General features: G+C 36.9%; 11 protein-coding genes and 3 pseudogenes across 26 annotated transcripts; 10 read left to right on the plus strand and 4 right to left on the minus strand.

Annotated features, from left to right (window-relative positions):
• Positions 1–222: 222 nt before the first annotated feature.
• Positions 223–1,233, plus strand: LOC147502394 (uncharacterized). Its single transcript, XM_086604528.1, has one exon. It carries the CDS (start codon positions 223–225, stop codon positions 1,231–1,233), a length of 1,011 nt encoding a protein of 336 aa, XP_086460654.1.
• Positions 1,234–8,023: 6,790 nt separating this feature from the next.
• LOC147502395 (pentatricopeptide repeat-containing protein At2g22070-like) lies at positions 8,024–11,321 on the plus strand. The gene is given in 2 exon segments (XM_086607206.1): positions 8,024–9,083; positions 9,085–11,321. Coding segments are annotated over 2 exon segments (2,343 nt in total). The 5' UTR covers positions 8,024–8,189; the 3' UTR covers positions 10,534–11,321.
• Positions 11,322–11,572: 251 nt separating this feature from the next.
• LOC147502396 (uncharacterized) lies at positions 11,573–17,246 on the minus strand. Its single transcript, XM_086607207.1, has 7 exons — positions 17,206–17,246; positions 15,484–16,944; positions 14,677–14,732; positions 14,303–14,536; positions 13,908–14,199; positions 12,402–12,598; positions 11,573–11,988 (listed from the first exon to the last, which is right to left on the minus strand). The coding sequence occupies exons 2-7, from the start codon at positions 16,939–16,941 to the stop codon at positions 11,835–11,837; spliced, it is 2,391 nt and encodes a 796-aa protein (XP_086463333.1). The 5' UTR covers positions 16,942–16,944; positions 17,206–17,246; the 3' UTR covers positions 11,573–11,834.
• Positions 17,247–17,999: 753 nt separating this feature from the next.
• Positions 18,000–20,455, minus strand: LOC147502397 (pentatricopeptide repeat-containing protein At4g18520, chloroplastic pseudogene; annotated as a pseudogene). The gene has a single exon (XR_015221694.1). The product of XR_015221694.1 is annotated as a pentatricopeptide repeat-containing protein At4g18520, chloroplastic pseudogene (transcript).
• Positions 20,456–21,225: 770 nt separating this feature from the next.
• Positions 21,226–24,441, plus strand: LOC147502398 (uncharacterized protein At4g37920). The gene is made up of 5 exons (XM_086607209.1): positions 21,226–21,867; positions 21,933–22,101; positions 22,731–22,975; positions 23,106–23,293; positions 24,118–24,441. The coding sequence occupies exons 1-5, from the start codon at positions 21,421–21,423 to the stop codon at positions 24,275–24,277; spliced, it is 1,209 nt and encodes a 402-aa protein (XP_086463335.1). The 5' UTR covers positions 21,226–21,420; the 3' UTR covers positions 24,278–24,441.
• A 692-nt stretch (positions 24,442–25,133) lies between these two features.
• Positions 25,134–29,345, minus strand: LOC147502399 (RING/FYVE/PHD zinc finger superfamily protein). The gene is made up of 7 exons (XM_086607210.1): positions 28,868–29,345; positions 28,703–28,788; positions 28,484–28,630; positions 28,298–28,406; positions 26,951–27,074; positions 25,967–26,237; positions 25,134–25,506 (listed from the first exon to the last, which is right to left on the minus strand). Exons 1-7 carry the CDS (start codon positions 28,986–28,988, stop codon positions 25,399–25,401), a joined length of 966 nt encoding a protein of 321 aa, XP_086463336.1. The 5' UTR covers positions 28,989–29,345; the 3' UTR covers positions 25,134–25,398.
• Positions 29,346–31,730: 2,385 nt separating this feature from the next.
• LOC147502400 (UBP1-associated protein 2A-like) lies at positions 31,731–36,811 on the plus strand. 3 transcript variants are annotated; one of them, XR_015221695.1, is made up of 3 exons: positions 31,731–33,546; positions 35,252–35,399; positions 36,540–36,811. XR_015221695.1 is itself a non-coding variant. In XM_086607211.1 (2 exons), coding segments are annotated over exons 1-2 (1,272 nt in total). In that variant the 5' UTR covers positions 31,731–32,275; the 3' UTR covers positions 35,253–35,623. The 3 variants fall into 3 exon arrangements, 2 of the variants coding, with proteins under 2 accessions (XP_086463337.1, XP_086463338.1); XM_086607211.1 differs by lacking the exon at positions 36,540–36,811 and having other exon boundaries at positions 35,252–35,623; XM_086607212.1 differs by lacking the exon at positions 36,540–36,811 and having other exon boundaries at positions 35,265–35,623.
• A 1,232-nt stretch (positions 36,812–38,043) lies between these two features.
• Positions 38,044–39,680, plus strand: LOC147502401 (UBP1-associated protein 2B pseudogene; annotated as a pseudogene). Of its 2 annotated transcripts, none has more exons than XR_015221696.1 (2): positions 38,044–39,293; positions 39,409–39,680. The product of XR_015221696.1 is annotated as a UBP1-associated protein 2B pseudogene, transcript variant X1 (transcript). The 2 variants fall into 2 exon arrangements; XR_015221697.1 differs by having other exon boundaries at positions 38,067–39,336.
• Positions 39,681–39,818: 138 nt separating this feature from the next.
• On the plus strand, positions 39,819–48,422 carry LOC147502402 (uncharacterized). Of its 9 annotated transcripts, none has more exons than XM_086607222.1 (5): positions 39,819–40,102; positions 41,163–41,274; positions 41,472–41,540; positions 46,409–46,554; positions 47,753–48,422. In XM_086607222.1, exons 4-5 carry the CDS (start codon positions 46,435–46,437, stop codon positions 48,221–48,223), a joined length of 591 nt encoding a protein of 196 aa, XP_086463348.1. In that variant the 5' UTR covers positions 39,819–40,102; positions 41,163–41,274; positions 41,472–41,540; positions 46,409–46,434; the 3' UTR covers positions 48,224–48,422. The 9 variants fall into 9 exon arrangements, with proteins under 9 accessions (XP_086463348.1, XP_086463344.1, XP_086463339.1 ...); XM_086607218.1 differs by having other exon boundaries at positions 39,973–40,102; positions 47,747–48,422; XM_086607213.1 differs by lacking the exons at positions 39,819–40,102; positions 41,163–41,274; positions 41,472–41,540 and adding an exon at positions 45,687–45,813 and having other exon boundaries at positions 47,747–48,422.
• Positions 48,423–48,972: 550 nt separating this feature from the next.
• Positions 48,973–50,911, minus strand: LOC147502403 (SNW/SKI-interacting protein A pseudogene; annotated as a pseudogene). The gene has a single exon (XR_015219989.1). The product of XR_015219989.1 is annotated as an SNW/SKI-interacting protein A pseudogene (transcript).
• A 172-nt stretch (positions 50,912–51,083) lies between these two features.
• Positions 51,084–54,861, plus strand: LOC147502404 (ferric reduction oxidase 2-like). The gene is given in 9 exon segments (XM_086607223.1): positions 51,084–51,385; positions 51,592–51,694; positions 52,043–52,205; positions 52,208–52,245; positions 52,361–52,595; positions 52,960–53,287; positions 53,400–53,643; positions 53,747–54,447; positions 54,535–54,861. Coding segments are annotated over 9 exon segments (2,124 nt in total). The 5' UTR covers positions 51,084–51,213; the 3' UTR covers positions 54,675–54,861.
• Positions 54,862–55,500: 639 nt separating this feature from the next.
• LOC147502405 (metal transporter Nramp7.2-like) lies at positions 55,501–61,423 on the plus strand. The gene is made up of 13 exons (XM_086607225.1): positions 55,501–55,947; positions 56,042–56,120; positions 58,190–58,230; positions 58,324–58,402; positions 58,512–58,616; positions 58,727–58,836; positions 59,264–59,445; positions 59,572–59,641; positions 59,716–59,889; positions 60,014–60,118; positions 60,231–60,362; positions 60,437–60,532; positions 60,781–61,423. Exons 1-13 carry the CDS (start codon positions 55,924–55,926, stop codon positions 61,120–61,122), a joined length of 1,539 nt encoding a protein of 512 aa, XP_086463351.1. The 5' UTR covers positions 55,501–55,923; the 3' UTR covers positions 61,123–61,423.
• LOC147502406 (uncharacterized) lies at positions 56,152–57,952 on the plus strand. The gene has a single exon (XM_086607226.1). It carries the CDS (start codon positions 56,396–56,398, stop codon positions 57,548–57,550), a length of 1,155 nt encoding a protein of 384 aa, XP_086463352.1. The 5' UTR covers positions 56,152–56,395; the 3' UTR covers positions 57,551–57,952.
• Positions 61,424–72,389: 10,966 nt separating the features above from the next.
• On the plus strand, positions 72,390–77,460 carry LOC147502407 (transcription factor TGA1-like). 2 transcript variants are annotated; one of them, XM_086607227.1, is made up of 10 exons: positions 72,390–72,691; positions 73,508–73,618; positions 73,707–73,914; positions 74,078–74,152; positions 74,731–74,790; positions 74,886–74,963; positions 75,102–75,165; positions 75,658–75,929; positions 76,177–76,398; positions 77,005–77,460. In XM_086607227.1, the coding sequence occupies exons 3-10, from the start codon at positions 73,759–73,761 to the stop codon at positions 77,155–77,157; spliced, it is 1,080 nt and encodes a 359-aa protein (XP_086463353.1). In that variant the 5' UTR covers positions 72,390–72,691; positions 73,508–73,618; positions 73,707–73,758; the 3' UTR covers positions 77,158–77,460. The 2 variants fall into 2 exon arrangements, with proteins under 2 accessions (XP_086463353.1, XP_086463354.1); XM_086607228.1 differs by having other exon boundaries at positions 72,435–72,691; positions 73,718–73,914.
• The last annotated feature ends 38,813 nt before the right edge of the window (positions 77,461–116,273 follow it).

The following is a 116,273-nucleotide window of genomic DNA, read 5'->3' on the forward strand; positions in this document are numbered from 1 at the left end:
ATTTCATGAACAAGGCAGAAGTATGAGCAACGAGCCAAGTTTGGTTTCTTGCGTGAATTTTATCATGTAAATAACATTGATTTTGTAGAAGGAATTCGTTCAGAAACTACCGAACTCGATCCCTTATGTTTTAGTGATTAAGACCTAATTGGCGTCCATCATCCTCATTATGATGCGGTCGTCATCTCTGCTTTCATTAGATTATGGCGAATTCAGCGCATAATGATAGACACTGGGAGTTCTGTCAGCGTCATTTTTGCAGGTTGGTACAAGAACATGCAACTTTCAGAGAATTTGGTAGTTGCAGAAAATAATCCAATAGTCGGTTTTGATGGAACATCAACAACCCCAGTGGGAAGAGTTTCTCTACTAGTCACACTCATGGACAAGATAGCAGATATTGAATTCCTTCTGATGAATTGCAAATCCCCTTACAATACAATCTTAGGAAGGGATTGGCTCTACAGTATGGGGGCAGTAGTATCTACTTTTCATCTGGCAGTCAAGTTGCCATCCCTCAGCAAAATTTGTAAGATACGGGGCGACCATATAGCTTCCCACAGCTGCCACGAAAAAGTCTTGGAGAAGTATCGTCAGTCCGATATGCGAGGAAATATAGTTCTCAGCAATTCGCAGGAGGTGTCTAAGTCAGAATCAGTACCACACAATATTTGTACTGCTAGTTCACGAAATGAAGGGTCATCGACTATAGACCGCCTCTTAGAAGTGCAAATTGGGAACTCAAGCGGCGAAACAACTTTCATATCAGCAGAACTGTCAGAAAACGAACAAGCGGAGATGATTTCACTCTTCAGAAAAAACAAGACGATATTTGCTTGGTCAGTGGGACAAATGCCTAGAATTAGCCCAGATATTGCATGCCACACGCTTGTCATTGATCCTACAATCAAGCCAGTGCGGCAGAAACCTAGGCGTATGGCACCAAATAGAAAACTCAAGGTTAAAGAAGAGATCGATCGTCTACTCTCAGTCAAGTTTATTCGGCCAGCTTCATATCTTAAACGGTTGTCTAACGTAGTGGCAGTACCTAAGAAAGATGGTAAAAAGAGAGTGTGTATCGATTTCACGAACCTTAACAAAGCTTGCCCAATTCATCCCTACCCTCTTCCGCGGATATCAAAATTGGTAGATGCCACATCTGGCTACCCGCGATTATCATTTATGGATGCTTCTTTAGGATACCACCAGATTCCACTATCTCTTAAAGACTAAGAAGCAACTGCATTCATAACTGATCAGGGAATTTTCTGTTACCAAGTCATGCCTTTTTGTTTTAAAAAACGTGAGTGCCACTTATCAGAGGATGATCAACACCATATTTGGAGATATGTTAGGCAAGATAATGGAGGCGTACATTGACGACATGGTTGTAAAATCCAAGCATAAGGGAGATTACATCTCTGACTTACAATCAGTTTTTTATAGAATTGAAGAATTCAACATGTGGCTCAATCCTTCTAAATGCGCTTTCGGGCTAATCTCTGGAAAATTTCTAGGGTATTTGATGACTCATCGAGGCATTGAAGCTAACCCAAAGCAGATCTGATCCATTCAAGCCATGTCAGCTCCAAAAACAAAAAAGGAGATTCAACAGCTCACAGGACGCTTAGTAGCTCTCAACCATTTCATCTCTAAATACTTAGACAGATGTCGTCCTTTCTTTCAGACTTTAAAGGATTTAGCGGTGTGGAATGAGAACTGTGAAAATGCCTTCCAATCCATCAAGAAATACTTAATCTCGCCACCAATTTTGGTCAGCCTAGCTACAGTGCAACCTATCAGAGTTTACTTGGCTGCTGCAGGCACTGCAGCCAGTGCATTACTATTCATCGATGGAGAAAATGGTCGTCCAATCTTATTCATTAGTAAAACCCTAACGGGGGCGGAAACTAGATATGTGAGAGTTGAAAAAATCGCTCTAGCATTGGTTCATGCTGCTAGACGCCTCAAACCATACTTCCAAGGAAGATTGGTCAAGGTATACACTGAATACCCACTTCGTTTTTTGCAATGCTCAAGAGTTAAGCAGGCTGACTGAATAGGACATCTATTTAAGCGCTTACAACATTGTCTTTGAACCTCGCATTTCAAAAAAGGGTCACACCCTTTGCCTCCCTAATGACAGATTTTCCAATTAACGATTTTGTCCCTGAAATCAACCAAGACGAAAGCATCTCTAGTGAAGCGCCAGCAGTTGGGGGCGAAGAAGCCCCAACAAATCTTACAGCCCCATCACCCGATTCATGGATTGTGTACACTGACTGCTCATATAACAAAGTTGGTTCTGGATTAGGATGTGTTTTTATCCAACCAAACAAATCAGCCATCCAGTGCTCAAAAAAGTCATGGAGTTTGCGTTTTCAACACATCTCTCCATGCACCAAAAAGTCATGGAGTTTGCGTTTTCAACACCTCTCTCTATGCACCAAAAAGTCGTAGAGTTTGCGTTTTCAACATCTCTCTCCATGCACCAAAAAGTCATGGAGTTTGCATTTTCAACACCTCTCCATGCACCAAAAAGTCATGGAGTTTGCATTTTCAATACCTCTCTCCATACACCAAAAAGTCATGGAGTTTGCATTTTCAACACCTCTCTCCACGCATCAAAAATCCATGGGGTTTATATTTTCAACACCTCTCTCCACACACAAAAAAGTCATGGAGTTTGCATTTTCAACACCTCTCTCTATGCACCAAAAAGTCGTGGAGTTTGCATTTTCAACACCTCTCTCCATACACCAAAAAGTTGTGGAGTTTGCATTTTCAACACCTTTCTCCACGCACCAAAAAGTCATGGAGTTTCTGTTTTCAACACCTCTGTTCATGCACCAAAAAAAAACGTAAAGTTTGCATTTTCAACACCTCTCTCTATGCACCAAAAAGTCACGGAGTTTGCGTTCACCATACCTTACTCCGTGCATCACCAAGTAATGGAGTTCGTGTTTGCAACACCTCTCTCTGAGCACCCAAAAAGTCGTGTAGTTTGCGTTTGCAAACACCTCACTCCACGCAAAAAAAAAATCGTCAAGTAAGCAGTGGCAACACCAATAAACACTATACTAAAGCACAAATATTATTCATGCAAGAAACACATGAACCAGCATACCCCAAGTTGCAAAGGCAAAAATGTCTTACGGTTCACTAAGCTTGAATCGAGCCATAGCCTCAACCCCCAATCAAATAACATGCTTTGAATCATGTTTACTATTCTTTGCCGCAAGAAATCAATTTCATCCAGCAAAGAGAAGGCGGTGTATGTACGACTACATTCTTACCCCTACAAACGATCATCGTTGGGTACCAAAGGTTGCACACTGGCATTGCCTACAAATGTGACCGACTCGCATTGCCCACTAAGCAGTCCTATTTTTATTGCCAACCAAGCTGGCCTACTTTTATTGCCAATCAAGTTGGCCAACTAAACTGGCCTATTGTTATGGCCAACTAAGTTGGCCAACTTTTTACTGCCCTCTTGTATGGCTATCATAATCGGCCCACTCATTCTGATATGGCAAATTTTGGTATATATACAAACAAGGAAAAATATCATTCAATAAAAATATCTGAATAAGATTTTAAGGAGATAAGCCCACCTATAAATATCTCATTTTTATTGCCAAAAGAACTACGCACATGAAGACTTGATTCCAGAAAATACTCTGGATACGTAGGCAACCATCGACATGGTTCAGTCTCTCTTCCACCACAATCAACACCCCTTACGACTTCATTAGTGTGTTTAGGTGAATCATTGCCCAAACATATATTATCACTTTCAGTATCTGGATTGTTTTGGTAAATTTCTCTTACTAATATATATGTATGTTTGTATTGTGTATTACTGATTTGCAATGGTTTAATCACTATAAAAATTCTATCTTTGAAACTATGATAGAAACACTGTGGTTGCAGTCTCAGCTCAGACTGCATCCTTCACATTTTTAACGTGCTCATTTTCTTTCTTGATGTTAATGAGTCCTGGTATTGTTTTCTTATTACATGGGTGTCCTGATATTTTGATTGAAATCGCAATATGAAAATAGATATTTCTTGTCAAACTGTTCATCCATTTACTACCAAGATGAGGTGATTCATAGCTTTCATAATGAATAATTAATGCCCCTTATCAGGGCTTGGGTTTGGATCTCCAAAAAGATGGAGGAGATCAACTTGGAGTCTATATGTCTTGGTCTGGTCAACAACATTTGGAGTGCTCCAAGCATTTTTTAATCGAGAGTTTCAATTCTATATCAATAGAGGGTTTGTCTTCAGTGAATTAGGGAGATTGGGAAACTTTTTGATAGTTCATGTACCTACAGATTCTGGGTTGATTTAGATAGTGTTTTTCCTCTCTGGAGAGATTTGCTTTAGTGATTGCTGGCCAGTACATTATTTTCCTTAAGATTTTTGGATGAAGAGGAAAGGAGGGTCTAGACTGTAGAGTTTATTCATATACGTTCTAGTCCGTCAATGTCACCTAGTCCAATCAACATGATAACCTTATCTTGTCTAGGTTGGATATGCAATCGCTTGTCACAGATCGATTCTGTGGGGACGCCACACCTGCCAAACTTGGCGTAACATTGTTTAGCATTAGCCTTGGGAAAACGAATTGAACAAGAAGAAGCTAAAGCTTCTTTAGTTGTAGTGAGTAGTAGTTGCTTCTGTATTTTCTAGTCCAAAAGTATTTGCTGTTTTCGAGAAAGATCACTTAATCATGGATGATATGCCTGTGTGCATTAGGATTAGGCCATTTAAGTTTTTTTATCCTGATCATTTTATGTCAATTGTTTTAACCATAATAGACAATATATATAATCCTAGTTTACTGACAACAATAAACTCTTCTTGTTCACATTTTAAACTCTTCTTGGTCGTTTGAGTGCTAATGTTGACGGCGCGATGTCCATTACACATATTTGCTTTTGCCAAGTATCAGCATTGGCAAGGTCATTAGAAGTTTTTTCTATATGAAAAACATTCAGTCACTCATAGTGCGTGAGGTCTAATCATCATAATTTGAACTTTCAAGCAGGGCCGAAAATATCAGCCGATATATCGATATATCTCGAAAATCAGGGTACCTGATATGGATATTTTCGATATTTCAGTTCCGAATCTTAAACAGTATTTAAACCGATATATATCACAATTTCCAATATATATCTTAATATTGATGATATTTTTCTATATATTTGACATATCCGAGATAAATCTTTTGACTATTTGACCGTTTGACCGATATTTTTGATATATATCGGCAATATTTCTGACATTTACCGATATAAACTGATATTTTGACTAATTTACTGATGAGATAGATAAGAAAAATAAATTAGATGTGAAAACAGGTTGTTTAACATGCTAAAATCATCTCAATCAATCATAATAATACTCTCTAAAATAGTTGTGATATAAAGGAGTAATCGTGTTCTCCACTCTTGCTTGTACGTACTTGTAACGAATCTAGACTAATCAAACTATTAACTAATGAGAGAGTAATAATGATATGAATAAAATAGTAAATATAAGATTGAAAAACAGTAGATTTAAAGGTGATAAAGATAATTAGAGAAGACTTAATTCACTATGCAATTCGATTGATTATTAGTTAGTTATCGAATTGCCTTTCTTGATCCCTAGCAAATAACCTATATCTCTATAGTCATTGCTTGACTAGCAAGAGAGACTAGCACCCCCATAAATCTCTTTGATTGGGTTTCTAATCTCTAGCCCCTTGTTATGAGTTCTATCTCTAGAAACTCACAATAAAAGACTTGAAATTCTAATGCGAAAACAAAAACAACTAATAACTAATCATCCTCACATGACTTCCTAAACCTCCTCTAATGGAGGTTTAGTCTTGTTTCATTGGATGTTCTAAACTAAAACAATAAGATAAAGACATTAAAATAAAGAGACAAGAATTGAATTAAATAAGCTTTTATTGGAGGGTTTCTATGGAGGCTACAATACTAAACTAATTAACTAACCCTAAACTAAACTACAACTACACTAAACCAATTAGAGACTAAGGGGAGGAAGCAATAATAAGTTTTGCCTTAACCCTCTTTATATAGGAGAGGGTTAGGGTTACATTTTCGTGCATGGGCCTGGAGGCTAGACTTTGGGCCTCTAATGTGAGCCCAAAGTCCATTAGGTTAAGTTTAAAGGGGCCAATTCCGCTAGAAATTACTTCAGTACCCTTTTGGTCCACTTTTACAGCTCTAATTGGGGCAAGTCTGGGTCCATTGGAAATCTTATTCCGAGCTGGTCGTTTTGATATAAAGTAGGCCCAATTCCGAGGCCCGAATCCAAAGATACGCCCTTTTGAAGTTCTGATGACTTTTTGTCTTTTTTCTACCCGAATTGACTTTGACTTCCCGACTTTAACTGGGCTTAAAAAAGTTTTTTCTTCTTGATTCTTGGGCTTTAAACATAGAACTCTTCTAGCAATCATCTTGACTCGTTTTCCACGCAAAATGACATCTTTAAGCACATAAACAGCTTCAAGACCTGAAATTAGGGGTGGCAATGGGTCGTGTTCGTGCCGTGTCATACTCGGGTCATGTGTTGGGAGAGCAAACCCAAACCCGACCCAATTACTAATTGTGTCAAGTTTGTCAAACCCAAACCCAACCCGTATATGTAACAGGTTACCCAACGGGTGACCCGCTAAGCTAACGGGTCAATTTCGGATCGGGTTAACAGATAACCCGTAAGTTATGTTTTTTTTTTTGGATAAAGAATATTTATTAATCTAAATAATAAAAGAACTTGCAAAAGTGCGCAGAATTGTTGAAGCACATCTGCTGAACGCCTAAACCAAACAAGTGAAACAACCTGTTAGCCAAACAAAAAACATAACCAAACTAGAAACAACAACTATGTCCAGTTTGTCCACTTTGCAATCTCGTGGGCAAACTTATTATTAAATAAATGCAAATATTATTGTGACTTTGACGGCTTCATTGTTCTCTTTATATAATTGAGACTAGGGTAAAAGTTCAATGTTAATGTACGTTATCATATATTTTATTGAATAAATCTATAATATTCTATATGCTGGATTGCTGGCTGATCCTTCTAAATCCAGTTGATCCTTTTCTATTTAGTATTTTCTTTTAGGTAATTGGGATTATGAGATTTAATAAAATTCGAAAACATATATGTTTAAGGACTTAAAACAGGGCATACAGGTCACAGGTTGATGACCCGACCCATTGGACCCGGGAACTAATCGGGTATACTAACGGGTTACCCGAGTTAACATGTGTGACCCTAACCCAACCCATTTATTTGATGGGTTTGGTGGGTCGACCCTTAAATGACCCAAAAACCTTTTTTCCCAACCCAAACCCGCTAATTTCGTGTCAGATTCGTGTCAGGTTAGCGTGTCGTGTACAAAACTGCCACCCCTACCTGAAATACACAAAAACACGTAAATATTACTAACTCTTATTATTACAAACATAATTGGACTAAATATAATTCTATTAAGGGGTTGAAACTACACTTTTGGGTGCTTATCATTTACCAAAAAGAGAAATATCTCCGATATATCAATGTGTACCGATATATATTGATTTTTTGGGGTCCGATATTGCTCCCGACATGGAAATATTTGACCTTGCTTTGAAGTGTGCCGTTCTTGCATTTTACATAGCACTGATTTCCTTTTTCTTGGTAACTGTAGTGACTTTCTTGCCAACATTGATGTCAAGTCTTATAGAGGTCGTACTTGATTACATGATACTTCCGTAACACGATTTTATTAACCAACTTTCTGGCATATGTAGGAATTTAAGGACCTTACTATTGAATATGGACATCCAACTTAAAACCAATTGGTAATAAGTGGAGCGGCCCAGGATTCATATATTGATTGGCTAGGTTTTAGACACCCGATATGAGATTATAATCTCAACACACCCCCTTACGTGTGGCGTAATCTTGAACCTAACATATAGACAATTTTTTAAACCGGTGACACGGAGTAACAAGAGAAATAGCTCTAAAAATGTCGGAATATATCGATAGATTCTGTTGGCATATTACAATATCGACAACATTATCATGCCATATACCACGATATTTCACATTATCTCGCTACATATGGACTCTGAGTCATCATTTACTTCCCGCCAAATGAGAGCAAACCTATAAACATGTCTCCACACTCTCCATCAGATTTGTTCTATGCATCACTCCTTCAAACAAGTCTCAAATCCAAAGACTCAATTACTGGCAAATCGATACACGCAAATATTATCAAAACTGGGCTTCACCTAAGCGTATTCCTAATGAACAATCTCATCAACTTTTATTCAAAAAATGGACTTATTTCTGATGCCCGCAAAGTCTTTGATGAGATGCCAATTAAAAATACGTTTACTTGGAATACCATTCTTTCTACGTATGCAAAGAATGGAAAGGTTGAGATAGCTAGGCAATTTTTTGAAGAAATGCCAGAGAGAGATTCGGTTTCTTGGACTGCCATGATTGTGGGGTATAATCAGATGGCCCGGTTTAGAAATGCGGTTTCCATGTTTTTGGAGATGATTAAGTTTGGTGTTTCGCCAACCCAGTTTACGATTACTAATATTCTTTCATCTTGTGCTGCTATGGAAGCTTTGGATATAGGGAAGAAAGTACATTCTTTTGTTGTTAAACTTGGTTTGAGTGGCTACATTCCGGTTGCGAATTCAGTACTTAACATGTATGGAAAGTCCGGGGATGCTGAGACGGCCAAGGTTGTTTTTGGTACGATGAAATTGAAGAGCATTTCGAGTTGGAATGCAATGATTTCATTGTATACACAATCTGGAAGGTTGGATCTAGCTTTGGCACAATTTGAGCAGATGGAGGAGCGAGATGCCATTTCTTGGAATTCAATGATTGCGGGGTATAATCAGAATGGGTCTGATTTTGAGGCGTTGCTGTTTTTCTTGAAGATGCTTGCAGAATCATCTGTAAAACCTGATTGTTTTACATTTACTAGTGTTCTTTCAGCTTGTGCCAATCTTGAGATGTTGAAGCCTGGGATGCAATTACATGCTGAAACTATTAAAATTGGACTTCGATTCTGATGGACCAGTTGGGAATGCTTTGATCTTAATGTACTCAAAGTCGGGAGGGTTAGACATTGCTCAGAAGATTGTAGAGAGAAGCCTGACTACCAATCTCAATGTGGTATCATTTACATGTCTACTTGATGGCTATGTCAAGCTTGGGGACATTAACCCTGCTAGAAAGATATTTGATTCGCTGAAAGATCGGGATGTAGTGGCATGGACTGCCATGATTGTAGGCTACTTTCAAAATGGCCTCAATAATGACGCAATCGAACTCTTCCAATCAATGCTGACTGTAGGTCCCAAGCCAAACAACTACACCTTAGCAGCCATGCTGAGTGTTTCTTCAAGCTTGGCTTCAATAGATCACGGAAAGCAGATTCATGGTGTTGCTATAAGATCAGGAGAAGAATCATCAGTTTCTGTAGGCAATGCCCTAGTTACCATGTATGCTAAAGGTGGAAGTATTCAAAACTCGAGGCGTGTGTTCGACCACGTATCTTGGAACAAAGATACCGTCTCATGGACCTCAATGATCATATCTTTAGCTCAGCATGGTCTTGGAGAAGAAGCTATTGAACTGTTTGAAAAAATGCTGGCCATTGGAATCAAACCTGATCATATCACTTATGTTGGTGTGATTTCTGCATGTACTCATGCAGGATTTGTAGAACAAGGTCAGAATTATTTTTCTCTAATGCAAAATGTACATAAAATTAAACCTACACATAGCCATTACTCCTGCATGATTGATCTTTTTGGGCGTGCTGGATTGCTCCAACAAGCACACAATTTCATAGAAAAGATGCCAGTTGAGCCAGATGTTATAGCTTGGGGTTCACTTCTATCTTCTTGTAAGGTTCATAAAAACGTGGAGTTGGCAAAGATAGCTGCAGAAAGGTTGCTTCTTATCGACCCGGAAAATAGTGGAGCCTACTCAGCACTTGCTAATGCATACTCTGCATGTGGAAAATGGGACGATGCTGCAAGAATAAGGAGATTGATGAAGGATAGAGGAGTCAAGAAAGACCAAGGATCTAGTTGGATTCAAATCAAGAACAAGGTTCATGTTTTCGGTGCTGAAGATGGTTCCCATCCACAAAAGGATGTGATTTACATCACTATGGCAAAGCTCTGGAAGGAGATCAAGAAAAGGGGTTTTGTTCCAGACACAGATGCAGTATTGCACGATCTTGATGAGGAGGTAAAGGATCAGATATTAAGTCGTCACAGTGAGAAGCTTGCAATTGCTTTTGGTTTGATCAGTACTCCTGAGAATACGACGTTAAGGATCATGAAGAATCTGAGAGTCTGCAATGACTGCCACTCCGCTATCAAGTTCATCTCCAAGGTTGTCGGAAGAGAAATTGTGGTGAGAGATACCACCCGTTTCCACCATTTCAAGGACGGGTCATGTTCTTGTGGGGATTATTGGTAGGAACAAAGCAGATTTTATCCGTGATATACAGAATCAGATTGTAACAGATCGCAGAAGACAATACAGTTCGATTACATTGCATCATCTATGGTGTGGTAAGGTGCCTCTCAATTCCCAACTATATCCTTTGATTCTTTTTCAATACTTTGGCTTCAGAGGAACATGCATCAGTTGATGATCCTGTTTTTTTAGCTAGGTCGATGATCACACGGTGCTAGCTGAAAGCTTTTGATCCTGGACACCTGACCTGAGGCGTCACACCAGTAATTGGAAGACTAGTGCATTAGCTTCTCCGAAGAAAGTGATTTGTAAAATTTTGGGTATGGCTTTGAGGGAGCTTCAAATGTTTTTAGTATTCAAAAAGGGGAATGATTATATGAACTCCCACCACCAAAAGTGGACTTACAAGATGAATTGAGGGCTGATTTGTTGTGAAGATAGTCATAGTCTTCCCATAATGAAGAACCTCCCCACAAAAAGTCAGCTCAATTGATTATGTTCAAGTGGTTTAACCTTATCAAAAGTTATTTCTAATAGTCGAGATGAGATGTACTAATAAATGTACGCCTATTCAGATAGTTGTTGGCATGGCGACCCGCTGATAATTTAGCAACTAAGTTTTCCTTTCGCTCTTAATTGTAATTATGTAGCCTCATTCATTTGTTTTAGTGACTTTTTGTTTCCACAAATATTTGTAGACTGTAATGCTACCAGAAAACTCCAAACTTATTGTTTTTATTAGAAGACTATTTGATATGGCCTGTTAGTCTCTGTAACAGCTTTTTATAGTTCTGGCCTTTTGTCTCTTAATAAACTTGTTCTCAAGAGATAATTTTCAATTTAATCATACAAGAGATGCTCATTTAATCTACTTAGAGTTGCACACTTGCACCTACTTTAGTTGGAAAACGATGAATTCTATTGCAATAAACCATATGCTTTCCGTACATTTATGGCTAGGATTTCTGATTTAAGATGGTGGTGGGATCTGGTAACAACTCTCAATAACTTTACCAAGCCAGAATATAAACTTTACCTGTAGTAGTAAAAGTTTCCATATTATATCAATTCTGTAGTATAGTATTCAATTAGGTATGAATGACTCTCCTTCACCAGGAAAAGAAAAAGGGAAAGGAATTTACCAAGGTACAATATAAAGTTTACAGTAGTAACTAAAAAGTCATTGTATGAACATTTTCTGTGGTATAGTATTCAACTAGGTTGAATGTTTCATCCTTCACCAGAAAAAGAAAAAGGAAAAATATAAGAACTTCACATGGGTGTTATACCACCTTCAGCAGCTAACAGTTCACCCCCCAGTCATATGGCTGATACACCACCTTCAACTGAGTATTTGCAAGCAACTCCAGTAATTCCTCTGACATGGCAGGCTCCAGGTAGTTTGCCGCATGCTTCAGTACCTCTACTTCATTCTTTCCAAAATCTGCACTATACCTATAATAAAAGACAGGAGGAGCATGTCAGATATAACACTTGATCAAACAAACCTATATGTAAATGTAAGAAAGAAATTAAACCCTACTAGATGCAATGTATCTTCAATTTTTCATGTGTTCATAACAGTCAAAGAAATACAATAAAAATTATTACCTTACTGCATTTTGAATTCATCACCGAGATCATATAAGCATATGTAATTTTGATTGTCATATATGAATATTACAGAAAACAGTAATGAGAGTAATCTACTAAAAGGGATCTCCGTCCCATATGTAATTTTGATTATCACATATGAATATTACAGAAAACAGTAATGAGAGTAATCTACTAAAAGGGATCTCCATCCCCTTTTTTCCGAAACATAATTTCAAATGTAAAAAGATTTTTGCCCCTGTACCACAACTTACCATCTAAGGATTTTACTGACTGATGCCACCTTGGCCTCAGGATCAACACTAACCCCTCCGTTCCTCAGAAAATTGCGAGCTGCTTCCATAAGCTCTTTATCAATGTTACTAGGTGAGAAGCAGCATAGTGCAGGTCCAGATCTGTTACCGCTAACCAGAGCGAAGTGAATTAATGGCTCCAGATATGGAAGAGCTATCTGGACAACAAAATAAGAAAGTGATAAGTATTAAGGGCCAATAAAAATACAATATATATATATATATATATATATATATATATATAGAGAGAGAGAGAGAGAGAGAGAGAGAGAGAGAGAGAGATCCCAAACCAACCAGCCTTTTCCTAGTTTTAGTATAAATTCTGCCCAATTAATCTGATTAAATATTCTTTGGCATTGGCAAACAGCAGCCAATTCAACAAAGATTAAAAAAATAATAATAATAAATTAAATTAATAAATATGTATTACACAAAAATAAATAAATGTTTGTAATCAAAAGTTACCAAAAAAAAATTCACAAGTTAGATCTTGCATTACAGCTCTGAGTTGCATCTGTACTACAGGATGTTCTGGATAAGTGTGTGGTGTCTTAATCATTTCAAAGCTCACTAATCTCCGTCATGTTCTTTAGGGTCACACGAGCTCACAATATTATCATGAGACCTACCTTGATAATGCAACTTTATATAATGACATAACTACATAAATTCCTTTAGAAATATCCCAAGCTCATGCATGACATTGAATATAAGTTATGCATCTTATATCAATGTGCCTACAGCCCTACATCTACAAAGAAGCACTGTGTCTGTTGCGAGTAACCATGTGAATCCAGTGTAAATTTAAATTTCAGATGGCAAGATATACCTACCAATCATTCGTATAGATTACAAAAACAAATAGCCCTTACACCAAACACACATGCCAATTATCACGTACAAGGCTACAATCCGGATTGGAATTGAGACTATTTACGATGTCGGACAGATGGCTTATCTAGATGTGCTTACTATACTTATTTCTCACGACAACCATTGCTTACTTCAAAATTTTGTGCCCAGATGGCACATCCCCTATTTACTTAATTAAGTTGGTTTGCTCTTTGTAGATCTTTAAGCTGAAAAAACGCCCAAACCTACAAGAGTGGAATGTGCACACCAGTAAGGTTTGGAACCTCTTTAGTGAAATAGATACCACTGGGACCAGTTCACATAAGCTCTCGGATTACACAAAGTTGAGTTCCAAACCTATCTACCCGTAGCAAATAAGTAAGTAACTACTTCATCAAAAGAAACATACAAATGTACTGCATACACACATTCACCTTCTTAACTGATGCAGATATTATTTGACAATTCATCAAATAAAATAAGTGGGCACTTTGAGCTAATTATATGCATGCCATGCAACATTAATCACCAGAAATAATTGACAGATACTTCATCCAATATATCACTAACTCAACTTGTAACCTTTAATGTACAAAATAGGTGTGTAACGCTCACCTTGGTGCGCTGATCTTTAACACCGAAAGGCTTTACAAGATTATAAGGGGGTCTTTGATTACATCGTAGAATGCCATTCTGAATAGCTGAAAGAGAGTAGGTATAGCCTCCAATGACATATTTGAAGTCACCAAGCATCTTTCTCCGCTCCAAGGGTCCAACAGGATAACCCCACATCAATATTGCATGAATAGCCATCATATTATATAGATTTATGAAGAAAGCGAGTTTCTCCTCTCTTGACATCTCCAGCATCTCAGCCCTCTGAAGCTCCTCAACAACCCTCAAGTACCTGAAAAATAGCAATAGTCAATCACACGTATGAGAAAACAACACAAAATACTAAAAATAAAGATACACCTGTTACTAGATGAACAATGCTCAATGTAACCAACCTTGCAAATTCCTCACTTCCATGAATACTTCTGTAATCAACATGTCTTCCGTCCTCAGACGCGTAAGCTTCAAATATTGCCAATGACAAAAATCTCAACCGTGATGCGATATCTATAATGGGCTTGGGTTTTACATCAAGTATGCCCCTCGGGATATTGTAGCATTGAGATGACACAACAGGGTCATGATCCAAGAACCGATAGAAATGGTTACCGTCTTCAAAAACATTCTCTCTGACAGCAACAGGTATCATATAGAAGAAACAAACAAAGATTTCTTCATAATAATCAAGGAAATTGAAATGAGCTGATAAAAAGTTTTAAGAAAGAAAAAGTTACACATACTGAGAACATATTGTATTCGAGTAACTTACTCAAGAACGTGTCCAAAAAATTGTTTACTTGCAAGTTTTCTTCCAAATTCAATAGCCTGTATCAAGCCAAGAAGGGAAGAAAAGGAATAGTGATTAATATAAGCATATAAATATATTATTGCACACTACTTGGAACTTTCTGCATCAATAGGCTAACAGATGACGTGTGAAGTACCCACAATCAGAACAATGGGTATATTCTGACTTATGGATGTAGAGACTCTTAGCACATGAGCCAACAGTAATTTAAAAGCTATGTCACGTATGAGGCAGGTATACAACTATTATTTCATTGTGAAAAAGCCATAGATGAAAATTAGTGCTACATCAGTGCTGTGTAATTTAGCGTGTCATTCTCTTCCCGTAGAAAGTATACCCTTGATGAGGACATTGAGTGTGTCACGCAAATTATACTCTAAGAGGGCTTCTCTAAACCTTCACATGGGTCAATTTGTTCATAGTTTCCTCAGATTTTTCTATTTCTCCCAAACTTCTCAATTTTTTCAATTAAAGCACCCTCATTAATTTATTGCCAGATCCTAAATTGGTTATAAACTTTAAGTCATTTTAGCATTGATTCTAAAAAGTTATTTCAACTAACTCGCCATAATTGCTTCCAACTTTCAGCAGTGCACAAAATGTGATCTTGGGAATCATCTGTCAAAATCTACGCTAAATCTACATGTAAATGCAATGAAGTGGTGTGTATCTTCTTGAATAGGTATGTGTATGCCACTATTTGAAAAATGTCATGTGTGGGGCTGTAGACTATACCAGAAAATAAGAAGAATATCATATGAAACCAACCTCTTTTCTTTCCAAGTACTGATCCTCCGCCAGGAAATCCACAGCTTCTGAACCTACAAAACAGTAGCTGAATCTGCGCATCCTATAGAACCTGTCTTTGACTGTAATAGATTCTCTCATTTTCTTGACAATGGAAGCCAATTCATCAATCACCCCGCTGCAGGACTCATCATCTTCACCTGACAGTGGTGGAACAGGAGCTTCACTGGATGGTTCTTCATCGATTAGGTCATTAATCTTCTCCTTGAGTTTTCCAGACTCGTCCAACTCCTTGAGATCCCTCAATCCACCGACAGGGTGTTCATTAAAAAACACATAGGGTACAGCTGATGATCTAGTGAATTTCTCTAGTTCCAACTTTCTGATGGGATAAACATCAATGTTAATTTCGACATATTTTAGCTGCCTCTGGTGCAGAAATAACCTGGCCTCTCTACTTTCCTGGCATCCAAGCCTTGTGTATAGCAAAATTCTTCCTTTGAAGGCTGGAGTTTGAAAAGAATCCTCTGTGCGGGCAGTCTCACCTAGCTCAACTCTATTATCTGTATCGAAATCCCGTCCAATCTTAATAAAGCTTAATGGATTCCATGTGGACCTGTCCGCAGACTTCTGAGATACTTCTTTTGGTTGGATATCTGGGTCCACATCCTGTTCATCCTTTAAACTGCTAGTGGAGTTGTCATTCTTCTCTTCAGATTCAGGATAGTTCTGCTCATCTTCATCTTTTTTTCCAGAAAGGCGGCGAATAACAGTGGAGACAGCAACTACACTCTTCTCTCTAACAAAATTTTTAAGTGCAACGGCTTTGTCAGGCCAAGCATACCCTTGTGCCTCAGGTTCAAGATCGGAAGAACGGGTAGATGAAACTCCAGTAGCTTCCGGCTCAGGAACTTCAGTTCCATCAAATATTGGCTCCACCGCTTTCTCTTCACTAATAATTTCTTCCAAGCTTCGAAATTTTCCTTCTGGACTTTCAGCTTTCGCTTCTGTGATCTCGGTAGTCTGATCATCCCCGCATTGTTCTCCTAATCCATTATGGTGTTGGTTCTGGTTTTCCTCACTATTGTTCAAAGATGGCATTTCACTCTGCAGTTCTCCTTTATCTTCTTGTTGAAAATCACTGTTGTCTAAAGATTCTATTGCACTAGACACCTTTCCTTCTGAATGAAGATCATTTTTGTTCAAAGATTGTATTGCACTAGGTACTTGTCCTTGATCTTCCCTTTCGTGATCATTGCTGGTTGAGGATTGAACTGCACTAGGCACCTTTCCTTCTGAATGAAGATCGTTTTCGTTTAACAACTCTACTTGTTGAAGCACCTCTCCTTCTATCTGAAGATCGTCATTGTCTGAAGATTGGACTTCATAAAACACTTCTACTTGATCTTCTTTTTGAAGGTCATCCATTTCACTAGACACTTTTTGATCTTCGCTTTGAAGATGAGTCGTATTATCCATTATCTGTTCAGGTGGAAAAAACATTCATAAGTGAAACAACAAAAACAAAAAAAAAGTTATAGATCACACCATACTAACTAATCTTGAGAGAGATCTCCTGATACAAGAAACAATAATCAAACTAATATTCCTATTTCATATCAGTTATTAGTAATAATATTCGTTGACCAAACATCATTTTCTAATTGAAAAGCGGCTAATTAATTAGATCCAGAAAATAAACAATCATATTTACATACAAATGAATCATAAAAAACACCGAACCGTTACAGTTGACGAGCAAAGTATCTGAATCGTCAGAACATACCTATATAACGATTGTGAAAAAATAAATGTGAATAAGGAAATTTTGAAACCGTCAAGAGAGAAAAAAAGAGTTTTTTTTTATTTTAGAAGAAGAAGAAAGAGAAGAAAGCGGGAAATCTATGGGCGGAAATTTGCATGTACCAAATTTTTACTCCCTTTTGAAATCTCTATTTTTGGGATCAAATTATCACCCTTGTTACTGTGTTAAATTGCAAAATAGCCATTTGACAAACAAGGGAATGGGCCCATTTCAGTGGGCCAAACTTCCACGACAAGATACAAACATCACCTTTTTGACTAATAATAATAAATTAATAATACGATGGCCATTAAAAACCATTGACAAATTCTTGTGCCGTCCATTTTCTTGGTTGTTTGTTTTTACGTCACCACGACTTTATCCCCATGACCAACCTGTTGACCAAAGGATCAATAGGGTCAGTGGTATGTTAAAGAATTACCAAAATGTCCTATACATTGTAGTCTACTCTTGCGATGTACAGTAATATACTAGTGTCTAGTGGCATAGAGGAATTCCAGATACATTGTAGAAAAGGTTAAACCATAACCATACCATGAATTGTGAAGTCGAAAAACAAGTTTGGGAAAATCATATATTTCTGTATAATCAGTAAGAGTATTGGGCCTTACAACAATAGAAAGCACCAGATAGTGGCAAAACCGGCCCAACCTTTGAAGGAACTTCTTGTGCCTTCATAGAGGGATGCTATCTAGCACCAGTAGGCAGTAGCTAGCCAAAGAACATTTCTATTTTCCTTTGTTTTTTATAATGAAATAACATTTCCATAGAAGTACACATATATAGCTAGGTCAGTAGTTTCTACAAGATTTTGGGCTTCATCTGCTCAGGTGTGGGATGATCATATGTAGCTCAAACCGTAATGCTTTTTGCTTGCAAATGCATGAATGAGTCTAAACCAGCTGACAGCAGTAAAAGCACTGTACTCTTGGACAAACTTTCACCAAGGATCGATTGTGGCGAAAGTATGTTTCTTCTACATCCACTTCCAACCAAGCAACTTACTTGGAATGTGTTTCATCACTGTTACTGAGGTCTTAGGGTTCGTTATAGATTCACCCCTCTCAATAGTCACGACCCGACTCAAATGAATATTGAGTATGACTCAGTAAAAGCTGACCTTCATTGCAAGCCAAGAAATCCAATTGATTTTGGAAGCTCCAATCAGGTAAAATATCAACTCGATTGCAAGGACTGTTTGGATAGGGACTCCAACTCCCACTCAACATCTCCACATGCACTTAAAACTGTAGTTTGAGTGTAGTCGTCCACCTTAATACCTTCTGCTTGCATTCGGTACATAAGCTGTAGTGCCTCTCTGCAAAATCCATTCCTGGCATACCCTAAGATCATTGCCTTCCAAGAAACTTCATTTCGCTCTGGCATGCTATCAAAAACACGAAAGGCATCAGAAACAAATCCACACTTTGCATACATATCAATGAGCGCGCTTCCGACAAACACATTAGACAAAAACGAGGTTTTCTTTACAGTGGAGTGAATTCCTTTTCCATGTAAAACAGCCTCCAGCTGTGCACACGCTTTCAGAGCTGATGAATAAGTAAAAGGGTTTGGCTCCACACCATCCCATAACATCTTGTTCAGAAATTCTAAAGCCTCTGAGCCATGGCCAATATGGGCATAGCCTGAGATTATCATGATCCATGAGACAACATCTCTGTTAGGCATCGATTGGAGAACTTTAGAAGCGTAAACATATTCACCACATCTACAATAGAACCACACAAGGGAACTCCCTACGTAGATATTGCTATGGACAGAATTCTTCAGTATCTGTCCATGAATTTCTTTTCCTAAGGGTGAAGCTCTAAGTGAACCACAAGCCCCAAGAATGCTGAGAATAGTTAAGTTATTAACATATATATGTCGTCTTTTCATTACTCGAAACAACCTTATGGCCTCCTCACCGAGACCATTTTGCACATACCCAGCAATCATGGAGGTCCATGTAACCGTATTCCTTTTCTTCATGCCATCAAACACTCTCCTAGCATCACTGGTTTCACTACACTTAACATACATACTTACAAGAGAAGTTCCGACAAAAACATCATTATTAAACATTTTTTTCACTATTGCGCAATGTAACTGTCTCCCAAACTTTATATTTCTCTCCACCCTGCAAGCCTTCAGAACACTACAAACTGTAAACTCATTCGGGAGAAATCCCTCGGACTGCATTTCTGAGAACAACGAAAAAGCCTCCTCCCCATATCCATGTTGTGCACAAGCTGTGATCATCGATGTCCAAGACACAACATCCCTCTCTCCCATTGTATTAAATGCTCGAAAAGAACTAGACAGATCACCACATTGTGCATAAAAGAAAACAATAGCACTATCTAGAATCAAATTACTCCAATTTCCTTTAACAACACAGGCATGAATTTGCTTCCCAAACTCAATATCCAATCTCCTAGTACACAAATTCAACACACAAACAAAAGTCTTACTATTCGACTCGACACCATTTTCCACCAACTCAATAAACAATTCCAAAACTTCATCATCAGACCCATTTTTCAAATACCCATTTAATATAGCAGTCCAAGAAACAACATCCCTTTCAGACATTTGATCAAACACTTTCCTCGCTTCGATTAATTTACCGAATCGTACATACACACTTATCAAATTATTATTAGCAAACAATACATTGCAGCCAAAACACTTTACAACAAGTGAATGTATACTTTTAGCTTCTTTCACATTACAACAAGCTCGTAGCCAAGAAGCAATCACCTCGGGGTCCATTATTTCATCATTTGAAAGAAAATCTGAGAGATTAAAAGTTGGGTTTTGAGTATAAGTATGAGAAATGAGTGAATTAATTGGTGGGTTTGTTTTGAAGAAAAGAAATGAGGATTTAGAAAATTTAATCAAGTTGTGTTTCATTGGTCTTGGTTTTTCCTTCTGTGTTAGTGATTTAGATGGTTTGGGAAGTAATAAAAGAGGTAAATGAGGTTGAGATGAGAGTGAAGATAGCATTGCCGTGATATGCGGAAAATTTCCGCGGGAACTTTTTTTTAGTTTAAATTTCTCGTTGCAAGTAGTTATAGTAGTAACCTTAAATGGTTTGGGAAATTCGGGTCAAGCGGATAAGGGTGCGAACCTTAGTGGGCTGTGTGGGCTTCACCAGAATTGACTTGTTCCCTTGACCACTTTATTTGCCAACGCCTTTATCACTTTATGCCCACTCTACTTCTATGAGTTCTATCTATGAGTTCTATTACTAGATAACTGAAAGCAGGGCGGAGGTGGAGAAGAGAGAGAGAGAGATAGGTTTGTAGTGGGGAGAGATAGAGTTGAGTTTGGTTGAGAAGGAAGGAGGGGAGAGAGAGAAATTGCTCGAGAATGAGGACAGACAGAAGAAACCAACCAAAATATTTTTTGGGCACATACTCCGTCCGGTGTCAGCCCAGAACGTCCGCTCCGCTCTCTTGATTATCCGGAAAAAAATAATAATAATAATAATAAATTTCTATGAATTTGAGTTTTATCTATGATTTGTTAAAGCAAAAACTCAATTAGACTAGTATACTGCATTGAAGTGGGGGCCACGCGTATACTATGGTTATTTGACAAATTCACTCACCCAGTTCCAAATTTTGGGAGTAAATAAGCAGAGCCTTCAAGGTGAATTTTTAACTTGAATTGTTTTCTGAATGTCCAGAAAAATATATTTGGGTTGAGAAGAACCAATAGAGATTGGAGCTATAATAAAAATAGTAAGAAACATGTGATCGAAAAAACAAAATCAAATTTACTTGAAGTTTCGAGCTCTATTCAAAGTCAATTGTTCATTATAATTCAACCCTGACCCTATTGATTGAAAAAAGTAAAACACGATTGATTAACAAATTGACACGTACCTGATGATAAAACTTGAAAGAAAGGAAGTAATGTTGGGACCTACTATCGAGGCGAGAGTGAGGAGAACAATAAATATATTGAGGAGTTGAGACTTGAGAGAGAAGAGTTTTGGGGTGGACAAACAGAAACCAGCCAAACGACATTTTGGGCCGTTGGCTCACTTGACTATTAGGCCAAGCCAAAGCTGAAGGCTTGAGTCTCTAACAAAGCTTTCTGCTTCCCCAGTATCAAGCACGTAGATGATGTCTTCCACGTCCCTCCATTCATCGCTTTCTCTCTCAAACAGCTTTTCCTCAACTCCACTGTCTCGTAGCTCTCTATGTTATCCTTTCATCTTTCCATTCATTACAAACTCTTCTCATATTTCTCCTTTATCCTGTAAATTCAAAGCCTTATTATCCAGCGCGCCAGTTGTTGGTGGTAAAACTGCTGTACCAAATGATAGTGAGACCCAAGATCATGATGTCTTATATGACGATAAGATGATTCGAGTATGTGACAAGTTAATTGGGGTTTTCATGGTTGATAAACCCACGCCCACAGACTGGAGAAGATTATTGGCTTTCAGCAGGGAATGGCCCAATCTCAGACCTCATTTTTTCAGACGATGTCAAGAACGTGCTGATGCTGAGGATAATCCCGAGATGAAGCACAACCTATTTCGGCTTGCAAGGAAGCTAAAGGAGGTACCTTTTTATCCATTTTTTGTACATCTTTACTTAATTTAAGCTTGTATGGTTACTGTTTCTAGATTGATGAGGATGTGGAGAGACATAATGAGCTTCTTGGAGTGATTAAGGAATCGGCATCTGATATTAGTGGCCTTGTAGCAAGGCGGCGTAAAGATTTTACAAAGGAGTTCTTCGTACATCTTCATACTGTAGCAGAATCCTATTATGACAATCCATCAGAACAAAATGGTGAGACTTAATATTTAATGTCTTTTTGTTAGTGCTTATTTTGTGACCATGCAAATTCGATAGTACAATGACCTTGTACAAGTATATAACTATGATCTATTGGTTTATATGGGAATAATACACAATTAGTACAGCATCTTGGTAATGTGTGGGAAATCAAGCAACCATTCTATAACTGTGCTCATTTTTGTATTCCCAATTTTGCAGTAGATAATCTTCTGCTTGTGCAGATCTTAACATGATAGTCGTTTAGTGTGATCATCACAGCTTTTCCTGAATTTGTTTAATCCATATATCTAGCATTCTCTTCTGTATTTGCACATCAATGCGGACCAAGATATCTGAAGATTCAGCTATATATTTAGTGGAACACTCTAGTCCCAGACTGATTACAGTATGGGATTCACCTTAATACCTTCTCATTACCTTACCCAGTCCTGCAGATCAATGGCTATTTATTCAGAACTGTATCTAGCTAAGATTCTGATTGTATGTAACTATTTGAGGATCATGCACCGATGAATCAAGTTAGGGTACTGGGTCTTGGTCCCACTAGTAATTTTGGTGGCCATAATATATTTCATGTTGCAAATTGCACTGAAAATGTCTCTTTGTATTTGTTTGACTAGATTTGGCAAAACTCGGGAATACTTGTGTGGCCGCAGTACAAGCCTATGATACTGCGTCTGAAAGTATTGAAGCACTAAATGCCGCAGAGTTGAAGTTCCAGGAAATCATAAACTCTCCCAGTATAGATGCTGCTTGTAAGAAAATAGACAATTTGGCTGAGAAAAACCAGCTTGATTCTGCATTGGTGCTGATGATTACCAAAGCGTGGTCAGCTGCCAAGGATTCAAACATGGTGAAAGACGAGGCAAGTAATAGTTAATCTGGACAAAGCTGACTTCATTATTCTATAATGATGCAACTCGGCCTATTGGCTTTTTACTAAATAAATTTATATTCTTATTTATTTAAAATCTTTATGAATTTATATATGGCAGGCAAAGGACATATTGTATCATTTATACAAGAGTGCAAAAGGTAACCTTCAGAGGCTCATGCCAAAAGAAATAAGGATACTGAAGTATCTTCTCACTATTGAGGACCCTGAGCAGCGGTTATGTTCTTTAAAAGACGCATTTACCCCTGGAGATGAACTAGAAGGAAAAGACATTGACTGTTTATACACGTAAGTTGTCATTACACCTCGATTTAGCAGTTGAGTGTTACGAATTGGTACCCAGTCACTTTGCGTTTCCATGTCATGTAAAGTCTGCATTTGCTGTACTTTGGGTAATAAAACTCAAAATAGAGCTCTTTCTGTTTAGATATCCGCTGCTGAATTGGTAAGACCCAAAACTTGATCATGATACCAGTTGCTCATCAATTAGGTGTTAGCCTTAATATACTTTACAGGACTTGAACGACTTTCCCCTTGTTGGTTTTTTAAAGTGGATAAGGGGTCTACTCGAGTGGTGTATCGTGTGACATAACAACAAACAGGTGGAAGGCATCTTTTTAGATTGTCTTAATCCACAGCACAATCGAACAGAGATTTATTTTGATCAACCATCTGTAAATAGAATATCTGTGTCCTAGAACCAAAAGATTTTAACACTAGTAGCATCTGCAAAGTGTTGGATCAACACAGGTGAGCAGAGAGACCCACCAAACAGGTTACTTAGATTGTATGGATTGCCTTGTATGTTATACGTAGCAACAATTGTTGTGACGGTAGATTGAACAAGCTGGTCTGGCAGGGTCATATGTAGTACTTGGAACTGATGAACAGTGGGACCCAACTTCTAACCGTGCTTCATGTGTTCTACAAAGCTGTGGCTAGATGACAATCCATAGAATCTAATATCATAGTTGGGGACTTGGGGTTCTCTCTTTTTTCTCTGACAATCCATAGAATCTAATTTCCTAGATGATGTTCTCATCCTTTTGTCTTTCATCTCTATTGTGTGATTATATGTTTTAGTAATTGAATTGTGCGTTCTCTACTTACAGAACGCCAGAGAAGCTACATACTTGGATCAAAACGGTGGTGGAAGCGTACAATTTTAGTAGGGAGGGTACTCTTATAAAGGAAGCTAGAGATTTGATGAGCCCAAAAGTCATCCAGAGACTGGAGGAGATGAAGAAAGTACTTGAGAACAACTTCATGTAAAATTGTAATACTTCAGGAGCCAAATCCTTTAACCGTCAAAGTGCAATACGCTTGAATACCACATTAACAAGATGTATTTTAAGTTACTATAATCTGCAGGATTCTTATTTTTTATGTATTTATAAGGTTTTGTGTTCTACAATAAAGCAGGATGTTGATGTAAATCAATCCATTGTCAGTCTCATTTTCTTTCCACTTTGCCAGTCGGCCACAATTTTATTTGACCCGGAAATCTTGAACCCAAAATGTCGATGGTCCTGTAACTGCGTAACTAATCTGATACGTATGTTTGCTCTGTGGGGAATGAATGTTCGTGGTCCTTCAGATAAGTCAACTAACTCGCCAAATGACAGTTAAAACTTGAAAGAATCTGATAGAATAGCCGTTAAGAAGGGTAAAGTAATCCAGTTCAGTTATAAGTAAGCCATTTTTTACGCTGTTACAATTCCAAGATACATCAATTTCACCTGAGATGGAACATTTTTCTAAAATAAAGGTAGATGCGAACTTGCAAATAGAAAGAACTTTCCAAACCACTGAAACGAGCCAATCCTATCATCTTGGTTCTAGATACATTTAGGGGACGTTCAAGAGAAAAACAGAATCAAAAGCTTGGATTCTCCACTCACGCAAATCCACGGCATAAGTTTGCTGTCAGAATATAAGGGTCATGTACAGAGGTCTCTCCCTTTAGCAAAAGAATTAATTCACAAACATACTATTCCCCAATCAAGTGACTAAAGGGGGTGAAGTGCTATCAAGTGTAGACAGATCATGAGTTGTCAGAATCAGAGATATTAGTGTCTATAGCAGTATATTCAAATCTTTACACTAATCCGGAAACAGTAAACAACTGTAACTTTGAAAAGTTATTTACCATATGAGATCATTGATATGTTGATAAATGGACAATGAACAAGAGAAATTACATATCTGTTTTCGATAAACCCTAAATTATATCTCAAATCTCCAAGATGCACCAACTATAAGCATTGGTATCTCTGAACATGGAGAATAAACAAGGGCCCAACCTGTAGACAGACTTACCATAAAAACAGCAAGTCCGTCTACACTCTACACTGTATTCCACTATGTATGGATGACAAACGGTTGCTTGAAGCTTATAGAAGACCGAGTGTCTTCAACTGCTGAACATGCTCAGGTGGGAGAGGCGGTGGGGACCAACTGGAGTCTGTCATCTCACCATCAACATCTTCCACAACGTACTCCTATTCAAAAGGTTACAATGTTATCTCAAGAAAGGTTATGGATAAAACATTCTGCAAAAGAAAACAAAATAACATACTAAATTAAAGGGTCGCAATTTTAACACCCTGTCATTCAGATAATGAAAGCAACCCGTATAGCCAACAAGCAGAATAACGTGCATCTTGTCCACCAACACCAAATTACTGAAAAAGATGTTCTACACACAGATTATGGAGTAATGCCAGTCTGATTGGTCACATTCCAAATTTATATACCAAATCAACAAATCCTAATTGCCAAATATTTTCGCCGTCATTTCTACAGTCTTTGAAGACAAATAATTGGAACAGTCAAAATGATTGGGTTTTTGGACTAGCCATTGTAGATGTCCTTCAGTTGAATGACTTGATGAGATGCTTACAAATATGAACAAGGCTTGTAGCACCTAATACAAATTAAACTAATAGAAAATTCCCTTACTTTGGTTAACATCCTTTTGGCAAGTATGTGGTAATGCCGCTGCCAAATGCGTTGCCCAACCATTGTAGCTACAAGTACGCTGTAGAATATGCCGATCACAGTAAACAGTCCTAACACTACTAGACCCATGATTAATAATAACGGCAACCCAGCTTCGCCAGCACCTCCTAAGCAACCACATTCACCTGCACTACTTGCACAGCCTTCGAAGCAGGTTGTACAATCAGTCCACATGCAAAGCGTGCCAGGTAAATGGCAATCTGCACACATTCTGCAAGAGGTGGAAATAAAAAGAACATAAAGCTGATTGGCAGATCGGATGAACTAACTGTTTATTGTAGATCTAGATAAATGGAGGAGATCACAAGTGGAGCAACAAGCATAACGTGAGAATAAAAAACAATCCATCTTAAGAGAAAATTCATGTTTTCCATCAATACCTACTAATATATAGACATTACCGTAAGTAGTTTATGTTTTCCAAAACTCATGAATCATGATGAAATAAGAGTATTTAACCTTCTGAAACATCTTACATGGAATAGAATGTGTAACATACTACTCCAATTTTTATTTTTTTTCTGCCCAAACATATTGTAGAAGGTAATAACAGGATCCTAGTAGGGGAGGGAGAAAGAGGTCCCACTATCTTTTAATTGCTGTTAATTACAGCAAAAATTTCTTACCCTGTGTCTTTCACGATCCAGGATAACTGTGAATGTACAAATTAATACTAAAATGCATCCAATATAAATACAGGAAAGAAAATAGGAAGCTTGCAAACCAGACCTCTTAAACCAGATGATGGATGAATCAACAGTATGATAAACAATAATACAACGGATGGATCTTGCAAACTTATGCAAATAGCTTAGGGAACCAGGATGACTGTGGATGTAGTTGTACAAGTTAATATTAAAACATACTGACAGTAAGAGATGATAAAGTACATCCAGGATTCCAAAAACTTCGAAAAAGATTTACCCAGGCTGGCAGCAACAAAGACACAGTTCTCGACATGGCTGGGCTAAATCATTAGCGACTCTTCGATCGTAACAAGTAATGAAGCATCCAGATAATCCTAGAAAAGCAAAAAACAGTAGTGCTCCTGCAATTGTCAGCAAATAGAAAAAGTGCATTAACATCACAGCACCCTCTCTTTCGTTGTTAGATTGTACAAATAATATCTATACTTTTGAGGATCAGGAAAAAATGATCACCTCACACCAGAAATATGACATTGAGAATTATATTATTTGTTAAGGATAGGATCCATATCCTAGTGAAAGGATAGAGCCACATTGTGTACTTACAAAACGAATTAAGTACTGAAATTTCACAGATAAGATATGGTCACCATGGAGATCATCCTCACAAAAAATCGTCTTATTTGTGTGTGTCTATGGTTGCAAAAACTTGAGTTCAATTTTAAATTTTTATCTAACGGTCCACAATGTTTGATTTTGTAACACCTTTTATAAGGTTTGACTTCTTCGAAAGAGCTGATTCTTTGGTGAACATGTTCCCCGCAGCAGGGAAATTACATCCACAAAAACTTAGCCCTTAATTCAGTTTTTCTTAAATGTGTATACAATGTGGGCATAAAAAAAGTGGCTCTATCCCTCCCCATTAATATGGACATAAAAAAAACAAGTCAGTAAATTGGTGTATATAAGCCTAAGGAGCATTACAAGACAAATACTAAGAGGCATTTATCCAGTTGCACGAATGACCAAGAGTAAATGCTCTGTAATGATGCATGAATCTTTCCAATTCTAATAAAAAGTTTAATCTTTGGTATGAATAAACTACAGACATCAGATACAAAATGTCTTCCAGACAAGTTTATCACAAAGCCAGCATTTCTATAAATGAAAACTATGTCACGAGAAACAAACAATAGTAGAACGAAATCCTTGCCTTCTGGCAGAGAAACAGATACCAGCCCCAATCACAGAGTGATGGTCTAGTACAATGTTTTCCAATACTTTTTCTTTCTTTGTTCCATTTTGTTTTTCTTCCTTCCTTTTTCCTTTTTCTTTTTTGGTCATGAAATACGAGAAACAAGTACATTGTATTACTAGAGGCTTCGTTATATGGCTATGACCATTAATATAGTGACTGAGAAATGCCTAACACAGTTGAGAAATGAGGGACCGAGTTTTTAAAACTCAGATTCTAGGGGACAACAATAACAAAGCACAGTTAAACCTTTAAAGCATACCACCCATCAGAATGAGTTGTATGGTAGTAGACAGAAATGGGCTGGTTAAGAGTAACAGTCTATCCATACACAAACATTCAAATAGATGATCTTATCCTGAGAGTTACCACAGATGTAGTAGAAACTAAGTCCACCAGTAAAACCCCATGATGAACGAAGCCAGAATTGCTCATAACTATCAGTAAAGTACGCCAAATATGCCAATGACGCAATTACCTACAAAAACACATAAACAAATCAGACCAAACACTCCCCTCAACAGAGTATCATAAAAACAAACGAGTCTTACGTACAAGTTGAACAGCTGCGAAAATAAATATGATATCTCTTGTAACAAAAAAACGAAACTTCAAAGTTCGCCATTTCCTATCAGCAGCACCATGCACTCTCAAATGATATGGAGCCTTACATGTAGTACAATGAGCAAATGCAAAACCCTCCTGCATATAAACATATTCACATTCAAAACAATGCCCACACGATACAATTAACTAACAAATTGTGTGACTTACCCGTATTGCCCTCCAATGATCTAAACATTCCCTGTGAACATATTTTCCTGTTCCTTTGCATTTACATGGTGCAATAAAATCCCTCCCTAAATTTTCATTAAATCAGTAAAACCCTAAATAAATTGACCCTATAATAAAAATATAAAAAAAAAAAAAAAGTGTTACCATCAGAGTCGAGACAGATTCTGCATTGAATTTGTTCACCAGCGGGTCCAGCTTCAAGGTCGATTTCAATTGGGTCAGTGGCCGGTGCTATTAGTGGTGATGAACTTGCATGATCACCCATTCTATTTCACACGCAACAAAATTTTAAAAAAAAAAATAAATAAAAAAAAATATATATATGACCAGATTTTTTTTTTTTTTGTGAATTTGATGGTCATCGTGTTACACCCCAGAAATAAAAACATAATAAAATATATCCCTCCTGTTTATTTGTATTTTGTTTTTTCTTCTTCTTTAGGAGAGGAGGAGAAGAAGAAGAAACAAAAAAGTTTGTGAAGAAAAGTCACGAGTGGTAAGTGGAAATATTACGGATTAGATTAATATATGAAATGACTGGATTAGCCTTTGCTTTTATGTAATGGCCCTTGAAGGGTGAAAACGGGTATGGGACGAGCGTCATGAGTCAGGAGTCATGACCAACTATAAGAAATCATGTGTTTTAGCTATAAGAAAACTATCCTAGATTCCTAGATGAGGTAAAAATAAAGTTTGATAAAAAGTGGTTAGGACAAAGATCCAATTTAATAAGCCATAAAACGAATCAGTTTCAATATTATTAAAGAGGACAAAGCCGACAAAAAATCAACAACACCCCTTCAAAGTCCAAAGGTTATGTAAACATTTCAAATTTTCAATGGCCACTTGGTAGAGTTGAAACATATGCGGATTCATCAGCACTACTATGAATCTATGATGTTAATGTATTTATTTCGATTTATATCGTGCTTGAAAAATATTTATTTGTAAATAAATAATTTATAATATTTATTTATGAGCATGTCTTCAGTGCGCATGATGTATGGGTACGCAGAAATAAGAGCTTTTGGATCAATACTTCTTTGTTGAAATACACTCTCACCTCTGTGTGTGAGTGGCCCAGATTCATCTTCACTTTCTCTCTTCTGCCCACCCTAGATTTACTATTTATTTATTTGTAAATATTTATTTATTTTTTTATTGTTAATAAATAATTTTGTTAAATTAAATTTTATTTCTGTTTGTAGAGTACTTTTGAACATAGATTTTGTTATGCTTGAGGTTATACGGTCTTATTAGAATTGAATTCGAAAAGGTTAAGTTGAAAATTGTAGTCAGTTATCACTATCAATTGCCATTGGATCAATGCGTGATTGAGAATTATAAAAATGCGATAGTTGATTTATTATATCTCAATGGTCGATGTCAGTCCTAGCCCAATATTTAAGGAGCTTATTCATATTCACATGAAGTCAATATTCGATTCCGATGTTGTTTGTCCAAACACATGCATATATTTTTATTTGTGTGTGCAAAGAATCTCACCGTAAAGTAAAACGCAATTAAGCAAAAAATCACAAAGAAACATAAACTGGTAGTACTTGGAGATCAATGTATTCCTCGTTAAGTAGCATCGCAATTGTGACTTAGACGTGACTATAACCTATAAAAAAAAAAAATTGTGTTCTAGAATAATGGAATTACGAATAAATTGAAATTGAAATTTGATTTTGTTTTACAAGATATAAAGATTTAGTTTAACAAATTTTGTTTTCATTTTATGATTGTTGGAAAACGGCTTAAATATAACAAAAAACAACTAGTTGTGACCAAATTGCTTCAACTATATTGGCATCAGTTTGATTTTAGATTTGTGATATGGAGGTGTTGGGAATATAGATTTATCTATTGCTGCAATATATATATCGGTCGAGTTTTTGTAGCTTGTATAGTCTTATTCACAATAGAAGTTTGATTTGGTATGAATAATAGATAATTAATGTATAAAATAATGTGTTTGTCTTTCCAAACCACCTGATTTTGATATTGTTGAAATCGATCATACTCATCGTTATATTTGTTATAAAGATGTTATCGGAAAGCGTTTACAAGATAGTGTATGATTGTTTTGCTCAATAACCTTTTTGTTTGGTTATTTATAATTATTATTTATGTACGAGGAAAAAAAAAAAACCTACAATACACGTGAGACAAAGTTTATAATTATTAAAAATAACAAATGATATATAAAATGGGACAAAAATAAATGAGGAAATAGGATAAAGAAGAAAATAAATTTTGTACTCAACAAATTTTTAAACATTCTCAAACTTTTCAATTAATCAAAGATCAATAATTCTATTAGTTGTGATTGAGATTTGAGTAAGGATAATTACCTTTGATTTTGATTGTTGAATTTAATTCTATGCTTGAATGTGATAAATCATTTTTTTTTTGTCAAAAAACAAAAAAAACAAACTCTTCCATCTAAAAATGTCATTAAAAAAGAATGAAAACACTAGCAAAGTCATAAACTTAGCGTAACAATTTTACAAACATTTGTCTCACAATCGAAACAATTGTGAGAATGAGTTTGTATAATAGGAAAACAACATGTTAATCTTGCACATTAACAATTAACAATTGATTAAGCAAAATACAAGTAAGTAATAACGTTAAAAAAAAACAAAATAACACAACTTACATGACAATTAATTATATTTGCACCCATTTCCCACTAACTAGGGCAGGGTTCGAGTCGGATATGGCTATATCCGAATCCGAACCCGAACGAACTGATTATATCCGACTAACCCGATCGGATAACACTAAAAATAAAATAAAAACTTAAAAATATATGAACCCAAACCCCCGAACCCAAACTATTCGGATTCGGGTCAAACCCGACCCGATTATCTACCCTACCACTAACTACTCATTTACTGGTCTTTGGCCACTAATGCAAAGTGGCAGTTATAGCTTAAGTTGCACTCATGTGTACCATATAAATAGGTGAGGAGTCATCTTGTCGCACCAAAAAAAGTAGTGCAACTATTTGCAAGTTCTCCACTTATTCTCTTTCACAACTCCATCAATGTAAAAAAAAACTCCATCAATGTCATCTCAAACCAACAATGAAAATAAAAGTTTAGACACATCTAAATTAATCTCCCTCTATAAAGATCAAACTAACTCAAATCAATTAATTTTTTTGTATCTCCGACGAAATTAAACAAAAAATTGAAGTAAAACTAGATTATTGAGATAGTTTTTTGGGATTTTGGGTTTTTTTTTTCAATCATTCTTGAGTTAGACAGGATCTGAAAATGAATTGCTTTACATTTACATGGAACTGTTAGAATTACATGCTAATTCTAAAATGGGTATTTGGAACTAATAAGATAATGTGAAAATCATATGGTTATTTAGTTATGTACACTATTTGTGAAGATGACATAAGGTGTTTTGCACTACTCTCCTGTTTGCTATTTGCACTCGTTTGTATCGAACCCAAAGAAAAAACCAAATATAAAAATCCAGCTAAGTACTAAAAATCCAAATTACCAACCCTAACCCTATCTTCATCCATCCATGGCGAACAAGAAGCTAAAAGAGAAGAAAGAAATCAGAAACAACAAAAGACGTAAACTCGAAAAAAAAATAAAAAATAAAACCAAAATAACAACAGATTCCGACACAAAACCAGAAATATCAAAATCCTCAAAACTCCAGAAGCTTCTAGAACCATACACAAAAGACCAACTAATAGAATTCTTATCCGAATTTGCCTCAACAAATTCCTCACTCTTAAAACAAATCCGTACATTAGCAGACCAAGATGAGTCTCACCGTAAAATATTTGTACACGGACTAGGTTGGGACACGACTATAGAGACATTACAATCCGCTTTTAATTCATTTGGGGAGATTGAGGACTGTAAATTAGTTGTTGATAGAGTTACTGGTAAAGCTAAAGGGTATGGCTTTGTTTTATTTAAGAGTAGAGCTTCTGCGGCGAAGGCGTTGAAAGTGCCGCAGATTAGGATTAATAATAGGTTGGCGTCGTGTCAGTTAGCGTCGATGGGGCCCGTTGTTGGTAGTGGTAGTGGTAATAGTAATAGTAATGGTAATGGTAATAGTAATAGTAATAGTAATAGTAATAGTAATAGTCAGGTGCATCAGGACCCGACGGGGAGGAAGATTTATGTGAGTAATGTAAACGTGGATGTTGACGCGGAGAAGTTGAGATTGTTTTTTGGGAAGTATGGGGAAATTGAGAATGGGCCTATGGGGTTTGATATGGTGACGGGGAAGTCTAGAGGGTTTGCTTTGTTTTTGTATAAGACTGTAGAGGGTGCTAGGAAGGTGTTGGAGGAGCCGCATAAGATGTTTGAGGGGAGTCAGTTGCATTGCCAGATGGCGAATAAGCCAGCTGTTCAGCAACAGCAACAGAATCAGAATCAGCAACAACAGGCTTTGCAGCCTACTATGTTGGCTGCTGCTGCGGCTGCGCAGAATTTAGCGATGTTTAGTCAGCATCCTAGTTTGAATCCTGCTTATAATGGGTTGTTTACGAATCCTGTGTTTTTGGCGGGTGCTTTGAATCCTTTGTTTCAGGGTGGGTTTAACCCAGGTGTGGTTCAATCAGCTCAAATGGGTGGAAGTTCTATGGGATTAGGAGGATATGATGGTATGGGTTTTTTTGGTGGTAATCCTTCGGTTGTCGGGATGCAAGGTTCTATAATACCATCTATGCAAGGGTTGCAAGCGTATCAGAATGCAGAAAACTACCTTGGCCAGTCATCTTCTTTGAGGACAAACACACTGGGTGGTCCTTTGTCGGGTTATCCTTCCTATATGTGGTAAATTTCATCTCTATATAATTCTCATGTTTTTGTCATGTTTTTAGTTTTTATTTTTATCAGTTTTCTATGCATATCTATGATGGCCTGATGGTAGGTTTGTGTAAATTGGCTTCAATTATTTTTCAAAATTTGTAATGTTATATTTTTTTATGTTTTTCTTTTTATATATACATTTTTTTACTACTAATTATACGAACTTAAAATAGTTGGTTATTTTGTAGGTTCATTGTTATTGCCTATTGCCTATCGCTATGTTATGTTTTTTTTTTGTATCGATAGATATTTATTTAAAAGTAGTTTACTTAAATGTTAAATAAGTAGTAAACTTTGTTTTCTAGTTCAAATATTGAGCATCGAGTCTTGGGTAACCATTATACTTTGGAGGCTTGAGTTTGATCCACAATTACCTTTTAAAATGGAAGTTTTTTATGGGCATTATTCCCATGAATCAAATACACTATACGCCTTACATTTATCTTTCTTTTGAAGTCGAATTTTGAAAACTTTAATTACTCCACATTTTGTTTCTGGAAACGAGGTACATTTAGTATTTTCACTAAAATAACAAGGAATGATGTGAGGGAAGAGGAAGGTTGTGAGGAAAGAAAAGAGAAATGGCTGAGATACTTCCAATGATTATGAATTGGCCCAAAAGGAGTATGAGGCAGCTGTGAGAATAAGCTACTTGAGGCTGAAGTGTTTCTTGTCAATAGTGAGAGTTGCAAATGACACCTAAAGAATGCCGTGAAACAAAGAGCACCAAACACTTTTAATTTACATTTGACAAAATTAATTGAGAAGAAAAACCTTTTTCCTCCAATAGAGTGTACACATTCATGCTTCTGTGGTCACTCAAAGTTCTAGGCAAGTATTGTTGTTTTCTGTTCCATCCCCTTGTCCCATCTTCTGCAAAGCAAAACATTTCAGGAGAAGTGTTTTTTAATGTGGGTAAGCTTTTTCAGTCTCTTACATAGTTCCTTTCCAGTTACTTCCCACATACTTTTACTTGGTTTCCTGTAGGCCTAGAATGTTGCTTTTCCTTTTAGCTGTGTTTGATTTAAGGATTGAAGATACATATCTGGGATATGAGAAATGCAAGGAGAGAAGAAGGGAAAGAAGACAGAGGAAATTACCCCACTTCCTTAGTCGTTTAAGGGAAGTGGTTATCCTTTATGCATAGAGGATGTTACTTCCTTTGAGTGTCATGCCATTGAAAGAATGTGTTAATAAGTTGGCAGTCTATGTTTTAACAATTTACCCATATACGTTGTTGCAGTCTATTAATTAATTTCACTTATGTTTTCTGTATTTTCAAAATTATCCTTGCTTTTTCCAAGAATCTTTTTTTCTGCAATCAAACTATTAAAGACAGCAGTTGTTTGCTACTATACTGTCTCAGTTTTCAACCTTGCAAAGAACCATTCAAAGGGTAATATCATATCAGTATATTCTTTGGTTTTTTGTCTTGTAGGCCTGTTATAAATCCTTTCAGCAAGATTTTAGTGATTTTTGGAGTCTAGATTAAGATCATGAAGTAGTTATTTTCTTGCATCTGCTGCAACCAGAGCTTGTATTTTGGTCTTCTTGTGTCTTATTGCATTTCATATTTTTTAACGAAATTTCATTACCAATTCAAGAGCTCAAGAACAGCTTATTGTTTGGTGTTTTTGGTCCATCATTTTTTTGACCTTCTTATTTTCAGATATTATTTGCAGATACTGGCAGGGGCAAATAGTGGTGGTGTTATTGCTAGCTGATGTTTACTTCTTGGAAGGCATATTCCAGTTCAATTGCTTGATCCTAAAGGCTCAATTCGTTGAGGCATTGAACTTCGGTTATATATCATCGAAGTATGTGGATTGTACTCCTCTCTTCTTTTTCTTTTCTTCTTCTTCTTCTTCTTCTTCTTCTTCTTTTTCTTTGGTTATTTTCATCTGTCATAATTTCTCAGACACGAGGATCATCTTTGGTTAAGTTTTTGAATAATTTTCAATTTTTTTTTTTTTATAATTTTGTGATATTTGCACTTGACTGTTATGTTTTGTTTGTGTCTTAATAATAGTACATTCCCAAACCTTCTGTTTTTTTCCTTGATATTTTGGTGACTCAATTTTCCCGTCATTAGTTTACGTATTCTTTATTAGAAAGTAGGCTCGTGCATACGCACCGGCTCTTTTGAAAACTTGTTGAATAATCATTACTATACATATAGAAATTTCCTAGAAAACTGTTTTAATCGGGGAAAGACATTCTAGTTTAAGTTGCTATCCCATTTTAATTTCCCAACAAATCGTATTAATTGTGCTTTAAAAACCCATTTTTAGTTGGGGGAGGGATCCCGTTATAAAAGTTGACTTAATTTAGAAGTGTGATTATTGTTTTAATAGGAGAAAGATTCCCGTTTTAATTAGAAGTGCTAGAATTTCCCTTTTCAATAGAAGAGAGGAATTCCTATTTTAATAAGAGTTTTGAAAGGAAAAAGAGATTCCTGTTTTAAGTTGGTTTTTTAAGTCGGTGACGTGGAATTTTAAGGAAGCTCGGAAAATACCTTTGGTGCGAGCTTTAATATTAAGAATATAGATGTCACTTTTGCTCTTTGTTTGTGTCTTCTGATCATTGCTTCAGTTAAATGTAGTTGCTGTAATTTCACTTTTTTGCTCTTGCAATTTTGGCTTACTTTGACGTTGCTTTAAAATTTTCTTTGGCCAATTAACTTTTGTCATACCTTTGACAGATTTTTTGGGTAATTTTTCCTTGATCAACTGAGATATGGTTTTGCTTTAGTCTTGACATTTTCGTTTTAATTTGTACCCATTCTTCTGCTCTTTAGTGGGTTTGATAGATTTTGAAATGTATCTATATACTTGTGGGTACACACTATGTATATACCTGTGGGTACATATGAAATTTCAATCTACCGATGTACTTGTGGCTTACTTTGACTGTGCTTTAAAATTTTAGCCAATTAACTTTTGTCATACCTTTGACAGATTTTCTGGATCATCTGAGACATGATTTTCTGGATACAATAGATTCTGAAATCTTTCTATATAGCTGTGGGTACTCACAAAATTTGAATCTTTAAAGCTTTCTTATGATCAAATGATCAATAAAAAGGTTTACCTGTAAGGAGTTTCATAATGTATTTATCACGTTTATGTGCTATACTCTAGCCTCCTTTTTCCTCATCTTGACAGTTGAATGACTTCTCTTTAATCTTCATTTCTTCTAAATTTTTCAATAAAGTTTTTAGTTTTTCTTTTTAAGTTTTTGTTCAGATATGCCCTTCTGCAATTATCGTCCACATTCAGATAAATTTTTTTATATACTTTATTTTATAGTATACTTGTAATGCCAGATTATTGCCAAGAGTTTTTACAGACACAAGGAAGATGTTTTGTTGTTAAATAAACCTGTCTGTTACTTTGGGTAAAAGGGACAGAGCTCTAGAAGTCGTAGAAACGCAAAACCCATTAGGCCTGACGTCCAGGACATGGGTGCTGTAATGCGTGTAAGAGAAGAAAAAACTCTGAATGTGCTTCGACTCTCTTTTAGTTTGTTCTAATTGTTCTAGGGCGTTTGATTGCGCAAGTAGTTTTTCAAGACATGGAAACATACAAGGGAGTTTTTCACCACTTGAGTATTTCCCATGCCTGTTTTCTGCAATTCTTTCTCCCCATCAAACCTGTTCTTGACAGTAGGTGGAAAATTTCACTGTTAGGCCCTTATCTCATAAAGTTTCTTTTAGAAAGTGAATGTCCAGGAAAAAGTTCTGTGGTTGGCTTAGTTCTGTCAATAATAAGCAATTGAAGTTCATATATATATATATAGAATTTAGCTGTATGCAACATTGCAACTGAGCGACTATATTGCAAAGGGTGTGTGGATGTGATCAGGAAGAAGAGAACTGGACAAAAAAGAAAAAAATAATTGGTAGCTGAATTTTCACAGCATTTCGATGCCGAGAAAAAGAATGGTACATTTAAGGGTCTTTTGTTCTTGTCACGGGACTGACCGACCACCCTCTCTAATTTGTTAACCCGCTAGAAAGCCTCTCCAATTTGTATACCGGCCACATGTATGAGCTTACTTTGTTTCAGCCATGTCATGTCAGCCCTAGACTAATAATTTGTGTATCTTAAATCTTAAATCTTAATAGAGGAGTTTGCAAGCCATGCTTCAGCATCAGTTGTACTGTGGGGAATACGAGACTTTGTTCCTATTGGTGTGGGAAGGAAGTAAGCGCTAAGTTGATGTTCAGACGCTTGGTATTTATAGTTTACGTCTGATGTACAATATTTTTACTATAACGAAATCTGATGTCCAATATTATTGAAAGGCATTGGATCTTATAGTTGCACTGATGATAAAGTTACTTTTATTAAAATGTATCGCCAGATACAAAAAGTGGTCACTGCCAACTTCGACTAGTTACCAGTGGGTCTTAGCCCCCCTTAAATCTGGTAAGCCTTGGGCCTTTGGCCCAATTAAACAGAAACGAAAATAATAGATAACAACTTATTAAAAAAAAACCCTAACACAGTCTCATCTTGAAAATTAACATGGCAAAGAAACGAAAAGCGAGTGAAGAAGAGTTATCATCAAACTCGTTCGAACCAGAACAAGAACAAGAACAAGAACAGAACGATTCCAACGTAGACATATCAAAGATTCTAGAAGCATTTACAAAAGAGCAACTAATCGAATTACTTAAAACAGCCGTAACAACAAATCCAAAACTGATTGACCAAATTAACCTTATAGCTGATTCCGATCCGACTCAACGCAAACTATTCATACACGGACTCGGTTGGGAAACAAGTTCTGAAAAACTAGGTGAGTATTTTTCACAATATGGTGAAATTGAAGATTGTAATGTTGTTACTGATAAAATAACTGGGAAATCAAAAGGGTATGGTTTTATATGTTTTAAAACTAGAAAAGATGCTGAGAAAGCATTGAAGGAGCCACAGAAGAAGATTGAAAGTAGAATGACTGCTTGTCAACTTGCTTCTGCTGGTCCTGTTATCACTAATTTACAACAACCGCTACAGAATAATGCGTTGAATAATGAGGCCATGTGTAGGAAGATTTATGTAGGGAATGTTCATTCGGATATTTCGTCTGAGAAGTTGCTTGCATTTTTTACAAAGTATGGGGAAATTGAAGAGGGGCCTTTGGGGGTTGATAAAATGACTGGGAAGTTTAAAGGGTTTGCTCTTTTCATATATAAGACTGTTGAAGGAGCTAAAAAGGCGTTAGAGGAACAGACTAAGAATTTCGAGGGACATCAGTTGGTTTGCCAGAGGGCTACTGATAATCATAAACAGAAGGGAGCCGCGGCGAATGTTAGTTTGAAGACACCCAGCATTGCTCCAGGTGGTGGGTATAATGTGCCAGGTGTTGTTGGGTATACTGCACCGAATGCAGTTATGGCCTCTCAGGGTTTGGCTGTTAATCCTGCCGCGTTCTATGGCCAAGGGTTGATTGGTGGGCCTCAGCAGTTTGGTCAGGGTGTTGTGCCAATACAGGCGGCGCTTGCTGTACTTGCTGCTGCTGGGCAAAATCCAGCTGCCTTTGGAGTCCCACAGGTTATGCCAGGTTATGGAATGGTGAATTCTGGCTATCAGAATCCACAAGCTCATCAAGCTAATCCGTATCAAAGTGGGCCGGTTGGTCAAGGTTCTGCACCCAGGCCAAATTCTGCAATGGGTCCTAAGGGAGGAGGATACAGGGGACGATAGGTACAATCTTGTAATCTTGTGTGTTCGTGGGATCTTAGATTTGGTATGATTTTTGGTTTTCCTTCGCTGTAATTTTTTCTGATTTCCTCTAATCACTGTTTTCCTCTATCTTTAGTTTCATAATTCAGAACGGCGGTTATTCGTGTTGCTTTAAAGAAGGGTAGATTTTGAGCAATGAGCGATTTGGATGAAGTTTCAGATGCATTATTCGTTCGAAAAGGGAACCCCTTGTTTTCGTGTTCTCCTTTTATATGGATGTATTTGTTTTGGACATCCTTAGTAATGTGTTTCTTTATTAGTTTTTCAGGTTTTCGTGTAAGAAACAATGATCTTGGACTATGTTTTTGAAGGATGTCATGAATTTTCAACAACGCTTTCCGTGTGCTATTGTGATATGTTTACTATTTTCATGATGTTTAAGCACTTATCAGTGATAAGGATGTCATCCGTTCCAAAACCACTTCAAAAAATGATTGTTAATATGTCAAATTTGTTATTGTGATGAGTACTAATTTCTGCAAAGGTGTGTTTCTTGGTTTTCCGAATACTCGTTTTGGATTCTTCGAATGTTGATTCCCATGGTACATTTCATTTCATTCATTGGTTCTTCTCATAATCTCATCTGTACATTCAATGCCTGGTTTATCAACATGGCCTCCGTGCCTCATGCTATTGTCTTCTAGACAGGCCAAAAGGATGGATATTGTCATCATGAATACAAGCAACAGTAAGATTGTAGATTCTGGCGAAATTGTTCACATGTGTTCTGGTTCATTAATCAGAAGTCGACTCTATTGTCCCTTGGCACGGTAAGTTGTGGTGATCTACTTCCTTATTTTTTGTCTTTCTGCAATGCCTTTTGCATGTATGTAAACTATACTCACTTGTCTTTTTAGGAGTAACTTGTTTTGCGTTCCATATGTTTATACGCCTTTATTAGTAATGTGATTCAGTTGTTGATTAGCTTCTCTTAGTTATTAGTTAGCATCCTGATCATGTATTATGAGGATATAGTCTCAAATATACAAGTATGCTTTTACTACTTCATTAAAAATAGTGCATCTTTGTTGATATGTCAAAAAGGATTATTATCTTATAGGTTCTCTTATCTTCTCACACGAAACATATATCTTAGCAATTGAGATGCTCTTACGTTAAAAGGACAGGAAAAAACCGAAAGGAGGGGGATGTGAAAGAAAGTTGTTCTTTTTTAACTGGAGTCATTTATGGCCCAGGGGTTGGAGATATCGAGCCATTGGCCTACTGTAAGTGGTCAGTGATATTTACTGAAGAGGGATAAGTACCCTCTGGCCTGGGCAGTCAGTATTCGCTAGTCCCTCGAGATTGGAGTTGATTGTCTAACAAATCGGTAAACAGAGACGCAGACTAAACCACAGATTAATTAGCCGAGTCAATTGCTTCGAGGTTTCAAGTCAAACCCGACTTGCTGATAAACTCATTTTTCAAGGGTTTTTTTTTTTTTTTCTTTTAGTTCGATGGTACCAATTTCTGCGACTACGGGGATAGACTGCAAAGCTCTTCCTCTCTGTACTGCAGATTTCGCCTATAAATTGTCATTGATATAATCATAGAGATAAGATAATTTAGTGTTGCATATTGCTGTGGCAAAATTATATATCTGTATGCATGTTTGAATGTAATGGATTAGGCTAGATAGCATCTGGGATCTCTCTTGTGAACGGAGAACTTAATTTGTTGGGTAATCTTTTTCATGAATACTGTTTAGGATTCCATGAAATGTGCTGAATGGTTCTTTTTCTTAGTTATTGGACTCGCGTGTTTTATCATTTCCTGATATCTGCTTATTTCCTTCATGCTTATCATAATGATATGTATCTTCTTACTCAGGGTGCGTTGTGGATTTCAGAACCATTATGCTGCTATCAATATTTTGGGTTTTCTCAAGCATCTCTATTGGCTTAGCAGGGGCACCGATGTTGCATTAGTTGGCATTTTGAAGGTGAAGTTCTCAACCTCCAAGACTCCCAGGGAACTTCTTTCATGAAACCTCCCTCATTCTAACCTGTTCCCCCCACACACACACACACACACACACACACACACACACACACACACACACACACACACACACACACAAACAACTTCACAAGTTAATGCTACACTTAAGCTGATGTTAGAAGCCATTCATTTTGACAGACTCCATCAGAAATTATCTTCTTCCTTGATTGGCTTCTGAAATCTGCTTAAGGAGGACGAATCCATCAGGTATGATTCCCAAGTCTATTAACACCACATGCATATGTTATAGTGTTAGGGCATCTCCAATGGAGGGTGTAAAGCGTATAATGTGTGAAATTTACACCCCCAATTTCAAAAACACCCTTCCAGTGGAGGGTGTAAACCATATACAATAGTTATTAGTTGGTATGGTTTGGTGGAAATTTCCCTCTCGTCTTATTAATTATTAAGAAACCCGGATGTGGCTTGTAAAGTCGTTTAAGGGTTTAAGAAGTATGGACGTCACTTCAACTTTGGAGTTGTGATTTTCCATTTACGACGGCCCTTGCCCGCCGTTATTGCATTTTCCAAAATATTTAAAACATGGACCTGTGTTTAAGTGATGTGCTTTCTTTGGCAAATTTCAATTTTAAAAAACTTGCGACAGTTAAGGTTTTGTTTCCACACCACCATTGGAAGAGCCATGGGGTGTGTCTTTATGGACTTTAGAAATGAGTGTAAAATCCTAGTGGCACCTATGTGGAGGTGTAGATTTACACACCCCATTGGAGAGGCCCTTTGAACTTGTGGTGGAACCGTGGAAGAAGCTATGTGTGGCATGCCTGTACCCGGCTTCAGGTTTTTGTGCACGATCTCCACAAACTTAAGTATTCTTATGATATAAAATGAAGCAGTCTCATGGATTACTTGATTTACTTCCTGTTATGATATTATCTTCTAGGTTTTTAAAGTTGCATTTATTTATTTGCTTACATTTATTGTGATTTCATGGCATTGTACTCACTATCACATTGTACTCATTAATGATCTTCCTTGATGTAACTTGTTAAATATTTTTACAGTAAACTCAAACACTACAATCAAGTGGTTTTTTTATCCTTCTATTTTGGTCAATAAAGGGGGGGGGGGGGTTCCATTCGTGGGACAATTGCATATCTTTCTCGTTTTTGTTACCATCCGGCGACCACACATAACACTTTTTCTGGACATTCCATGTCCCATATAACTTTCCTTGATTGAGGAATTTCTGTGCCTGGAAAAAGCCATTAGGCATTGGTACCTGCACAAGGAAACTTGTGTGGGCGCACCCAATCTCGTTAGATTTCATTGGGATTGTGATGTGTTAACGTGAGGATTAACACCGTCATATTTCAGTGTTACCCAAAACAGTCTGTCACCCTCTTTTATTTTGGTAACTAAATCTCAGCCACTCCTTCCTCCTGTACTGTACTGCTACTAACATTTCTAATGAACAATCTAATTATACATGGTCGTCTTCTTCTATCACTTATCGTCTTCCGTTCGGTGATGCCGAGCAATCATTTTCTTCTATGACTTCTTGTGTTAAACTGTACACATGGTTGTACCTTTTATTTACTGAAATTCTACAGTCATGAAGATATGTAATGATCAGATTGAATCCTTTACTCATCAGAACTAGGACAACTACTATCAGGTGACGATAGTTCTGTCAAAAAAAAAAAAAAATTGACTATAAAAATAAAAGACTTCCTAAGCATGGGTTTATGACTGGTGGACATCAGTTGTACTTAGCTTGATAACATAGCAATGGAATATTAAGTGCCGGATATCAGTTGTACGTACTAGGAAGGCCTTGTGTAATACTAAGAAGATGAGGTAGTGCTACTTGTAGCTTACTAACCCGAACACGTATTCACTTAAATTATGATTTGCTATGTTGTCAAGCTTATTAGAAGATTATGAGGTACTTGCACTTGTAGATTTTCCACTCCACTTGCAGTTATAATTGTTAGGGGCAGAATTATATCTTCTTTTTATTTTTTTCTTAAGGAAGAAGATAAATAGTTCCAGGTAGAATTTTATCTTTGAGATTTAGTTACCAAAATAAAAGAGGGTGACAGGCTGTTTCTAGTAACACTGAAATATGACGGTGTTAATCCTCACGTTAACACATCACAATCCCAATGATATATGTTCGCTTAACACATCACGTTAACACAATCCTCACGGGTTTGGGTGTGCCCACACAAGTTTCCTTGTGTCTGTAACAACTTTTGGTATGTTCGCTTTTGATATAGCAATGTCAATGGGCCGAGCTGAGCACTGGATACGCGGACCTACTTTTTGATTAATAGGGCAGTGTATAATTACTGCCGAGCGTATCATTGAAAGTTTCAACAAAAAAACAAAATTCCGGTCCTGATGGCTAACATGAGAGACGTGTAAATAAAAGTAGTACTTGTTAGAACTGATGGACAGCTCCATTGGCTCACTCACCCATGCCGTTTATAAGTAGTAGAGATGATGGTGGACCAACTTATGGGCTTGATCGTGGTGACACTAGTGTGAAGGTAAATAGTTGTGAGGTGTGGTGCATTGAGAAAATTGTAACTAATAGCGTAAAAGAAAAGTGATGATATTTGGTGTGATATCTAAATAGCGTTACAGTTCGGTTATGTCGGTTCTTAATCCTAACACCCCGGCCATACCATGGAAAAGCATGGTTCACTAACTCACTCTCCATAGAACATCCTCTATTGGGCCTGTTTGGCAGTACGAATGGGCCAACCTGTAGATGGGTTATGGTACACTGTTCTGATTTTTCTGTTTGGTTTTTCTATATTGGATCTTATATTGTGGACTTTATGTTACTAATTGGTTGGTCCAACCCCAAAAGTGGGCATCCGAGTGATTAGCTACGATTCACTAACGTGTATAGTGGGAATGAGAAAAGAGAAAAACAAAACCATAAATTGTTCGTCTTCTTCACTCGTTCCTGGTCTCTCATTCGATCTTCACTCAGCCCATATAGTCTCCACTTTCAACTCCCAAATAATCTTCCATTTCCCCCTCTCTCCTTCTTCCCTTCTCTCCCTCCCAAGCAAACATCTCCTCTTTTCTCAAGTTTTCATGCTCTTCCCTTTGATATGGTTTTTATCATCAACTCTATAATACCAAGAGACCTTTCAAACATTGTCTTCTAGTAATGGCTAAAACCATTTTCGCTCAAGGACATTTAGAAACCCCATGATTTAGATAATCAAAGAAAAGAGGATATATGTCAATAATCAAAGAAAAAAAGAGGATTTTTTTTTTTTTTTGAGAATTCATTTTGAATTGACAATTTCCTGCGAAGTTATAGTTGGTTATAATATAATCAAGAACTTCCCCTTGCCAAAGTCCACAAACAATATGGATGTTGTTTGTGGATTTTGAATTTTGTTGCTGTCAGTTTTTTTCATTATCAGTAAATGTTATAAGTTCCAACCAAACATTCATGCAAGCTACTTGTATGACAGCACAACTGTGCAAATGACAACCAAACACTTGTTGGACTAATTGTTATAGGGTGCCATTCAGTAGACTTTGGTGACCTAAACACGTTGAACTACTACCGAAAGTTTTGGTGCCAAAAATAAGAACCACCCAAAGGCTTGAACCTTGTTTTTTTTGGATAAGAAAAGGCTATAAGTCTATAACACGAATGTTTCTTCTGGGTCTAAAATCTGGGCTTGGGCCTTTTCAAGTAAAGGAGGAAGAGGTGTTGTAAGTAAGCAGTTCCTGTTTACTATTACAGCTGTTCGGGTGCAGCCTTTGAGTTTGTTGGACAAAAGGCCCACTGCACCCTTAAGAAGATAACAGCATGTGAGCTTTTCTGTGCAACCTCCAAGCATCTCACATCACTATCAAAGTGTTAAAACTAGGGCACACGTGTAGGAACATTAGGGTTTTGAATTTGATCCAAAACTCAAGTATTATTACTGTAGTAGCGTAGTATTCAGTCGCTCTCTAATCTCTATGAAGTGATCTAGTAAGCGATAAATTGGGGGAATAGGGATAAGTATCGGCATCTATAGTCTTAATTCCTCTTTCCAGAAGATTTAACCTAATCACCAAGTTGAATACTTAAATTGTCTTATTCCTAGTTAGTAGACCCCGTTCAACTAAACATGTTTTATGGTTATGGTTCATCGTAAAATTAAAATCAATCCAATAATGCCTAATAAATGTGCTGCACATGCAATAAATTTGACAAATATGTTTAGAGATATATATTACTTATTACGACTATGAAGGTAAATAATAAATATATTTTTGAGACTACTTAAGGTTAGAAAGCTCCCGGTCCCTGGACCCGCAGATACCTTCTCCTTTGGATTTTGGAAGTTGGTAATCATTAGCAAATCTAGGCCGTATACTTTGATGATGGGATTAGTTTACCTGAGCTTAATTAACCCCCACTTGCTAAAAAAATCTCTAATTTTATACGGGCAGCTAACGCAAGGAACCAAACGCCTGCCCAAGAGTTCTCGTAAAGGTTAGTGAATAATCACGGGCAGCTTCTCAGTAAAGCTCGCACTACACTGACCACTCTCTCTCTCTCTCTCTACTCTCGCAAAAATAAATTGTTCTGTCTCAACGAATCTATATCTACTATCGAGATCCAACGGTCTAAAATGAAAGGGGCTTTTGATGCTTGTTTCTTCATGTTTTAGTCCTCAATTTCTTTAGATCTACTCTCTTTATCTCCCAGATCTTCAGCTCAGGTACACTTTTCTTCTCCATAACTCACAATTGTACTAGAATTCTACTTTTTCATAGAGACACTTCACTTTTCTCTCAATTCCGTTTCTTTTCTTACATTTCTTCTTTTTCTTTGTTTCCGGGGAGGCTACTTGTGTTTTCCGTCATAAAGTTTCAATATTTTGCACTAAAACAATAGATTTCGGCAAGATTCTTTATAAATCGGTCGTTTGTTTGTCTTCTTGCGTTAAAAATATACTTTTTTATTTCTCTTTCCATGTTCAGCTTTTTTCCACAAACAGGAATGAAAACTTTTTATTAATTTCCGCGTTTGAGATCTAACGGGGAAAATATCTAACGGTTGTTTGTTTTACTTAGGTTGTTTTCAGGCGAAGAAGAGATTTCAACCTTACAAATGGAAACTAAAGAAGCTTCGATGTTGCTGGTCAACTATGGTACTACACTAAAGTGCGCCGCTGATATTCTAGCTAGTTTGCTAACTTCAACTATGGTCAATTCTCAACTTTCAGCTCAAGTGAGTTTTTCTTTATTAAACATTTAAACGTGATTATATTCAAGATGGCATGTAGTTCTTAACTGGTTATTCTTCAGTTTTAATTTACTCCGAAAACAAACACTGGTTTTAGGGTGCTAGCTAACTTGCACCGATTTAGTTGGCTTGACGTAACGAATAGTGGAACTCAAAATGAAATATAAAATGCGATTTTGGGCAACTCTCAAGTCCTGGTAGTTGATTGTGGGACCCAAATTTTGGAATACTGATCTTATTTTATGCGGTCAATGGTTTGGTGGTTTAAAGGCAAAGTCAAGGGAGCATAATAGAATAGAATAGAAGTGAGATATTCGAATATTCGCCTTTGGGGTGTAATAATTGGGCCTTGTAGTTGGCCCATTGGATTTATTCGTGTGTTTTGGGCCGGACCTGGAGTCTGAGCCCAGGTGAGTCCATTGGGCCCTTAGTTTATGGGCTTTGTAAGGTCCATGATTTGCTTTTGGGCTGTTAATGGGCCTGATTATGTAGGATAGGACAAGTGCAGTTCAATGCTTTGAGGTGTAGGCAAAGGCTGGCAAACTTAACGTCCTAATATTCGAATAGGAATTGTTCTAAATTATCTTCTCTTGTCAGCAAATGGTAGTGCGGTGGCGGTATAGGATATGATAGTATGACACTAAACATTTGTCGTCCTTTGATCATTTAGATGTTATACACACAAAAGACTAGAATGGTAATGTCCTTTAATCATTGATTTGACTCATTATAAGTGCTGATCACATGTAATATTTTTGTGCTTAGAAGGCAAAGAGAGATATCCCAAATCAAGGAATACTGCAGTTCATAAAGAGGTTAACAAATTTGAATGTTCGGGCAACAACACAACATGTCCTCCTAGTACCCTTTTGTACCCAGTGTCGAACTACTTAAACAAGGTTTCCTGTTTTCTTCCTTCCTTTAGAGCCCCATTGAAAATACTGATGTGTATATTAGACTATTAGTTAGAATCATTTTGTATTCACCATAAAAAAAAAAGAATCATTTTGTATGTTAGTCAGACTTGTGTGATGTTTCAGGTAGCGTTCTAGCATTGCTGCAACAGTTTTACATATCTACTGATTATTCTGCACGTTCTTTCACTGTACACTGATAGCATATTCTTTGTTGATTGGTTTCTTTTTCCTGATCGGTATTAACTTTTTCTGTTGAATAGTTTCAGAATCCTTTTGGATTGTTGGTAGCAACCAAATCTGGAAGCCAAGGTGGCTGTCAGAACCGAAGTAATCCCAAGCCTGTTGATGCGGACGAGGAGGACGGAGATGATGATGACGATGAAGATGGTGAAGGTGGTTTTGGAGAAGGCGAAGAGGAACTGTCGTCAGAAGATGGGGGCTATGGCAGCAAACCCAACAGTAACAACAATAATTCTAAGAAAGAACCTGAAGGTGGAGCTGATGCTGGTGCTGGTGCTGGTGCGGGAGGGGAAGAAAATGGTGAGGAAGAAGAGGAAGATGATGATGCTGAGGACCAGGATGACGATGATGACGACGACGACGATGATGACGATGATGGCGGGGACGAGGAAGAAGATGAAGAAGGCGTAGAGGAAGATGACGAGCCCGATAACGAAGATGAAGAGGAGGACGAGGAAGAAGAGGCTCTCCAGCCACCTAAGAAGAGAAAGAAGTGAATGGAAGATCAGGGAATCAAATGAAGGGACCCTAACTTTTACGTGATTAGAGCTTTAATGAGGGATCTGTGTAAGACAATTTCATATTAGGTCATTATTGTCTTTTCTTTTAACATGTACTAGAGAAATCTAAACTTTTTAAACAATGCTGAGCAAATGTGGTTTTGATAATCAATGTGTTTCTAGGAATTTTAGACAACTTTTGTCTAAGAATGCTATGCAAGTATTTGTATTGTTTAATTTCGTCTGGTTATTTGATGTGCCAAGTGCCAACAGTCTCTTCTTTTCCAAGAGAAGTCCCAGTCCGTACATGACCCAACTACTTTACGGGTAACTGCGATAAAACCTGATTGTCAGTTAATATATAATTTCCTTGCTACGTTTCATCATATATAAGGATGATCCTAACAATTTGCAATTTTTGTTACAAAGTAGTTGACGATAATAAGAGTCTGCGTGTACGCCATTACCATTGTCTGTGTTCTGTTGCTCTTAACTGCTCTAAAAGTTTTGAAGTAGAAATAAGCTCGCACTGGATCCAGGTTCAAACAGCGGCGTCCATATATTGCAACTTCTCAGTTACAATCCTACCTCGCTCCAAATCTGTAGTGTGGAAAAATAAACGATATGCTACTAGAATGCCGTTAAGGAATAAAAAAATGCTTAGGATATTTAACAATGCGCAAATTCAATGCCTAACGCAACCATTAATTATCACTGGACATCACACTTGAACTGCAGCAACTAGAAAACGGAAGGGTGTGATCAGAAAATGGAAACATACGTGATAATGATACGAGATTAATTCTGCCCTACACAACCACAATAATCCGAGTGGAAATTAAGGGGGAGTACATTAAAGAGCTAAGTGTTCCTTCAAATATTAAAGCATAAAAAATTTGGATCCTCCATCACCCAGCACTTGCTTTAAAGACCCAACCTCGTCTGTTGCTTACTTGCCTTTCATCACCTTTGTCCACAAGTGATCCAATTCAAATGGATCAGGTTCTATCTCAAACTCAATCGGTTTTTCTCTTGGACCTGCCGTCTCATTAGCACCAGCAAATCCCTTGTCAGGCTTAAACCTGTCTGTCTTAAGAACCCTGTTCAGCTGCTCATCTTCACCTCCATACATATCAGTGTCAGTGTCTTTCTTTGGCTTGTAAATGCTATCCAAAGTAGATTTTGCAGTACATAGCTTTTTACCATAGACATTATACTGATCATCAGCGGCAAATCCAGAGTCCATTCCTTTCTCTTGGTTAAATAGCCTTTGGTCATACATTACCTCTCCCCCACGTCCTGCTCCAGTATTAGCCATCCCTAGCGCAACCTTCTCACTAATATCTCTATCCCTATCCCTTGTAATCTTGCTCTTCTTCCCCATTGCCACATCCTTGGCCTCCAACCTTCTCTCCCTTTTCCTCTCAGTTCGTCTCTCTCCACGAACCTTTTCACGCACTAAACGTTCTTCCCTTGTCTCGTTCTCCCTCTTACTTCCTATCATTGTTTGATCGTCTAGCTTCATCATCATGTTGCTCTCAGCTGTAATGATAAAAGAGGGAGGGGGTGCCCGTCCACTCCCTTCAGACCGAGCTTTCTGTGCCAGTGCTTGCAATTCCTGTTCCCTCCTATCCTTCTCCTTCATCAATATTTCTTTTTGAAGTTTTGACCTCATTGCAACAGCTTCTCTTGACTTTCGTTCCGCTACATACAATGCTTCCTGCACCTTTGCAAAATTATCATTAATCTGAACTTCTTGCAAACCCCTTCCATCTGCAACCAGACGATTCTCCAAAAGGATAGTATAACCTTTAGGATTCTTCCAATTCGATATACAAGGTGTGATTTTCCAACCCTGCTTATCTTTCACTGCCACAGGACGAGGAGGAGAGTGCATGACCGGAACAGGTGGCGAACCAGATGGCTTTGGTACTTTCTTATGCTTGAACTTTGCTGGCTCAAGCGGATCCACAAGCATCTCTGTCATCCTAATTATACGCTCCTTTGCACCAGAATTATGATCAGCTGACCGCTGTGATGGAGTATATTTAATATACGAGGAATTACATGACCGTGAAGGTACATTAAGCCGACTAACAAGAATTTTCTCAATAGCAGCTTTTGTCTTCTGCGTGGTGTCTGCTATTTCCTCCTCCTGCTCGTCATAGCCATCCTCAAACAAAATCTTAGGGACAAGATCTCTATACTGAGAGTAAACAATCTTGGAAGCATTTTCACCTTGCTTAACAATGGAATCATACACAATATTTCCCTCCGAATCATATGCCAAGGCTAAAATATTCACTCCCAATTTGGTCTTATCGCCTTTGCGACCAAAACCCAAACCCAAAGGGTATTGGACAACATGAATCTCAGGAAAGGCACCTCCATCCCCGAAATCTTTGGGCTTTCGAGGAATAAAACCGGCACGTTGGAGATAAGGTAAAACTGATTTAAACACAATTACAGAAGCAGAACGATCAGATTTAGATACAGGAAAACGTTGTTTCAACCATGCATCATCATTAGTGTGGTCATGATTATTTGTTGTTTCTGTTGATTTAACTGGTGGAGTATTCAGATTAACCATGATTTAACTGGTGCAAAAGTTTGAACCGAAGAAAAAACAAGACCAGTACAACTTACTTAAACCCGCAATTGAGGTTTCGCCGCTCTGGATGGCAGTGTTTAGGAAACTGGAGCGAAACTAAACTTTGATTTCGACTTATATAGAGTTCAACAACCGACTCAAGGGCCGGTGTTCTAGTCGAATTCCTAAACGGGCCGAGTCCAAGTTATAGTCCAAGTCCAAGTCCAGATCCTATTAGCCACTCTCACAGTCTCATTCATCAACAACGTGTGGATACAATTGCAAAGTAGCATGCATGTACGACTTATTAGTTCTGACTTTACAGACAATAAATGCTCTTGATTGTTGAAAGTACCACTGTACAGAATCCCCAATCATTAAGACATATATCACAATCATGGTCTCAATATTGATGAAGAAGATAATAAAAGCACTGATAATGCTTCTGATTGTTGTACTTTTTCTTGGGACTATGATGTTATGGGTCGTAATGCCAACCAAAACTAACTGGGATATATGGTCGCCTAGAATACGGGCTAAGACTATGTCTACATTCTTCGGAATACAAGGTTTGCTTTTATTCACTTCTTAGTTAAGTCTTAAACAATCAAATTAGAGTGTTAGACTGACTGACACAATTGCGATAATTTTGTTGTGTTCATGGGAAAAGACGGACAGAATTTGCAAACTTTACATAGTTCAGTGGCTGTCCATTAGTACTCTAATTGATAGTTGATGTTTATGTTTATGTAATTGTTAAATATTATGTATGTAGGGGCAACACTTTTGGTGTATACGTCTCCTATGCTCTTCATAGCGGTTCTAGGTTGTGTGTATCTTCATTTGGAAAAGAAATGTGAAGATAATCATTCTAAAAGGTACGTCATGTTCTTGGGATCTCAACAGTGAAATTAAGTTGATTAACTAGCTTTACCAAAAAGAAGAAAAATAGTATTAAGGTTGTTAGTTATTAATTCTGATGTTCTGTACTTCTGTGTGCATAATTATCCGTAAGGATGGATATCAAGAAATCCATCTCAAATCGAGTAATCGCACATAGATTTTCAATATGTTATTTAGCCTCAGGATTTTGGGACTTGGGAGCATCATATATGATCCCTGGTAAATGGGACCTAGTGAGTAATGACTAACTAATGTTATTTGTTAGTTTTTCTCTGTTTTGTAACTCCAAATGGACTGATTCCTGTGCGGTATTCTCTTGTTAGCATCCGAGGTGGAAAAAATGGTTTACTTTCATGGAAGCGCCCAATCCTTGTGAATAATCCACTGGGGATAATTTCTTGGACAGAACTGGTCCTCATCACGATGTTCATTGCGCTCTTGGTATGGTTTTTTGTTAGTTACTTACAGATAGGATTCTCACGGATCGCGCACCGCAATTGGCTGCTGAAAAGTCCGGGGAAAAAGTGTAAGAAGATGGTCCATTCCACTGATTCCAGTAACAACCCTCAGTGTGCTTGAATGATATACCACAGGAATAAATATCATTGATCTGTATGACTTTGCTGCATATATTTTTGCAGGTGGGAAGCTAAGTTAGGCACTGCAGCTCTAATGCTAGGCCTTGTTGGCAACATATGTCTGGCCTTTCTCTTCTTCCCTGTAACACGAGGATCGTCCATGTTACCGCTTGTGGGACTTACTTCTGAAGCCAGCATCAAGTACCATATCTGGCTCGGGCACATAGCAATGACATTATTCTCGGCACATGGTCTATGTTACATCATATACTGGATAGTAACTGGTCAAACTTCAGAGGTAAATCAAGGAAAAAGAAATGGAAACATAGTTACTTATATTTGAGCTAATTTGAGTCATGACAGTTATATTGATTATGGACCGACTTCTTCTACCCAAAACAAGTATCATTAGTCTTCGGGAACACCTTTTATGTGTGTGTTCCTCATTAGAACTCTGACAATGTTTCATCTTTGGATCCTCCGGCTAGAACTTAACAGCAGTTTCCCTGTTGTTAAAAATGATTCAAGCTGATAGAATATAATGTACCGCATTTCAAACTCGATTGGACGTACTCTGACTACCACAATCCTGCAAACCCAGTTTCTGAGGTTTTAGAACACCACATACAGCTCCTGAATTAGTGGTATCTATTGTATTTCAGATGCTTAAATGGGATAAAGTTTCAATATCAAATGTAGCAGGAGAGCTGTCATTGTTCTTTGGACTAGCCATGTGGGCAACAAGCTTCCCTCTCATAAGACGAAAGATGTTTGAGATCTTCTTCTACACTCATAACTTATACTCCCTCTTCCTCATTTTCTTTATCTTACATGTTGGGATCTCGTACTCTTGCATTATGCTTCCGGGCCTGTATCTCTTCTTAATTGATCGGTATCTGCGATTCTTACAATCACGACAAAATGTTCGACTGCTTTCTTCCCGTGTTTTACCTTGTGAAACTATTGAGCTGAATTTCTCTAAGAGCACAGGTAATTCTGCAACTACAGAATAGGCAGCATCGGCAGTGAAATTTGAACTGTTCTCCATATAATAAACAGTCTCTAACACTAAGCTGTCCCAAAATTGCCTATCATGTTTCAGGTCTGGAATATAGTCCCACCAGCATCATGTTCATTAATGTGCCTAGCATCTCTAAGCTGCAATGGCACCCTTTTACTATAACCTCCAACAGTAATTTGGAGCCAGATAAGCTAAGTGTTGTCATCAAAAGGGAAGGAACTTGGTCCCAAAAGCTTTACCAGATGCTGTCATCTCCCTCATCAATCGAGCAACTTAATGTAGCAGTTGAAGGACCTTATGGACCTGCTTCGACTCATTTTCTAAGGTTTGCATACTAACTAAAAGTAGTACACATGCTTGGTTTTCTGTGAGTAACTAACGCAAATGTATAATCATAAGGATTAACCCTAGTTATAACATCGGCCCAGGCACGATACTCTTGTGATGATGAGTGGCGGCAGTGGCATCACTCCTTTCATCTCGATAATTCGTGAGCTGATCTTCACGAGCACCAGAATGAATGGGAAAACGCCGAGAATCCTGTTAGTATGTGCCTTCAAGACGTCTGCATATCTGACCATGTTAGACCTCCTCCTCCCTGTATCTGGAAACCCTTTGGACATGTCTCATGTACAATTACAAATTGAAGCTTATGTTACTAGAGAGAAACAACAAAATATCTCCATCGACAAAATGAATCTCCTTAGCACTATATGGTTCAAGCCCAATGCATCAGACAGTCCCATTTATGCGATACTTGGACACAGTAACTGGCTCTGCCTTGGCGCTATAATCACTTCTTCGTTTGTTATTTTCCTTATTATATTGGGCATTCTCACTCGTTTTTACATATATCCTATCGACCATAACACCTACGAGATCTACCCCTACTCCTCGAGGAATGTTCTCAACATGTTATTTCTATGTGTATGCATAGCCATCACAGCTAGTGCGGTAGTTTTTATGAACAAACAAAATGCCATAGAAGCTGCCAAGCAGATCCAGAACACAGATGTACCATCACAAGGGTCATGGTTCCACAATGCCGACGGAGAGTTGGAAAGCCTCCCCAAGCAATCCCTTCTGCAGGCAACCAGTGTGCACTATGGCTCAAGACCTGATCTAAAAAGTACTAGTCCATCCATCTTTTCTCTGCTCCTTTTACAGCTAAAATGAAACTCTTTGTGCTTACACTTAATTCTTTTTTCCCTTGCAGATGTTCTACTTAATTGTGAAGGAACAAATATTGGTGTTATGGTGTGTGGGCCGAGGAAGATGAGACATGAAGTTGCAACCATTTGCTCATCTGGTTTGGCTGATAACCTTCACTTTGAATCAATCAGCTTTAACTGGTGATGTTGTACGTATAGATGGAAGGCTGTCATGCCCTCCAATGTTTGTTCAATGCAATATCTTGACTGCAGTATTTCTATTTGCAGCATACATCAAGACTTGTAAATATATATGAAAAAATACAGATTATGTTGTTTTTATTATATTTATATTTATATAATATGATAACTAAGATAGTTTTTCCTTTTCATGCCCACCTCCAGACTTATTGAATGTTATCTTATTAAAAATGATACGAAGATCATATAGGAGAAGGTTCCTCTTCAGAATATGATTAGTAATTCTAGATACAGTTCTTGGTGTGTTTTGCGCATGTCAGCAAGTGCGCTAAATGGGGTATGCGTATGCACGATACCTGCACCCAAGACAGAACGTGTTGCTACTTGCTAAAACTTGGACTTTGTTGCCTGATTCACTAATAAGTAATTCATCTCCAAACGGAGAATCGTGCCCAATTACATCTCTCAATCTAACTAGCATACTCTCGATTTCTTGTTTCAATGCCGAACTTATTGTAGCATCCAAATAAGGTGCATCCATACAACTCACCCCGAATAATCGGCGATTAAATAGGTTATATCAGATGTGCTAGAAAATTTGTTTCACTAAATATATTTTCAAAATCTTTAGTTTTGGTGAATTATCTTTGTATTCCTATTATTTTGTATTTGTACATTAGAAAAAATTATTTTCCATTTTGTTTTTTTTTTTTTTTTGGTCAAAAGCAACTAGGGAGTAGTGGTTGTGGTTTATTTTCTACGGCATTGGAGAAAACCATTCAAAGGCGGCTAGAAAGTTGTGATTGTGGATATTTTTTGCAGTGACTGTCACATACGGGTGTGTGACTTAGTCTTATACTCTTATGGGCGTGTGGCTGTCACATATGTTCATTAAAATTGCATGAGTGTCAACAGATTAGTTACGTAATCAAATCAATCAAATATGATTCTAAAAATAGATAAACTTACAATCCAAAATCCAGATAACCCTAAATATCGAATTAGGTGGAGAAAAATCCGATTTTGTAAGAGTCCATGGTATTGGTAACTGTTATTCAACGTGTGTTAGCAAAAGTAAACACATGGGTCCCACTTTCCATTGCTGAGATGGCACATACAGACACACGCTTTGCATTTTCCAGGTTTGAGTAGCATAAGAATGGCGTGTGAACTGAGCTATATATATAACATTCTTGTGAAAACAGAATCTCACATATTTGGGGAAGAAAGTTAAAAAAAAAGTGAGTGTGAAAATGGAAAGTGAAAATACCCAAAAGGTTTGTACGTGTGATTTTTTGTTTTGGTTCTGAGTTCTGACATTAGAAAAGTGCTATGTACTGATGTTGTTTCTTTTTTTGGTTGAATGATTAGAAATCTGCATGCAGAAATTTCTTGTCGTTTGTGGGGCCTGGTTTTTTAGTATCACTGGCTTATTTGGATCCTGGAAATTGTAAGTTTTCCATATCCTTTATTTTGCAATGTTAAAGTTTAAATTTAAAAATTTCAGCTCTTCTTGGTACTGGGTAAATTATTATGATGTGGGTAAGTTTTGTTATGAGCTCGCTAGATAGTCTTATTAGGATTGTTCTATTTTTTAGGGGGTTAGAATTGGAAGCTGATTGTAATTCTAGAAGCAATGTAAGGCTTGAACTGGGATTGAGATCGCATGTTAGTTAGTACTTAGTAGGGTATTAAAGTTGAATCTTTATTGTTATTGTTGCAATAATGGACAGTCTTCGTTTTTCGATATTGTTATTGTTGCCTCTCTTAATTCTCTGCCTTCAAATCAAGGCTAATGAAGAAGAGAGCAATGGGTCGATTTTGTTTATAGATGGACCTGACAATCACTTTCTTCGTACTCATTCATCACATGCTCTTCCAAAGACTAGCTCGATGTCGCTGTCTGATGTTGGTGCTGCAATATCAGTCTTGCTTGGTTTTAATCCTCCTGCATCTCTTTCAGCAGATAGTTCCTCTAAGTTAAATGAAGTTCTTTCGCCCAATCCATTCAATAGGCCTCGTGCTGTTCTCATGCTTGAAGTTGGAGGAACTCAAGATCAACAGCTAGTGATGGACCACCTGAGTAATGCTCAAGTTGGTAGTGCCATTAGGAGCAAGGTTCTGTTTGAGTCAACAAAAGCTGAAATTCACCTTCCGGGCAAAGATGAAGTTTCTGTGATATCCTTGGATGAATACTTGGGTTTGGAATGTGATGCAGTTTGCATTGATAAAGAACTCCAGAATCTTGCATCCTGGTTTGGTGGTTCATATGTTAGTGATGCTCAGGATCCATTGAATGGAGAATTGACTGTCACTTTGGCCAGTGGCACGTCTTTGAACCTGCATATGTCAAAGGAAACAGACAGGGAGTTTATAGTAACTGTTGTTTCATTGATTCGCAATATCAGAAGAGCAACGGAGATGCATGTAGATTCTTCCCGTAGCATACACAGTCCGGCAGAATTAATGATAGGCTCTTTCTCTGGCCTTAAGGCTTTGCGGGAGAAACATGGCCTGGATGGTTTTTCAGAACAAAAGATGGAGTTGTTCGTGACTACACTAACAAAACTATTCCATTCTTTACAGGAGGCATACAAAGGTCAAATTGTTGGAGTCCTGTTGTTTAATGAGAAACCTGACGTGGAACTTGGATCAAAGTTGAATGTGAAAATTACATCTCAACCCTCTATAAGGTTGTTGGGGGAGGTAAATAACTCAACGGATATAACAAAGATTGCAGAGGTTCTGCTAGTTAGGCGAACTCTTGCTTGGATTACAGGAATCATTCTTCTACTGTCGACTTTGATGGGGATATACTTCCTACTAAACATGCCACTTACAAGGGATACTCTTCTGTACTCTAATGTCAAGCTCGACTGAGTCAAAAGAGGAAAATGTCTCCCCATGCAACGATGACCGCGAGCATTGCTTTTAAACATTGGGTTTAGAGGGATCGATTTTTACATGCTGTATTACTTTCTGTTGACTTTGATCGATGCTTTTGTGCCAATGTTATTACTTGTAAACAACATTTCTTGATCCATCCATGCCTATGAGTGCTGCGTTGGATGGCTTATCAGTTTTCAATATTGTTGTAGCAGTTCGTAGCTGAACTGAGGAAGAATGAGTATATGTGAATCATTTAGAGATAGTTTATATGTGAATCATTTAGAGGTAGGTTTTAAGGGTATTGTATTCATTTGATGATAATGGTTCTTAAAAGAGCTGTAAACTGGCACTGATGTTTATTGTAATAAGAGTTATAGTGGCTAGTTTGTTTCTCATGGTTAAAAAAAAAAAAAAAAAAGTTGAATCTTTATTATAATATTGATGATTATTAGTTTCTGAGCTCACTTCCATGATCCATCTGACACAAAACAGAAATGATTGAATTTCGATGTCATTTTCTGTTCAATCTTCTTAAGAGAGATAAATAAATATTAGGTGTATGCGTACCTGCAAGAACTTGATTTGTTTTGGGACTATCTGCTTAAGGAATTTGATGTGTTTGTGGTGCAGTGGAAACTGATTTACAAGCTGGAGCTAAACACAGATATGAGGTAATATACTATAAGATTAAACAAAGTTTTGCTTTTAATTGTTGAAATATTATTTAAGTTACGATAACATTATATTTTGCTCCATTGCGCCAGCTTTTATGGGTAATTCTCATTGGATTGATCTTTGCGCTTATAATCCAGTCTTTAGCTGCTAATCTTGGCGTATCCACTGGTAAGAAGCAAAATATTGTTTTAATAGTTTGCAGTGCTTGTGTGTATCTGTGTATATGCCGATCCTGTTGTTAATCTGTTGTTATTGGTGCTGTTTTATATGTGCCCAGGGAGACACCTATCGGAGTTGTGCAAAGAAGAGTACCCGAAGTATGTCAATTATTGCCTATGGTTACTCGCAGAGGTTGCTGTTATTGCGGCTGATATCCCAGAAGGTATAACTTCCATGTTTCATCTGACTTTCAGTTTTTTCCCTTCTTGTGAACATGTCAGCACTGGAACTCAATGCAATTTGTTCTACTTTGACTTTTGCTGTTTTCCACAGTAATTGGAACAGCCTTTGCACTAAATATATTATTTGGCATTCAAGTATGGGTTGGAGTTTTACTCACTGGTCTGAGTACTCTGCTTCTCCTTGGCGTACAACGATATGGAGTAAGTTTAAATTGTCAGATATTTCTCTGAAATTTTGATTTGAACTTTAATGTTGAGTGCTGTTCGGGTATCTTTCTAAGTTTGCATTAGGATAACTAACAGTTGCAAAAATTGTTGTATACTAGTAGAACATTATATATAGTTCATTTCTTTGACTGTAACCTATTTTCATTGTTTACCATTCAATAATTTGTGCATATGGTCGGAACAAAGAACTTTATTTGATAGTTTATTCTGTTGAATGGAATAAGTGATCATCAAGAAGATGATACGTCAAATTAAGTAAAGCACAGTTGTAGCTGGTTGTTACTTTGTTAACATCAGATTTACAACTACAATTTATTTATAGAAGCGGGTTTCCATAGTAGTGTTATCTGATTTTCAAAATTTGATTCTTTCTCCCTTTTGTGTTTCATTATTTTGCCAGATCCGGAAGCTTGAAATATTGATAGCACTTTTTGTGTTCGTGATGGCGGGGTGTTTCTTTGCAGAGCTGAGTTATGTGAAACCTCCAGTTACTGGTGTGCTTCAGGGAATGTTCATCCCCAAACTAAATGGAGATGGAGCTACCGGCGATGCAATTGCACTATTTGGCGCCCTTATCATGCCGTATGATTCTATTTATATTTTATCCTTTAAAGACTTATTAAGATGTAAACAAATTAGCAGGTGGTTAACAGTACCTCCACTCTTTTTGGTCTTACAAACACACTGACACTTATGTTTCTTCAACAGACATAACCTATTTCTCCATTCCGCACTGGTTCTCTCAAGGAAGATACCTAAATCAGTCAATGGAATCAATGTGAGCAAATACTGAAATTAGGATCAAAAGTGTTCTCAAATTTGTGTTTACTAAGTTTTGTTTATGTTGTTAAGAGTGCATGCAGGTATTTCCTGATAGAGAGTGGATTCGCATTGGTAATAGCCTTCTTTATCAATGTTGCTGTCATCTCTGTCTCTGGCACTGTCTGTTCAGAGAAAAACCTGTCCCATGATGATAAGGATCGCTGCAAAGATATCACTCTAAACTCGGCCTCTTTCCTTCTACAGGTCTGAAATTGCTATTAAGTTGAAATGTCAAATTCATGACCTAGAATTTTGTGTTATTTTATTTTTCTTTTCTAACTGCTTTATTTACGGGATAAAAACCTAAGTTTCAATTAATTCAATGCAGAATGTGTTGAAAAAATCGAGTGCAAATATATATGCAATTGCGTTATTAGCTTCAGGGCAAAGCTCTGCAATAACTGGCACTTATGCAGGACAGTACATCATGCAGGTTAATGGGATAAATAGTTTGTTTGTTCTGATTGGCCGGTTTTTGTTTGTTTCTTCTGATTGGTTATCGTGTCCACATATTCTTTACTCTTTTCCGTCTAAAATGATTCCAGGGATTCTTAAACCTTAAAATGAAGATGTGGATAAGGAATTTGATGACACGGTGTATTGCTATTGCCCCAAGTCTGATCGTCTCTATTATCGGGGGATCTTCAGGAGCCGGCCAACTGATCATCATTGCTTCGGTTCGTATTTCCATTTCAGTCCTATTGAACAAAGCTAACTGTTTGTTCTTACCCTTCTTCTAAACTTTGCACAGATGATACTATCTTTTGAACTTCCATTTGCACTCATACCACTCCTCAAGTTCAGCAGTAGCAAGCATAAAATGGGACCTCACAAAAACTCTAAATATGTAAGATATTCAACATTATTGATCATTGCAAACATTGTTTCAATTATATTGCTTTTTTTGTAGGTGCCGACTAGCAAAGAGTTACTGATCTCATTTAAAACAGGCTTACCAATCAAAAATAAAATAAAAATTATATTGCTTTTTCTGATGATGTGGCGATAAAAGCAGTTGTAGAATTGTTGAATAATTCAGAAGTGAGCCTTCTTATATTAGTCAGTATCTCATACTTGTACTATTTCTGAGTGCAGATCATTGCTTTCTCATGGATACTTGGCCTTTGCCTGATTGCGACCAATATATACTTCTTGGCCAGTGCTTTCATTGACTGGTTGATCCACAACAAGCTTCCAAAAGTGGCCAACGTTTTCATTGGGATAATTGTGTTTCCCATGATGGCCATTTATGTCATTTCTGTCATCTACTTAGCCGTACGCAAAGACAAAGTGGTGACGTTTATAGACGCAACCAAGCCCGACCATTTTGCCCAAATCCAAATTGAGAAAGGAATTAATCCAGCAGATGATACACATATATCTGATGATCTTCCTTACAGAGAAGACCTTGCCGAAATGACACATCAGAATAAATAGGACGTGGCTCTTTTGCACTAGCCGATTCAAAGAAACTGGGATGGTACTGGGTCTCATCAAGTCTCGAAGTACCTGGACACTGTTGACCTCAATGATATCGGCCCCTACAAGTGTAATGCACATCAGAGAAGGGTAGGGCAGTTTCCATTGATGAAACAAAAAATTTGTAGGTTCATTTCCTTGTTAGGAATAAGTTTATCTTGCCAGGTTTTGTTAATGACATGGTCCTAAGGGTTCTTGTTTTATTTCGAAGTAAGCAATGAGTTTGTGAATTTAAAAAAAATTGAGAAAGATTGTACTCGATGCAATGTGTACCCTGAAATAGACCACTATCGTTCCTCTGACATATAACACAGAAAGATCAGAAGCCTAAGTACGACTAAGCTATGGTACTACTAAACTACAGATGAGTCACAGGCTCACAGCTGAAGCGATATACATTTCACATGAGAGAACTTGCACATCTTCCATATTCTCCACATAGCAGAACATTGTCATTTCTCATTACCAATACACGGTTTGGTCTGTCATTCTGTTTCTCTCCACTTTCATGTACACCAGCCACCAGTCCACCACTATATGCAAAGGAAGACACCAGTCTACTACATAGTTAATAGTTATACTGTAACAGTAGTACATACCCAGACACCCAGTAAAAAGGCATGTCAATATTAGACACTATTCCCAACAGAAGTTAGGAACTTAGAAGAGATACATATAATTGCTATTTTCCAAATGAAACAACGTGATTCCACACTTCAATAAAGTTTTCTCGTGCCCTCTCTATGTATGTGATCAAAACTGAAAACTCCGTATGTGAATAGTACCTCACTACCTTGAAGGTGAAGCTTTTCTTAATGAAAACTTACCACAGTTACAAGGAAAAGGTATTCCTTGGGCAACTTGCCAGTTGCAATGCCAATGAGCAACTATATCCTCGGCCCAATTAAGGACTATACATCATTTGGATCATTTGGGTCAGCAACTCAGCATACGCCCACGACAGAAGGAACAACGAATGAGGGACTGACGGAGAACTGAAGTAGGAGTAGTGAGACCCTCACTCAATACTGAATAGATTACAAACTTAAAATACAATATTGACAGAGAAGTGCTGAGTAAGTTCAATCAAACATGCAAGACGAATCTGCAGTTAGTTTGTTCTTCATTCTCTGCTCTCAATTACTGGAAACAATTAGGAGGAATTGAGAGCTTGAGAGACAGTTCAAATCCCAAGTGCGGCTAATGTTTGAAAGGCCAACTCCTAAAGATTTCGGCACTTACCAGCCGAGACTCGAGGTATATCTATTACGTCTATAACGTATTGATATAATATTTAAAAAATTCAAAAATATAATTAAAATTTTCTAGAGAATCAAATTGCATGGATTTTGATTGAATCCTCACGTATCACTAAATTATTATGTGGTTTTTAGGTTTTGCTCCTAATTATTTAGGCATATTTAGGTTTTGGTCTCATCTTTTTTATTTATTAGGGTTTGGCCCTTCTGGTTCAAAAGAAACCAAGAACCGAACTGGGTTGAGTTTAAATTTTATTTAATGACAAAATTGCCTTTAAACTCATTAATTAGTTTTTAGGTTTTGCCCCTACTATTTTGCCCTAATTAGGTTTTCATAACCTCTTTGGAAATTTCAAACTAACATATTAACAAATCAACATTTTTCCAATCATCATACTAACAAATAAACATTTTTCAAGACATAAAAATTACAAATGGTTGAATTTAATTGAAAAATGTGTCAAACTCATACATAGGCTCAAAGAAAGTTCAAATTCATTAATAGTTCAAATTCATTAATAGGGTGATAATTTGTAACTATATGAGAAAGAAAGACATGCCATGGGTTCTTTTATTTTCTTGAAGTATTTATCTTTTTTATTATCTTCTACTATATTGTTATCAATTTAGCAATATTAACTAATTCAAAATATATTAAAATTTGAAGAGAGTTTGAAGAAGTTTGAATAACCCATTTGAGAAAATATGGTGTTTTGGAGTTTTTGCAAATAAACATTAAGAAATTAAAGTGATTTGCAAAAAAAGTAAAACACCCAATTATATAGTGACATTATAAATATTGAGTTTGTTATATTAGTTAGAGCTTATCATTAATTTGTTTCAAAAGTAGTGAGTTGGGATAAAATTGGGGAAGAAAAACATATAATTTACCTTCTTACCCCCAACACTAAAGGCAATTTTGTCATTAAATAATTTCAAGACAATCTCGGTTCGATTCTAGTTCATTTTTAGACTAAAAAGGCCAAATCTAATAAAAAAAAAAAAAAAGGGGCCAAAATATAAATATACTTACCTAATCGGGGGCAAAACCTAAAAACCCCGATTATTATTCATGCCTGTGTACACCTTTCTTTGTGACGCCAACACCAAAACCATTGAAAAGACCTTGGCACTACATAAAATCTAGACGACAACAACATAAAGAAAACTGCAAATTACATGTCCATTAGCACATAAGCACCACTCTTGGGGGATGGGGCCTACATTTTGGATGATTCTATTTAGCAATCTTCTCTAAATATCTTGAAACTGGAAGGGGAGAAAAATACTTCAAATACACCGTTACACTAATTTCCCTGTTGATTAGACCAAAAAAAAAAAAACTCCCCATTGACCACAAAGTTTCTAGCACTTCTATCAATGGTCCATGCCCCCTTCTTGTTTTTGAACTCTTTCTTTTCTTCACAAATGCCACAAAGTTTAGATTATCGTTGTGAAAGTTCCATTAATATGGATTGTGAGGGATAAATGATAAAACAATAGCACCAATTCACCATTCACCATTCACCATTCACCAGCCTCTTACTAAGGCCATATGACATCATTATCCATATCGTACACGAACACGGTCCCCACACAATACTAAAAAATAAGCAATTATAATTCAGTAAACAAATCAAAAACTATATCATTGGGAGCTTTCCAGATCTAAGCACCACATCAATGGTAACCTGACCTTAAAAGATATACAAATTTCATGGATCCCTTAAACCCACTTGTTATTATTATATTCGATGATTGTGGTCGTCATCTTTTACAACAGTATTTTTCACTATAAAACTTCACTTTATATGAAGTGAGTGGTGAGATTTACAAAAGGTGATGCCATTAATTCTCCCAAGACACAAAAGGAAGAAAGAATCCAAAACCTCCAACAAAAGAAAAAGTTGATTCTTGTGTGGTTATTCTTGGAAGTGTGGTGGGGGTATCTTTACTCATGTATGCAAGATTGATAGATTCTTGAATCAAATGTTCTACACTTCTACCTCGTTGGACCCCGAAAATACACCAAACTTTATTAGATTAGTTGTGCTAAAATATTGTTTATTTGTCCTAATCTTATTTATTAAAGTTATCATGATATAGTTAACTAGTAGATAAACTATATCAAAGTGGATTGGCCATTTGGCTACACTTATCCGATATACCGGCCACGTAAAGGGAGTATGTTATTTCGTGTGATATTTAACTACTAGGGATACGAAGAACTTGGAAATAAATTATTTGTTTTATTCTTTTTTTCTCTTTTTACTTTGATTTTTGCTTTCAATATTTTTGTCATTTAGCAATTGTTTCACACTTTCACATCTGTTAAAGCATCCATCCAGAAGACCAAAACTCGAAGACACGTAACATAAAGCAGCAGCAAGTAGTTCTGCATTTGCGTTTCTGCTGTGTAAATTGTATTCAATTTTTGTAAAGATAATTGGACATACCTTATTGAAAATTTAGAGAGAATGATGTTGTGAGTGAGTTCGAATGATCGAATTGATCTATATATGTACTCATGTTTATTTTGTAACAATTTGGTAACTCTATAGTGCTATTGAGTTATCTTTTCTTATTATCCAATTATATTAATTAAGCAATAACTAATTTGGCAGAGTTGTCAGCGGACCGGACTTGATCGGATTCAAGTCTGGCTTAGGTCTAATAAGATTACATGGAAATAATGTTTTTTTTTTTTATCATTTATCTAAAAAAAACTGAAATAGAGTGCAGTAAGACTCAAACCCAAACTTTATATGTGGCACTACAACCTAATCCATCAAGCCTTTTAGCATTTTATGTATATAGTAGTTACAAATTTAATAGTACTTATTTGAAAAACTAAAAAAATAATCTTAGTTTTCGGACCAAGATGTTATCAGGTCGGATGGGGGTATGCCCATAACTGGCCCAATAGTTTTATCGGATAACACAAATTTAATAGTACTTATTTGAAAAACTAAAAAAATAATCTTAGTTTTCGGACCAAAATGTTATCAGGTCGGATGGGGGTATGCCCATAACTAGCCCAATAGTTTTATCGGACAACATTTAAGTTATAAGTCCCTATCTTATCGGTTCGGATTCAATTAGACTTCGACTCTGGCCCGACCCATTGATATCCCTACTTGGCAGCTAGCTTAGTAGTCAGCAAAATGTTGATGACAATTCCATCTCTATCATGTTGTAACAAGATTACTTAAATCCTGCTATGACTCTAACATACCCAAAATAGACTTGTAACTTATTTTGTTTTTTTATTAGCAAACTTGTTTTGAATGAGATCAGTAACTCTTTAATATTAGCAGGGTTTGAGCCCCAGACCTCTTGTTATCATCACTCTAAAGTTATACTTGTTGGAGTTATCCCTCACATGAGGAGAGAAAAAGAAATTCAGTTTGCGTGAAGAAGAAGGCCGAAAGCGGCGCTTTATTTGGCGTCTTTGTGAACACTTACAATACTTGCGTCTTCGACATCGACATTTGCCAGGCGCCCATGTCTATTTTCGTAGTTTCTGGTTGTTACAGTAATCACGAGATTGCGGGTTACTATATAAATAGAAACAAGGTTTTGGAAAACCTAAGCAACATGAACCAAGACAACACAAAAGAGAGAAAACCTAATCTTGAAAGCAATCAAGATTGAGAGATAACCTTTATAGAGAGACAAGCCTGTAAAGAGAGAGGAGTGATCTAGTAAGGTGAGAGACTGAAAGGAGAGATTGTAATATTTCTTCCCACTTTATAAAAGGATTAGCTTTTGTGGAAGTAGGCATCATTGGCCGAACCACGGTATGTCTTTGTGTTGTGGTATGTTTGTTCTTCTTATTACATTATTATCTACTGTTAATAGTTATTTAGAGAGTTTGACATGCTAGCTAGGTTGTAGTTGATTTTTAGATTGTTGTCTGGTGATTGTTGTTGGTCCTAGTACAAGTTATATGTGTAGTGAGGATCGTTGGGTATTAGTATTAACCCCAACAAGTGGTATCATAGCCTTGGTTAGATTAACCTAGAGTGTTATCCAAACCTAGCCCAGAAGGTGTTTGGACAAATTCCTGATAGGAGGTTTGAGTTGAAAATAACTTGTAGAGTTGGACCATTCTGTGAACATTCACATGACTAGTATGAATAGAAAGAACTACACCATTTGGAAAGCCAAGATAGAAGACTTGATCTATTGCAAGGACTTGGCACAACCTATTGAGAATAGAGGAGAAAAACCGAAATCGGTTGCTGCGGCTGAGTGGAGCAAGCTTGACAGAAAAACAATTGGGTACATTCGACAGTGGATTGACGATAGTGTCTTTCACCATGTATCCTAAGAGACTACAACTTTTGGCTTGTGGAAGAAACTCGAAAACCTCTATGAGAGAAAGTCGGGCGGAAACAAAGTGCTACTCGTTAAGAAGTTTGCCAACATGAAGTACCAAGAAGGTTCTTCAATGTCTGAGCATTTTAATGAACTACAGAATACCATCAATCAGTTGCATTTGATGAAGATTAATATGGGAGATGAAGTTGAGGCCTTGTTTCTATTAAACTCTTTACCTGAAAGTTGGGAGACGTTAGCAGTTTCTCTACACATATCAGCTAAGGATGGAATCATTTCCATGGAGATGGCTACCGCGTCTTTGTTGAATGAGGAGACTAGAAGGAGTTCAAGAAGCTCCTCTCAATAAGAGATTCTTGTCACAGAGAAACAGGGGAGAGGAACGGAGCAGAAAACCATCTCATTCTAGAGGTGATGACAGAAGCAAATCTAGGAGTGAAACTAGAACTCCTAAGGCAGAGAGACAATGTTATTACTGTGCCACCAAGGATCACTTTAGGTATGAGTGCAGAACACTGAAGAGGGATGAGAAGAATAACTGTGTACATGAAGACATGGTAAAGAGGAACGGAAACTCAGGCAGAGATACTACTGCACTAGTCGATGATGGTCTAGTGGAAATTGTGTCAGATTGTGGTGAGTCTTTGTCTTTAGTACCTCATGTGCGGGATCTGAGTGGGTGATAGATACAGGAGCATCCTATCACATCACACCGCACAAGGGATTCTTCACTACCTACAGCTGTGGTGAATATGGTGAAGTGAAGATAGGCAACAGTGGAGTCTCAAAGATTGCAGGCATTGAGGATATTCATATAGAAACCAATGTCGGATACACCTTGATATTCAAGGATGTAAAATATGTCCTTGACATTCGACAAAGCTTAATTTCCGCGAGGAAGTTAGATGATGATGGCTTTTTAAACTCGTTTGGCAACGGGGTATGGAAACTGAGCAGAGGTTCCATTGTAGCAGTCAAACAAAAAAAACTTGCTCTCTTTACAAAACATAGGCTAGTTTGTGTAAAGCAGAAGTAAATGCGGCAGAAGAAGAAACTACCTCCGAACTGTGACACAAGAGATTGTATTATATGGGCGAAAAAGGAATGGAAATTCTTACCAAGCAAAAAGCCTTGCCAGACATCAAAGGTACACATTTAAATAGATGTGCTCATTGTTTGGTAGGAAAGCAACACAGGGTGTCTTTCCAAAGATTCCCGTCTCACAGAAAGGGCATCGTCCTTGAACTAGTGCACACATATTTATGTGGTCCTATAAAAGTAAAGTCCCACGGAGGAGCTTTATACTTCGTGACCTTCATTGATGATGCGTCGAGAAAGGTATGAGCATATAGTCTAAAGACTAAGGATAAAGTACTTGGCGTGTCTGAGAAATTCCCTAGCATGGTAGAAAGAGAGACAGGGAAGCTTTTGAAGTGTATTCGCTCAGATAATGGGGGTGAGTACATTAGGCCGTTTGAAGAGTATTGCCAGAGTCATGAGATTCGTCATGAGCAGACCGTTCCTAAAACTTTACAACAAAATGGTATAGCCGAGAGGATGAATCGTACCATTGTAGAGAGAATGAGATGTATGATGTCTCACTCTAAGTTACCTAAAAGCTACTGGGTAGAAGCAATGTGCATATCCATACATGTGATCAACCTATCACCGTCGAAGCCTCTGAACAGTGATTATCTAGAGAAAGTATGGTCCGACAGAAATGTTGATTATGGATACTTTAGGGTATTTGAGTGCAGGGCATTTGTGCATATTTCGAAGGATGAGAGATCCAAGCTTGATGACAAATCCAAACAGTGCATTTTTCTGGATTATGAGGATGAGAAGTTTTGCTACAAACTCTATGATCCGATTAACAAGAAGGTAATCCGAAGTCGAGATGTTGTGTTCTTGGAAACCAAACCATAGTAGATTTCGAGGAGGGTGAGAATCTACAAGCTTTCACTAATGATCTTGTTGATTTAGAACTAGAAGTTCCTACTGTGGAACGTGCATAAGCCATTGAGAATACAGAGAACCATGGGCTTAAAGCTCATGATGAGAATCCTATTGCTCATGATGGGATAGAACCTATTGATATAGAAGATGCAGATGAAGGGCATGAACCACCACCAGAGCAAGTAGAAGTGCATCCTCCTGAGGCACCAGCAGATGGGGCAAGGAGGTTAGACAGATAGAGACAAACTTCAACCAAGTATCCACCTCATATGTATGTTTTACTATCTGATGGTAGAGAACCTATGTACTATCAAGAGGTTTTTGAAGGTATAGACAAAGAGAAGTGGTTGAAGTTCATGCATGATGAGATGAATTCTTTGCATAAGAATCACACTTATGAGTTAGTTGAGAAACCGGAAGAAAGAAAAATTCTCAAGAATAAGTTGATCTACAAAGTCAAGCATGAGGAGAATAATCCACACCCAAGGCACAATGCTCGCCTTGTTGTGAAGGCATTTGATCAAAGAAAATGTATTAACTTTGATGAGATTTTCTCTCCTATAGTGAAGATGACTTCTATCCAAATGGTATTGGTATGACTGCAAGTATAAGTCTGGAGGTTGAGCAGCTAGATGTTAAGACAATTTTTCTTCATGGAGACCTTGAAAAAGATGTCTACATGGACCAGCCAGAGGTTTGAGGTCAAAGGCAAGGAGCACCTAGTATACAAGCTGATAAAGAGCTTGTACGGGTTGAAGCAGGTACCGAGATAGTAGTACATAAAGTTTGATTCATTTATGACGAAGTAAGGATACAAGAAGTCTGCTTCCAATCATTGTGTGTTTGTTCAGAAATTTCCAGACAGAGATTTCATAGTGCTCTTGTTGTATGTGGATGATATGTTGATAGTTGGCCCAAACATCAACAAGATATCCAAGCTAAAGAAAGACTTGAGTAAATCCTTTGAGATGAAGGATTTGGGTCAAGCAAAACAGATACTTGGGATGCGGATCACTCGTGATAAAAAGAGTGGGAAGTTGTAGTTTTCTCAAGAAAGTTATATTGAGAAGGTGTTGAAGAGATTCAACATGGATCAAGCGAAGCCAGTCAGTTGTCCGCTTGGTAGCCAGTTCTGTATGACCAAAGAGATGTGTCCAAAGGGTGAGCATGAGCAAAGTAAGATAGAAAAGTTTCCTTATGCATCCGCAGTGGGCAGCTTGATGTATGCAATGGAGTGTACAAGATCGGATATTGCTTTCGTCGTTGGTGTTGTAAGCCGATTATTATCAAATCTGGATAAGAAACATTGGGAAGGTGTTTAGTGGATATTGAGATATCTCAATGGCACTTCCAAATCGTGTTTGTGTTTTGGTTGAAGTAAGCCCTTACTTCAAGACTACACTGATGCAGACATGGCAGGTGATGTTGACTCGATGAATTCCACCTCCGGTTATCTGGTTACTTTTGTAGGGGGAGCAGTTTCTTGGCAATCTAAGTTGCAAAAGTATGTTGCCCTATCCACTACAGAAGCCGAGTATATTGCAGTTACTGGGTGTTGCAAAGAGATGCTATGGATGAAAAGGTTTTTCGATAAACTAGGGCTAAAGCAGAAACAGTTTGTAGTTCTATGTGACAGTCAGAGCGCCATCCATTTGAGCAAGAATCTGAGTTTTCATTCTAGATCTAAGCACATACATGTGTGTTATCATTGGATTAGAGAAGTACTCGAAGACAAACATTTGTGTATCGAGAAGATCCATATCGACAAGAATGGGTCGGATATGATGACCAAAGTTTTACCGAAAGGTAAGTTTGATGTTTGTTGTGCTACCGCCGGAATGGTAGCAGACTCCTCTTGTTGATTTGGAAATATCATTGAGGTATCCCTCTCACTGTTCGGGAGGGGGAGATTGTTAGAGTCATCCCTCACATGAGGAGAGAAAAAGAAGTTCAATTTGCGTGAAGAAGGTTGAGCGCGCGCGCTCAATTTGGTCTTGCCCAAGGCGCACCCGCGCCCATGCCGTGAACAACTTACAATACATTGAGGGGGCACACGCCAAGGCGCTTCCGCGCCCATGTCTATTTTAGTAGTTTCTGGTTGCTACAGCAACCGCGAGATTGCGGGTTACTATATAAACAGAAACAAGGTTTTGGAAAACCTAAGTAACACGAACCAAGGCAACACAAGAGAGAGAAAACCCAATCTTGAAAACAATCAAGATTGAGAGATAACCTTTATAGAGAGACAAGCCTGTAAAGAGAGAGGAGTGATCTAGTAAGGTGAGAGACTGAAATGAGTGATTGTAATCTTCCTTCCCACTTTATAAAAGGATTAACTCTTGTAGAAATAGGCACCATTGGCCGAACTACGGTATATCTTTGTGTTGTGGTATGCTTGTTCTTCTCCTTACATTATTATCTGTTGTTAATAGTTGTTTAAAGAGTTGGGCATGTTAACTAGGTTGTAGTTGCTTTTTAGATTGTTGTATGGTGATTGTTGTTGGTCCTAGTACAAGTTATCTGTGTAGTGGGGATTGATTGATATTGGTATTAACCCCAACAACACTAATTTTGATAGTTGGCACCTACTAAAATCTTTTATATCCTACTAAATTGTCCTAAGAAAAAAGATAAAAAACTGTTCTTAATATGATATAAATTGTAGGTAGTTATCATCTAATTAACAAGATATGTGGAAGAATTTTTGAATTTGATTCTAATGAAGAAGTGAGTTTTCGTCTGTTATTATTTTTCTTTTAAAAATGGAAACTAAAAAAAGCCAAAATAGGACTCAAGAACGGTGACATAGCATTAATGGTAATAGTACTGGGTACAATGCCTGTGATTAGAGCTTCTTGAAATCTTGAATCATGATTAATTATTGTCCATTAACCTTTTCTGCTAGCGGGATTAGTGATCTGTAGTTGTGTACTCTACTAGTCCACTACAACGGTTGTCCAAAACGATAGGAATCTATCAAATGTCAACAAATGCAGATGAATATAGTAAGTAACATGAAAAGCTATAGAATATATGGCAACATTGTTCCCAAAATTAAGAACCAAAGAGAATATGTAATATTTAAAACCATTGATATGATGTGCAAGTTCCTAACAAATCTAAGAACAAGTGGTTTCTCCGAAAAAAAACACACTAGCATCTAGAATTCTATATTGACAAAGGCCCCTAACGAAAAAGCTTCAAAGAACAAAATGTGATTATTACAGTAAGAGATTTACCGTGATTAAAATGCCCCAGAGTTAAAAAGTATAATCAGAAGCTATTAACAAAGTCCGAAATCTCCTACGAATGCATAGCCATGTCAGCACTGTCCTATTCTGTACCCTCGTATATCCCCTCTGTCCGCGACACAAAGGAAGTAGTATAACTTCTGAGTTTCTCCCCCCTCACTTCACGTGTGTGCGCACACCAAGTGAAGACAGTTAACACGCAAGTACCACTTTTATTAACCAGAATCTGACACACAAGCTGACGTACGGTTGTACCACACAGACACCATTACCACTTGGTAAATTCATATTTTAATACTAAATCAGTAACAACGCCGGAATCAGGTGTAGGGGAATTATGACCTGGTACGCATTTTCAAAGTGGAAATATGATAGGACATACATATTTTTTAGTTAACAATAAAAACCGTTGACTGTTGCTCTGCATTAGTTTAAAAACTGTAAAAAGCATAACTATCAAACTGGTTTTCTATTATTTTCTTGTCCTTCTTCAAAACCTCTCTCTCTTTTCTTCTTCTTGTTGTTCTGGTCCATTAAGCTTGACGAAGAACAAAGAAGAATGGATGTGAGGGTCGTGAGAAAACTTGAGTTTCGAAACGAGACAAGTGCTGAACAAGTAGAGTTTCGAGGAAGTCTTTGCAGAGTTAGGATGACCATGAGGATTTGAGTTTTTTTGAATTGTTTTGAGAGCGGGAGTTTTTCTTATTTTGGTATTTTAAGGTTTGATTTCTTCTTCTTTTAGGACTTTTGGAAGTTTTGTTTCTGATTTATTGCACTTTTGGTTTAGTGTTTTGCTTGTTATTACTGTTTCTCAACTTCTGTTTGTTATGAAATTGAAGAGTTTGATATATAGTTTTTGATTGAGAAGTTTTGAATCATGGATATAGTAGTTTGAAAATATTAAACTTATATGCATCTGTATTACAATTTCTCTAGGGGAGTAAACTTGGATTTGAAGGGTTATACTTTGAATTGTGTTACCTGGACAAAGTTCGATACCATCACCAATCTTGCTGATCTTTAAAACTCAAATTTTGAGTTTATACTGACACTTATTCATCAACAAATTCTTTCTCATCAGCTGAAAGTCAGAAGTTAACACTGTGATTCTGGAATTTGGTCCTGAAATTTACTCTGTTTTGAGTGTTAAGCTTGTTTGGTATCACCACGTCGTATCTAGCTCTTCGGCCCCCTTCTTAATTTACTGCGGCTTTTCATGGCTGTTGTAGTTGCGCATGATTTGAAAACTGTGCTGATTTTACAGTTATAGCGTTGCACTTTCAGTCTTTCACCACTATGATTAATTAGTATGAGTACAAGACTTGGATATTTCTCTGGACAGAGGGTATAATTTTCCAATTTTAAAGATGTTTATATTCTGATTAGTAAGTCGCTATTGGTAATATAACGAACTATATTTTCAAGTACTTTTTTAAACCTTCTCAATTTTTTTTTAATTTAAGAAGCGCATAGACTACAATTGATTTTCTTAGTGTGCTAATTGGTGGTGTTGCATGCTTGTTGGAAAATAAGCAGATTTTGGCTGTGCTGTGATGTTGTTGGTGATAGTGTGATACTAAAAGGATTTGCTGGAATACTGGTTTTCATCTACATGTGGCCAAACCGTTGAAGTTCCTTTCAAATGAGGTTTGTTAATAAAACTATAATTTCTCTGATTAATTGTTACTAGTAATAGCTGTAAACTGCCATCTCTAAGTTTTAAATCCATGTTCAGCCATGCTGCAGGTAAATAGTCAACTTGACATTCTTTTACCAGTCTTTAGAGTATGACCTCTCCATCAACTCAGTTTGCAACCTCAAGGAGGATGGGCATATATGAACCAGTTCATCAGGTTAGCATGTGGGATGAGTCCTTCAAAGCTGATACAAGCCCAACTACAGGTGTGTCCTCGATTGTGGAGATGGACGCAAAGTACGACAAGGTAAAAAGTCTTTAACTTGATTGAATCAGTTTTGGCTGTTGTAAGTTTTGGATATATTCTTGGGATTGCTATACATATCTCCAGTAAAAACTGATAATACAAAATATTAATTGCCGATTAACTTCTATATTATTATTCTCATGTTTCAAATATACTTGTGTAGTCCGAAGAGACTTCTCATGGAAGCCTAGGACATTCAAGAAAGTATGACCAGGAAGCAAATAAGCCTGTTGAGAAGGTAAATGGTGGCTTGCATTATTAATTACATATGATCTAGCTATCTTTCATTTTGTTTTGGTTTGCTAAGTGAGCTGAATTGTACGTAGCTAGAAAGGTGTACAGGGAGTGTGAAAGAGAAACTGAAAACACAAGAATATAAAAAAAAAAAAAAAAAAAAAACTAACTAGATCTATATAGGGGTGTGCATCATCATGGGTAAAATGGCCTCCCTACTATAGGTAGACAGACCATATACTCAACAATCACTTGCACAACCTATAGTTCTCAAAACGAAAGTAAGCTAAATTAGGGGCCTCCCTTCATACAAAAAAACCTGATTCGAGCTCATTGTGGTGGCCTTGTTTGCAGCAAGGTCTGCTGTGAAATTTGCTTCACGCAATGTGCTACATCTTTCATTTTGTTTCCTATACCACCAAGGTACATGTTACTACAGAGATGAGATGGTCTTTGCTTACTTAGTGTCATCTTAGAGAATGCATCCTATGTGCACCTACCAATGACATTTAAATAATTTTGTGAGATTAATCCTTTGATTCAAACTCTGAACCAAAATTTTCATTATGAAAACTTGTACAGGTAATAAGACGTCTTGCTCAAAACCGCGAGGCAGCCCGCAAAAGTCGTTTGAGGAAAAAGGTAAGAAAATATCTTCTTGCAAATTCATGTCTATATAGGGTACACCCTTTATTTCAGATAAAAAGGATTGACCTTTTGTAAATTTTGTTCAACAGGCCTATGTTCAACAATTGGAGACAAGTCGTTTGAAACTGACACAAATAGAGCAGGAGCTGGAGCGAGCCAGACAGCAGGTGGTCGATGGTTTTTGTTATTCTATTTATTCTCTCTCTCTCTCTCTCACACACACACACACACACACACACATTTTAGGATCATGTAAGTAACAAACTTAGCCTAATCTGATAGTACTGTGACTTTTGCAATTGCAGGGTATGTACATAGGTGGCACATTGGATACTGGTCATCTAGGGTTGTCTGGTACTGGTAACTCAGGTTTGTCATTTAATATTCTCAGACATATATACTCTCCAACATCTTTCCATTTTATATGTCAAACTGTGTTAGGTTGGTAGTGATATTTTGGAAAGGTTATGTAAGTGAAGAGGCTATGGACGTTTTCTTCAGTTCTTGGTTGTTTTATCCATCTTTTCGAAATTATTCCTAAGAATTTCAATCGCTGAGTTAATGACTTAGTGGGGGAGAGTGGTCATCGCAATATTGAAGGCTGCCCACCCTAAACCCTAACCCCCCCCCCCAAATAAAAAATAATAACAATAAAAACAAAATAAATAAATAAATAAATAAATCAAATAAAACGTTATTCTTGTGCTGATCCAGTACAGGATTAGCTCCTTCCTGAAAAAGATGGTTTTTCTTATTTGAAGAATTGTCATTTGATTGAGTCCCTTTATTTGTTGTGAACTCCTTTATGTCTCCATCGTCTCATTTTATGTTGTTTATTTATTGCTTATGGCCATTTATTAGGGGTTACTACATTTGAGATGGAATATGGACATTGGGTTGAAGAACAAAACAGACAGATTCATGAGCTGAGAATTGCTTTACAATCGCATATAGCTGATTTAGAGCTGCGGATACTTGTCGACAGTGGCATGAACCACTATAATGACCTTTTTCGAATGAAAGCTACCTGTGCTAAGGCTGATGTATTTTATCTGATGTCTGGCATGTGGAGAACGTCAACTGAACGGTTTTTTCTTTGGCTTGGAGGATTTCGTCCATCAGAGCTTTTAAAGGTGATATAGTTTAAATCTACTCTCTCTCTCTCTCTCAAGATTACTCTTGATCTTCTAGCATTTAAAATTGGACAAATATGTGCCTTTGTTCCCATATAAATATTGCGGTGGTTATCATTTTCGTTTGAATTTAGCTCATGCATGCGTAGATGAACATCATGGGGAGAGATGAAATTCGAATCATGTGAAATTTAGCTCGTGTGATGAAGTGTATTTGCTTATTTAAACTACTCCATTCTGATAACAGGTTCTCACGCCACAACTTGACCCATTGACAGAGCAACAAATGGTAGCTGTATGTAACCTACAACATTCGTCTCAGCAAGCTGAAGACGCTCTTTCTCAAGGCATGGATAAACTTCAGCAAATTCTTGCTGAGACCCTAGTTTCCGATCCATCTGGAGGTTACATGTCGCACATGGCTACTGCAATGGGGAAGTTGGAAGCTCTTGTGAGTTTTGTGAACCAGGTAGTATTTCATTCCAAGTAATTCGTCGTAATTGTTATTATTGTATTATTATTATTATTATTATGGAATGGGAAAAGTCGAGACCTTACCCCCTTAAAGAGGATGCACTACTTTGATGAAACCTAAAAGGAATAATGAAGATTGTGCTCTCGATCCCATGTCATACTTATTGGGATGCTTACCGAACTGGCACAATGTAACTTCATCAATAAATACTCACCCCACCCTGGTAATCCTGAATTCCATTTTTGTACCCAAACAAAACAAGGATACATCAAGGTCCTCGTATTGTCTTACTGACATACACAGTCAACAGTAAAGTGGTTCCAACATAGGAAAAACCAACTTAACCACAGCTCAAGCTTGGCAATTTGACTCGAGCCAATAAATGAGTTACTATATCTTGGGTAAAGTAGATACTGGTTAAGTTTGAGAATGAAGTAAGAAGTAATGTAATATTGAATTGCAATGGGACATATATTGTAGACAATTTTCCCTACAAATAGTATGGATATGTCCTCACTCTAGCTGTGCCAAAAATCAACTTTGTTTTGTTGAAAACCTCTCTTGCTAGTGGCGTTGGGTAACAATTAGATGTTTGAACAGGCAGACCACCTTCGCCAACAGACCCTGCAGCAGATGTCTCGCATCCTCACAACCCGTCAAGCAGCTCGAGGCTTGCTTGCATTAGGGGACTACTTCCAACGTCTCCGAGCCCTAAGTTCACTCTGGGCTGCTCGTCCTCGTGAACCGGCCTGATCTAAAATCGTGGAACTCAGTCTCCTAGAGATTATGCTATCTGCAACAGCAAGGGAAGTGTTCTCAGCTCTATAGAAACCCCTACTCTGCTGCACATGCTATGCTGCTAAGAAGTCTGAAGCATTCCCCAAGGATTGAAACAAAGTTGTATATGTGATTACCATAATCCTTGTACGAAGAGAGTTCTATTTATTGTCGTGAATGCGCATTGTACATTATATTGTTGCAAAGTAAGGCTATTGAATTCTGAAGTGTAGTTCAACTAACTGTTACATTAGATGGGTGTAAATTACCTCTCTGTTATATGCTTTTGTTTATAATTGTATAGATTGAGGCCTGTTTGAAAAAACATCATGCTTGTGTTGGGAGATTTCACTAGAAAGTCACACCTCAATCTAGCTACTTTCTATCTTAAATTATTTCAACTTGGAGATCACACCAAGGAAATCACTCACCCAAAACTTTGGTAGTTATCACAACAAATTCAAACAAGTAAAGCCACTAATTTATCATCACCCATAACAAGCAAACAATAAATAAAGAAGTAAATAATGCAAAGAGACACAAAGATTTAGGTGGTTCGGTAAATGTTACCTACATCTACATAAGAGCCGAGTTTCCTTTATAGTAAAGATTGGAGAGTTTACAAGAGGTAACAGGAATCAAGAACAAGAGGCCTCATTCAGACCCTAGCTCAATGGAGCTCTCACAATACTCAAGAAATGAATCTTTCAAAAGTTGTCTCAAAACCTTATTCTATTTCCTTTATATAGGTACACATAGAAAAATGTGAGAAAATAGGCTTTGGGCTGAAATTTCAAAAATCAGTGAAAATTTCGGAAGGCATGAGCGCGGGTCGCGCCTTGACCAAGGTTAATCTGAGCGCAGGTCGCGCCTCCTCCAAAGCCAACCAGGGCGCGGGTCGCGCTCTCCTCTCCAAGCAGAAAAATCGTGAACGCGACATACGGACACCGGAGCAAATCTCGATAGTTCCACAACCCAACAGCTTGTACCAGGTTATCTACCAAAACCTGAAAAGTCCGGGTGTTTGATAGCAAATAATCCTTTTCTTGGGTGATGCTTGGCATGTCAAGGAAGAGGAAAGGCCATCTCATGCCCATTGCCCAGTATAGTAACAAATCGACCAAATAATCACCTTATGAAATATAGAGACACATTGATAACTTATTTGTAACCATCCATCCATATCTCTCTCCTTTAAAGAACGCGCCCCTATCTACAGGTTTTTTTTCATACGTCGTTTTTTCATTTTTCTAATTTTGCCCTCGCCAAACACTATTATTACAATCTATGCCACAGCCCATGCCATCTGAAATTTCGACAATTTTATCAGAAACTCCGGACAAATTTTCACACTATTATTACAACCCATGCCACATCCTATGCCATCCAAAATTTCATCAATTCCATCTGAAAGTTCGACAATTTCATCATAAATTCCGGACAAATTTTCAAAAATTACTTTTTTTTTCCCCGACAAATTTAACATATTTAGTCTAAATTAGTGGGTTAGTGACATAGTTAGCAATTCGTAATACGGCAAAAATTTGATATGGAAAATATTCGAATAAAATTCGAGCTTGATAAGAATTCGTTTTTTCAATTCGGATTAAAAAAAATGGAAACGGCAAAAGTTCGAATTCGTAAGTAATTCAAGTATAATACGAAGCTAAAAATAAAAAAAATACGAATTTGTTATGAAATCCGTGGGCTTATATGGATGCTCACCATTGATCTGTGTTTATCCTGATAGTCCTTTATCTTGTGTTTATCCTGATAATCCATAAAGGTAACCTCCTCCTATTTAAACTTACCTTAATAAATAAGAATTCTCTCTGTCTCATTCTCTCAATGATTTAATACATGTTAAGTTAGTGTGGTGTTCTCTCCAAATCAATTTAATTCTAACACGTTATCAGCACGATAGTCTCTAGCTTGGATTAAAAGGTTTCTTCCAGTGCTATGAGGTAACCATTTCAGTGCTTTAGATGCTTAAAAGGCAACCAAACTGAAGGGGGTGAATGGTTGGAGTTATTGTACTCGAAGTTATAAGCCGGTTATTTCCTCGTGTCCGCAACTCTGTAAGTGCTATTTATTTTTTCTTATCAGTGATCCACTTTTGCCCATTGTGCTCTGGTCCACTAATTACTTGGTACTTTCTACATAGATGTAAGGGTAATTTCCCAATTAGTAACCCATAATGTCAATCTGTTCCCAAGTAGTAACCACTCTCCAATTTTGACTTTTCAACCTCACTTTTGACACTTTTGCCCTTCTCCTTATTTTCAAACAATGCCCACGTGGACCTGCAACACTCTCTCTCTACTGCAACACTCTCTCTCCTTATTTGAAGTGATTTGATGGGTGTGTGGATAGATACCACAGATTATCTTAGAGATGAAGAGATGCAAATGAACGGTCACGAACGCATCTGTGGTTTAAAAGCCTCGAGATTCGTAAACATTAAGATGGGACGGTTATTTACATTAACATTTGTTCATATACTATTTTTATTATAAAAAAATTATTTTTAATAAGAAAAATGTAGAGATATTACAAGAACCAACAAAAACATGAATAATGGTAAAAAATAATAAGATTCTTGTAAAAATAACAAGATAAAAATCATGAATTAAACCAACCCATGTATTAAACCCTTAATATTAAACCCTTAAAACTAAGCAAAATCTACACAACATTCACAGGACATGTTTTGGTTCTACAAATATCATCAACAAAAATTGCAAAAGCACCAGAAACTAAGACAAAACATAAACCCCAACATAAAAACAGAACATAACAACCCTTAATCTTCATCGTCTTCATCTTCCTCCTCGTCTTCATCTTCCTCGTCTTCATCATCGCCATCATGTTGGTCTTCCCACATGTAATCAGTAGGGTCTTCAACAAAATAAGGATCATACATCTCTTCTTCTTCATCGTCTTCTTCTTCATCAGTGTAGTCATCAGTAGAATAACTATCCCACATTTTCTCGTACTCGTCACTTGAGTAATCAGTGGTTTCACCGCTTGAACATCCAGGAAGAGGCATGTTGATAAAAAACGATGGAGAGAAAAGTTTTAACTTTGGTAGATTGTTGCTAACAGAAAGAATATTAGAATGTGAGAGAGATCAAATTTTAGATGACTATTTCCATTGTTATTTTGAAGTGATTTCAAAGATAAATGTTTGCGGGAAACGAGGCGTTGTAATTATGTGGGGTGGTTAGTTTTCTTTTCACCTTTCTTAATGTACCGTAAATGGTCATCATGACACACAAACAATGAAGGGACAGGCAAGACCAAATTAATTTAGAAAATGAAGTGAATTTTGACCCTTTGTCAAACCCAATGTAATTCGTTTGTTGCCATATTAGAGGACATGCAAGTATGCAACTCGACTAAATTACCCCGAAATTAACCCATAAATGGACCCTAAATGGATTGAATGAATAATTTGGGTACCCATAAATAATTATCAATGTACAAGAAAGTTACTGATAGTCTTAAGGCCACAATATAGTTATTAATTGGACAGACGAATATGAATATCATTATTTTGGCGGGAAATTTGAGGATTGACATGTGTCCCCAATTTGTAGAAGACCTTTTATTTATTTAAAGGCAATCAAACCCTTTTTTTTTTCTTTTTTCAAATACCCATGTCTATTTCATGATATCTAGTGGCAAGCATGCTCCGGTATGTTAAAAAGCTTCATGTAGAATGTTAATCTTTATACTGAATTTACTGAATTTTTTTTAACCTTATTACAATTAGTTATTTAGACAATGTATAGTAAAGTTGCTGATAGTTCTAGGGTAGGAATATGTTTATTCATTTGATAGAGGAATCAACATGGACATTAGTATTTTGGCGGGAAATGAAGTTGGGTACCCAATGAAGTCTGACACGTGGAGGGAAATGACCTTGGAACGTACGTGTCACATTAACCGAAACTTAAAGAAATCAATTGGGAATTAGGGGGAAAAACTGTCCTAGTGAACCTCAATTAAATTTGGAAACCCTAATTTTTAGTTTCACTTCAATCTCCATATTATAACCCTCATTTTATCTTTACGGTTCGAATTATTGGTGGAGAAATGAGGAAGCTTAACCTGACATGTAGAATGTCATTAGATAAAATGCAGAAATTATTTGGTGGATTTAGTAAGGAAGAAATGGAGGATTTTGAGAATTCCTGTTTTTTGAAGCTTTTGCAAATCCAAAAAATATGCACCTTAACAACTACACTAGTTTGTGCCATAGTTAGCCATAAAGTTGGTAGACTTTGCTATCGGATTGGTAACAAAGATTTGGTATTCAAGAAGAGTGATGTTGCATTGATTATGGGTCTTAGTGTAAACTCTGTTGCTAACTCATTCTACACCACCGGCGTGAAGAACAACACATAATTTCGTGCTAGGTTTTTTTAAAGGAAGCTTTGTTAGTGAGACGAAATATTAGATGCTTTAGTGGTGGCAAAATCCCGGTGGTAGTGAAGATAAAAGTGATATATTTAGGCTCAATAGGTTGTATGTCTTTGCTCCAAGTTGTGCTTCTGGATCTTCTAGGATTTGTAGATGGAAGGTATGTTGATCTTGCAGAGGACCTAGCTGCTTTTGATCAGTTTCCATGGGGCACACCTTGCTTTGAGATGTTGGAATACTGTTTGGATGATATTTACAAAAATGTGTTAGCTGAGAAGGACTCCTTTGCAGTTTATGGTTGTGTTATTTGTTTTGATATTTGGGCATACCTTCACATCCCCTCTCTTGGGGCTCGTAGGGCATTGAATGGTAAATTCCCAAGAATACTAGATTGGGTTCAGTTGCCTCCCAAGAACTTACATCTCCAAACCTGGAAGAAGAAGCTCGAGCCTCTTAAGGGTAAGGTTGTTGCCTTTGACACTTTGGATATTGAAGAATAAGAAATGAATGAAGATGTAATGAAGGTGGCTTTCAACCAACATGCCACACAAAGCGCTACTTCGGTTTCAGAGGAGATGCTTCAGAGACAGGCACACCTACTGAAAGGCCTTGTAAGCATATAATTGAAACTCTGCATTGTTGATTATAAACTCTACATTGTTGATTATAAACTCTGCATTGCATTGTTGATTATAAACTCTGCATTGTTAATTATATTCTGCAACTGGATACATCAGCATTGCATTTTTAATTATTTGACATCTGTTGCATTTATAAGAAAGGTTCTTAAACTGAAAATATCAGGAAGTATATATTACATTTGTGTTGACTCACAGGATAGGTTCTTAAACTTGATATATCGAAACTCTATGGTAGTTTTATGTTAGTTTTATGATAAGATAGGTTAAGTAAACTGGATATATCGGGAACTTTATGTTAGTGCTCATAAGGTAGATAGGACTCATAAGATAGGACTCTATGATACACGGCAATGCTTACTTCAACTAACTTTTGAATCTGAGGTTAGGGTGGCTCGGAATGACATCAAGTCTGAAATTAGGACAGGTATGGAGACAATCTTGCAAGGGGTTTTACATGGTGGGAAGAAAAGTGGATTGGGTGAACCATCATCATCCGGGGGTTGTGAAGGGACCAAGAACAAAGAAAACAAGGGGAAGAAGTCGTGTTCACACACCAATCTTTGATCTTTGTTGTCAAAAACCTACTACACGGTTTGTTAAGAATAAGGTTAAAAGGCTGTTGTGGAAGAAGGTCTACCCTACCTTCTAAGAGGAAGTCATCATCCCCACCTCCTAAGAGGAAGTCGTCATCCCCACCTTCTAAGAGGAAGTCATCATCCCCACCTTCTAAGAGAGGAAGTCATCATCCTCTAAGAAAGTTACATTTGATCTTTCACATGAGGTTGAAGAAAATAGAAAAAAAAAGAGTGAATCACGGGGTTTAAAATGGTAAGGAGGAGGGGGTGAAGAGAAACATAGTATGCAGACAAGTGAGAGTCCAACCACCAAGGTTAAGTAAAGTAGAGGCTGTAAAAAAAGGTTAGCAAAAGGCAAACAATTTTGAAAAGAAGTCAAGTCAGTGAGAAAAGAAAAGACATGGAGGCTAAGAGCAAGGAAGCTAACAAACCAAAAAGAAGAAGAAATTTGATTGGTTTAGGTGAGGAAGAAGAAGATGGAGAGGGAGAGGGTAGTGAACCTGATCTTGTTGCAAAGCGGTGATGTTTTGAGAGATATTAGTGAAGAGTTACCCAAGACTCCTCATGATGACCCGGTGATGGGGAAGACCATGTACATGGTTTTCAAGAACACGAACATGAACATGAAGGCCCTTATGATAATGATGAGGGTGCTCGAGTTTTTGTTGAGGAGGTTGAAGAGAGGGTTGTAAATACCTACAAATGTCAAGAGAATGTGGTTCGGGGAGTCTTTGAGCAATGAAGTGCGGGGAAGAGGGTGTGAAAGAGCCTGTTGATGAGAATGTGGTTGGCCAAAGTCCCCTAGTGGAAGTCTATAATATGGATGTTGTTGAGCATGTGCCATTTATTAGTCCCTTGGACATTGCTCCTGGTGATGGTCCCTTGCCTACACCTAATGTTGATGTTCCCTCCAATGATGATGTTGATATTGATGGGGAAGAAGTCCTGAACTCAGAAATGGAGAAGGTCACATTTTCTGCTTTACTTTCTTGCAGTACTGACATAACTGACTTGCCTGTATTGTCACCCACAACCGCTCAAACCTTTGAGGTAGATAGTCAGCTCAAATCTATTGTTGTTATGAAATCTAAAAATGATAATGTGATGTTGGGAGAACATGATAATGATGTAGATGATGATGATGCTGTGGAGGGGGAAATGGTGGTCCTTGATGTGAAGTGCGCATCTGAGTCAAATGGCAAGTGAAATGGAAAAGAAAACTGAAGAAACACACCAAAGAAGAAAGAAGAGAAGGGAAGGGATGCAAGGTCAGTCATGGGAAGAAAACATTGGACAGGAATGTGATGAGCTGATCAAGTCTGCTCTGGCCAAAACATTTATCAAGAAAACCACCACCAAAGGTGACCTCCTCGTACTACAGTACTATTGGAAGATGTTCACAAGGTTGTACAGTCCACAAAACTGTTTAGATGCTAGAGTGTTTGGATACAACCAGTCTATTTCGATTCAAAGTTTCCATTCATTGCATGGAAGAGAGTGGGTAGATGGGGAGGTCAGTACACAACTAACATATTATCTTACATATTAACCAGCAGCAACTAACATATTAACCATCAGCAACTAACATATTAACCATAAGCAACTTCTGCATAATAATGTTTAAAATTCTATGACTTAGGTGATCACCATATATGTGAAGCTGTTGATCAGGTGGTACATCCAACATTGTAAGGAAAATGACATTCCAGAAGAAGAAACATATACTATCATTGAGGATGTATACTTTTCTGTAAGTTGTATCTCATTGGTTGATGGAATTTGTTTTGTATAGTTCACCTTACTGATGAAGTACTTTATGATTTTGTTGATGTAGAAATTCATGAACAGAGAGTATACAAACTTTAAGAAGAAGATGGAAGACCAAACCTTGATTGGTGCAACTCGATGGCAGAGTAGATAGTGGTGCGTATCATCCACATGAAGTTGTTAAAGAGTACTTAGACCCTTATGAAGGAAGAATTAGAGATCAAGCACACCCATCCAGGGCAATGGGTCTTATCATTCCTCTTCAAGTTGAAGGTAGCCATTTGGGTTCTTGAAGTCTACAATTTTGGAAAGAAAAATCTACAACTATGATTCTCTTGGTCGAAGAAAGTTTTCGATGAGCAACTTGCTATAGAGACTTGTCTTACTTATGTCATGAGGTGTCTTTGATCCATCGTCACCTCATGATTTGGGAGCCCCTTGGGCTCGTGAGTTTAATGCTTGTTATTCAACAACCCGGATACAAATAATTGTGGCCTATTTTGCCTAGCCTATCTAGACTGCCTTCGAGGGGTGTGTACACGAGGAAGTAAACAAAATAGATATGCAACCACATCGAATGAGGAAGAGGATTGGAATGGATATAATTAATTGTGGGTTGAATCCAGATACTATTTCAAAAAGCGGAGACAAGAGCAATTGGAGAAGAGTTTGGAGGATGCTAAAGAAAGTGATGCGCGTGGAGTAGGGAATCACTATGAAACAACTTGGTGGATGCTACTTCTTCTATTTTGTGTTTAGTGAAACAAATAACTTCTTCTATTTTGTGTTTAGTTGTCTAATTTTAGTATGGTAATATCATTTTGTGGTGCCGTTAATATCATCAGCTATGAATTTGTGATGATGGAATTTGTCATTCATTGCTTCATGCTTTCATGGAGTGATGAGTTAAGTTTTTAGTGAAGCATTTTTTATGGAATTAGTTGCTGATAGGTCCTGCAATGCAATATGGTTATTGGAATATTTTGTTTCATCAAACATTTGTGTATAGTTTAGGCGGGAAATGTTTTGGGCGGGAATAGTTTGGCGCCAACACCACTTGGGCGGGAAAATAGTGTGTTTCCTTTATAAGTACAAAACTGGGTTGCCTTTCTTGGTCCATCCCATTTCTCTTTCTATTTTTTTTCTCGTTCAAAATGGGTGGGGGTGAGGATTCTACCAAGAATAATACAAATGTTGGTTCATCATCAACCAACTATAGCAAATGTTTTGAGTGTGGGGAAACTGGGCACTGGAAGATCAACTGTCCATGGGCAACTACGCATTGTCCGCTATGCTCAAGTACGAATATGAGGTATGGTGTAAGTACAAAGCCACATAGTGGGGAAGAAGGTTTTCTCTCATGCAGGGCTGATCCATGCAAGGGTTTTAAATGGATAGATCTAGAAGATGAAGGGACACATAAGGCTAAAGCACCTGCTAGTGAAGCAAATGTGACAAAGGAAAATCAGTTGCAAATCACCATTGATGGTCCTATTAAAATGAAAATAGAGGGCAGTGTTGATGATGTTAGCCTACTTGTAAAGAAACTATCCATTAGAGACTGACCATGTCATTGTTATAGTTACTGATATTAATAGTACAAGAAGATGTCCGTTCAAACCAAATTAATTATGAAACCAAAATTGCCAACCAAAACTATCCAAAATATCAACCCCGAAGTAAAGCCCGGGGTAACAATTTACCACTAACATATATGCAACTGCAAGTGCCAATTTCAAACAAACAAACCAAAGCTACCACTATTGGTGATTGGTTAAAAGAAAGATCATATGTACTCTTCATATGCAAATTCTGGTGGAATCCCAGCTGAAAAATCAATCCACTCAGCATCATCACTGGCAACCGTGCAAGTTGCCTTATTGTGTCCAAGACCACCACAACGCGTACACCTTCTTCTTTGCACTGGGACTCCCTCTCCTTTAGAGCGCTTTCTCTTTTTCTGTGGTCTTCCGGGCATCACCTCATCAACGGGTGGACGGACGATGATGCCATCATAAACCCAAACCCACTGTTCTTTTCCTCTTAATGGTGTCCAGTTCTCTCTATATGTATCCATCATCGTTTCTTTTGTGTACCAATGCAAGCAAAAGTCATATGCACATAGCTTACGATTGATCGATTGCCTTCATAGCATGGCTACAAGGAAGACCAACCTGTTGAAAGAAAACCGCATGTGCAAGTCCTCTCCAAAAGGTCACGGTGTCGATGCGGTCTAGTGATTGCCGCGAGTAAAGCGTGCTCACTTGCCTTTGTTGCTGTGAAGCGTCTACTCGAATATCTCGACGAGATGAGCACTTCCTCGGCTGATTTGGTGGGGTTTGTCTTGACTTTTTGACATCATCACCCGGTAGTCATAAAATGTTTCATTATGTTCAACCTGATACCATTGACAAGAGATGTCACGGCATAGCTCTCTGGAAGTATCATCTTGTTCCAGCTCTCTATGTGATTTGTGTAGCAAATGCCATACCTTCTCATTGGAGCAAAAGCACAACAACACCGCGACTCTTCGAATCTTTACAATCTTTGCATAACCTTTTTTGTCGGCACAATAAATTTGGCTCATAAGTCTTACAAATTCTGCTGTTCATAAGTTTTTGACTCTCTTCACCTTCCCTTTTGTCTCTTGCTTAGTCATACAATTTGAAATGTGTTGTGCACAAAAGCAATGGACCGCATTAGGAAGTATTTTAGGCGTGGCTTGAAGAATGTTTACATGCCTATCAGAGAGAAGAACAAAGTTTTGCTCCGTCCCAACAACAAGGTCTCTTAACTTTTCCAGAAACCAATCCTAGTGGTCATTATTTTCCTTTGGGACTATGGCAAATGCAATTGGAAACACGTGGCTATCGCCATCAGCCGCGATAGCAGTTAGTATGATTGACTTGTACCTACCTGTCATGAAAGTGCCATCAATCATAATCAATGGACGAAAACATCTTTTGTAAGCTTTCGGGACGGTGGCCGTAGCTCACAAACAAAGCGTTCAAACTTGTGCTTTCGGGGCCGATGACATTTGCAGCTCGGTGAAACAATCTGAATCCACTCTTTTAAGTTCTTTACAATAATTTGGCAACATTTGGTACGGTGACTAAAGCTTCCCCTTATCTGCGCAAGCAAAAAGCCAAACAAACATAAGTTAGTTAATGCTACTATTGCGTTCATTAGTTCTTTGATATAACCAAGGCGTTACCTTTTGCATTGCAATTTCTTTTGCTTTCAAGCAACTTTATCACGACACATTTATGCGGTGTCGCCCTTAACCTCCAACTGCAATTGTTTTGAGCCATATCAATATTGTCCCTAAGTTTCGATTTCACAACTTCAAAACCCATTTTGCATCGGCTTGTTTATTAGTTGCAATTGCTTTATCTTGTGAACATGTATGTGCTTCTCGAAGGTTATAATAACCCATATATCAGAACCCGATGGTCACTTTTGCAAACAAATGAAATGTGCAAACTGGGAGACTTACACTTCATATAAATCCTCTCGGGAGAAGTGCTGCGCGACGCATAAATCAAACATGTTTGCTATTGCGTATGACTTCATGTCTTTTATAAGATCATCCCGAGTAGGATAGTGTTGTCCTACTTTAGGAGGAACAAACTTCATGTTCACATGAGGAGGAGTTACATCCACTTTAGCTGGTGTTTACGGACTATGGGAGAGGCGAAGAGGATCATATCCTTGATGTAAGTCTTCGAATTGAGATCTTACGACCGAATAGCGTAGCATCAACCATTCCATTTGTTTCAATATCAGGTTCACTTTGGCCTTCCTCATCATTAACAGTCATATCAGGTTCACTTTGGCCTTCCTCATCATTAACAGTCATAGGCGTGCCTCCCCAAAAAAACTCTTGACTACGGTTAGGAGTAGACCATACATCACAATCATCATCCAATAATTGAACTTCATCATCATCATCTTGATTACCACCATTTACTACTCTAACTTCATCATCATCAGCTCCATCCTTTACTTGTACTACTTCTTCTTCTTCAAAATTAACTTCATGTAGTATTTCAACTTCATCATCATCACCCTCATTATTGTCAATATTTTGATTCATGGAAATTTTATATTCCTCAGGGACGTCCTCTGTATCACCATATGGATTTTGGGAATCAAAGTCATCATAATCAGGTTGATCAAGATCTGGTACACCATCTTGCTCATCACCATCATTGACCGTCCCTGTATTATATCAGTAATTAGCTCCCCACTATCAACAACTGGAACTATATGTTACCTTACAAGGCTATAGTGTGTACCTTCCACAAATAGAGAAGGCAGTGTGACCATTTCTCTTTTCTGTACTGAAGGTTCAGGTGTAACTTCAGAGGAAACACCCTCTGGCCAAATATCTATATTTAAATGAACACTCAGTAAGTTCCACACCACTATCAACGACAGGTAAGCTATCATCTATCAACATATCCCATTGATATCGAAGACTTACCTGCCATCACCTTTTCGAACGTTGACAAGCTGTGAGGTTGAATGTGTTCTTTGACGTCGTGAATCTCCACATCTTCCCATTGATGAGTCCCCACTCTCCCACTCCAGGGTTGGTCAAGGGGACTTTCTGGAAAACCAAAGATTCATAACTATCAGGAAATAAAACATGTACCCACCCTCACTAATAATGACCAAACCAAATGGAACTGTATTACTTACCAATTGCTTCATAGACAAGTTTAAATTGGTTAATAGGGGCTTCGACGAGCTAGCTCATACGTTTTGAGAAAAGAGTGTTTCACAGGGAGAAACAATGCTTGGAGTCGCGTCTTTCTTAAACAACTTCGAAGCAACTTCTTTCTTCTTAACATTAGGTTGTCCATTGCTTACCACTTCTACTTCGTTGATAACCCAAACCATCATTGTTTTTCTTGGAGACTTTCTTTGTTTCATAATCATGTTCAAATAATCTGTTTCTTCATCAATTCGACACGGGGACTTCTTCGTCAAGTATCTTATAGAAAAAGTAGATCTCTTTCTTGACAACACACCTTCCACGGTACTCATGAATCCTTCAAATGAAATACCCCCATCACAAACTCTCAATTTCACCTCGCCACCAACATACTTCATCCGGCCATACTTGTCCGCTTTCATCTCCCCATTGTAGTGAATAAGAACATCCAAAGAAGTACCTAACCAGTAAGTATAAAAAAAACAACCAAAAAGTGATGGTTACAAAGAAGTACCTAACCATAAACCATAAAAACTCAAAAGTAAATTCAAACATTTAAGCACAAACTAGTTAAACTAGTTAAACTAACACTTTTAGGACATTTATGACATAATCTATCTTAAATGCCTTAATATTAAACCCAACATTAAATATAGAATCAACATGGAAACCACCAACATTCTACCACAACTATATAATCAACATGCATTTATGCATGGAGGCGTCATAATTTGTCTTCAAAACCCTCTTCCTTGAAAGATGAAACATCAAACAAACAAAACACTAAACTACGTGGAACAAAACCGTAGACCCAAGGCCCTAGATAGCTTAAAAAACAACAAACTATACCTTTATCATGTGAATGTGTCATGTTTTCCATGTCAAACCTTAAAAAATACAAAAAGCAGAGGGACAATGACGAGGAAGAAAAAGAAACAATCAAGAAAAAAACAGAAACTTTGAACTTTTGTCCTTATTTTTTAGGTTGGCTCAAAATACGAGGTAAAAGTTGTAAAAGTACTGACAACCAAAATCACTGAGAGTTGCTGATAGTTTATTAGTCAGTTGCTTCTTCATTATAGTAACCACATATACTACAACATGTTTTGATTAACGTGTTTTCTTGATCAAGATCCAACGGTTGTCCATCACTGCAAAGTCAAACTCATCAGGTACAATATGACATAGTTATGCGCAGTAGGTAAAGAGGGGAGAGAGAGTGTTGCAGGTCCACGTGGGCATTGTTTGAAAATAAGGAGAAGGGCAAAAGTGTCAAAAGTGAGGTTGAAAAGTCAAAATTGAAGAGTGGTTACTACTTGGGAACAGATTGACATTATGGGTTATTAATTGGGAAATTACCCTAGATGTAAAACATGCCAATTTTGTTTTTTGGTTGTGATTTGTTATATGATATTTATCTGTATTATAAAATTTTGTTTTTGCTTGTATTATTCTGGGTTACCCATCATTAGGTGACTTGAGTAATCATTGTCTGGTATAAACGTTGTCAATTGATGCCACTAGCGGCTTAGTGGGTTTACCTAGGTACTGGAGGTTGACTGTTTGGTGTGCTTGTTAAATCTGCAACTTCGTAAACTTTTGTCACTCATAATTTGTACTAGAACAGGGGTGGGGTTGAATGAGGGAGTTGGTAGGTGCTTCCGCCACCCAAATTCAAGAGAAAAAAATGCATATAGTGGCAAAAGTTTGGCAGTTCTAAAATGGACAGGGTAAACAAGCACATCCCCACTCATTACTTTTGGCCTTTGAGGGTACTGTATATATTAACGAGGCAGATCTCCTCCCACACTTTTTTTTTTTTGTGTGTATTTTTCGTAGTTTGGTGAGACTCCTTTTGCATTATGCGTCTGTTGAAAAGATAGAATAGGTGTGAATTTATTTGACACGTTATCCCGGCTCAACACAAAATGCGTAGATCTTGTTGAATGTAACATCTAATAATAAGGCTTAAAGAAAATGATTAATGTACAATTGTATGAAAGAATATAAGAGTAAATAGATACAATTGTACGAGTATTTTTTTTTTGGGATAAATCAGCATCTTATCCTTATTCATGTATTTTTAAAATTTTGTGTATCATCATGTATTGTCAGTATGTTGATAGATACAATTTGAATTTTCTTTTATTTTCATTTTGTTTTTTTGATGTATACTATTGAACAATGATGTAGACCCTAAAGTTTTACGATATATTTGGAACCCGAAATTCCAAGATCTATTTTTTTTAGGAACCTGAACTTCCAAGAATTAAATTGTTAGGAACCCGAAGTTCCAAAATCTATTTTTTTTAGGAACTTGAAGTTCTAAGATCTATTATTTTTAGGAAACCTGACGTTCAAAGATCTAATTTTTAGGAATCGGAAGTTCTAAGGTCGAATTTTTAGGAACATGAAGTTTCAAGATCTATTTTTTTTAAGAACATGAAGTTTTAAAGATTCAATTTTTAGGAACCTGAAGTTCCAAGATCATCTGGTTGATGATATCGACTTGGTCAGGTCCAACCCATAAGGACTGGTCTGGTTTTGGCCCATTACAGTGGTCATTTATGTAGGCCTAATTTGTTTTTATAGCTATTTCGTTTTCAAGAACTTGAAGTTCTAACATAAATAAGGACTTGAAGTTCTAAAATCATGTATGTTAAAGGCCACAACTCTCATATTCCTACGTCATCATATTCATGACGACTTAAAGAATGAGTACCTAATAGAGGAAGACCCAACAGGTTTTTGGAAATCCCTAAAGGATATGTATGATCACCAAAAGATGGTCATACTACCAAATGCAATGGGAAAGTTTGATGAGCAAACTTTCATCCTTGGAATGATTTATTTAGTTAATTATATTTTTATTACCAATTCATGGAACGTTTATCGTTAATATTGTGTTTTCTTCATGGAAAGTCTAAATATTTTGAATTTCCTTATTATGAATCTCAAGTTTTATTTTTCTTAATATATTTGTGCTAGTATAAATCTTTACAAATTTATTTTGCTTTATGTTAAAAATGTGTGGATATATAAATGGAGAAAAATATTATATATAGATATATGTCGGTAGACTATATCCATAAATGAGGAAGACATTGTATATCATATCTAACGTTGGGAGCAAAAAGCTCACTTAGACAGTCTGTATTACATAATTGTCAATTTACTGAGACAATATTCCCGTTGTTAGGGGGAGAAGAGCAATGGTTGCTCTAATGAACGACGTGAAGCAACTTGGATCACGTCCTCTGTCTCATTAAGGATCCAAACAATGAATATGACTATATGAGATAAGGAGAATGATACACTTGCAAGTGGTTGAAGAGAAAATGCCTAAGCATTTAATGATATGGTAAAAGTCACCATGAATGTGCCAGCCAGAATTGATGTTCCATTTGGACGGGGTCCAAACATGGCGGCAAATGAATCTACTATACGCTAAAAGCGTGGTAGACCTATAGGATCCAAAGAGAGTGCTCCTAGGAGAGGAGAACTGAGGAACCATCTTGTCCAAATAATAGCCAGGTAATGGCTGGAGCTCCATAAACAAATAATGAAAATGTGCAAATATCCAAAATTCACTGAAATGCATATGGTGCCCCATGGAGAGGCACAAGTACCTGAAAATGAAGAGATCGATCTCAATATTCCATACATGTTCAGGTGAATTGTGGGATAGAAAAGCACTTGTCATGGATGACATATTTAGCTATGGTATAGTTATTGGAATATCAAAGGACAATGATGAAAAATAAATGAACCACGTGTTTTGTCAACAAAAGAAAGATTGGCCAATATGAAATTTGCTATTCAAGCATAATTAAACTCTTTCAATAAACGTGGTGTATTTAGACCTATAGTACAAACCCCAGAAGGTGTTAACCCTGTAGGTTACAAATGGGTGTTTGTTCGAAAACGAAATGAGAAAAATGAAATTTCTCGATATAAGGCACGTCTTGTGGCATAAGGTTTTCTGCAGAAACCTGGATTGATTATAAAGAAACATACTCTCCTGTTATGGACGCTACAACTTTCAGATATCTAATAAGTTTAGCAGTTTCCAAAAGCTTAGATATGAGACTCATGGATGTAGTGACTGCCTACTTGTATGGGGACATATACAAAGATATTTACATGAAAATCCCTGAAAGATTTGGTTTGCCTGAAGCAAAATCAAGAAGTACGTACTCAATTAAACTAAGACGTTCATTGTATGGTTTGAAACAATCCGAAAGATTGTGGTACAATCGTCTTAGTGAATATTTGTCTAAGGAAGGGTATGCAAACAATGAAATTTGTCCATGTGTTTTCATAAAGAAATCCTTAAATGGATTTGTCTCGGCTTGCAGATCGAGAGAAGTTCTAGTGGTGTATTAGTCCACCAGACTAATTACACCGAGAATGTTTTGAACATTTTCATATAGACAAGGCACATCCATTAAGTACCCCAATGGTCGTCCGGTCACTAAATACAGAGAAAGACCTATATCGCCCCAAAGAAGAAAATGAAGAAGTATTGGGTCCTGAAGTACCATACTTGAGTGCAATTGGTGCATTAATGTATCTAGCACAATGCACTGGACCAGACATTTCTTTTTCTGTAAATTTGTTAGCCAGGTACAACTCAGCGCCTACTAAAAGACACTGGAATGATGTTAAACACATATTGAGATATTTTTTGGAATAACTGGTATGAAACTATTTTATTCTTATGGTTCCACTAATGACTTTGATCTAGTTGGCTATGTAGTCTTTGGTTATCTATCTGACCCTCAGAAGGTCACTGATAAGACGATAAAATTGAATAATTTTACTAATGAATAAAGCGATGAAACTCTAAACGAAAGTAAAACTAAAAACTGAACTTATACTAGACTTATCAAAGATTTCCACTCTCGATACTATTGAAGTAGAGTTGGAATAGAAGATTCGTTCCACTCCTAGTTCTTTAGCACTCAAGTTTCCTACGACTATCAATCCTACCAAAGTCAATGAGAGAATTACGAATTATACTACGAAATGCTACGGAATACTAAGGTTTGAATCTAGAATAAGAATTAGGGGGGAATTGAATCCACCTTGAATCCAACTTAAGAACTAACATAGATTGTTGTAATCCAATTCTTACGTTCTTACGGTAAGAATTGGTCGTTCTAATCCTTAATTATACATGGCATCTCTACCAATTCATAACTAGCATGTGAGGAAGTCCACCCATTCTCATGGCGAATCAACTCCCTTCTAGAGTGGAATAGACTCTTACAACGATTCTACACTACACAATCAAGTTTTCATCAAAGCTTCATCAAACCCCTCTAATGGAGGTTTAGCCTTGATTCATCAAACTATCATTTCCAATTGAATTAAAACTAGACGTCATATAAAGATTCTAACTTTACTAAATTCAACTAAACAATAATTGAAATCTAAATTAACAACTAAGAATTCATTGAATAACAAGAATTGAAATTAGATCTAAACAATTTTAAATAACAAAATCGAATTTAACAAGAACTACCATTTTATTTATCTAATCAATGATAAACAATGATTCAAATACTTAATCTAAAACAAGGAATGAAACTAATTAATGGAATGGAAACTAATTAATTAACTAATTCAAAACTCAAAAACTAGATCTAGAAGCTATTCTTTAATAGCTACCCTAATGGCTACCTTCTAACCTAAGCTAATTGATCTTAAGAGCTAAGTTTTGTGTGTGGAAATGGAGGAGACCAGATCCACATTTTCGTGCATGGGCTGAGGGTCCATGTTTTGGGTCGGAAAATCGAGCCCAAAGCCCAATTTCTTCAGTCCACATGCCCTTTTTCAGCTGGCTTTGACTTCAACAGGCTTTTCGTCCACTTTTGTCCCTCTGATTGGGTCAAGGTTTGGACCATTGGAAAGCTTTTTCCGAGCCGGTCGTTTTGACATAAGGTACGCCCAATTTTGAAGCCTGAGTCCAAATATACGATTTTCGAAAGTTCTGCTGACTTTTGTGTGGTGTTTCTACCGTCTTGGCCTTTAATCCTAGAACTTCTGAGCAACCAACCCTTTGCTCATTTAAATCGCCAAAGTGGCACATTTCTGCACATAATTGACTTCAATGCCTGAAATAAATAAAAGTACGTAATTAGCATTAACTCTTATTTATTACTCGTATAATTGGTCTAAAAGTATTATTGTTAAAGGGTTAAAACTACAGTTTTGAGCTCTTATCAAACCACTCCCAAACAGCATTTTGCTTGTCCTCAAGCAAATATGAGAAATTAGCATAAGCGACAAAAAATGGAGTTCTAACTAATCTCGTTTCGCCGAGTGCGATTGCATTGACCATATGCAACAAGGCCTTAAACCACTAGGAATTCCCTAGTGGACGAGTTATAGCCTCATGAGAGTTTTCCAGTGAAGTTACTCACAAACTTCATCTATACTACAACGACTCAGAAATAAAACTATTGTTTCCTTATCTATGTCTCAATTATCTATACATCTCACTAGCAATGAATACAGAATAATCAAGTCGAAACCTAAGCTAATATATGCATAATAATCAATCATCTACGAATAAACATATATACAATGAGATGAACTAGCAGGTCCGTTTCTAAAAACTCGGAATAGCGTCCTTAAGTAGGTCCTCACATAAATGTCAAGACAAAAACCACTCTAATTTTTCCACTTAAGTTTCGCTACTCCAGTATGCAGTGGGCACACTTTACCTTACAATCTCAATGACACACAAGGAAGCCAGAGTCGATCAAACACATCTACCACTTACTATCATACTAACCTATTTCTAATTGAGCTAGAGGTCTTTATTAGGTGTTGCGGGGATTAGGAGATGGTTTAAGAAAGAAAAAAATGGATATTAAAAAAAAAACAAGTTTGAGATAATAGAGTTTTTATATTATGTAACTAGAGAAAACCTTATTATTTACTTTTGCTTCTACACTTTGTTTCCATCCTTAGCCATATATATATATATATATATATATATATATATATATATATATATATATATATATATATATATATATATTTTCCCTTTTCTTTGGCTTTTGACTCATTGATTCTATTTTTGGAGTTCTAACTCTTTATTTTCTTTTATTTATTTATTTATTTGGATGGAAACTTACTTTTCTCATCTGAAGCGACTAACGAATTCTTGATTTCAAAGGTTCTTCTATTCTCTATTCTTTATCTCTATTCTCGGACTTATTCAAAGAATTGGGTAGGTTGATTTTTTATTTTGTTTTGTTTTGTAACAGGGTAAAGGATTTGTGGTTTGTGAAAGGCTCAGAGGGGCGACTAGGGGAAAATAATTCATAGGTTTGAATTTCTGGCTATATCGATCCAAAGAGGGCCTAAATTCTCGCTTAGGATATGATATAGTAATCAAGCAAGTGGACGTGTGATTTCTCTATCCAGATTTTACTTCTTCCTTGTGTCATTTCTCAAATGTTCACTCATATAAGGCTTTAGGCTATATTCTCACAGGATTTGTAGAATAAGTACTCTAACCTAGATTTCAGAAACTTACTGCCAACAATCATAGATACTCATGTAACATATTTATAGATAGATGCAAGGATTATTACCTACAAATTAGCCTAATTTTCTAAAAACTATTCTAATGCAAAAGCTACGTGAGACTTTTAGATTATTGAGAGCATAGAGAAAGAAAACAATACCAATATTCCTAAGTGTATAACATACTTTTTATTTATATTTTTAAAATTTTTGATTTTTTTTACTAGAAAACAAATGTATATTATACATATCTATATCCTAACAGATGCCTTAATTACACGTGTTTCTATGCCCCCAAACAAGAAACATGCTTTGTCCTCAAAGTATTTAAATAAATAGGTTAGAGGAATACCATTGAAACACGTGAAATTCTGAAACATCTGCAAAATAAGGTTAAATATACTAATATAGAAAAGAAAAACTGACACAACTCTATAAGAGTTCCACCCGTTATGGGGTTAATGAGAAATAAATTGCTTGGGACATAAGCAGACACTAACTGAAATAAAAACTAACTTTAACTTCCGTTTAAACATTTTCCTCCTCATCCTTAATGAAGAAATGAGGTTCCTCCGCATCCTGCCACGCCATGGTAATTTGTCAGGCTTCACCCACTTATCGTCTACTATAGCTAACCTGTCAAGCGCCACTTGGTCGAATGGGGTGTAAAATAACGATGAGGTTGTATCCTCCACCCTTGCCAAGTCATTGCACGGAACGATCGAATAATACAATTGGTGGGTCTCACAATGTCGACCCCAACCCAATCTGTGAAACGGGCACAAAAAATAGAGAAGAAATATAACATTATATGGCAAATTAAAATAGGCATAAGAAGGTACTCATGCCTCATGCTATGGGCTCGGGCAAAACTAGACATTAGGGTCTGGGGAATATCATAGAGTGTACGTCCCCCAGCTAAAGCAAGAAAAATATCACAAGTTTCATCATTCACAGAAGAATAACGTCATTCCCCTCTAATGTTTAGCATGATCCAAAACATAACAGTGCCCACGTTCATAGACAGGCTACCAAGGGTGACGTTATAATCCCCTTGGTCCTCTATCCTAAAGATTCCCGCCCCGTAATGCTCATGGAAATCATCATAGTTATACATATACATATTATCTACCAAATAGGCCTATGAGTCTTGTATTTTGGCCGGCATACCAAGTCCAAGCACAAAGGCTATCAAGAACCTGGAAATTTCCATTGGTTCATCCCCGATGGTGATGGAGAACACTTGTTCTCCATCTGGTCTATCAAAGAACTTACAATTATCATAAAAATAAGATGTAAGTGTGGAAGAATAAAGTTCATAATGACTTACCAATAGTGGCTCCCATCCTGCTAGAATAATCACTTTCGCGAAACCACGCACCATAGGTGTCACTTTGGAACAAGTCTTCAAAAGACTGTTCCGGTATGATACGAGGGAATGTCATCCCAATAAACTCGCTGGCATAGCTGCAGAGGATCCTGGAACAACCCACAAAAAATTGGATTTTTAAATTGCTACCGGGTGCCTTCAACCTATGCCAGGATGGGCGATGCGCTCTGGTGAATTTCGAGTTCCAGGCACTTGGACGTAGGGAGCACTCACTTTTTGTCTGGGATGGGCGCGGGTCGCGCTCAAGATGAAAACTGGAATTCCAGTGTTTTGGGCGCAGGTTGCGCTTAACTCTGGGCTTGGTAGGGCGGTGGCGCTCCACTAGGGCGCAGGCGCGCTCCGAGCTGTTGAAATGCAAAAAATGGAGAAGAAAAATGAGAAACGTGTGAGTGAAAGGTGAGAGATGAATGTGAGAGATGTGAGTTTTGTGTGGAGAATGAATGAAGTTTATATAGGTTTGAGTTTCCAAAATGAATCGGGAAGTTTCCAAAAAGTTTTAAGGCAATTGCCAAAAACAAAAATTTCTAAAATCGGATACGGAAACAACCCATATTCTTGATTCTAATACAAACATAATATCTTTTAGACTGAATTTAGAATAGTAACTTCTAACTCTTATAGATTTCATCCTACCACCACATCTAATCATAGGCATGCCAATATCGGCAATATTCTCAACAATCACTCCAAAACAACTTTGAAAAATAAAGATCATATAAAAATCATGTTGGAATAAATAATACCACCCTCAAATAATTCGGGAAGGTAGGATTAACAATAAAACAACGCACAATTTGAAAAGAACCATATTATATTAAAATTGAAATTCAAACAACATTTAACTACCAAATTCAAATTTAACTACTGAATTTAACAACTTAACATCCAATCTATTAAAAAAAATAAAAACAACATCAAAACAACAAACAACAAGAAATCTAGCTACGAGATGAGGAAGGAATAAGAATAGGAAGTTGAGTGATCAAGAATGGAAAAACCAAACACCCCACCCCCAAACAAATTTTATAGAACAGAGTTTAGAAAATTTGTTTTAAACGTGGGTCTTTTAAAGTTAGATTCTCCTAGACTTAATATGGGGTCGTTTTAAGTCAGATTCCCCTAGACTGTGCACACCCCTAAACAAGCAAGAAACTGGGGTGGCACAAAATAGATGATGCATGGTCAACTATAAACTAATAGTTGAAAAAATTGGGGGTCTAGCCATAAAAACATGATACTAAATACACCTCCAAACAGAATGAAGTTGTATAATTGGAAGCAATCATGTAGAAGAATGAAAGAAAATTTATGCAACCCATCAAAAAACATATGCAAACCATCATGTTGTTGCTGTTTTAAAGAGTTAGAATGACCCAAAAGATGAATTAGTGATATTTTAGGTGAGAAAGGAATGAAGTATGAATTTTGATATCTTTCATGAGGCTTAGATGAGGAAAGACAAACTAGGTTTCTCACTATACTCGGTCAAAGCTTGGCTCTCAACTACAGGAATGGTGTACTCATGGGATTGTGTACTAGGCAAACACTCTTCATCATGAGGGTTGAAAAAATTATAGAGGGTCTCTGAGGCAATAGGCTCAAGTGCAAATTCGAGGTTCTTCTGAAATGGTGGGTGAATGGATGTCTTAGTTGTGGTAGATGGTTGGATTGTAGGAGGTGGTAACTCAGGTGGATGGTGGTCAGTTGATGGTTTATCAGTTAGTGGATCCTCACATGTTCTTAAGAAATCATAGAATTCTTCATCTAGCTTAGCTGAACCTATAAAGTTGTGGTTCGTGGCTTTATCTATAAGAATTTCATCTATATTTTCCATTGTTATTTCCTTAGCTGCCAAACTAAATTTAGATTCATATTGCTCTAAAGATGTTATTTCCTTTAATTCCTACACATTACCTTGTTCATGCCTTCGATTATAATTGTTGATTTCTATTTCCTCACTTTCGTCCTCTAAAACAATATAAGTTTCTCCAATGACATCATGGTCATCCGAAACAAGTCCTACAGAGTCGTCTTCAAGAATTTCCTCATCTAGATTGTGTGTGGAGTTAATATAATGGTTAATGGGAGGGTCATGGGAAGGTAATGGTTCATCTTGTGTGTCGATCTCTGGCAAGGTTGAAAGTTCTATGTTAGGTGAGGGGATCATGGAAATCATTTTGGCTAGATTAAAGAAGCATAGTTTGGGTTTCTGCATTTTGTTCCCTAAACGTTTTTCCATTGTTGGCTATTTGTTGGGAAATTTGGTCTGGGAAGGGTGGCGAGCTAAATGGGTGGGTGATTTTTGGCATGGTGGAAAGGTCTGGCGTAGGTGAGGTTAGCATCAATCTTGTCCGTTCTAGGTTCTGATGTATTATTTTGTTTTGGGCCATAATTTTATTAAATGTTGTTAGCGGAGGGGAAGCTTGGTGGTGTGGTTCTAGTTGGTACGGTGTTTGATAGTCATAGTTATTGGTGTTTGAGTAACTCTGGTTGATTTCGTACTATGCTAGGTTAGGTTGACTCCATGTATAGTTTGGATAACTAGAAAACTCTTGATTGTATGGATTACTATGAATGTTTGAAAATTTCGGTTCATAATTATTATTATATATTATAGTAGGTCCAAACTCTTGGTATGATGTGCAATGAGAAACCCAATGGTAAGGACTACCGCAGCATGAATATGGTGAAGGGTTTACATAATAATCACATGATTGTTCGTATACATATTGATATGCCATATTGGTTTTAAAAATATATTCTAAGACAATTAATATGCAAACGAAACTCTAACTATAAATTTCTAGATAGATAGGCATGTGCGTTGACATTTACGAAAAAGAAGCCTGATTATACTAGAATTAAACTCCTCTGACAGAAGAGGCGAGGAGTGGAAAAAGGAGTACCTAAATGCCTCCTTGCTTCACTTATGAATAGCGTCTTGTTTACGTGTGCTCAGTGTGTATAACAAGTTAGAACACTGAAAACTATAAAGAAATAGAGATTTGAAACAAACTTGTGGAAATTGGGCTGTTTCAGCAGAGGGAGCAGGTAGCGTTCAGAATAGGCCTAAGTAGGGCGCAGGTAGCGCTCAGGTTCGAGTTGGAGTTCCAGGCTCTTGGGGTTGCTACTATGGGTGGTCCAACTTAGCCTTGGTAGGGCGCAGAAGGCTTTCGGGGAAAACCTCGAGGTCCAGCGCCGTCATAGGGTTGCTTTTTTCCACATGATCATGGGGCGCCAGATGTTTGTTTTATGTTTTTGGCAGCGTCGTCGGCTTGTTTTTTCCAAAAAGTGGAGTTCAGTGCTTGAAGCGGGTCGGCGAAAGCCAATTTAACCTACCTGTACCTGTGAAGAAAAGTCAGTCGCTCGTGTAATTTTTCGAGGAAAATTTTCAGTGCTGAAACGGACAACCACAGTGAGAATCAAACAAAGGTGGGTGGGTTATGGGACTTTGGAAAACCAACAATTCTAAAGAAAACAATGCTAAAGGCAACTAAGATAGTAGCGATGCCATTTGATAATAGAAAAATGAATAGTTTTACTAAGGCTTAAATACAGAAATATGCAACGTACTGAAGTCCTATTAACACTTGTATCAACATAGAATTTTTTTTCACAAACGTATCAATGTACTATGCCCGATTTAATAAAAATAGCAATCCGTTAAGTTCCGTCAGTTAAGTGATGATGTGTCATTATTTTTTCAATTTCGTTTTATTTGTATTTTCCACTTGGCATGCCACATCAGCATTTTTTACCAACTCAGCATTTCCACCTCAGCATTGGCAACTCAGCACTGCCAACTCAACATTTTCGTTTTTTTAAGTGATTGAAAAATAAATTAATTTTTTTTTTGAATTAATGAATATATATAAAAAAATAAATTAATAATTATATAATAATAATAAAATAATTATATAAAAAATAAAGAAATATATAAATAATATATTATTTTATTTATTATATATATTTGAAAATTATAAAAAAACTATAAATAATAAAAAAAAATATTATAATATAAAATATATATTATTTTATATATTATTTTATATATTATATATATTTGAAAATTACAAAAAAACAATAAATTATAAAAAATATTATAATATAAAAAAAAAAAAAAATATATAAATAATATTTATTATTATATATATATATATATATATATATATATATATATATATATATTAATCTTTTTTTTATTTATAGTTTTTCTTATAAATTTCAAATATATATAATAAATAAAATAATATATTATTTATATATTTCTTTACTTATATATATATTTTATTTTTTATTTTTAATATTATAATCTTTTTTTATAATTTATAGTTTTTTTTATAATTTTCAAATATATATAATAAATAAAATAATATATTTTTTTATATATTTTTTTTATTATAAAATAATATATATTTTATATTATAATATATTTGTTTATTATTTATAGTATTTTTAATAATTTTCAAATATATATAATAAATAAAATAAAATATTATTTATATATTTCTTTATTTTTATATAATTATTATTTTATTCTTTTTTATATATTTATTAATTCAAACAAAATTTATTAATTTATTTTTCAGTCACTAAAAAAAAACGAAAATGTTGAGTTGGCAGTGCTGAGGGAAATGATGAGTTGGTAAAAAATGCTGAGGTGGCATGTCAAGTGGAAAATACAAATAAAACGAAATTGAAAAAATAATGACATATCATCACTTAACTGACGGAACCTAACGGATTGCTATTTTTGTTAAATCGTGCATAGTACATTGATACGTTTGTGAAAAAAAATTCTATATTGATACAAATGTTAATAGGACCTAAGTACGTTGCATATTTATGTATTTAAGCCTTTTACTAATGAATAAAGCGATGAAACTCTAAACGAAAGTAAAACTAAAAACTGAACTTATACTAGACTTATCAAAGATTTCCACTCTCGATACTATTGAAGTAGAGTTGGAATAGAAGATTCGTTCCACTCCTAGTTCTTTAACACTCAAGTTTCTTACGACTATCAATCCTACCAAAGTCAATGAGAGAATTACGAATTATACTACGAAATGCTACGGAATACTAAGGTTTGAATCTAGAATAAGAATTAGGGGGGAATTGAATCCACCTTGAATCCAACTTAAGAACTAGCATAAATTGTTGTAATCTAATTCTTACGTTCTTACGGTAAGAATTGGTCGTTCTAATCCCTAATTATACATGACATCTCTACCAATTCATAACTAGCATGTGAGGAAGTCCACCCATTCTCATGGCGAATCAACTCCCTTCTAGAGTGGAATAGACTCTTACAACGATTCTACACTACATAATCAAGTTTTCATCAAGGCTTCATCAAACCCCTCTAATGGAGGTTTAGCCTTGATTCATTAAACTATTATTTCCAATTGAATTAAATCTAGACATCATATAAAGATTCTAACTTTACTAAATTCAACTAAACAATAATTGAAATCTAAATTAACAACTAAGAATTCATTGAATAACAAGAATTGAAATTAGATCTAAACAATTTTAAATAACAAAATCGAATTTAACAGGAACTACTATTTTATTTATCTAATCAATAATAAACAATAATTCAAATACTTAATCTAAAACAAGGAATGAAACTAATTAATGGAATGGAAACTAATTAAGTAACTAATTCAAAACTCAAAAACTAGATCTAGAAGCTATTCTTTAATGGCTACCCTAATGGCTACCTTCTAACCTAAGCTAATTGATCTTAAGAGCTAAGTCTTGTGTGTGGAAATGGAGGAGACCAGATCCACATTTTCGTGCATGGGCTGAGGGTCCATGTTTTGGGCCGAAAAATCGAGCCCAAAGCCCAATTTCTTCAGTCCACAGGCCCCTTTTCAGCTGACTTTGACTTTAATAGGCTTTTCATCCACTTTTGCTCCTCTGATTGGGTCAAGGTTTGGACCATTGGAAAGCTTTTTCCGAGCCGGTTGTTTTCACATAAGGTACGCCCAATTCCGAGGCCTGAGTCCAAAGATACGATCTTCGGAAGTTCTGCTGACTTCTGTGTGCTGTTTCTGCCCGTCTTGGCCTTTAATCCCAAAACTTCTTAGCAACCAACCATTTTCTCCTTTATATCGCCAAAGTGGCACATTTCTGTACATAATTGACTTCAATGCCTGAAATACATAAAAACACGTAATTAGCATTAACTCTTATTTATTACTCGCATAATTGGTCTAAAAGTATTATTGTTAAGGGGTTAAAACTACAATTTTGGGCTCTTATCAGTCACTCCCAAACAGGTATGTATTTTTTAGTGGTAATGCTGCCATTTGTTGGCATTGCACTAAACAAACTTTAGTGACAACTTTCTCTAACCACTCTGAAATTTTAGCTCTTCATGGAGCTAGTCGTGAATGTGTATGGCTAAGGTTATTAATTGGGCATATTCGTAGTTCTTGTCAATTACCTTCTGATAACTATAAAATGAATAGTTTACCTACGAAATGAACTACGAATCCAAAACGTAAGTAAACTAAACTTGGTACTTTTACGTGGTTGATTATCAAAGCTTCTACTCTCAATGCGAATTGCACTAAATGGAGTACGAAGTTCGTTCCACTCCTAGTTCCCTAGCATGGATTGTTTTCTTAGTCTAACTAGTAAGCTCTTAAGTCAATGAGAGCTTTACGAAGGGTGTTATCCTACGATGAAACTAAAATGAGTCTACGTTGAATTTAACTACGAATACTATGGAAATACTATTGTTGACTCTAGATAAAGAGATTAGAGGGGAATTGAATCCACCTCGAATCCAACTTAACAACCTAGCGTAGAATGTTGTATCTCAATTCTCACGTTCTTACGGCGAGAATTTGGAGTTCTAATCCCTAGTGTTCATGGCATTACTCAGGATACTAACTAGCATGTGAGGTCGTCCATCCATTCTCATGGCTAAACCGCGACCTTCTAGAGTGGAATAGATGCTACAACGTTTCTATACTAAACAACTAAGTTTTCATCAAGGCTTCATCACCCCCTCTAATGGAGGTTTAGCCTTGAATCATCAATCTAACATTTTCCATTGAATCTAAACTAAACATAATGTAAAATTTTAGATTTACTTAATTTGAACAATAATGAATCTAACTTAATGACTGGAATGAAATAAGAACAAGAATCTAAATTAGATCTAGAATGGAAATGACAAAACCGAAATTGAATAATAACTATTTTTATTTATCTAATCAATCAAGAACAATGATTCAAGAATTTAATCTAAAACAAGAATTTAAATGGAACTAAAACTTAATTTAATTAATAAAACTAGATCTATAATTCTATATCTTAATTTAGGTCTAACTAGCTACCATTAACAATGAACTAAGCTTTTGTTCTTATACATTCAGATCCAAAAATCGTGCATGGGCTTGGAGCCATGTTTTGGGCCAGAGAATCAGGCCCAAAACCCAATTCTTTCAGTCCAAAAAGGCCTCTTCAGCTGCAGTTGACTTCCACAGACTTTTCGTCCACTTCTGCTCCTCTGATTGGGTCAAGGCTTGGACCATTGCAAAGCTCTTTCCGAGCCGGTCGTTTTGACATAAGGTAGGCCCAATTCGAGGTCTGAGTCCAAAGATATGGCATTCGGAAGTTCTGGCTTTTGACTTTTGCTCCTTTATCTCGCTAAAGTGGCACATTTTACGCATAATGGACTTTGAAGCACGAAATGGATAAAACACGCATGTCGGTATTAACTCTTACTTATTATTCACATAATTGGTCTAACAAAGTATGATTATTAAGGGGTTAAAACTACAGTTTTGGGCTCTTATCAAACCACCCCAAACAAACATTTTGCTTGTCCTCGAGCAAAGATGAGAAATTAGAATAAGTGACCAAAAATGGAGTTCTAACTACTCTCGTTTTATTTGAGTGCGATTGCATTGACCATATGCAACAAGGCCTTAAACCACTAGGAATTCCTAGTGGACGAGTTATAGCCTCGTGAGAGTTTTCCGATGAAGGTACTCACAAACTTCATCTATATCTTCTGGCGACTAAGAAATAAAACTATTGTTTCCTCATTCATGCTCCAAATTTATCTATCGCGTCTCACTAGCTATGAACAAGAATAACCAAGTCAAAAACCTAAACTAATATATGCATAATAGTCAATCATCTATAATAAACATATATATAATGAGTAGTACTATCAAATGTTTAGCGAGGTTTGTTTTCGAACTTCGGAATAAGCGTCCTTAAGTAGGTTCTCACAATAATAGTCAAGAAACAACACTCGATTTTTCCACTCAAGTTTAAGCTACTCCGATTAACAAGTGGGCACACTTTACCTTACAATCTCAATGACAACAAAGGAAGCGGGGTCGATCAAACACATCGCCACTTACTATCACACTAACTTTATTCCTAATTGGGCTAGAGGTCTTTATTAGGTGTTCTTGGGATTAGGAGATGGTTTAAGAAGGAAGGAAATGGATATTCAAAAAGGACAAGTCCGAGATAATAGAGTCTTCATATTATGTAACTTAGAGAAAACCTTGTTATTTTCTTTTGCTTCTATACTTTGTTTCCATCCTTAGCCATATTTTTTTTTTTTTTCTTTTCTTTGGCTTTTGACTCCCTTTTTTATTCTATTTTTGGGTTTTTTTTATTTATTTATTTTTTTTTTTTTTTTTTTTTTTTTTTTTTTCTTTGGATGGAAACTTCTTTTTTTTTAAAGAAGCAACTACTAATCTTTGTTTACCACGAGGTTTTTCTCTTTTTCTTTCTTCACTCATTCTATTCTCGGACTTATTCTAAATTGGGTAGGTTGATTTATTTCTTTTTTTTTTTTTTTTGTTTTGTACGGGGTAAAGGAATTGTGGTGTATGGAAGGCTAAAAAAGAAAAGGCTCAGAGTGGCGACTAGCGGAAAATAATTCATAGGTTTGAATTTTTGGCTATATCGATCCAAAGAAATGGCCTAAATTCTCACTTAGGATATGGTTTAGTGATCAAGCAAGTGGGCGTGTGATTTCTCTATCCGGTTTTACTTCTCCCTTGTGTCATTTCTCAAAAGTTTGGCTCATATAAGGCTTTAGGCTATATTCTCACGAGGATTGTAGAATAAGTACTCTAGCCTAGATTTGAAACTTACTGCTAACAATCATAGATACTCATGTAATATATTTATAGATAGATGCAAAGATTATTACCTCACATTATTAACCTAAGTTTCTAACAATTATTACGATGCAAATTGACTATGTGAGACTTCTAGATTGTTAAAAGCATGGAGAAAGAACAATACCAATATTCCTAAGTGTATAGCATAACTTATTTATTTATATTTTTTTAATTTTATGAAATTTTTAACTAGAAAACAAATGCATATTATACATATCTATATCCTAACAGATGTCTTAATTACACGTGTTTCTATGCCCCCCCCAAACAAAAAGCATGCTTTGTCCTCAAAGCATTTAAATAAAGAGGGTAGGAAAATACCATGGAAACGCGCGAAATTGTGGAACATCTGCAAAAGAAGGTTAGAACATACTAATATAGAAAATACAAAAACTGACGCAACTCTATAAGAGTTCCACCCATTATGGGGTTAATGAGAATGAAATTGCTTGGGACATAGCGGACACTAACAGAAACTAAAACTTACCTCCACTCCCGGACATGCATATTATCTACCCAATAGCATCATGGGTCTTGTATTTCAGCGGGCATGGCAAGTCCAAGAACAATTGCTAGCAAGACCCATAAGCGGTTCTAGCCTACGTGTGTGATCACCTCGCTGAAACCAAGCACCATAAGTAGTGCTTTGGAACAAATCTTTGAAAGACTGTTACGGTATTATTATAGGAGATGTCATCTCAAAATTACGCTCTGGAATAGCTATGAATGATCACGGAAACTACCCGTAGAAAACTGGAATTTTTCGTCCACGGAAGTCGAGGTGGCGCTTCATTATAGTGGCGCGAGCTCGGCTGAAATTTTAAATTCCAGTGTTTTAGCTGGTCAGCTTCAACTTTGTGGCGCTCTGGAATCCGATAGATGAGATATGGTGGCGCTTCGGCTTGAAGCATGGCCTTCGAGCAAAATTCAGAACAAAAAATATCTGAGGCCTTGAGTGCGCTCTGTAGAAGCATGAGAAGTGCTTCGGAGTTCTTGAAAATTGAAAAATGAGGCGAAGCGTGGGAGTGAAAGGTGAGTGATGGAAGTTAGGTGTAGTGTGGGTTGTGAGTGTAGAATGAATGAAGTTTATATAAAATCATCTTTGGAATAGATAACACCACCCCCAAACAGTTTGGGAAGGTGGGATCAACATTAACTAATCGCGACAATGAAAATAACGACATTATATTCATATTGTCATTCAAACAACATTTCACTACAAAAGTCAAAATTAACTACGGAATTTAACAGCGTAACATCCTATCTATTAAAAATAATAAAAGACAACATCAAAACAACAAACAAGTAGAAATCTAGCTACTCTTCAAGGGGGCGAGGTGGGGGTAAGAATAGGAATTTGATTGATCAAGAATGGAAAAACCAAACACCCCCCCCAAACAAATTTTTGAAAACAGGTTTGTAAAATTTGTTTTAAAACGTCGGGTCTTTTAAAGTCGATTCGAGGCGTGCTAGATTACTATTTTTATATATCTTTAAACTTTTTACTTTTTATGAATTAGGTTTAATATAAAAGGAAAACAATAAGCGAAAGACATAATTCACACCATAGAGAAACATGACTCAAAAACCGAGAAAACATGCAAGAGTGGAAAAGCGTGAATTATGTGAAGCGTGGACTTAGGATCCGGTACTTACACCACACACTCCATAGGGAGGGCCGGTTACTGAATGGTGCACTCACCAATATATGGAAATGAAAGGAAATGCACCAAACACAAAAATTGAGTCGTTTATAGTCGGATACTTTCGAGACTTTATCTAAATATATGTATGAATATGCAGTTTATCATATATCAACAACCCGAAATAGTTGTGGATCGTTCCATAAATAAATATCACGAGAAAACATATCCAAACACAATCAAGCACCAAGATTTCCCTACGACTTGACCCTAGTGGAATGAAAGCGAAGTCGAATAGACCTATAACATAACCGAGCATGCACCTTATGTTTCATCTTTGAGCGAGAGGGTGTCCTAGTGAATAAGTGTGGAAAAGTGAATGGTTGTGGAAGATATGGTGGATTGGGATAAGTTTTAGAGGGAGAGCATGGAAAAAATGAGGATGTGGGTTTAGCACAAAACTCATTCATGGTGTAGTTAGGGAATGTCTCAAGTCGAAAATGAAGGTGTCAAGTGGTTTATCCTTGGGAAGTATTTGTTTACTAGGTGGATTTAAAAATCATGAAGCTACTGGGAGAAACTAAAAGGATCGAGTGCAAACTTCGAGGTTCCTTTGAAAAGGTGGAGGTGGGGAATATTGGTGAGGAAGGTGAATGATTCTCAGCTAGAGCTCTCAAGTCCATATCATCGAAATCTTGATATGTGCAAGACATTCCTCAATAGTTGGGTCAAAAGGATCCTTTGGGATAGAGATGGAAAAATTCATCTTCCGTCATAGTATCAAAGGATGTATGGTTGTTGGCAAGGGGGACTCGCGAAGTGGTAAAAAGCGGTGCAAAAGAGTTGCAGAGGAATTCTTCTTCTATTTCGCCTACTACCGAGGAGTCATTGTTAAAGTCGAATTTCGAAGGAAAGGAATTTGTTAATCTGTTTCTCACGGAAACATGTTTTGAAGTAATCTTGAGCTAAGCTCTCGATCATGCTAACCTCTCCATTTGTAGATGAATCGGGATCTTGTGTCCTAGTTTTGAAAACATTTACCTCAACGAAAAGATAGCCAAAGGACAAGGACATCGAACCATCGCGGCGGTTTATAAGCGTTGGCAGTAGCCAAGAAGGGGCGCCCTAAAATGATAGGTACAGAAGTCGTTAGTGACTTACGTGTCTAGGACAACGAAGTCGGTGGGTAGTAAAATTTTGGACTTTAACTATGCGTTTTCAACCACACCCCTTAGGATACTTAATAGACCGTCGACTAATTGCAATGTCATTTTAGTAGGTTGCATCTCCTCTAGACCTATTTGTTTATACAAATAAAGCGGGGAGTAAGTTAACACTAGCCCAGTCTAATAAGCTTTGATCGTCGTGTGAGAATCTCTAAGGTGCATTTATCTGATAGGGCGACGGGGGTCCTTGTACTTAACAATTCCATTATTTTAGGATAAGCGTTGGGAATTGTTACGTTAAAAAGCGTCTTTTGGTATATTGGTCTTCGCCTAGTAGTACACAACTCCTTAAGAAACTTAGCATGGTGTGGTAGCTTTTTAATAGCCGAGAAAGGGAAGGTTTATAGTTAGATTTTTGAAAGCGTTCCTAATCTCCTCATAATTTGTATCCCTAGTTAACATGGCTATTTTTTGGGGAAAGCGGTGTTTTCTCTCTATAATTAGCATATGGATCAACAGGATGTTTAACCTTGGCTTTTGTTTCTTAGGTTGTGGTTTAAGCTGGTACCTCTACGGTGGTAGGCTCTTGGTTTCTATTTGGGTATCTAGTTCGATATCCGTTGTAGGGAATCTTGGTGGGGTAACTATAGGCATAGTTACTTTGTTATCAACGACTCTTCGGAGCGGAGAGTGGTGATGGCATTTAGCTCACCTACGTTTGTAGTTTCATTACTAGTATTACCGTTTACCCAAAAAATTTGTGTTTCTTTGTTCTAGGGTTGGGTATCGGCTTGGCACGGAAACCGCCTTTTGGTTGGGCTTTCTCTTGGGCTAACTGTTGGTTTAAATTATTAACAGATTGTAGAATGTGTTGGTTAGATTGAGCCATGGTTTGGAAAAGTTGTTGGCTCACTTGTATGAAGGTGTCAAGGCGATCCGGTTGTGTGGGTGTAATAGTCACGGGTGGTGTATTTGGAACTATGTCGCGTTGATTATTTATAGGCGGATTGTGATAGTTATTATTTCAGGAGCGATACCTCTATTAGCATTATAATTATTATAATTATATTGACCTTGTGCTTGACCTTGTCGAGGTTGTGCTTGGTTGTTATAATTATTATAATTACCGACCCAATCCTTATCTGGTGTAGCTTGGTTTATAGCGTGTGTGGTGGCCTAACATATTGATTATTGTACCCGGAGGTGTGACTTGTTGGTTATTTCTCCAACCGAAGTTGGGATTTTGTCTCAAAGGCGTTAGGTTCACTATTAATTGAACAAGAATGTTCATAGGCTATAGAGACGATTAAGTCGGGATGCTTTCGGGACTCAAAGAAACTACATGGATTTGAATTTACATTCATGGCGGGGATAGGCTTTTGTTGTACCGAAATGGCCTCAACCTTTTTAGTTAGAGATTCGATTAAATTTTTAAGTTCTAGATCGGGTTTTATCTCAAACATACCGCGGCCTTAAGCTGTTGAAGAAGAACTAACGTGAGCGGGGATATCATGACTACCCCAATTGTTATTACGTTTAGTTTGATCTTCTAAAATTTGTAAGCCCTCCGAGGCTCCTTTACTTAGGAAACTACCCCATTCATTATGTCAAGGACTTCTTTATGGTGATGTTGAAGTCCTTTGAAAAAGGCACGAACTAAGCGTGTCTTTTGATAGGTGATGGTGTGTGGACATTCTATAAGGAGATCGGTGAAGCGATTCCAAGCCTCACGAAAATGATTCATGAGGATTTTGCCGAAAAAAGTGAATCTTGGAAAGCATTTCATCCGTCTTTAGGGGTGGGTAAAAATGTTCCATAAACAATTTGAACAAGTTTGGCCCGAGAGTCCATTGAAATTAGCGCTTTAGGGAGTTAACCAAGATGACGCCTTATCGGCTAAGGTGAAGGGAAATACCCTTAGTTTAATCTTTCCGTACCAGCGGTAGGATGATGGAATGTTGTAAGGACTTGTTCAATCCCACGCATGTGTTGGTAAAAGTTTTTCATGGTCTAGACCATGGAAAAGCGAATAACAATTAAATATGTTTGGGGAATTAAAAAATCCCGTTAGATTACCGCTAGAGCGATGCAAGATTTAGGGCTATCGCTCAAAGCTTTATAAAAGTCGAGGAGAGGAGTCTCTCTTGCTTCAGCCATAATATCAGGTGTAGTGTGTGAAATTCTAGATAGGCGTGTTGTATTTATTTCTACGAAAAACAAGCCTGATTATACTAGAATTAAAACTCCTCTGACAGAAGATGCGAGGAGTGGAAGAAAGGAATACCGATAGCGTCTTTTTGCTTCGCTTTATGAATAGCGTCTTGTTTACGCGTGTTCAGTGTAAATAAGAGATTAGAACACTGAAAAACTTGACAACTCGAAGTTCGAATCAAACACGGGGAAATCCGAAATTTCAGCTAAGCGCTGGCGCTATCTTATCTTGTGCTGGGCTTCGATTAAATTCGAGTTCGATAACTTAGCGGTGGTCGCTCTCGCTTGGTGCTCTGTAGTAGAAGAAATTACAGTAACTTAGCTGGTCGCTCTCTTTGAAGCTGGGCCTTCGGTGTATTGATGAAATTCCGATTAACATAGCGAATTGGCGCTCTCCTAAGCGCTGGCTCAGGTGTATTTTTTCCGAATTTTTCGGCTGAAGCGAATAACCACGGTATGAATCAAACAAGGGTGGGTGGGTTTAATGGGACGTAAAAATGACTACTTCTACAAAGAAAACAATGCTAAAGTGCAACTAAGATGGCAGCGGCGCCATTTGATAACTATAAAATGAATAGCTTACCTACGAAATGAACTATGAATCCAAACGTAAGTAAACTAAACTTATTCTTTTACGTTGTTGATTATCAAAGCTTCTACTCTCAATGCGAATTGCACTAAATGGAGTACGAAGTTCGTTCCACTCCTAGTTCCCTAGCATGGATTGTTTTCTTAGTCTAACTAGTCGCTCTTAAGTCAATGAGAGCTTTACGAAGGGTGTTATCCTACGATGAAACTAAAATGAGTCTACGTTGAATTTAACTACGAATACTATGGAAATACTATTGTTGACTCTAGATAAAGAGATTAGAGGGGAATTGAATCCACCTCGAATCCAACTTAACAACCTAGCGTAGAATGTTGTATCTCAATTCTCACGTTCTTACGGCGAGAATTTGGAGTTCTAATCCCTAGTGTTCATGGCATTACTACCGGATACTAACTAGCATGTGAGGTCGTCCACCCATTCTCATGGCGAAACACGACCTTCTAGAGTGGAATAGATGCTACAACGTTTCTATACTAAACAACTAAGTTTTCATCAAGGCTTCATCACCCCCTCTAATGGAGGTTTAGCCTTGAATCATCAATCTAACATTTTCCATTGAATCTAAACTAAACATAATGTAAGAATTTTAGATTTACTTAATTTGAACAATAATGAATCTAACTTAATGACTGGAATGAAATAAGAACAAGAATCTAAATTAGATCTAGAATGGAAATGACAAAACCGAAATTGAATAATAACTATTTTTATTTATCTAATCAATTAAGAACAATGATTCAAGAATTTAATCTAAAACAAGAATTTAAATGGAACTAAAACTTAATTTAATTAATAAAACTAGATCTATAATTCTATATCTTAATTTAGGTCTAACTAGCTACCATTAACAATGAACTAAGCTTTTGTTCTTATACATTCAGATCCAAAAATCGTGCATGGGCTTGGAGCCATGTTTTGGGCCAGAGAATCAGGCCCAAAACCCAATTCTTTTCAAATTCAAAAAGGCCTCTTCAGCTGCAGTTGACTTCCACAGACTTTTCGTCCACTTCTGCTCCTCTGATTGGGTCAAGGCTTGGACCATTGCAAAGCTCTTTCCGAGCCGGTCGTTTTGACATAAGGTAGGCCCAATTCCGAGGTCTGAGTCCAAAGATATGGCATTCGGAAGTTCTCACGACTTTTGCTCCTTTATCTCGCTAAAGTGGCACATTTCGCACATAATGGACTTTGAAGCCCTGAAATGCATAAAAACACGTAATCAGTATTAACTCTTACTTATTATTCACATAATTGGTCTAACAGTATGATTATTAAGGGGTTAAAACTACAGTTTTGGGCTCTTATCACCTTCTATAACAGGTGTTCCCAGTATTATTTATGAGGATAATGCAGCTTGTATAGCCCAGATTCAATAAGGATTTATAAAAGGAGACAGGACAAAAGACATTGCGCCAACATTCTTTTACATTCATCAACTTCAGAAGAAGAAGCAGATTAAGGTCAAGCAAGTTCGTTCCAGTGACAATCTTGCTGATCTCTTCACTAAATCACTACCGAAGCATACATTTCAAAAGCTTGTATATGGGATCGGCATGCGCAGAGTTCACCACCAAGCCATATAAAAACTTGTCTTTATCAGGGGGAGTAATAAAACAGGGGGAGCATCCTGAAGAATGTGTCACAGGACATATGCAATGTACTATTTTCCCTTATCTAGGTTTTATCCCACTGGGTTTTCCTAGTTAAGGTTTTAATGAGGCAGTATTAAGCAAGTCACAATGATTCTGAGTAATGTTGTACTCTTTTTCCTTCACTTTGGTTTTTTCCCACTGAATTTTTCTTAGCAAGGCTTTAATGATGCAACTGTCATGGGATAGTTAAAGAGCATCCAGAATAATGCTACAAAAAGATGCATCCACCATAATTTCCACAAGAATGGTGGACATCCAAGGGGGAGTGTTATGAAATCCGTGGGATTATATGGATGCCCACCATTGATCTGTGTTTATCCTGATAGTCCTCTATCTTGTGTTTATCCTGATAACCCTCTATCTAGTATTTATCCTGATAATCCTTTATCTTGGAAAGGAGGTTACCTAGTTGTATATAAAGGTAATCTCCTCCTATTTAGACTTACCTTAATGAATAAGAATTATCTCTATTTCATTCTCTCAATGATTCAATACATGTTAAGTTAGTGTGGTGTTCTCTCCAAATCAATTTATATCTAACAGAATTAATGATTTCTTGCCGAATTAACGGACTATTCTGTATCATTGATAAATACGACATTTTTAAATGTTTTCCAAATTAAACGAATAATTCACCGAATTGCTAACTATGCTTACTGGGACCTCCTTACATCTAGAGCAACAAATCGGGTCAGAGCCGGGATTCAAATTTGAATTTTGGAATCGGGGTTTTTTATTAACCCGATTGATTTCGGTTTTGGGATAAGTAGCATAAAATAAGTGATTGTTTCCCTGTTTTATGGGTTATGTAATTTAGGATGTTTCATGGTTATTTATTTTGGAATTTGAATTGAACTCTTTTTTTGCTTTGTTCATTGTATAGTCAAATTGAATTTGAGTACTATTCTTATTGTAGTATTTCTTTTTTGGCTCTTGTAATTTTGTTAAAGCTTTCATATAACCATCTTAGAATGAATGGTGCAAACAATGCAAATTAGCCCTTGAAGCCACTATAAGAAATGCTAAAATCTAACTCCACTGGAGCACGCTTTGATCAATGGTAAGTCATTGACATATTATTTTCATTTGACAATGTTTGGTTTATCTATGTATAGTAATTTTGATTTATTGGTATAACTAATTAGTTTTAGATTAGTGACGGATTTCAATGGAGAAAGTATAGCGAAAAAAATCCATGCATCGAGCTAATTATCCAAGTACCATGACGACTCACCAACAACATTAGCTTCCTTATATATAAATTCTGAAAGTGGACTGAATGAGTTGAAGAAAATCTTGAACACATCAATCTAAAGTTTCTTCTGCTCATAGATTCACCTGTGTTTTGATAAATAACCTATGAAAACAATTACAATGATCCAACTCACTTCGTCTACCAGACATGGCAGTGACTTCAATATTTATTTTTTTTATTCTTTTTTAATTTAATTTAATTTAATTATTTTTTTTTTTCCAGATATATACAACTTCAATTGAAATTTTAAAGCTTAATTTTCTTGATCCTTTGTTGCGAATTTGAATTAGATATTATTTTATAATATTGTGTGTTGCAAGTTTTTGTA

The sequence above is a fragment of the Coptis chinensis genome, chromosome 4, assembly GCF_015680905.1.
Source record: "Coptis chinensis isolate HL-2020 chromosome 4, ASM1568090v1, whole genome shotgun sequence".
In the NCBI taxonomy this organism is placed as follows: domain Eukaryota; kingdom Viridiplantae; phylum Streptophyta; class Magnoliopsida; order Ranunculales; family Ranunculaceae; genus Coptis; species Coptis chinensis.

Excerpts from the sequence above, each read along its gene's own strand:
- LOC147502394 (XM_086604528.1), top strand. The coding sequence starts at position 223 with ATGATAGACACTGGGAGTTCTGTCAGCGTCATTTTTGCAGGTTGGTAC.
- LOC147502396 (XM_086607207.1), bottom strand. The coding sequence starts at position 16,941 with ATGGATAATACGACTCATCTTCAAAGCGAAGATCAAAAAGTGTCTAGT. Across the intron at positions 14,200-14,302 it reads GGAAGTGAGGAATTTGCAAG|GTACTTGAGGGTTGTTGAGG; the intron begins GTTGGTTACATT and ends GCTATTTTTCAG. Across the intron at positions 12,599-13,907 it reads TTAAAGATCAGCGCACCAAG|ATAGCTCTTCCATATCTGGA; the intron begins GTGAGCGTTACA and ends TTTGTTGTCCAG.
- LOC147502398 (XM_086607209.1), top strand. The coding sequence starts at position 21,421 with ATGATGTCTTCCACGTCCCTCCATTCATCGCTTTCTCTCTCAAACAGC. Across the intron at positions 21,868-21,932 it reads TTGCAAGGAAGCTAAAGGAG|ATTGATGAGGATGTGGAGAG; the intron begins GTACCTTTTTAT and ends TACTGTTTCTAG. Across the intron at positions 23,294-24,117 it reads GACATTGACTGTTTATACAC|AACGCCAGAGAAGCTACATA; the intron begins GTAAGTTGTCAT and ends CTCTACTTACAG.
- LOC147502399 (XM_086607210.1), bottom strand. The coding sequence starts at position 28,988 with ATGGGTGATCATGCAAGTTCATCACCACTAATAGCACCGGCCACTGAC. Across the intron at positions 28,789-28,867 it reads AATCTGTCTCGACTCTGATG|GGAGGGATTTTATTGCACCA; the intron begins GTAACACTTTTT and ends ATGAAAATTTAG. Across the intron at positions 26,238-26,950 it reads CTTTGTTGCTGCCAGCCTGG|AATGTGTGCAGATTGCCATT; the intron begins GTAAATCTTTTT and ends CACCTCTTGCAG.
- LOC147502400 (XM_086607211.1), top strand. The coding sequence starts at position 32,276 with ATGGCGAACAAGAAGCTAAAAGAGAAGAAAGAAATCAGAAACAACAAA.
- LOC147502402 (XM_086607213.1), top strand. The coding sequence starts at position 45,699 with ATGATGGGATTAGTTTACCTGAGCTTAATTAACCCCCACTTGCTAAAA. Across the intron at positions 45,814-46,408 it reads GCCCAAGAGTTCTCGTAAAG|GCGAAGAAGAGATTTCAACC; the intron begins GTTAGTGAATAA and ends GGTTGTTTTCAG. Across the intron at positions 46,555-47,746 it reads ATTCTCAACTTTCAGCTCAA|TTTCAGAATCCTTTTGGATT; the intron begins GTGAGTTTTTCT and ends TCTGTTGAATAG.
- LOC147502405 (XM_086607225.1), top strand. The coding sequence starts at position 55,924 with ATGGAAAGTGAAAATACCCAAAAG. Across the intron at positions 60,363-60,436 it reads AACTGATCATCATTGCTTCG|ATGATACTATCTTTTGAACT; the intron begins GTTCGTATTTCC and ends AACTTTGCACAG. Across the intron at positions 60,533-60,780 it reads CTCACAAAAACTCTAAATAT|ATCATTGCTTTCTCATGGAT; the intron begins GTAAGATATTCA and ends TTCTGAGTGCAG.
- LOC147502406 (XM_086607226.1), top strand. The coding sequence starts at position 56,396 with ATGGACAGTCTTCGTTTTTCGATATTGTTATTGTTGCCTCTCTTAATT.
- LOC147502407 (XM_086607227.1), top strand. The coding sequence starts at position 73,759 with ATGACCTCTCCATCAACTCAGTTTGCAACCTCAAGGAGGATGGGCATA. Across the intron at positions 74,964-75,101 it reads TGGAGCGAGCCAGACAGCAG|GGTATGTACATAGGTGGCAC; the intron begins GTGGTCGATGGT and ends TTGCAATTGCAG. Across the intron at positions 75,930-76,176 it reads GTCCATCAGAGCTTTTAAAG|GTTCTCACGCCACAACTTGA; the intron begins GTGATATAGTTT and ends TTCTGATAACAG.